At 43.5% G+C, this 144179-nt stretch overlaps 4 protein-coding genes, 1 non-coding gene and 1 pseudogene across 5 annotated transcripts; 4 read left to right on the forward strand and 2 right to left on the reverse strand.

Moving 5' to 3' along the window:
* Positions 1 to 28417: 28417 nt before the first annotated feature.
* LOC121833203 lies at positions 28418 to 29288 on the forward strand. Its single transcript, XM_042286328.1, has one exon. The coding sequence runs from the start codon at positions 28527 to 28529 to the stop codon at positions 29082 to 29084; it is 558 nt and encodes a 185-aa protein (XP_042142262.1). The 5' UTR covers positions 28418 to 28526; the 3' UTR covers positions 29085 to 29288.
* A 1477-nt stretch (positions 29289 to 30765) lies between these two features.
* LOC121833205 (acanthoscurrin-1-like) lies at positions 30766 to 32331 on the reverse strand. The gene is made up of 3 exons (XM_042286330.1): positions 32287 to 32331; positions 31150 to 31461; positions 30766 to 30789 (listed from the first exon to the last, which is right to left on the reverse strand). Exons 1-2 carry the CDS (start codon positions 32296 to 32298, stop codon positions 31162 to 31164), a joined length of 312 nt encoding a protein of 103 aa, XP_042142264.1. The 5' UTR covers positions 32299 to 32331; the 3' UTR covers positions 30766 to 30789; positions 31150 to 31161.
* On the forward strand, positions 32300 to 81026 carry LOC121837268 (glycine-rich cell wall structural protein-like). Its single transcript, XM_042292852.1, has 3 exons — positions 32300 to 32314; positions 61433 to 61732; positions 80760 to 81026. Exons 1-3 carry the CDS (start codon positions 32300 to 32302, stop codon positions 81024 to 81026), a joined length of 582 nt encoding a protein of 193 aa, XP_042148786.1.
* Trnat-ggu lies at positions 33465 to 33538 on the reverse strand. Its single transcript has one exon. It is a non-coding gene; the product is annotated as a tRNA-Thr (tRNA).
* Positions 81027 to 103026: 22000 nt separating the features above from the next.
* On the forward strand, positions 103027 to 104170 carry LOC121833208 (acanthoscurrin-1-like). Its single transcript, XM_042286336.1, has 2 exons — positions 103027 to 103071; positions 103901 to 104170. Exons 1-2 carry the CDS (start codon positions 103060 to 103062, stop codon positions 104168 to 104170), a joined length of 282 nt encoding a protein of 93 aa, XP_042142270.1. The 5' UTR covers positions 103027 to 103059.
* Positions 104171 to 143490: 39320 nt separating this feature from the next.
* LOC121837270 overlaps positions 143491 to 144179 on the forward strand; it is a 1989-nt pseudogene continuing 1300 nt past the window's right edge.

The following is a 144179-nucleotide window of genomic DNA, read 5'->3' on the forward strand; positions in this document are numbered from 1 at the left end:
GTAACATAAATATCACGGTTAGTTAACCCGAGGATCTGTTTTCTAAAGTCCCTTCACAACGGCAATGATTTTTTTTCTTTACTATAACAACTGTTTTTGGGGGGCGTTTTCTATGAGAACGAGTTTCATGAACGCGCTACACAATGAGGCGTTATAGCATTTTCCCGCTATATTAAGCGGGGAAATTACCGTCACAGGCATGCACCAATTTAGTTTGTCACCTAAATATAGCGGATAGATTGACTTCACAGGACATACACCAATTTTCATTCTCCCGTCAATATAACGGGTGTCGAGAAACTTTCTCGTTTCAGAAGTAGAACGCCAAGACGCCAACCAGTGATTCACATGCTGTTCAACTAGTCTTGCTCGAACTGCCCTAACCTTTTTACTTCGTCTTCATCACTCGTTTCTTTTTTCTCGTTCGTGATTCTTTACATTCTCCCGAAACGGAAAAGCGCGATAAACCTGAATGAGATATAGTTTTCGAACTATTTCCAGACTGACGCTCCATTTCTATTTTTAGCTTGCATTTATCTTCCGAGATGTATGTGTCCCTGTGCCTGAGGATGCCGCCGTCGTTGTAATAGCAGAATTGATTCCTGACATGGAGGTCTTTGATCAGCTTGCGTTCCGTCTCGCTCCCCGTGGGCTTGAGCGTTCAACGCATTACCGATGACGTCGTCGTCCTCTGTTGTTCACCGTCGTCTGGAATCTTCGTGGCTCTTCGTTTGTTTACCGAAGACGCTGGGGTTTCCCAACGTTTTGCTTACCGAAGACGTTGGGGTCATACACAGATCAAGGACAATAGCGACAGCCTCTACCGCACGGCTAGTATGATAAAAGCCGTTAATATCACGAAGCTGAGTAATTCCTGTTCGCATCCAGCACTCAGATCCCTACTTTATATATTAAAATCCCAGTAAATGCCAGGTCTATTAAAATCCCCCACAATTAAAACACTGTACACTGAAGTCAACTAAATTAGAAATGTGCGTAAGACCATGACCAAGCGTGATGAAAGGCATTACGAGGCGGAAAGTAATAGTTCCTGGTAGGCATATTAGGTCCATTGGTGGCTCGTACTTCAATCCAAACGCATTAATTTAGCTCAAGGCGAGACCTTTAAAAACACAATAAAGATTTGCTTGCTGCCGTAGGCATGCCTCCTCCTAGAGTTAAGGCGGAGCCTGTCGGCTCACGGTCATGTATAAAAACCAGGTAACAAGACCTAAAATACTCGGAACTTGAGATAGAACAGGCTGGCCAAGTATCAGTTCTGCAGAAAATATCAAAATCCGAAGCCAAAACCGTTGCAAAGAAAGTGTCCGACTTTGTTTGCAATCCAAGCACATTCTGATTGTAAACGTGCGTTCCACACATTTCAGTAAGTTATCGTCAGTCTCATATGCGAAACCAGACAAAAGGCACAAAAAAGGCCTAAAAAGAACCCTTCGTACCACACACTAGCATGATTAAGAAGACTAAAGTTAGAAGCGGTGCTACTTATTTGGAACGAAGCATAGAAGTATCATATTTGCTACATTGCTCCTTAAAAATCGAGGAGACTACCTCCGATGTGAAAGACAGAAGTTCACTTAGGACCTCACACGTAGTACACGGAGGAAGCGTCGAGACGAACAGGGCACGGTTAGCAGGTGTTTGAGTAACCGAAGACACAGGACAGTCTTTGCGCAAGCACAATCCAGGCGGTGGCCGAAGCTTGGGACAACTGACGAGGTTGTACTCGTCACCTGGTTAATCCAGTTCTTTCGTATTTTCGGCGGCACATGGACTCGGGAAGGCAGGGGAAGTTAATCGGCAAAATTTTGGTCATGCTCATTGGAGCTAGGTGCGACAACCCGCCCCTTCAAAGGAGAAGGAGGAGCCGAAGAAGCGTTCATTCGTGCCACTTTGGCGTAGGTAGGCCGACTCTCTCTAGCACCAGTGCAACCGGTGGCAGCAGGCGCCGTGAGTGTCAGCTCCGAAATCCAAAATTTAATTTTGAAGCTCGCCACGAATGTCAGGGTTGTCGTCTCAAAAGGAAGCGTAGCGTGCGGACAAGTCGGTCCAGTTTGCCATCGAGCGACGTAACAAGCCCGTCAAAACCGCGGGCCAACTGTCCCGTAATGGCGATGCAGTTTTCGCTGCCAGAGACAGCGCTCTCGTAAACACGGGAAGGCAAAAACTCGCCAAGACAAACATTGCCTGGTTCATATTTTTTCATACAAGAAGCACATTTGTGAGTACTCACTACGTCCTGTAGAGGTTGTCGTCCCCGTCAATATTAAGGCACTTGCAATGAAAACGGCGCTCGCAGCTGCCACAACAAGATAGGAAGTTTTGGCAACCAAAAAACTGGGCGAAGTCCACACGTCCTTACTCCCAGTTATTCCGAGGAGGAATGACGGGATTAAGGCCGTCATTCATTTTCGTAGTGACACATTAAAACAACTTTGAGAGCAAATTTTCAAAAAAAAATGATTCAATATATTGTATACCACGGAGTACCCGATGCTTTTTAACATTTTTATTGGGGGAAAAAATTTTAGGCCCTTGGCAATATTTTACTAATGACTTAATAATTAATTAACCTAGACTGCAACAGCTTGCCCTAGCATACGCAGGAACACAGGGAACATGTTAAGGTTTCGTATTTATTACAAATGACTACCTTGTAACCGGAGACTGAAGCAAGAACAAAAGTGTGGCGTTTGAGAGACTTATACCCTTATGGTTACATTCTTTCAGCACCCATATTCTGAGCAACACACTCTTCATTTAAAAATATAATGATGCTTTATAAAGCTCCCTTCATTTTTGAATTGTGCAGAAAGGGTATGGAAAGACGTGCCACGCTGAAGAAATCGCCCACATCATTTTTAAAGCGAGTACCCCTCAGGCACACTTGCGTCCAACAGTTTTAGCGGGGGTTATTTTAGCGAATATATCGAAACATTATACTCTGTAAATTTCTTTTTACTTGGAGATGAATTGCTTGGAACTCAGATAAAATATGACTTACATAAAATATTGACGTGAAGAAATCAAAATACTCGTAACCTTCGCAAATGCTGAGATGGCCACCTACGAATGAATGTGTTTAAAACGTCAAGTACATAAGGCGCTTGGGCTGTCAACATTCAGGGTTGTGATTCCTTTCTCGTTCATTAGATATTTCGTCTGTCTTTCTTTTCTGTGCAAGTGAAAACTACATATGGTGTTTGCTGCTTGTTAAAAAAAATATCAGAGACGCTGCCAAGATTGCCAGAATCTAATTTCATGAGTGTTCACCAGCATCCTAAGGCTCTCACTGTAACACCGTTTGGGTCCTAGCGTTAGCCCTGGGACAAATTAATGGACACACCTAAAGCTCTGAATGTATTTGGTTTGTATTTAACACATGTAAAATGTTGAATTTTACAACAGAAATGTATCTGAAGCCTACGTCACTCAGAGTACCATACCATGATGAATAAATATTTCTACTTTGAGAATAGGATGAGCATTTGAGACCCTTTTCTCCTTTTCTTTGCCTCTCATATTCAGTTCAGGCTAAATAGGAAGTAAAAAAACGATAACTTTAATGTTTAAAAGTAACACATAACACAAGGAGTGAACTTTCTTTTTTCTTTTTTTTGCTTGGATTATAAATACGTTCTAATATGACATTTAAGGGAGAGTTGTTAGGTGCATGACAAGAAACGCTCTAGCGTTTCTATTCAAGCACTTAGGTGACAGGTATTTGTATATAGCACAAATGTAAAAGGAAAAAAAATCTGAATTTCAGTTATTCCATTTTATGAAATCAAGGGTCCGAATGTATTTCCTTGTCTGTACCCTTTTTTGTTTGCTTGCTATTTTAGTTGGTTTGCCCTTTGGGGGATCCGCCAGGAGGCGGCACAACGGCAGGCCACGCTTTTTCGCCGCTCCCGCGACGTGACTCAAAACCTAGGGTGACGACTGCGCTACATTCCTTTCACCTTCGTCAGGCGAAAATAATAACTCGATAAACGAGGGCGGCAAGTTCCCTTCGATTCTGAGCCTTTTAAGTTGTGTTTTGTCTCCTTTCGACCCGAACACCGAGCTAGGCCTCAAAACGAGAATGACAAGAGGCAAGGGTGCGCACGGCGCCAACAGCCCACCGCTACCGACTACACCACAACACCATAGAGACCGGAATCATCGCCCCGGCGAGGTTCCTGCTCGCCCCGACACCTCAAAGCTCCACACCAATGATGGCAATGCACACGACTCCCGTAACCCCTCGTCAACAACTGACAAGCGGCGTCGCTCGTCGGTAGACACTCTCGGCGACGCTCCCCACTCTGCTTGGCAAGCATCCTGGGCTTGGCGTGACCCTGCCGAAGTGGACACGGGATTGATTGATTGAAATCTTGTCTTTATTGATGCGAAAGGTTCGCCTGCCTATGGTCTGGTGAACCTGAGGCAGGAGGGAGGGGGTTGAGAGGGTTGTAGGGAGAGGGGATGATGATGATGATTAGGCTAGATGAATTGATGGACCCCGGATGTCCTGATAAAACCTATCAGTGAATCCATGATTTGTTTTCTGTGTTGTGCCTGTCCTTTTGGGTGGGTCCAGGCTTCTAAATTCCTTGGTTTCGCCTCACTCGCTAGCGAGGCCCATGCGTCTTGTCTGAATTTCTCTAGACTCTTGCAGACCCAAAGCATGTGTGTTGTTGTCAGCAACCCTCCTGCGATGCATTTCTTGCACACAGGGTCGATGTCTTCATTTCCCTCTTCATTTTTTTAAATGTTGCTTTTCTTGCCGGTGTTGAGGCTGTACCGGTCCTGATTCTTCGTAATCGTACATTCTCCCACCTCGTGTATCCTTGCGGGATTGGGTCTTCTACTGTCAGTAGAAGGCCTTTCAGGTAGAGTTTGCGTTCTTCCTTTGCCAATTCGGCTCTTTCCTCTGGGTCAATGGGAGTTTCCTCGGTTGCTTCTTCCCGAGAGGTTACGTCAGTTGCAGAGCTAGTGCTGCTAGCTGCCTCCGCGGCGGCCTGGTGTGCCCTCTCGTTGCCCAGGATGCCAGTGTGCCCGGGTAGCCATTCAATTATCAGTGTAGAGCCTTGTTTTTTTAACTCCTTTGCGATTATTTTGATAGTTTTAACTGTCCCGTTTCTTGTTCTGCTGTTTCTGCACGCTTTAAGCGCCTGCTGCGAGTCTGTGAATATTCGGGCCGTGTAGCCCGGCTGGAGAGTTGCTTTAATGTCTTCAGCAGCTGCCAGTATAGATTTGAGTTCGGCCTCTCTGACGGACGTCTGTTCTGAGAGTTTTGCTGTTTCAATTTTGTTCCCCGTTTCATCTGTCCATGCTATAGAAACAGCCGCGGTGTTCTTCGCGGCATCCGTGTATCTTATTTCTCCCTTTCTTTCTTCTTCTGTACGTTATTCCAGCCACTTGTTGTGTTTCTTAGCTGCGAAGGCTCTTCTTCCCATCCCTTTCTTGGGTATCAGTTTGTAGTCGGTTATTTCAATGTCTTTCCAAGGTGGCAGGGCGTCCTCTAGTGGGTACCTTCCTTCTGCTGCATAGCCCAAAATCCCAAGAAGACGCCGGCCGTGTGCGGTTCTTTCTGGGCGTTGAAATAGTGCGATCTTTTGCGCCTCCGCCTGTTCTTCTATTGTGTTCATCCCCGCGTATTTCCGAAGGTCTTCGAGGGGCGTATATTTTGGGAGTCCTGTAACTATTCTCATGGTCTGGTGGTTTAATCTTTCAATCTTTTTCCACTGGGTCCTGTTTAGGTTCATCCAATTGCAACTGTACAGTGCTTTAGAGGTGAGGAGTGCGTCGGCCATGATTCTGATAGCCTTTTCATCGGCCCCCCATGATTTGCCGGTTCTCTTTCGGATGAGTTTAAGTGTCTGGTTCCATGTCTTTTCTAGCTCGGGTAGCCATTCAGTGCTTCGTGCCGTCTCTTCAAAAGTGACTCCGAGGATCTTAACACTCGGTTGCCTGCCTATGGTCTGTCCTTTCAGCTGAAGTTGCACTAGGTGAGCGATGCCCTTCCTGTGATCCCTTGGTCTTGCAACAACCATGTATTGCGTCTTTTTTGTGGATGGTTCCATCCCCACTTCTTCTAGGTAGTTCGTAACCTCGTCGATGCCTCTTTGCATTATTTGCTCCTGTTCGCCCAGGGAGCCTCCTTTGGTTCATAGCGTGACATCGTCAGCATAAATTGTGAATCCAAGGTCCTGAATACGTCTGAGTCGTGTGGGTAGGTCAGCCATCACCATACACGGGAAGACTCTGGGAGACAGGGGTTTCTCGAGCACAGCGCAGGGCGTCTAGAAAGGCGGCCACCGAACCGCCTCCCTCCGCAAGCAAGAGACAACGGGCTGAACTTGGCACGTACGCGCTACGCATCCAACCCCCGGAACGTTGCCATTTGACTGCCATTGACCCTGAGAACCTCCGCCGAGCGATTAGCTCACTCTCTACCGACATCAACTACTAAGGGTGAGCAAGCTAACGAATTCCATCACGGTCACAACTTGCGATCCAACTCAAGCGGGCCGCGTCCAAAAAATAAGTACGCTTCCGCCTTGCTCGAGAAGCCCACTACCCAACGAGGGCTTGTCGAGAGGTGGCATTCATCGCTGCAAGCCGAACGAACCCACAGAGAAACTACTTGAGGACCTCTACGCAGATGGCGCGGAAATACTGACTCTGGCTCTCAAGGAACGGTGCTGAACTGTTTCGCATCGCCCCACCAACCCAAAGAGGTGACATACTGGGACTTCCCATGGAGGTCTGAGCGCTACCAGCAATGCTCGTTAGTGTTTCTCCGCTGCAACCAACCGGGGCACAAAGCAAATGTGTGCTCGGCAGAATGTTCAGTGTGCAGCACTTACGGCCACCAGCACGACCAAACACTCGAAGATTGCCCCAGTCAAGAAAGCGAGTATTGTGTGCACTGCAAGAAGATGGCCATGTGGCAACGGACTCCACCTGCCCCGCACGCGCTAATTTTGCACACAAGGCCAAAAGCGCAAAACCAGTGCTCAAGAGCACCGGTCACGCAACCGCTCGAGACGCCGATCACACACCGGCTCGAGGCACAGGCCGTCTTTCATGCACGCCCTTGGAGAATCTTCACAACCCTCAGACGGGACCGACTCTAATCCCACCCGCAACTCGCAAGAACATCGCTCAACTAGCCGCGTCCGCATAGTCGAGCCCGACGGCAGGTACGCGGACATGGCCAGACGTAGCGCTAGAACACGCAAAGAATTGACGAGGAATGGACGCTGTATGAAGAGGACATGAGACGCCTTCAACACCAGCTAGGAAACCTACAGAGAGCAATCGAAGAGACTAAGAAGAAACACGCCCAGAGAGAACGATCCCCCGAGTACCACCTGTGCTGATAGTCAGCGCAGGACAAGCGCTGACTTGTGCTGATAGTCAGCGCTTGTCCTGTGCTCTACTCTCGTTGTCCTCGTCTTTTTTGCGCGCTGTTCCGAATTTCTCTAGTACAGAGCAAGCGCCTCCAATCTCCTTCCCCCGGAAAATACAGACAATCCACGCGTACTGAAGACCAGCACGAACAAACCCCGGCCGGACAACAGCGCATAGTACCCCAAAGCTCGCAACCGCAGCCAAGCCCCGGCGAAGCGCCAACATGGCTGAAACTATTCCTAGATCAACGTTTACACCGACAGCAACGCCAAGGACAGGCGCTGCAACGTCATATCCAAATGCAAGAGCAGAAGATTCCATAATTCTTCCAGGTGGTCACACAGTAAGTCGCGCACACATTCGCTTCACACCTTAACCCGAATAGACACGCCCAACACCAACTGCAGACGGTGGACGAGCTTTTCCACAAGATCTTTCAGGTCAGCGGCAGGAGACACAAGGACCTTTGTTGGGTGCGCAGCAAGACCGCGCAGGCCCTTCGGTATGCTAAGCAGTTCGTCCGTTCGAGATGTTACGAGCACTGCGAAACTTTCCACGAGGGCACCGGCGTCCGCAAGCTGTGGCGGACCTACCAAGCCATGTCGGGCAGGCACACAACACCGTACACCGCGCGCAACATAAAACTAGCCACCGACCTGACACCGGAAGAGTTCGAGGACGCTGCAGCCAAGGCGTTCTTCCCACAGCCCTTCACACCACCAGACCCTCACCTCTACGAATCTAGGCAAACGGTCAATGACCAAAGACCCGAGGCTGCCTTTAACATCCAAGAGCTAACCCTGGCTCTGGACGCAAACCACGTGCGGAGAGACTCAGGCAAGGACGGCATCACTTGGCGAAAGCTCCACAACCTCGACGAGCCGGAAAAACTTAAGTTGATGGAGGAGCTGAATAAGATTTAAAAATCCGGCACCCTTGCGGCTGGACGGAAACATACGGTCGTCTGCGCCATTCCGAAACTGGGGAAGAAACCGAACAGTATCAGAAACCAACGGCTTATATCGCTGACATCACTGCGCTTTAAGCTCCTCGAGCGCATGGTGCTGACTTGGCTCACCTACCACCTTGAGGAAGAAAACCCCGGCTTCTTCAGTCCGGCCCTGACCAGCTTCCGGCCGGGTCTATGCACACAGGACAGCCTCCTTCTGCTCCACCGGCTGGTAGAGGGCGGGCGTCGAGGTCGGCTGAAGACCCGCGGCATACTGGTAGTGGTGGATCTTAAGAAGGCGTTCGACACGGTGCCACACTCGGCGGTGTTGAGAGCTCTAGAAAAGGCCGGGGTCGGCATAAAGATTGCCAATTTTGTGCGGTCCTTTCTGGCGGCCCGCTCGTTCGAAATTACCTCCGCCTCGAGACACCCCAAAAACTTCCCGAACGCCAGGGGGTTACCACAAGGCGCAGTCTTGTCGCCGGTCCTTCAACCTCGTCATGAGGACACTGGCGGTGGAACTACGGAAGATTTCACATCTCGGCCTGACGTTCTATGTGGATGACATCACGATGAGGGTGGACCCCAAAGGCACGAACCTAACCACGGCAGAGGTTGGTGACACCATGCAAGGCGCCTCGGATACCATCAGTCGGTACCTTCCCTCCACACGCATGCAACCCTCCCCGGAGAAGACCAGCCTCCTTTTGGGGGGCGGCTGCGATTTCGAACGAGCCGAGGTTCACCTCACCATGGCCGGTCATCCCATTTCGCACCCGGCAGAGCGATGGGTGAGAATCCTCGGCGTTCCGCTAAGCGAGACCGGCGGACCTAAGAAATGGATATTCCAACTTACACCAGCGTGGCGTCGACAACTCCACTTCATACGCCATATAGGCAACAGCTTCGGTGATGCCGGCGCTCGCACCATCAAAACGTCGTGTGTGGCCCACCCTCACCTCCAAGGCGTTTTATGGAGCGGCGCGTTTCACGCTGAACGGGACTCATTATAAGCAGTTGGAAGTTCTCCACCTCGAATGTTTTCGAGCTATAACCGGTTTGCCGAGTAACACCAGCGTTCAGGAACTCCACCGGTACTATATGGCATCCCACCCCTCCGAGCCCTTATCGAGACGCGTAACGAAGACCACGAGCTACGCCGGCTGAACACGAAAGGCGAAAGAAGATTGCTAGCCCTCACACCCTTCCCACCACCTTCAGATGAACCTCAGCTTCCATGACTCCTCGACACGTGGCGCGACGTCCTCCTGAAGCTCCCCAAGCCTCTTTCAAGGACATGCACTACTACGAACCACAAGGGAGAACGCAAAGCGACGGCCTCCCGTACCGACTAGACCAAAGACACAGTGTTTACTGACGCAGGATGGGATCCCACTACTCAAAGGGGCAAGCTGACAGCTATCTAACCGCTAGGCGAAGGCAGATGTGTACATCAATACGACCACCAACCCAGCTCAGGCCAACTTGAATTGTCTGCGATACTGTGTGCGGTCCACAAGGTGCACGAAGAGGCGCGTCAAGGACTACGCCAAGCGGGAGAACGTGCGGTCGTCTACACCGACAGCAGAGAGGCCATTAGGCGCCTCTGCAACACCCCAAGGATGGGCACACTTGACTGCGACATTAAGGTCATGAGCTCAATGCTCCTCAGACACCACGGCGTGGAGGTGTGGGCGCACCGGGTACTGGGACACGCGGGCGGAGTCGGCAGGCAAGCCGCGCACAGATTGGCATGCGAGAAGGAGGACAACCGCTCCTTCCCGGCGCACCAGGCTTTTCCCGCACCCGGCGACCCCGATCCGACCGCCCGCATTACTGCCGTCAAGCAAGAACGAAGACGTACACTTAGGGAGCAAGTTCCGGTGAACAATCACCCGCTGCCGCCAAGCTTGGAACGTGGAGCTCAGGTCCTAATTAGCAAGGCCCGCGCGGGGGCCGCGTTAACCGAGGACATTCTAGCCAAATGGAGGACTCATCGGAAAGATCGACTTCGAACTGCCGTTACCTGAGCAGACGAGGACTCAGACGAAGAGGTTGCGTCCGCTGTATCATGTTCGACGTGTACAGTAGGAGACCGCCCGACCGTCGAACACCTGCTGTGGGAGTGTCCTGGCTACCAGAACCTCTGGCAGCAGCACCTCCCGCGACATGTTCGGACTTTTCTCGAGTGGACCACTCCAGGCAACGATGCCCAAACCCGCGACACACTGCTCTCCCTGTGAAAGTTTGCGTGTGCTGTGGGCCTCGACCGTCGTGTGTGATCTCTCCCCTTGATCCCTCCCACTCCCCCCGCTCCCCCAACTAGGCCTAAGAGCGAGTCCCTTCTAATTAAAGAATTTTCATTCATTCATACTTCTTTCGGGCCACGGTTTCTGGTTATTGTCATAATAGCACAAATATGTCTTGATTTTAAAAGCTGTTCTAATGCTTTCCGTTCCAATTATACAAGGAAGAATTTATTAGGAAGAAAAAGACTCATCAAGACCCAGCATGTCAGACACTAAAATTTGCTTTAAGAAATATGACGCTCTAATAATCGATCATAGAGGTCCGATCAAAAAGTTCCGAGACTGATTTTGTAGCGTAGAAAGCGAAGGCAGTGCGGTGATGCGCACGCACTAGTCGAATGCAGGGAACTTTCTGTGACATTCTGCCAAAGTGTGTCAATATGTGAACATGTAGAGCTGCGCTACACGACCTTCTTTGCGACCACGTGCATGAGCATAATGATGATTTCACCATAAATTGCAGACCAAAGCGGAAGCGAACATACATTCTGCGTCAAACTCGGCAAATCTAAAACAGACAACTTTGAAATGATTCAACAGCCTTATGGCAGAAAGCAGTGGATCGTGCGAAGTGCTTCAAGAATGGAACAACATCACGGGAAGAAAGAGAGGCAGGAAAAGGTCTAACAACCTCTCTTCTCCTCCCAGTGATGGCCTGCCATTGTTGAAGCGCGCGTGCAACTCAAAACACTTCGCACAATTCAATGCTTTTTGAAGCAAAACGTTGAATAATTTTAAAAGCTTTTTTTTTAGATTCGCCAGATTTGGCGCATAATTTATGTTCGCTCTTGCTCTTGTTTGCAGCCTATGGTGAAATCTCCATTTTGATCCTGCGTTTGATCACAAAAACCTCGAGTAGCGCAGCTCCAAAGTTAACAGAACGACGTCGTTTGGCATATTAATACAGGATGGTATCTGCCTTAGACTGTTGCGCGCGCATCGACACGCTGTCCTTTCTTTTTACGCTACAAAATCAGTTTGAAACTTTCTGATCGCCCTCATAATTGTGTTCAAGCACCACAGCTTAAGAACGTGGAATGAATGCTCGCGCTCGTCCACGGGCGGTTGTCATCGGTACGATCCCTACCCTTGTCCGTTTCAATATGTATGAGCATGGTACAGGCGAGGATTCGTGAATCGCAACAACCTGCTTAAAGTCTTCGGGCTAACGTTCCTGCTGACTGAATAAATGTATTTACTGCAGCGGAAACATGAGATGCCTCTTGGGGCAGACTAACTTTCCGCTGTCGAAACTCCCCTACACTAAACTGCTTCAAGAATCAGAGGCTACGGCTCTTCATTCCAAAAGAAAGCTAATTATTACATCGTTCTTAAAAATTGCGTGATTCTTTTTTTAAGATGGAGAAAGTAAATCATCCTGCATCACATGTCTTGTTTTAATACTTCTGATCCCAATAATCTAATTAACAATCACGCATTTGTAATTAAAGGGGGAAGGTATTTGGAAAAGTATTTAGTGCAGACCAAATACATTTGGTTGTATTTGTATCTTGTACTTAAATGCTTTTTTGGAAATGTAATTAGATTTGTAATTAAATACATTTTTGACGAAGTATTTCGTATTTGTATTTCAATACATATTTGCATGTATCTTGCCCATCCCTGATATATATATATATATATATATATATATATATATATATAGGTGAGGCAGAGTAGCTTCAGAACAATGGACCAGGTAAATGTAATAAGCCAGAGATCCGTACTTGCGGAGTTGCTATGCTAGGAGTTTATTGCATGTATTACGACAGTTTCGCCGAGAGGCTCGGTGTGCATGCCATCTCCTGACGAAGCCGAGCTTCTCGGCGAAGCTGTCGTAATACATGCAATAAACTCCTAGCATAGCAACTCCGCAATATATATATATATGAGTGATTTCATCTCAAATCGCGCAGGCAAAAAGGGTCGAATTTGTAATTTCGCCGAAAAAAATATATGTTATGGCGTTATCTCTAAAAACGCAGTAGCCTCAAACCGCAAGTTCGTCGGATTTTTTGTTCTCGACTTACGAATTTTAAGAGAGGCCGCGGCGGAAAGCAATGTTTTTCACATCCGTCGTGGGTCGGATGCTTCGCTCGATCTCCTGGCGTGGATTTTGAGTCAACATTAGATTTTCTTTTTTCAAGCACTCTGTAGACATTTAAAAGGCTCTAATACCATAAAATAATTTCAGGCCTTTTGCTTTTTTTCTGTAAAAATGTCAAAAACACCCCCTCGGTTAATCGTTGACGAAATTTGACAATACTGGCGATCTACTTGGGTTACATCAATATTTTCTAGGTCTTGTTGACAATTAAGAGGAATTGCAGTACTGTAAAAAGTTTGAGACACACTCAAAGCGAATACTATATATATACGAAGCAGTAGCACAGGGAAAGACCCAACAATGTCTGTGCTCTCCGGAATCAATCTTAAAGTGAACCACAATCATTATTCACCCGCCGGACAGGTCTTCAATAGAAATAACAAATTCCCTTAGCACGAATTAAAAATATCCAGTTTCTCAGAGTACTGGTTATAACACTCGGTCAGTTTAATAATTAGGCTTAAACGACTATTTTTTTAATATAAAAGGATGATTGATTCCAAGTAGGCACGCGTGGAACCCTAAGGCACACTTCAGACAAGAAGCTTGGTGAATTTATCGACCCATGCAACCTCTTAAACAAAAACAGTAAGTCCGCCTTTTGCCGACGCCTGTGCAAGTTCAGCAAGTCAACACGCTCTAACGTTGCGTCGTAAGTTGAACAATAAATATCTTTTATAGGGTAGCGATGTGTAAAGATAGATATAAACTTTTTCTGAACTCGTTCGGTTTCCAATGAGTTGGATTTAGAGATTCCGTTCCACACAATGGACGCCTATTCTAACTGGAGTATGCACAACGAGCGGTACAACGTGAGAAACGCAGAAGGATGCTTGAAGTCTCTCGTTAAGTGAGAGGCAATACCTAGCGTGCGCAGAGACGAGTTAACGAGCCTAGTTACGTGGCTAGAGAATCGCAGGCTAGGATTGAACATAACTCTTAGATCTTTCATTGCACATACTCGGGACAGGGGTTCACCAAGAATACTATATGCGAAAAATGTATTCTGTGCCTTCCGAGTGAACCTTGGTTTTAGCGCGGTTTAAGTGAAGATAATTGGCCGAGCACCATCTAGAAAAAGAACATGCATCTTCCTGAAGCCTAGCGCAACCATCTGAAGTAAGTATTTCTTCGTAAATTTTAATGCCATCAGCGTATTGAAGGAACGAAGAATTAGAAATAGCATGAGAGACGTCATTTACAAAAATTGTGAACAGGAGCGGTCCTAGGACGGATCCCTGAGGAACGCCCGTACTTGCCCCGTACAATGAAGAGTTCATATTGTTGACTCGAACGTACGCCTTTCCTGTTTCACAAATAACTCTGAAACCAGTCGTATACTGTGCCACAAACCCCGTAGGCGGAAAGCTTTGACAAAAGGATCCCATGATTAACAGCATCAAATGCCTTGCTTAGGTCAAAGTAGACCACGTCTAGCTGACCTCTGTTGCAGACTACCTGCGATGCCGTAGACATAAAACTTACAAGATTTGTAGACGTTGACCTGCCGGTCATAAATCCATGCTTATTAGGGAGGGTTAAGTTTCGAAATTTGAAAGACAAGAATTGATGAATGACTGCTTCAAAGAGTTTGGAAAATGATGAGAAAAAGAAAATCGGACTATAGCTGAAAACATCACCTTTCTTTCCCGACTTCAGAACCGGAACGACCACGGCAATCTTCCACATCTCGGGAAATACACCTGACATCAATGAGTTGTTAAATATTGCACATAGTGTAGGTGTCAGTATATCATGAAACGTTTTGAGAATTGCAGATCGTATACCATCGTAATAATAATAATAATAATAATATTTTATTGGCGATGGGGAGAAGATTAAAAAAATTCAAATAGCAGGACTGGGCAAAGCCTGCATGGGCTTTTGGGCCCAGACCCAGTATGCTGTCTATTAAAATGTTTAGATTATCACTTGCTTGCAATACATTATTGCTTCCACATACGTATCTACACACACATATACACGCAAAAATGTCAATCTTATTGCACCGTTAAACCATAGTGAAGCAGTGCCAGGTCGTTGCCTCGGGAGTGATTGCAGTTTGAAGACAGGCCGGAAGACGCCCACGCAGACACACGACACACACACACACACACACACGCACAGGCACAAATGGGCTGCAGTAGACCGGAAGAAATATCGTAGAGTATATAACTCTTCTTGGGGGGGGGGGGGGGAGCAGGAGCAATCACATTTCCGTAAAATGATATTTAAAAAAAAATTATTGATTACAATGAGAAGTTTACTAAATTATGCAATTTTGAAATTAGTTAACATTTTCTCCAAATGTCTTCTCGTCGCAGCCTTGAGAATACGCTCTAGAAGCTTATTGAAAACGAGAGGAACGTAATATGAGCGAACTCTCTTACCGTAACGCGTGAAGCATCGCGGGGTTTCAAAGCGAGTTACGTGGCGCAAATTCCTTTGAGAGATGAAGGGACGCTTAAAGTCATCGCTCCAGAAGTGGCGAAGCACAAGGCTTTGTAGAAATAGAGAATAAAAAGTTGGTAATTGCAGAGTTTCAAAGAGTTCTATGTCGGATGTGAAATTCATTTGGTACCCAACACTTTTCAATAAGCCTATTAAAATATGATTGATTTCGTCATGCCACAGTTCTGAGCAATTAGCGAACAGAGTGATGCCGTACCTGAGTATGCTGTAGCCTAGAGCATGCGCGATTGACTTTCTAATAGTAAACGGCATAAACACTTTTTGATTAAAAAGTGAACAACTGACACTCCGAAGTTTGTTACATATTTGTGAGAGATGCGTGTTCCAGGACATATCCGAGTCGAAATGTATGCCCATGTACTTCGCAGTATTAACACATTCTAATGGCAGACATTTGCAGTTGCGACGGTTTGATTTGTTTAAGACAACCGACGAGCGCAGATTCAATTTCTTTAGTGGATTTCTAAAGCAGACAAATTGTGTCTTGGACATGCTAATTCTAATTAGATTTTCGTCAAACCAGTCCATTCGCTGCGTCGCGTCCTCTGTCAATAGATGTAGTGCTTCGTCATAATTCAGATGACGAGATATGAGAACAGTATCGTCTGCATACTGAAGCATTCTGCAGTTGGATACTCTAATTGAGATGTCGTTCCCATACAAATTAAAAAAGTAGGGGTGACAAACTGATTCCCGAGGAACTCCCGCTTTTATCATTACGCGCGAACTTTGAGAATTTCCAACACTTGCAATTTGCGATCGATCAGAAAAAAAGTTTTCTATTAATGTAAAAAATGGACCGCGGAAGCCAAAGTTATAAAGTTTCTGAAGAAGCAACTTATGGCTGACCGTATCGAATGCTTTAGCAACATCTAGGAAAAGGGCACACGTAAATAGGTTATTATCAAATGCAATATGTATGAGATTGGTGAAATCCTCAAGTAAGGACTGAGTGCCTCGTCCAGCTACGAAACCGTATTGGTTCTCTGATAAAACTTCAGAGGTGTCAACAAAACTAGTCGTTATATTGGACATGTGTTTTTCCAATATCTCGCCAATGCATGGTAAGATTGAGATGGGGCGATAGCAGTCCATCCGACTTGGTTTCCCCCCTTGAAGAGTGGTTTTACGAGTGCGGTTTTTAATGCATTAGGAATGTTGCAAGACGGCAGGATACCATTTATTATGATAAATAATAATAAAAATAATAATCAATTAATCAATCAATCAATCAATGTTTAATAAAGTGTCCAGGAACAACCAATCGGTCTTAGTGCTGGCACATTAGAAAAATGAGCAAAAACACACACATACAAACACGCATACACACGAGTGCAGAAGGAGAACGTAGTTCTCCAGTCTGAGAATAAAAATATTAACAAGTATGAAAGACGCTCAGATCTACAAGGGAAATCAAAAGCAAAAAACAGAGACATCAACAGGTGTGAGAGCAAAAAGCAAATGCTACATCAACGCTTCAACTGATCAGCCCTTTTCCTGCAAGAGGAAGATTTGAACAGCATTTCCGAACTTGCTCCCGCATGAGTTAAAAATATCAATTGTGTCAGAGTGGCGATTATAACACTCTGCCGATCTTTGGATCGGGTTTAAGTGGCTAAAATGTCGAGCTATATAAAAAGATGATTGGAGCCGTGTAGGCACACGTGGAACTCTGAGGCTCACCTCGGACAGAAGGCCGGGAGAGTTAATCGAGCCGTGCAGGGTCGTAAACAAAAGCAACAAATCTGCCTTCACCCGACGCTGCTGGAGGCTCAACAAGTTGACAAGTTGCGAGTTACACACACCGTTCAGACAAGGATCATCATTCTCAAGGTAACGATATTTAAAGATAGAAATAAATTTGTTTTGGACACGCTCGACAGATGAGCTGTTAGTTTTGGAAATGCCGCTCCAAACAACCGAGACGTACTCCAGCTGGGATCTAACTAAGGAACAATTCAGCGTAAAAAAAGCGGACGGGCTTTTGAACTCCTTCATTATGCGAGACACGGCACCTAACGTGCGTAAGGGCGATTGAACCACTTTGATGACGTGAGTGTAAAATCTCAGGGTTGAATCAAAGACAACTCCAAGATCCCTCAGTTCACTTACACGTGACAGCAGTTCGCCATGGTAACTATATGGAAAGAATATATCATGCGTCTTGCGAGAATATGTCATTATTTTTGTTTTAGAATGATTCAATAATAATAATAAGAATAATAATAATAATAGTAATCAATGTTTATTAAAGTTTACTACTACTACCACTACTACTAATAATAATTATACATTTATTTTCGAGGGCTATACTCATGACAAAACAGTCAGGTTCGTCAAAGCCGACATGGGCTTGTGTGACTGAACCATTTTAGGTAGAATCGGTAACAAAGTAGGTCAAAAAAGAAAAAGAAAAAAACGTTAAGACACTAGAAGACCACAGTAAATGTTCACTTCAGCAGTACTAATCAATATAAATTATTAGAAGAAATAAATAGTTCATCAGGATATAGAGACAGGAGAAAAAAGAGTTAAGATTGGTTTGTCTCGTCTGGTCACAGGACAATAAAAGAAAATCGACACAAAAATTTGAGGCACAGAACTTCGGGATGAGGAGTCCAGCAGAATGAACAAAAAAATGGCACACTCACATGGCACGTCTGTTCACAGCGCATTTAAAGATCGACGCAAAAATATGAGAGACAACTTCCAGGTGATGAGTCTAGCGGAGTCGCACAAACATACACCACAAAAATGTGAAAAAAAGACAGTTATACTTTTTCTTTAGTAAATGCATATGACGGAGGTGTTTTTACAATAATAATAATCAATCAATCGATCAATCAATCAATCAATAAATCTTTATTATACAGTGCCCAGGAACAACCCTGAGGTCTTGGTGCTGGTACACTGGTGGATAAAAAAAATACTATACACATCTCCGCAGAAAAAAGATACATTTTTAAGCATAATACTAGGCAGTGCACGAGTAATTAGTACAATGAAATAAAAACGAGGCAGTAACAGTAGACACGGAACAAAAGACCGAAGGACAACAAGTGCACCACCAGAAAACACGACATGGAGATCACGAAATTCAGACATAACAGAGCAATTCAGCAATGCTCATCCTGCACGGGCAAGTTTTTAATAGAAAGGACAAACATCTTGTAGCAAGGATTGAAAATATCAAGTTTTTCAGAGTAATGATTTAAACGCTGAGCCATTCTCACAATTGGGTTTACCGGACTAAACGTTCTAGAAACATAAAAAGATGACAGAAGACGAGCAGGCACACGTGAGACCCTAAGGCGCAGTTCAGATAACAGGCTCGGAGAATTGATGAGTTCATGCAGCGTTTTAAACAAAAATAGTAAGTCCGCGTTCTCCCAACGCCGGTGCAAGCTAAGCAAACCAACACGCTCTAACGCACACTCGTATGTTAAACAGTGAACATCCTCCTTTATGTAGCGATGTTTAAAGATAGAAACAAACTTTTTTTGCACACGCTCGATCTCCGAGTAGTGACTTTTAGAAATTCCATTCGAAACAACTGAGGCATATTCTAACTGCGACCTGGATAGCGAACAGTATAACGTGATAAAAGCCGTCGGGTTTTCGAACTCCCTGGTTAAGCGAGAGGCAACACCCAACATTCGCAAAGACGAGTAAACCAGCCTACCAGCGTGATCAAAGAAACGCATCCCAAAATCAACCATGACTCCGAGATCTTTCATTACACTTACTCGAGACAAAGTCTCTCCTTGAATATTATATGCAAAAGAGATATTGTGGGTTTTCCGAGAGAGCGTCATGACCTTGGTTTTGGACGGGTTCAAGAAAAGGTCGTTTTCAGAGCACCATCGGTATAAAGAACAAGCATCTTCCTGGAGCTTAGCATAATCATGTTCAGTAACTATTTCTCGATAAATTTTTATATCGTAAGCATATTGCAGGAATGAAGAATTTAAAACAGCAAAAGAGACGTCATTTACCAAAATTGTGAACAGAAGGGGTCCTAAAACAGATCCCTCAGGAACGCCAGAGCGAGTCCTGCATAACGAAGAGTTCATGTTGTCGACCCGGACATACGCCTCTCTCTCTGACAAGTAGCTTTTTAACCAGTCAAGTACTGAGCCACAAACTCCATGGGAGGAAAGTTTGGATAAAAGAATAATGTGATTGACTACGTCAAAAGCCTTACTTAGGTCAAAGTAGACAACGTCTAACTGACCTCTGTTACATATTACACGAGATGCAGCAGACATAAAGCTAACAAGATTGGTAGTAGTTGATCTGCCGCACATAAAACCATGCTAATTGGGAATTGCTAAATTTCGAAATTTGAAAGACAGGAATTGATGGACTACCAATTCAAAGAGCTTAGAAAATGTAGAGAGAAGAGAAATATGTCTATAGTTACAAATATCACTTTTTTTCTCCGACTTTAAGACTGGAACAACAGCAGCGACTTTCCACGTTTCTGGAAAGGTTCCCAACCTTAACGAGTTGTTAAATATAGAGCACAGTACCGGCGTGAATATGTCGTGATAAGTTTTGAGAATTGCAGAGGGAATGCCGTCGGGCCCTACTGATAATTTTGCTCTCATTTTCTTAATACAGGATTGTACGCACTCCTCATCAACATTAATGCAACTTAACAAATCACCAAACCCATCTAAGTGAGGCAGCGCAGGTGCAGAACGCTGCATACTATCCCTGTAGACAGACCTAAAATGCTCAGCAAATAACTCAGGCACGGACTTCAAATCGCTTTCGTGATTATCCAGGACAATCTTCGACTCGATATGCCTCCCAGAACGTGAATTAATGTACCTCCAGAATTTCATCGGATTATTGACAAGATCTGATTTTACAGAGCAACGATGAGCCTGGCGGTCGCGATCCAGAACCGTCTTGCATTGCTTTCTGCAGTTCCTGAATTCTACCTCCCACTTTAAAAGGCCAGTTTTCTTAAACTTCCTGTAAAAGAAGTCTTTTCTTTTCAGTAGTGTTTTTAGCTCACTGGAAAACCAGTTAGGAAAGCGAGATTTAGTAACTGTCCTTAACGGATTAAAAGTATCCATGGCCCCCCGAGCAGTTCGCGTGAAGAGCATGACCTGGTCAATCACATCAAGCGACTCCAAGATCAATGCCCAATCAAAACTCGTGAGGTAATGATGCTTCCCGACATAGTCCCCTGCCGACAGATTATATGAGGTGTGCGGCGGGGAACCACCAGAATGAGCACGAACAGAGGAATTTTCGAAAGAAAGTACTATATCAAGTGCCGGATAATATGTATCCCGAGGAACTAATGGCAGTTCACCCCGTGCTACACGCACACTATCCATATTTGAGAAGCATAAATCTAGAGCATTAAATTGGTGATTCAGAACATTATTGTGTTGTGTCAGATTTAAGAAAAAAGAAAAGTTTAAGAGCTGGTTGCCTTTCTGCCTGCAGTAAAAGTTGTGCGTAAAAACATCAAGCTCTGACCAGTTGACTCCAGGAGCATTAAAATCCCCCAAGATTAAGACTTCGCATCTCTGCAAGTCATTCACTGTATTCGCTATGCCAACAAGACAGCTGTGAAATTCATCTGGCGGTGTCGGGGGAGGGAGGTAAAATAAACCGATTAGAACGCGTAGTCCCTTTGCAGCCTCAACCTCGACCCATACGCTCTCGGGAAGTTTTTCTAAGTCTTCGCGTCTCCTAGAACTGTAGCGCCTGTCGACTGCGACCAACAACCCACCTCCCGTTCTGCTCCGCGGGGTAGAATCACGATCGCGACGGTGCACCTCAAAACAAGCAGGGAAGTAATCGGAGGAGCCGATGCTAGTACACAACCATGTTTCAGTTAAACAAAATATGAAGCAATTGGATAAGGTAACATTAGAAAAAAAGCAATCGGCTTTTGTACGCAGGCCGCGAACGTTTTGGTAAAATAAATCAACGTGACTCATCCTCGGTCTTTCCAACGTTCAAGGGGGAGGCGGCTGCCTCGGACGCATGGAGCAGGTCTTCCCGAAGGGCGCCTCGAAAAGCCTTAAAGAGGCTGGATTTGGGCCATACGGTGGGATCAGAAAGCTTGTCGAAGTCTTTGGTAGACACGGACACATGGAAGGAGGCGTAAGAGTCGTAGCGCGTCTTCAGTTTCCGGCACTCCACTTCCTCACCTCCGACGGAAGAGACATAGAACTGATGTCTTCGCAGCTGGAATAATAATAATAAAAATAATAATATTAATAATAATAATAATAATAATAATAATAATAATAATAATGGTAATAATAATATTATTTTGTATTCGGGGACATTCAAAAATTCATACGGGAATGCGGGGGCAACTGTTTAACGTGTTTTTTTAGGAGTTGAGCAATAATTGATGATACAGAAATTGGGCGGTAATTTTCAATTTATTCGCTCCGCCTCCTTTGTATAAGGGCTTTACAATAGCGGGCTTAGTTCATCTAGAAGAACGCAACTCCCAATAAGGCTATTCGGCATATGACGCAATATATGCTTGATAACCTCATTTTTCTGCGAAGAACGGAAAATCGGATACCGTCAATACCTGGAGATTTGGAGGACTTGAAACTAAACAGTAACACATGACTGTTGACATCATTCAGCGTAGAAGAAATGCAGAAGCTGTGACAACATTGTCGAAAGTGATAGAAGAATCTGTTTTTACCAGAAAAGGTTGCAAACAAGCTGTGAATTCGTAAAAAGTGAAGTTCGGACCGAACTTTATTTTTTTACACGTTACCAACAGAATTTTGAGAAGGATCATTACGAAACTGGTTGACGAGAAGCCAAGTCTGTGTCAGGTCGGAGCGAAACTCTGAAAATTGTTTATGAAAATACTTTCGCTTCGCCGAACGCATCAGAGCATTTACCATGTTTCTGCAAATTAGGAAGTTTGATTTAAATACAGTAATACAAAGCAAACGTCTATATCAAGCCCACAAGTTATTATTTTCCGCTATTGCCACCGAAATGCCTCCATTAAATCAGTGGTGATTAGGCCGACGTCTTTTAACAAATATTTTTTTTTCTTGAGGACACATCAAACATATTAAAAACTTGAACAAACGTTTGGTATATGTCGGTGGAACTAACTGTTTAGAGAAAGCCATTCCAGTCGAAGGAAGAAACAAGACGATCAAACTTAGCTGTGTCAATTACAGATATTCTAGTGCCAAGTAACCTATTTTTGCGGCGAAGGGTGAACATTGGACCACCGGCATGAAATAAAGTAATGATCCGCAAGCTTCTGTATGATAATTACTGACTGAACTCTTTGTAAATACGTTCGGAGATTGATATGGTTTATGCATGAGACAAACAACCGGCCCGAGAGGATTTCTTCCCGGGTTGGGGCATTTGTCAGGCTGCTAATCTCATTGCCAGAAAACGTGTTGAGGTAAGTGCCCACTGAAGACTTTGATGGGGTCAAGATGTCGATAGTAAAATAGCGTAGAATGCATGATTGATTTTTAGTGGGGAACTGTCAAAGAGCAACGTCTAGTTCGTTCAAAAAATCATGAACGTGTTCTGATGGAGGCCAATATATTGCTAAAAACATATAGAGCTAAGCTCGTTTGTGATATTGAGCGCAATACATTCGGCGTGATTGAACGTAACCGTAAAGGGTAGTGACGGACCAGTTATCACGAACATAGACTGGAATCTCCCCCTTGCACATGGCCGAGTGGTAAACGTTCTGTTATAGTTAGACATAGAAAACTGACTTGTCATTTCGGCTGCAATATTAATTTCGGAGAGAGCAAAAACGTCAAATGAAGGATTGATATCACTATATATTACTTTGTATTCATTCCAATGCTTTCGAAGACTTCTGATATTAACATGAGCTACGGTACAATATGAGTCTAGAGATTTATAAAAACAATTGCGTAGTCTGTAAAAAATTTGACACTCAAGCAAAATCCATTAGCGGCCTATACAATGCAATCAATGTCCGTTATTTGGTAGACACGAATGAGGTTGGAACCCTCGATCTTCGTCGAAAATACTTTCCCCTTTTTACCCGTACTAATTTGTAGCCTTGAGCCTTGCCTTTCTGTCTTGCTAGCCAAAACAACTCCTTGTTCGCTCAAGTCAGGTTATCGTTGAAATAGAGCCGTGGGATGCACCCTGTTTGACTGAGCGAACTTAGAAAATAATAATAATACCAATAATTCTTTATTTCTTTTGCCCACAATCAACTTTTCACTCTTCACAGTGATGCACTTAATATAACGAGAACAGCCAAAATTTCATGAAGCAGAACACAAATCGTGTTGCCATATTTAGGTGATAGACATCCATTCGCGATCAAGGAAGGTGAAATTCTTACGGCACATGAAAATATTCAGATGCTGTTTCTTATTGAAAGCGAACTGAATCTGGTACAAAGGTGATACACGGGACATGCAAGATGGATAAAACGTTGGTAAACTGCGACTGACCATTGACGGAATTTGGAAGCCTAAGGATCGTAATAGTTCCATCGGATAAACATAGCCGTGGACAACTTTGTGAATAAATATATCTCTAAACTGCATCGTCAAGGCAGGCTTATGTGGCGCGAATCGTCTAAGTAACGTTTCATAATGAAAAAAAAATACTGTTCCAATATAGTGGTCATGTACTATTCTTTTCATTCGTTTCTGTAGTTGCCTGTTACATAGATAAAGAATTACAGGTTACAAATCCGAATTCTAACGGTGATCTAACTTGTGACTTAAACAAATGTAACACACAAAAGGGCGATGACGATTGGCGACATACTCAAGAAATTACACCCAGCATTCTAAAGGCAGCATTAACGGTTATGGACACGTGTTATTTGAAAACCAGTGCACTATCAATATGGACACCAAATACCTGACAACAGATACGCGGAGGAACGAGGCGCTTTCAAGGATGTAAGAAAAACGAATGAACTCACGCTTTCTAGACAGCACAATAAGCTTAGATTTCTCAGGCTTAAGCGTCAAGCAGTCTTTGATGCACCAATTCGAAACATATTCTATATCAGGTTGATGGCAACTGCAATCCAGCAGCGACTTCACACTTAGAAACAGATTAACATCGCCGGCCAAGAAAATAATTTTTGCATCACTAACACAGGAAACAATAATTAAACACGAGGAAGATACATAAAAAGGGGGGACGGGCAACGAAGTCTTCCAACTAGCAACAACATTAACTGACCTGAGGTTTGCATATATAGCTGAAGGAGGGGAGTGTAAAAAGACTCCACACTGGAAAGGGGGGAAAGCGATGGGAGAGGCTGTAGAGGCAAGAGATTGAAGGACGATCCCGTGAGGGTGACATCTAGTCGCTTGGAGCTGCGCAAACGCGGGACGTCAGCTCTGGGCTCAGGAAGTTTATCTCCCTCGTTGATAAGCTTATGGAGGGGGACCCGAAGTTGTTTTGACTGTGGTGCATGGCGAAGGCTTTCATGATTTCTCGTCCGTATCTTGAGGCATGACCTCCAATCTTGGTGGTCGAAGGAAGGTCGGCCGAACAGGGTTCGCTGCACTCAGAGGTGTGTTTGGCAATCGGGTGGTAACTAATCTCGGAAGTTGTTGTAAATCATCTTGATATACTATCTCCCGCCGCCTGAGCCAGGCGTGTGACGTATCAACAACAGCAGCGTTATGTCTTTCCTCGCCCTTTCTCCCTTCCCAACTCCCTCTCTCTTGCTTGCGTTAAATACTCTGTTCACGGACGAATAAACGTTCTTTTCCAGTCCCCCAGCGCTGGTCTCGTCAGTCGTCCACGCACCGTATGTGCGCTTGCTACACAGCAGTGGCGACGAGCAAGACAGGAACCCATGCACTAAAAGAAGATCACGGCGAGCAAAGCCACGGTACGGCCTTTCAAGAACCTGCAGCAATGACAACGAGAGCCTTGGCTCACCACCATCTCCCCGAGTATGACGGCGAAAGGGACAACTGGAGAGCGTACGTCATCAAGGCAGAAGCTTATTTCGAGGCAACGGGAGTTACCGACACAGCGAGAAAAAGGGCGTTGCTCGTAGCAGCGTTAAACACAAAGACTGTGCAGATCCTAGCGGGACGAGTCGCTCCGAAGAAACCCAACAGTCTGACATACGAAGAAGTAGTTGCAACACTGAATGAATATTTCGACTCAAAGCGCCACGAGATCACCGAAAGCTTCCGGTTCTTCAATCGATGTCAGCACGAAGGTGAGCCTTTACAACATTTCTTTGTCGACATCCGACGCATTGCAGACAACTGCAATTTCGGCAGCATGCTGGAACGAATGCTCCGCGACCGTATAGTCTGTGGCGTCAGATCAAAGGCCTTGCAAAAAGAGCTTTTGGCAAAAGCAAACTTGACTTTGGAAGAGGCCGAAGCGATAGCACTATCAGCCGAAACGGCAGATGACGACGCAAATAAGATATCGGGCGATACAACCACCGGACTGAAGGTTGACGCGCAGCGCGTGTTGACGAACGAGCCGACTTTAAAATGCGGACGTTGCGGAAGTAAGAAGCACAACAGCCACGCATGCCGCTGGGCCAAGAGCAGGGGCTATCACTGTGGTAGGCCGGGTCATCTTGCGAAAATGTGCTCGAGCGACGCTCCGAGGAAACGCGAAACGGCGTCGACACAAGGCATGCGGGGACGAGCACTGGCGATGGCGGAAGACTGTGCGGAGGGGAACGTAGACGAAGCGATGCACCTCTGGACTTTGACTTCTTCTCGGAAGTGGCAATTAGAGCCCCCAATTCACAGGACATTCACGTGGTGCGGTGTCGACATGCCAATGCTGATAGACACGGGGTCGCCCGTCTGTGTTGTGCCCCGCGAAATTTATGAAAAGAACTGGGAGAGATGGCCGCCATTGCAACCTTCAGGTGTCAAGCTGTCCTGTTATCTTGGCAAGCTCCCCGTCCTAGGACAATTGGACATGAAGGTAGCCTACAAGGGTGCCGTAGTAGAGTGCCCCCTAATTGTATTGAATTGCCCCGGTCCTAGTCTATGCGGGCGGGATCTACTGTTTCAGCTGAGCAACGCAGGGTCACCTATTCTTCACATGACTGCGGAAGCCGGATCGCCAACGAGTCTCCCGGCCGCGGACGACATCGCCAACGAGTTTCAAGACGTCTTCAGTGCGGAACTCGGCTGCATCAGCGGTCCCCCTGTACACCTTCAACTCAAGGAGGGAGCTACACCAAAGTCCTGTAAGGCACGATCCATCCCTTTTGCTCTCCGTGATAAGGCTTCTCAAGAACTAGACAGACTGGTAGCAATTGGCGTGTTATCACCGGTTGCGCATGCGGAGTGGGCTACGCCCATTGTGCCTGTCTTAAAGAAAGATGGAACAGTTCGGATTTGCGTTGATTTCAAGATCACGTTAAATCCTGTATGCGAACTGGAGCAGTACCCATTGCCGGTGATTGACGACATGTTTACGTGCCTAAACGGGGGAGAGTACTTCAGTACTCTCGATCTTCGTGACGCGTATAACCAAGTACCGCTTGACGAAGAATCACAGAAGCTATGCGTAATCAACACGCATCGAGGGCTATTTTGCTTCAAGAGGCTGCCTTTTGGCATAGCGTCTGCCCCAGCCATCTTTCAACGTAAAATCGAAACAGTCCTGCAGGGACTACCAGGCGTGCAAGCTTACCTCGATGATGTGCTGGTTGCGGAGCGACAAGGAAGTAATGATACTCTGCGAGCGGTACTGCAGCGTTTCCGCGAGCACGGTGTAAAACTCCGGCGAGACAAATGCAAATTTAGTCAGCCTTCAGTCACGTATTTAGGGCACCAAATCGACAAAGACGGCCTACATCCCACTGAGAAACATGTGGAAGCAATCGCCCAGGCTCCTAACCCAACAAATGTGCAGGAACTTCGCTCGTTTTTGGGCATGCTGTCGTATTACTCCAAGTTCCTGCCGAATATGTCATCCGTGCTTGCACCTTTGTACCAGTTGCTGGGGAAAAATGCGCGTTGGGTCTGGAGAGAAGCTCAGCAGGCCGCCTTTGCCAACGCAAAGCAGTGCTTACTTGCGGCAGGGGTACTCGTTTACTACGACCCCGCGAAACCATTGAAACTGGAGTGTGATGCTTCTCCGCATGGCATCGGTGCTGTGCTGTTTCATACGGTCGGAAAAGTAAACCGGCCCATTGGCTTCCGGTCGCGAACGCTGACCAGTGCCGAGCGGAATTACTCTCAGCTAGAACGTGAGGCCTTGGCTCTGGTTTTTGGGGTGTCGAAATTTCGCGACTATCTCTTAAACAGAGATTTCACCTTGGTCACAGATCATCAGCCGCTCCTGGGCCTGCTGAAAGCGGACAAGCCTACGCCGGCGTTGGCCGCAGCCCGAATACAGCGCTGGGCTCTCTACCTCGGTGGATTTCGCTATAAACTTCAGTATTCGCCCGGTAAGCTGCTACTAAACGTCGACCCACTCAGCCGGCTACCGCTGCACACTCCAGAACCACCAGCAAGGAGCGAACCCCCCGAGTATGTTCACGCGCTGGCAAGTTTCGATGATGGCACTGTGTCTGTCGAGGAACTCAAACAGCTAACTGCGCAGGACGTGTTACTAACGAAGGTTGTGGAGTATACGAAGCACGGCTGGCCTACACATGTAAAGGACGCGGGATTGGCGCCATTCTCGGAACGCCGGTTGGAACTATCTGTGGCTCACGGGTTGGTATACTGGGGTCATCGAGTTGTTGTTCCCACACAAGCACGAGAACGGGTACTACACATGTTGCATGAAACGCATCAAGGGTCCTCGGCCATGAAGGCGGTTGCCAGATCGGCATTCTGGTGGCCGGGACTAGACCGAGAGATAGAACACCTCTCAGCGTCGTGCCACAATTGCGTTCAAAACCTGCCTATGCCGGCCTCTGCTCAACTCATCAGTTGGCCAGCCGTTAAGGAAAAATGGTCGAGGCTCCACGCCGATTTCGCCGGGCCGGTCGCAGGCAGCATGATACTGGTAGTCGTGGATGCTGCCACTAAGTGGATTGAAGCTGTGCCCATGAGGCAGGCAAGCACGTCATCTACGATTGCCAGCTTGCGCAGCATTTTTGCCAGATTCGGTGTTCCACGCACAATAGTTACGGACAACGGCACGCAGTTCACTAGTCGCCATCTTTGCTAAGAACAATAACATCGCACACCTACGTACGGCTGTGTATCACCCACAGTCTAACGGACTTGCTGAACGAGCTGTTCGTACGATTAAGGAAGCGCTAAAGAAGATGAGCGAAGGCACACTTGAAGAGAAGCTAGTCAAAGTTCTTTTCAACTACAGGAGAACGCCGTGCCACGAGGGAAAATCCCCTTCCGAACTTCTATTCGGCTACTTGATCCGCTCGCGCTTGGACTCGTGTTTCCCACCTTTCCCAGGGTCAACCCAGGAGACGGAAGAGTGGACACTGCCGCCCGACACAGCCGTGTACGCCCGTAACTACGGCCAGGGGGAGAAATGGACACCAGGGAAAGTGCAGTCCACTACAGGGTCACGCATGGTCACCATACAAACGCCTACTGGGGTGGTTCGACGTCACATAGACCAAGTGCGTTCCAGGCCGAGCCCGGCATCCGCTCGGAGCGGCGTTCGAGACCAAGACGAGGGGAGCCCTTCGGCTGCAGCTGCGCCCGCACCGACCGACAACGAAGGCGATTTGAACGAGCAGCCTACAGACCAGGTGGCGCCGGCACAAGCGTCGCCGCCTATCCAGAAGGCGCAGAAACCCCCTCAAGCTTTGCGACGATCTACTCGGGAAAGGAAGCCTGTACAGCGTCTTCAATACTAAGGGAGGAGAAATGTTGTAAATCATCTTGATATGCTATCTCCCGCCCCCTGAGCCAGGCGTGTGACGTATCAACAACAGCAGCGTTATGTCTTTCCTCGCCCTTTCTCCCTTCCCAACTCCCTCTCTCTTGCTTGCGTTAAATACTCTGTTCACGGACGAATAAACGTTCTTTTCCAGTCCCCCAGCGCTGGTCTCGTCAGTCGTCCACGCACCGTATGTGCGCTTGCTACACAGCAGAAGTGTCGGAGGCTGCTTTCTTGATCTCGATTGCATGTTCCCTCACCCGATCGTTTAGGCATCGGCCAATCTGTCGGATTTATTTAGCACCGCCACAATATCATTTATTAATAAAAGAAGCAAAAGCGGCCCCAGGATGGAGCCCTGAGGCACTCCAAATTTTGAAACAAACTCGTCAGAGTAGCTACTATTAACCCGAACAAAGTTGCGACGACCACCTAGATAACTAGAAAACCATGCACACATTTGTGGGATAAAACCATGTAAAGCAAGTTTTTGTAGTTGGAAATCATAATGAACTTGGTTGAACTCCTTCGACATGTCGAGATCAATCCCGTTCACCTGTCCCCTACTGGAAACAATTGGAGCTGAAAAATTTAAACACGAGCATAAGTTAGATTCATCAACTGACCTTCACTCTATAAACCCGTGCTTAACTTAAGATGTAATTGTACTTAAATTTGAGTAAATACGATTATCTACCACGCTTTTAAATACTTCGAAATATGATAGATAAATGACTAACTGAAAAAATGCAATTAACTTCGTAACATTTTGTTTGTTGGCACATAGCGAATTTCAAACTTTGACGCTCAACCTCATAATAGACGTTAAAGTAAGGGTTAAAAAATTAATAGTTTGTGCTGCAACGTGACAGATGACATTCTCGTACCAGTCTTTAAATCCAAAGTAAGCGGACAAAGAGAGACAGTAATGTCGGTCCCTCGGCCCTCCGGTGGCCCAGGAAGCGAACCCAGTCGCAATTAGCGCTGCACTTTTCCCACTAAGGAGCGGCTTGAAGCCGTGTTGCAGGGCGACTCTTCTCTCCCCGTATTGCACATTACAACTTTTTTAACCAAAGCTTCAAGGCTAGACTAGGCTATTTGACGTCGAGCGTCAGTTCTTCGCACACATTATTCGCTCAGACACGAAACCAAAAGTAAATCGAAACTTTAGGGTTAACTAGATGACAAATGAACCCATTTCGCCTCTTTGCAAATGGTTGCGAGACCACCCAATTGGCCGCGAGGCTTACAAAAACTTAAAGCAATTTCCCTGTTTCTTTTTTTTTTTTTTGGAACAACAAAGAAAATGGATAGTATTATAGACTTTTCCAGCGCTTACCAGTACAGGTAAAACATTCTGAGCCGCTTGGCTGTGGACGCACGCGCCGGGCCTAATATCATCACCCCCCCCCCCCCCCCCCCCTTCCCCCAACCAAAGAAAAGCAGCTACTGCGCTTGTTTAGAATGCGTTCCACAGCCATAACGGCAAACTAAATGAATGCACGAGGGCGAATTCCAAAATCATCTATACATAGAAATGAAGATGTCAACACTTCTATATGATATTTACACTTTTATTGCCGTTGTCATTCTTGGTTGTGTGAAATGAAAACCATTTGTATCATATCCTTCCGACAGCAGATCATCTTTCCAGGGAATATTTGCTGGTGATAAAGGTAGTCCTGAAAAACATAAAGCGGTACTACAATTGAGATATGGCATGTCTCGCAATATGTTTTAGTAAAACTAAAAATTCCTGCATAAGAGTATCACGTCGTCATACTATATGTTTGTGACAAAGCAATTCAAACGCTACTATTTCAAACCCGCATATTGAAAGTGCCATAAAAAAAAGGGAACAGGCCGAGTTTGGTTGGCGATTTCATTTGAACTGCACTGAATTTTAGATTTAAGAAATATAACCCAACCACACGTACAATGTTCTTAGACAACTATATTGACTATGTACCATCCTCGTTGCATGAAACAAGAGTAAAAACATAGTTATTCATTTTACTAGAGTTTAAATGCATAATGCTCACCAGAATAGTAATCTATCCGAAGAAGCCACCGCCGAGACCCCCGTAGTGGCCCCCGTAGCGTCCTCCGTAGGATCCACCGTAGCTTCCTCCGTAGCTTCCTCCATAGTTACCACCAAAGCCGTGACCGAAGCCGCCGAGACCACCGAGACCGCCGCCGAATCCGCCGAGGCCGTATCCGCCGATGCCGTGACCACCGAGGCCGTAGCCTCCGATGCCGTGACCACCGAGGCCGTAGCCTCCGATGCCGTGGCCCAAACCGAAGCCGCCGGCAGCGGCGACGGCGAGAACGACGCAGAGGACGGCGAGGGAAAGCTACGATAAGAATGAAGACAAGTAATTTGGAATATGGTAATGTCACGAAACAAAAGGTAAATTGTTGCGGTGACCCTACTAATGATCCCAACGCGATCGCTAATACGGAATTTCAACTTCACTTTGTGATATGGGTATGACAATGTAATCAGCAGATGAAAAATTTCGGTAAGCGACTGAACCCAGAAATGAATAGGTAACCTAGCAGTGTTTATGATTGTTTTAAATTAAAAAGTTGGAAAAGCTGCCCTCCAGTTAAGTAAAATCGACTACGAATACTTATTATTTTATTAGATATACTATTCTAAAGACAGCTGTTCTCGAAACAAGGTTTGAAATATGAAATGCGAAAGGTTCTGAGAGTTCAAGTAATGTCCTAAATGATTGTAAAACATTGGCTAACTTTCTGCAAGGCTTCAGGATATGGTGACGAAGGAAGTGACTACTGCCATGGTAAAATAAACGCCTGTTTTACCTGCTTCTCGAGGCAGGTGTTGCTTCGGACATACTACAGTGTGATTCACCCAGGTAATATAAATGATTCTCGAAATAAGTAGCTAATTTTATCTTGAGAATTTGCGTCTTTGCGACTAATGACCACGGCTGAACTCTATGATACAATTGAATAATTAGTTGTAAAATATAAATTTATAATTACAATGATAAAATCAAATCTTCGGCACTGTGTTATTCCCGAGTATGAAGAACCTGGCTTAAGAATTTGTAAATTATCTGCTTACAAAACGGGTCCTAATATAAACCTGAACAAAAATAGGAAAGGTGATATCCTTATTTATGTGCAGTAAAAATGTAGTTGTGGCTTACAGCAGTCTTCATGATGTGCGACGGTAAGGTAAGTCCGTTTCGGGCAGCTTTGGATTTGGAAGTGATGAATCCTAAAAGCTGGAGAGTTTTTATACCGTATCGAGAAGGGGAAAGTACACTCACATGCAAAGTTATTTTTTTTTATTCTTTTGGTTCACGCGAACGCTGCACCGAGGTTTAACTGTGATTGGCCGAACTAGTGTTTTTTTTTACTTCTACATTCATTTCTCTTTCATTCGCGTTTGCTCTATAAAATCAAAGAAGCTCGAAAATCGCAGTGTAAAATAATTTGTTCTTGAATCACGTATGCCCTGAACGATTGCTATCGGTGAGAATGCGTAATGACAGCATATAAGGTCACGCTTTAGAGTAGACTTTCGACATCTGGCCACTTAAAAATGTGCAAAGAATTATTCTAAAGTTTTCATTCTTTTTATCAGCAAAGTAGTGCTTTAGTCATATTAAGTACACGTCTATCAAAAAAGAGTCTAATAAGTAAAAGAAAATTGATGCCTTGTGTTTCATATAGTGCGTGCCTAATTCTGGGCATTTAATCGATTAACCTACCGATTAATTGATTAATGCTTAAGCCTCTATCAATTTTTTAAACCGGTTAATCGGCTAAATTTTAACAGACACAAAAGGTAAAAATTCAACGCATTCAACACGTGGACGAGAACGACTACTACTGTCCGAAGGCAAACTTTAGGTGAAATTTTGACCTAAAGCCGAGTCAGCGCTGGACCCATTGAATTTTTCCTTTTTGTGCTTGTCAAAATTTAGCCAATTCACGAGACATGGCTCTATATATTAATATATATATATATTGCAATAGCGCAACTTCATCACCATCAACATCCACACTATCATTACCATCCACAACAGCGCACCGCCTGCACGGGAGGTCTGTAGCTCATGCTAGAGCTCGAAAGGCAGAATTGCCCTAGGGCTCGGCCACTAAGGCCGGTGTTTTTTTATCTCTACTTTGTCCTTCTTACAATATCTATATATATATATATATATATATATATATATATATATATATATAATGGGATTGAGTGAAGATTGACAAGTGCAGCCGTAGTAATATTAAGAACGAAGAGGGGAGAAGGTGATTATTGAATTTATTGCATTAAAGTTAGGGAAAGGGAAAGGGAAAGAGAGCTGGCGAAAAATTGGGCCAGGAGCGGGGATCGAACCCGCAACCTTCGCCTGACCGGGGCGACGCCTTAACCGATTAGACCATCCTGGCCACTGGTTTCGGCGGACTCAATTTCTGACCAGCTCTCTGTGTACTGTTTAGTTTCGAATTCGCTTAACTGGGTAGACGACAACCGTTGCTGATTTAAGGCCCGCGCTATTTCCGACATGCGGCAGTGACGTGGCACGTCATCTCAGCTTGCAAATGTCGGAAAGGGCCCGTCTTCCAGGATATCTAGGGAACCACTCCTCCCCATAGGGACAGGCTGCACCGTATATATAATGGGATTGAGTGAAGATTGACAAGTGCAGCCGTAGTAATATTAAGAACGAAGAGGGGAGAAGGTGATTATTGAATTTATTGCATTAAAGTTAGGGAAAGGGAAAGGGAAAGAGAGCTGGCGAAAAATTGGGCCAGGAGCGGGGATTGAACCCGCAACCTTCGCCTGACCGGGGCGACGCCTTAACCGATTAGACCATCCTGGCCACTGGTTTCGGCGGACTCAATTTCTGACCAGCTCTCTGTATATATATATATATATATATATATATATATATATATATATATGAGTGATTTAACCTCGAATTATGCAGGCAAATAAAAGTCGAAATTTTAATTTCGCTGAAACACCTATATGCTATAGTGTCGTCCCTAAGAACGCAGTAGCCATAAACAGCAAGTTCGTCGGATTTTTTGTCCTCGACTTACGAATTTTAAAAGAGGCCGCGGCGGAAAGCAGTGTTTTTCACATCCGTCGTGGGTCGGATGTGTCGCTCAATCTCCCGCCGTGGATTTTCAGTCCACATTATATTAACTTTTTTCGAGCACTCTGTAAGCTCAGGTAAAAAGCTCTAATACCAAAAAATAATTTTAGGCGTATTGATTTTTCTGTATAAGTGTCAAATACACTTATACAGAAAAATGGTTAATTGTTGTCGAACTTTGACAATTAAATACTGGCGATCTACTTGGTTTACGTCGTACTTTATATGTCTATGGAGAGCCCAGAACATGTTCTTTATACATATTATAAAATCACTCAGCTGTATAAAAGTATATTTGCAGTACGTTTACGTTAATGTTATGCGAAAACCAAAAAGTACACAATTTGAAATCAATTTTCTAAAAAAAAACATTTTTTTTAATTTTTTTTTGTTAAAATGTAGATATCATAGTTGTATACTCGAAAAGCAAGTCTACGAAGTGTTATTTTGTTTGTATGTTCTATATTTAAGCCTCAATATCGAAAAAAGGCGTCTTCGTTTTGCAAGACCTAAGTCAGACACAGTCACCCGTGCGTTTCTATGAATTGTGAAAAAGGTTTCTTGAATTTTCGTCTGCGTTTTCTAATAAATTATACACGCATTTTGTGGCGTTGAATAGTTATTTATGTTTCGATAAGAGCGGGAAACCATGAGAAATATATCTAACCAAATCAGCAGGCCGAGTAGACCTTCAATACCGAAGAACCACATAAGTATTGTTTCGATTTAAAAAAACTTTCACTGTAAACTAGCATGACTCGCTATTGGCTGTCATATTGCTAAGACATAGAAAGTCACCACATCGTCGGTATATTATATACAATTCTTTTCGAAACCAAACGCTAGGGTTTGTTCACCGCACATCGCACAGATCACCTTTCACTTCCGTAATACACAAAAGTGAAGGCACTGAAACGGTGTGAAAAACCCGGAAAATTTGTCACGGAGAGGGGTAGGGAATAAAAATAAATAAATAAGAATAATATTCCCCAATTCCGATCTCAACAAAAATTGCGTTAAAAAAATAAAAGATTTAGGTTTGAGCGGTGGCAAGGCGACAGGTCTACGCCTGGTGGAGAGACAGATAAAGAAGTCGGCGACACTTAAAGGTAAAACCCCCAAAAAATTAAAAACTTAATCAAGACGGAAAAACTCAGCCGTGCACGGCAAGAACAAAAACCAACTCCTTTGGGCATTCCCCCAAAAGGGACACAATCAAATTCATGCGAACACGCTCTCTACAGCACCGCCAGGCCGCTACGCCAGGACGAAATAAACCCAGCAACTAAAGAATGCTTACAAACAGTTAGTAAGAGAACATTCCAAAAAGAAAAACATTCAGTAAAACCGCAGCCGAGAAGCAAAGTTCAGCGGAACGAAGAAACAAACAAAATAAAGAAAAAAGTCTTAACTGACTAATACCGAGTCTAGTCCTACGATACTGGAGCCTGGCAGGATGACGGCGTTCCTATGATGCTCGAATCTATTCTTCCCTCTGTTCCGCAGAGCCACGACGGCTGTGCTGAACAAAATGAAGAATAGATTCGTGCAGCGATGCGCGAGAAGGTAACCGAGACGTAAAATGCCTCGAGCTTCATATCGCGAAAAAAGCTTTCGAGGTAATTTCTGCAATTACTTAAACTTTCTCTTCCCCCTTCCCTTTTTCAAAAGAACACGTCAGCCGGCGCTTACTTTTCATCTCGGGAGAAGACCACACCTCACAAACGGTTATAGTTGACAAGGCGGCTGACTTCGACCGACTAGTCTCCGGGCAGAATAAACACAAGTATATTTACTTACGCGCTCGTTTTCAATGTTAGTCTCCGGGCTTTGCTGTTTACGAAAGAGAAAAACTTTCGGTGCTATCGGATCTCCGAGTAGAGACATAGAGCACGGTCGTTTCAAGGATAGGGCGCTCGAAGCTTGGGCAAATCCGCAGTATCGTTTCACGCGTGCATGGATGGCTGGTTTCAATATTTTCCCACATCCCTAACGAAATCGGCCCATCTTCGTGTGTACGCCTGCGGGATTGTTGTCCCGCGCCGCCGGTTTTAGCGCGCACGCGGCGTTGTTTTGACCTTCAGAACTGTTGTTGACCGTCGATATTCTAAGGCCGTGGTGCCCTCATCCTCCCAGGCAACAGAGGCCAGATTCACGAAGAGCTTCTTAGTTCACGACAACTTAGCTAAGAAGTTCGTAAGTTAAGAACATCGTAAGAAGAGGAGAAATCGGTATTCACGAACGCGTTCTTAAGTGAGAGGAGGAAAGCAACGTTCTCGTACGGAAAAACTAGAACTTACCGGTGCTGTAGCTATGGCGACGGCGTCTTGGGCAGCACGAACAACCAATCGGAGAGCTCGGCAGGGTTCGAGCCGTTTAGAGCGCGTGGATTTTCAATAACAAACACAGGCCGCCTTTCTGCCACCGCTTTTCTCGGGTTCGTGTCCGTGCAGTGATATGCCGACGCTAACACGAGTTAAACACCAAGAATGCCGAGGCCGGAATGCGTAACCGCCTCCGTTGACTGCTACGAGCTTGATCGCTACGAAGTTAACACAACTGTCATCGTTGGTAAAAGACGGCCCATTTCAGTCGTTTGCAAAGCGACGTAGATGGAAGCAAATTGCCGCAGCGTTTTTCGCGGCCTCGGAGATGCAGGAGCGAGCCGACGTTAAAAAAGATACGTTTGAACTACGAGAGTGTCCAGCAAGAGCCACGTAATACCTGTTCACACTCGGAGCGGACGCGCGCGTTTGATCGAAGTGCTGGATACGCGCTGTTGGACTGCGAATTAATGAGCGCTTCGGGACCGATCCTTTACAATTGCAACTCGATGCTTACGTGACGCCCGGCAAAGAAAGGTTGGACCGGCATTGCGACCCAAAAACTGTTATAGCGATCGATAGTGAGGTGCAGTCGTGTCATAATAAAAATGGCATAATAATAACAGAGTGTACTTTATACCGTGTTGCGAAGGTGATCCAAACGGCATTTATTTGAGCTCTATATCACACAAAACCAAAATAGAAATCGATGAAAGTCCCTTTTTGATGACAGCGTTTGTCATCGCGGCCTCGGAAAACAAGGAGATGTCACGAGGAAGAGATTACCTCTTAGTCTAAAATTGAAGTCAGCGATTAAACTAAAATACGGGAATGGTTCACAAGGGTCGCGTGGGCATATTCCGTTCAGGACGCCAGCCGGTCGTGGGCAGACGGTCTTGGCCAAGGACCGTCAGAGCCCCGCTGCGCCGAGTCGGAGTGCCTGCTAGGCCTATCTGCCGAGCTCGCTTGTGGTCGGTGGAATCGTGGCCGTTGGAGCTTTTCCCGGGTGTTTGTGGATCCAGCGTTCTTGTTCGTCGTGATCTGTTTCAAGTACTTTTTACTTTTTTCTTGCTGCTTCAAGTCGGGACGGGTGAGAAGAGCACGTAGAAAAATAGACATCCGTTGATCGTCGCGACCAACAACTGAGCTACGCTGTCGGCCATGCTGATTTGATCGTAAGAAGTGCGCAAGACAGCTTCGTAGCTGTCGTAGGATTCCGTCGTAACCTGCGCAAAACTTACGAAAATTTTGTTTCGTGAATACGAATTTGTTCTTAAGTTTTGTCTTACGCACATTTTTGGCGTAAGATCATCTGCCAATGTCCGGTCGGGTGTGCTAACCTAGGTTTGCACACCCGACCGGACATTGGGAGGCCCAGAGTTCAATTCTTACAACCGCCGTTTTTTGGCTTTCGGCGGGTTCCTGAAAACTTTGGTTCTTTGATTCATTGGATTAAATATGGTTCATTCATCTGCATATGTTCGTTTATATTCTCCTCGGACACCAGGTACGATGGTGTGGGGTGCCTGTGTTGTAGATATATATTTATATATATATATATAAATATATATTTTTTTTCTTGAGCTGAATGTCATTAAATATCCTTACCATAGAGTTATTACAATAAACGTTAGAGACTCAGGTGGTGCTACTGTGGTGCTGCATTTTGATGCAGACAGCAAGCAGTCAGAAATTGACTTCCGGTAATGCATTTCTATGGGAAAAACCGAGTGCATTTTTTCTCTGCGCTCGATTATTAGAGCAAATATCACAAATGATTTGTATGTACTAGGCAGATTGGAACATTTCTCAGTCACGCAGACGGGATAATCGGTCAGTTACAGCATTTTTATTTTAAATTCGCGGCATGAAAAACGGTGTTAAAACCGCTTCGTACGTGCATTTATGTGCATTGTCGGACACTGTTAACACGAACACGAAGTCGGCGATTTCCAGCATGGGGAATATGCGTGCCAAATGAACGAAGGACATGTGGAAAACTAAGAGAGGCAGCAAGAACTACACAGTAACACTGAATAAGTGACTCTTTGTGCATGCAGACGATCAAAATAAATTGAAAGCCGCGTAATATAGTCCGATTTGCAATAAATACGTACTGTTTTATTTTTTCTGCTCGTGAATATGTGCGAAGATGCTTGTTCTTTGTTCAAATCATCACCGGACGCTCCAAATCTTTGCAAATAGGGGGCAGCCAGAAAACAGGCGCGCGATAAAAACTGCCCAACATAGGAAATAATAAGGAAACACACCTTTCGTAGCCCACGTACTTTATTATTTCCGCTTCGAAGGTTTTTGAACCACCCGTAAAGATGCACGACGGGGTCATTTTCATATAGTGAGAGGACAGGCATATTAGCAATATATAAGCATCAACAGAATACTGGCGAACTTTGAACACACTCTTGATTCCTTTCAATTGTTATTTTGCTTAGAATCGTGGCTCGTTTTTACATTCCTGCCATGTAACAGAGGTTTGGGCCTGAAATATAGCGAAGTTTAGCATCGTTCAGTGGTAAAGAAAAAATGCTGTAAATGCTCTAACATAATATTTGGATGTTTCGCAGCGGCCTTCGCTCAGTTATCAATTAAAATTCATAACTAAATACAGTGCCTGGCAGAAATATTGATGAGAAATAGGAAGTGTTAAGCCAAGCTTATGACTATTCGTTCATTTTCACTTTAGCGACAGGTTGTCTTTCGTCAAGGCCAAACGGCAATCCTTTTGACCACGAGGGTAGACCAAGTTGGTTTACGTAGGCAATCATAACTGACGGAAGACAGTTAAGTGCCGTTCAACCAATTTCCGGGCTTTCTGCTTCTGGGTGTAGAGGAAGTAAAGTTTCTGGGGCATTAACATTGTGTTTTGTAAGATGTGGGACTTGCACGCAGATCCGTCACGTGTTTTATAACTTCGCAGAAACAAGTGAATCAAGTGAAAGAAAAAAAAAAGAAGTGCGGAACATTTTGTGCATTTCTAACTAAACAAAACACCCTTCTTTGTCGGGATACATACAATATACAGGGTGTTCTTAATATGGGCATGGTAGCGCTTTTAGACGAGGGCGAAGAATAGATTAGACACACACGAGCACTCGCATGTGTCTAGTATCTTCGTCGCCCTAGTCTAAAAGCGCTATCATGCCCTTGATACCCGGTTACCAACTGCTCCAGCATTCTGCATTGATGTTTGTAATACGCAGGCTAAATATTTGAGAAGGAAAATTTCTTTAGGGTGTCTTTAGCCCTGGGTCGAAGCTGATGGCTTGGCGTACACTGGGAAGGTGGAGAAATGGCTTATAATAATAATAAGAAAAAATAATAATAATAATTAATAATAATATTTTATTGAAGCTTTCAATTCAGTACATATGTAAACTCCTGTCCTTCAAAAGCCAATATTAGCTTGTGATAGGACTCGGCAGCGGCGTAACAGAAATATTATAAAACACAGTCTAAGACGCAAAATGATACGTTCTAAAACAGCATTCCAGGTATTGGAGAAAGTTAAATAGAATAGATCAAAACACATGCAGGATTGTCACATAGCAAGCAATGAGAGAGAATCACAAAAGAAACCACAAAAGAAACCCGATGCCGAAGTTGCAGTTGCAACAATTCATGAAAATACATTTAAAGCGTCAAGGAACATATCTAACTTTAGCAAGATAAATCAAAGTAAAACGAAATCCCGAATTTGTTGGTTCATAATATACAAAACAGACGAACGAAGGAAACCAAACAACTAATGTGCAAGTTTTTTTTTTCTTTAAAAAAAAAAAAACAAACAGCGCGAATAACACACGGACAAGAAGGAGAGAACACACAGGACAGCGCCTCGTCCTGTGTGTTCTCTCCTTCTTGTCCGTGTGTTATTCGCGCTGTTTTTCAAAATTTATTCATACCAACTCGCCCAGCTTTCCATTCTGATGAGCAAGATTTAAACTCATGACGCAGGAAATATCGCTTTAGCATGTTGTCCTTAAAGATTTTTTTAATTGTCACTTTGAATCAATATCGCATAACAAATCTGATAAGCTGTTAAACAGTTCAGGGACATAAAATGGGTGATGAAGCTTTCCATACTTCGTATAAACAGGCGGAGTGACGAAACGTTCACCTTCTCTCAGAGGGCCAGTAATGTTTGCTAATTACACACCTTTGAAAGAGGGCTGAAAAACGAGGTAGACATACAGACTCAAGCAACTCATCACTTGGCGTCAACAGAGAGGTGTACGCTACTCCCTTCAAAATACTTTCTAAAATAGTATCAATCTTGTGTTGCCAGCATAGAATATTGCCAGCATAGAACAGTTGGCATAAACAGAAATTCTATAGCCCAATAAACCGTAAGCCAGTGCGTTGACTATCATCTTTCGCATTGGAAAAGGGTAGCAACGTCTTTGTAGAATATAACATTCCTGACACACTTCGCAATCTTTTGGCAATGTAACTGAGATGAGAGTCCCAAGAAAAATCACAATCAAAATAAATTCCTTAATAGTTGATTGTTTGATAGAACTCAAGTGGAGTACATGTGCACGGCACGCACTTCGACGAATGGAACACGAAAGGAATGTATGGGTATTTCCGCCTTAAGGGATATCTGAAACGCATTAGTTGTGTCTTAGGAATGTTCAATTTAATACAGTTTGCTTCGAACCAGTCTCATACCCGAGTGGCATTGTCTTGTAATAAAGAAATTGTTTTAATAGATTTATATGGCGTGAGAGTAACTACGTATCGTCCGCGTACAGGTAGATTTCACATCCTGCAACATTTTTAGCGAGGTCGTCCACGTTTAGATTGAACATTAGTGGTGCCAAAACAGATCCTTGAGGTACTCCGGCTTTCAAAAGGACGCTAATTCTACGGGCATTATTAAGTGAAACATATTGCGTACGACATAATAAAAATTTGTTAAGAATATGAAAAAAATGGTCCCCTAAAATCATAGTCGTAAATTTTTGTTCAGTAGTATTTTATGACGAATATAGTCGAATGCTTTGGAGACGTCTAAAAGAAGTGCGCAGGCAAACTTATTTTTGTCGAAAGTTGTTTGTAATGTGTCCACGAGTTCCTCAAGTCCAACGATTAAGTGTCACGCCCCGTGATAAAGCCGTATTGGGATGGTGATAACAAACTAAAGTTTTCAAGAAAGGCGGCGATTGTATTCAATACATGTTTTTTCAAGTGCCAAGGACAAACACGGAAGAATAGATATGGGCCTGTAGCTTTCGACGTTATAACGCCTACCGCCCTTGTAAAGTGGCCTAACGATCGCATTTTTTCAACCAACAGGGATTACTCCGGAGCTTATACACCCGTTCAGTATGCATAGTAAAATATTTCCGAAGGCCTCAAAATTGCGCCGAATATCGCCAACGCGGATACTGTCCTAACCGGGTGCTTATTTTGCTTGAAACTAAATAATAATGATCGGAGGTCTTCCATAGTCAAGCTCGGATGAAATGCAGATGCTGAACATGAAAGTTCCAGATTAATGGGTGGAATGGCTTTATCATGCAACACGCCCGAAACTGAAGCAAAGAAGCGATTAAAACTGTCAGCAATCGATGTCATATCAGATTTTACATGTTTTTTTTTTCTATTGTGTCGTGAATAGAACCAGCAAAGCATCCTTTTACTTCATATATGCGAGCCCAAGTCCTAGAAGCGTCGAAACGAGAGCGATAAAACTTTTCGTGGAAATGCTGACGCTTTCTGGAACAAATAAGGGCATTGAGACAATTCCTTTGACTTTGATATTGCAATCTGAATTCTTCATTGTCTGGAAAATGACAACACCGTGCCAATAAAACATCTTTCTTTTTGATGGCAGAAAGGACGTCAGTATTTACCCATGGCTGATTCTTTCTTCGTTTTTTTTTTAAATTTAATAATAGCTTTGTGCTGGTGGTTTTAAAGTTTGAAAGACTATCGACCAGCTTTAAGTAGGCATCCTGATAGTTGCAATTTTCAATGAGCATATCCCAGTTATAGGCAGAAATTTGTCTATTAAAGTCACGTGTATCAATGACTGCTACTTGGGGTGGTTCTACAGCTTCAGAATCGGCATCAAAGCTGAGACGACAGGCAACAAAATAGTGGTCTGCCAACTTTTGTGTAATAACAGTGGATCTATTAGAGCACCCAAGTTTCTAATATTGATATGATCTATTCAGGAGATAACTAAATTATCAGACATATGCTACTCCCTGGTAGGTGCCTGAATTGTACTTTCAATACCATAGTTTTGAAAAATATTTGAATAATCACAAACACAAGATTTCGAAGGTTTAAGAAGGTCGAGGTTGGATGTCACCTACAATACAAAGTTTATCAGTAGGCACTATATTTTTTTTAAGTTCGTGTCTAACTCATCTAAAAAATTACGTAAGCTTTTTGAGGGTGGTCTATAAAGTGCTAAAAGAGATACTACAAAGCTGTTTTTACATCGTTTTAACGAGAGACGCTCTCCATAGTTAAATAGGGTTTGTAATGTAACTGTTTACCATTAATTTTTAACATAAACTGCTATTTTGCCTCTCATAGAATCGCTACGAGTTATAAAAAAAGTCTCACAACCAGGTAAAGAAAATTGACATTGCTCGACTTCCACGTCCCGAACGTTTATTTCTGTTAGAATGAAAACATCGGCACCGGTCTCAAGTCCACCAACAATGAGCTGGAATTCGTCCCAATATTTTTTAATGCTTTTGATATTCACGTGAAGGACGGTAAGCGCACCAGCACTAGTAGGAAAGGTGTCGAGAAACGAAGAAAAATCGGAATTTATTACAGTACTCCCCATTTCTACATCATTTTTTGTAGATCCCCAGTCCTAGCGATACGCACAGGAGAAGAGTTCTCGTTTTTCTTAGCGAAAATTGTATCGTATTAACCCATAGAGACCGGTAAGATTTTTCTCTGCCCTTAGTTCGTGCTTGCCGGAAGAGTTCTTTGTTTGACCGTGTTAGATTGTCGTTAAGGTATATTTTCTGTTGGTTTTCCGATCGAGGGAGTGTGACTAACTTCTTGCGAGGACCCATCCATTGTTCTTTAACTGAGACTGAAGTGAATGGAACCAGAAGGGGGGCTTCCGCTTCGCGTCGCGAACGCAGGCGGTGCAGGGTACCACATCGGCAGGGGTATGGCTCCCGATATCCAGTTTTTCTGCGAGGTCCTGCATGGTGTCCCTCAGGTCTTCGTTTCTCGTGAACGGAATACCGTGAATCTCCATATTGGATCTTCTACTGTATTGTTCGGTTGAATTTATGTTCGAATGGAGCTGTTCAATCATGGCGGTTTGATCTGTCACCGTGGCCTGCAGTTCACAGACTTCAGATTGAAGTAGCCTCACGTCCTCATCGTTTGCAGTGACGAGTTCCATTTTTGATTCATACTTCTTGACCGATTCTTGTAGGCCCCTTATCGTTTCTTTCATTGCCTCTACGAATGGCTTCAAAGAAAGAAGGTCATCCACTTTAGCGGGAAGGTCGCAGACCCGATCTAAATTAGCCTTCAAGGAGTACTGCAGCTCAATTTTTCAGTTGATTTGTTCTAGTTGCGCGGAAACGGACGCCTCGTCGGGTGGTGATACCGCCTCGACTCCCACTTTAACGCTTAACCTACTTTCGCGGTTTCTGCATGTGCGGTAGTTCCATTTCTCGCGCTTTGAGATTCCCATTGACTTGAAAGTTCTCTTTGATATGCCGGAGCAGACGTCAAGACGGTAAACACAAAAACATGAAGAGCAATTCATAAACACAAAAACATGAAGAGCAATTCATAAACACTTCATCACTCGGTCGAGGTTTGAAACATGCAATACATTCGTTGGCAGTCATGACTAGTTTGTAACAAAATTTAGATAGACACGCACGTTCAAAAGTGAAATCGAAATTCCCGAATAAACTTGTTGCAGTCGGAAACAGGATATAATAATAATAATAATAATAATAATAATAATAATAATAATAATAATAATAATAATAGTTTTTGTTCAACATTGCAAATATAACCACTTGAGTTTCGGGTCTGGTCAAAGCAGCAGAGGCTTGTGGGACCAGATCCAGCATTCGGTGTGGCAGACCGAATATTCGCACGGACTCACATTACGTGAACATAGGGAAAAAAACACACACACACACACACACATTCAATGTTTCATCAGAGTACAGGCGAAAAGTCCGAGTTGGTGTTTTAGTCGTAAGACTCATCTTTATGTAGCATAAAGATGAGTCATAAAAAATCACTAAATGGCACACACTTTCTCGCACGAAGTTACGCAAAAATGCAACAATAAATATCGTATTGAAGACACGAATGTATCTTGCTGAGTCAGGCAAATTCACTCAGGGTGTGTTCACGCAAAAAACAAAAAGCATAGGAACAAATAGCAAATTTCACACAATACATCCACTAGTCACGTTGTGTGTCCAAAAATAAAAAAAAGTAAGTGCTTTAGTAAAAAATAAAAGAAAAAAGAATGACACGAGGGAATATGCATTATGTAAGAACAAAGAAACAAGAGTTAAAAGCAGTAAAGTTCACTGTCTGTACACGTCGGAGAACGAGCTCTTTAGAAATTTCTTTAATGTCTTGTTTGAAGTAAGGAGAAGCAAAGAGTCTGGGACTTCATTAAATATTTTTGGGACATAGAATGAGCAAATACTTTCACCATAATGAGTCCTTACCCGTGGAATTTGAAAACGCGGTGCAGATCTCAGATCACGAATCGGACTTGACGACACCTTTAACTCACTTTCCCAGAAGTGTAGCCAGATAACAGTTTGGAGAAATAGTGAGTGGAAACAAGGTAACTCGAGAGTGGCAAACAAGTTATCACAGGATAAAAAGTCTTTGCTACATGCGACACTTCTCAAAATTCCTTTTAGAATACGATCAACTCTCAGATGCTAGAACAGTGATGCCGTATCTGAGTATGCTGTAGGCTAACGCGTGCGTAATGCATTTTTAAGTCACAATGGTAGAAATTCTTTTACATGGTAAAGCAAACGAGAAACAGTTCTCAATCGTTGGCATATATAAGACATGTGTGTGTTCCACGAAAGATCACAGTCAAAGTTAAGGCCTAGGTATTTCACTGAGTCGACATGCTCAACAGGTTTACAATTATCACATGAGCAGCTGGAGTTATGTAGAAACAGTGGAGAAGTCAAACTTACATTTTTTAATGGATTGTGAAAGCATATCAGCTTGGTTTTAGAAGCATTTACGCGAAGCTTATTTGCTAAGAACCAGTCCATTATTTTAGTTACATCGGCTTAGAGCATTTCTATTGCACGCTGGTACATAAGATGCTGTGAAATATGAGAGTATCATCCGTGTATTGGAATAAATTGGAAATGGTCATTACTGTGGAAATATCGTATACAAAAATGTTAAATAATAGTGGAGACAGAATGGAGCCCTGTGGAACGCCGGAGGTTAAGGAAGCATGAGAACTGCGGACGTTATCTATCGAGACAGCTTGGGAACGATTCGTGAGAAAACTTTTTAGTAAATCATGGAACGGACCACGAAAGCCCACCCTATGAAGCTTGTCTAAAAGGATGGTGTCGTTAACGGTATCGAATGCCTTGGCGACATCAATGAAGATGGCGCACGTATACATGTTGTTTTTAAAGGACGAGTGTATCGTGTCAGAAAAAGTCTCAAGATGAGTGATACCGCGATCAGCTACGAACCCGTATTGATGCGGCGAGATTATGTTGTACTTCTCAAGGAACCCGGACATAACGACAAAAAATGTTTCTCTAATATCTGGGATATGCAAGACAATATTGAAATAGGCCTGTATGAAGAAACTTGGCTTGCTGCACCACCTTCGAAGAGAGGAACAACCAAGGCCTGCTTTAAGTCATCAGGTACATGAGCAGTTTTTAGGATATTATTTATAAGAACAAGGAGAACGTTTTTCAGGGAGTCATAATTTCGACATAAGTCACGAACTGTCAGGCCATCAACACCCGCCGACCTAGAGTGTTTGAGACAAAACAGATATGACCGCAAATCTTACTCTGAAAGAGTTGGAAGAAAACCGGATTCAGAGGTAAATGGAATGTGGGATGTTAGTACATCATCATCATTAGAGGAGAGCGTGAGTGAGTTTACAAAAAAAAATCATTAAAGGCATTTACAGTAGAAGTTAAGTGTGTTCCGAAATGCTTTTTTAATGATTCAGTCGCGCTCGTCTGCATGTGACGACGAAGCTCGTTTACGATCGACCAAGTTTTTTTAGAGTCAGAACGAGCGTCGGAAATCTTTTAGAGCGCAGCTCTTAGGCGCCCGCTTCCGGATTGAGCGGCGTCGCCGTCGCCGTCGGCGTAACCAAGGTCACCCCAAGGTCACGTGACCCCCCAAGGTATCCCCAAGGTCACGTGACCCCCACGTGACCCCCTCCCCGAGGTCACGTGACCCCCTCGCCACCGAGGTCAGGTGACCCCCCGGAACATATTAAAGAATGAGGGGAGGAGGAGGAGAAGGAGGAGGAGGGGTCTACCCTCCCCACAGTACCCTTCCCTCTTCCTCCTCAAGAGCTGCGATCCAATTCGGCGTTACAGGAAGTTGTAAACGGCTTTCACTTTTAGAGCCCAGCTCTTAGGCGCCCGTTTCCGGCTTGAGCGGCATCGCCGTAGCCGTCGCCGTCGCCGTCGCCGTCGCCGTCGGCGTAACCAAGGTCATCCCAAGGTCACGTGACCCTTCAAGGTCATGTGACCCCCCGAGGTCACGTGACCCTACGTGACCCTCTGGTCACGTGACCCCCAAGGTCACCCCAAAGTCACGTTACCCCCAGGTTACGTGACCCCTGAGGTCAAGGGACCCCCGAGGTCACGTGGTCCCCTCCCCATGGTCACGTAACCCTCCAGGTCACGCGACCCCTCCAGGTCACGTGACCCCTCCAGGTCCCGTGACCCCTGAGGTCACGTGGCCTTTCCCAAGGTGACCTCAAGCTCACGTGACCCCCCAGGGTCACCTCAAGGTCATGTGACCCCAAACCATGTGACCCGTGACCCCCCCTCCCCAAAGTCACGTGACACCCCCGCGAGTTTACGTGACCTCCCCCAGAGCATATTAAAGAATTAGGGGAGGAAGAGGAGAAGGAGGGGTCTACCCTCCCCTCAGTGCCCTTCAATCCTCCTCCTCAAGAGCTGCGCTCCAATCCGGCGTTACAAGGAGTTGTAAACGGCTTTTACTGTTTAGAGCGCAGCTCTTAGGGGCCTGTTCCCGGCTTGAGCGGCGTCGGCGTCGCCGTCGGCGTCGGCGTAACCAAGGTCACCCCACGGTCACGCGAGCCCCCAAGGTCATCCCAAGGTCACATGACCCCCAAGGTCACCCCAAGGTCACGTGACCCCCCCCCGAGGTCACATAACCCCCTCCCCATGTCACGTGACACCCCGCCGAGGTCACCTGACCACCCCAAGGGTCACGTGACCTCTCCGATGACGTCATAGTCACTAATGACATCACCGGCATCTGCATCGTCATCGTCATCATCACTGATGACGTCATCAGTGACGTCACTGAGGACCTCACCGGCATCCGCATCGTCATCGTCATCATCACTAATGACGTCATCACTGACGTCCCTGATGACGTCACCGGCATCCGCATCGTCATCGTCATCATCACTGATGACGTCATCAGTGACGTCACTGATGACGTCACCGACATCCACATCGTCATCGTCATCATTGCTGATGACGTCAGTGACGTCACTGACATCATCAGTGACGCCACTGATGACTTCATCGGCATCGTCACGTGACCCCCAAGGTCACGTGACCCCCCCAGGTCACTTCACCCTCACTCAGTACCCTTCCCTCCTCCTCCTCAAGAGCTGCGCTCTAATTCGTTTAGAAATAATGGAAACAGCGCGCAAACGACAAGGACGGTTTTACAGGGAGTGGTAAACGGCTTTCACTTTTTAGCATAATAGTTTCTTTTTGCTGATCTAATTAGAGCATTAACCCTATTTCTTTGTATTTTACATTCTATTTCAAGATTAATGTTGTTGGGAGAGCGCCGAAATCTTTTCCATTATTGTTCTTTACGAGTTATAGCTGCAAGGATATCTGATGTAAGCCAGGGCAATGAAGGTCTACGTTTTTTAACGTGCACAATCGTTGTCGATAAGTTCCGAAAGTTTCTAATGATGTCCACGAACGCATAATACATGTTCATGCTATTAACAGAGGATATAAATTTGCTCCAGTCATAGTTCTTAATGAACCGATCGAAAGTACCAAAACAAGTCTCTCCAAACGAAACGTACTCTCAATGTTATGAACTATTCTTGAATGAAAAACGCATTTTCAAGCAATAAAGTAGTGACCCGCGAGCTTCTGTAGAATGACAGCGGAGTGGTTAGAAGAATCGGTAGATCTAATATTTATATGATCTAAGCAGGAAGAGACGAGGTTCCCCTTTAACACTTCTTCTCGGGTAGGACGGTTCATGGTAGGTACTATCCCGAATTTAGAAAGTAGTGATAGATAATCACAAACCAATGATTTGGATGTCTTGAGGATGTCAATGTTTATATCTCCTACCAAAAGTAACTGTGCTTCGTTAGATAGTTTTCCTAGACTTTCTGTTAACTCCTCTAAGAAGTATGTGCAGTTCGACGATGGAGGTCGATAGAGTGCTAGCAAGGAAAACTGTGTGTTCAGAATCGGAAATACTAAGCATCAAGATTTCTGACTGGTTAAATAGTATATAAATTTTAGTTGTCATCCACGTGTCTTCTATAAACACACCAATTTCGCCTCCTCGAGTAGATGAACGAGTATAAAAGAAGTTTTGAAATCTTTCCAGTTTAAACTGATACAGATTATCAACGCTGACATTTATTTCGGTTAACACAATTGCATCAATATGGCCACGCACTTAATCAACAATGATCTTAAATTCGTCCCAGTATTTTCGGATACTGCGAATGTTTACGTGTAAAACTGTGAAAGACTCGGAGGAAGAAGAAGAAAATGATTCGTTAAACGAAAGGAAATTTGCGTGCTGTAAAAACCTAGCCATGCCGTCTGTGCTATGAGGTCCAGGTCACCTTTCTGCTGAATTCGTACAAGTGGAGAGCCCAATTCTTTTCTGGCGAATATTCTTACATTTTTTACCCATACAAATTTGTAGCCACACTCGTGCAGGAGAGCGAGCTAGCCAGAAAAGTTCCGTGTTAGTCTTTTTTAAGCTATCATTGAAATACAGCCTTTCTGGTGGGCTGTCACGTGACAATAGCCTGAGCTTGCCACGTGCCTGCATCTATCTGTCTTTAGCGGTGACGGATGCAAACTTCACCACAATGGGTGGGCTTACCGCTCGTTTTCCCTGTAGCCTGTAAACGGAGACCACGTCGGATGGTTGGTGTCCCTCAATTCCAAGCCTGTCTGCGAGCCCCACTTAGACGGAAGGCAAAGACTCGCCGGGTGTGACACTTAATCCATGAATTTCCATATCTTGGAGGCGACTACGTTGTTCTGTGTCGTTCATCTCCGTGTGCAAGCTTTGTATAGTCTGTGCCTGCTCGGAAACCGTGGTCTTCAATGCCCCCACCTCCGCCCGAAGGTCACGTATGTCCGTCGCGTGGGTAGACACCTTGGCTAGAAGGTTATCGTACTTCTTCGCCAAGAAAGAGATTGAGGTTTGAACCACTTCTACAGACGCCTTCATCAGGTCAATGGAAGGTTTCAATAATAAAAGCTCATTCACCTTCCCGGGAAGCACGAGCAGGGAGTCTAACGTCTCGTTCATGGCCAGAATCTGCGCCGCGAGAGAGGCGGATTCGCTCATCGAGATCGCGTCAGAACTCACGTCGACCTCGTCTATACCAGAACAAGTGTTCTTAGAGCGGCAAGCTTTACACCTCCATTTTTCTTTTCTGTCGGGGCTCATGGCAGCAAACGTGGACTCGTCGATGCCAGAACACGTTTTCCCCAGATGGTAGTCCTTCGCGCAAACTGAGCACGTCATGTGACGGCCGTCCTGGGAAATGTATTTTTTGCAGGCGTCACAAAGAAGAGACAAGGTTATAGGTTGATGCGAATATAGGGAAATATGCCACGGAAACGTAAGCACACCTAAAAAAGGGACACTGACCAAACAGTATATTGTGCACAGCTTGAACGGACACCGAGAAAAAAGGTATTTGCAGTCCACTGGTGGTCGGTTACCGGCAATGAAGGGATGATCGCTGAAAGGCCTAGAGTTGGCTTTGCACTAGGTTGCAGATGATCGCAATGCCTCATTAGCGGGTATAGATGAAGGCCGCTGACATCAAAACGAGTTGTGCTGGAAAACCTTATTCAGGTACCAGACTCGGTGGTGTGATGCGATGATCAGCCTTGGTCAGGACCAGACTCGATGGTGTGATGCGATGATTAGCGTTGGTCAGGACCACAGTTGGGGCCTTTAGGGCGGCGAACTAGAAGCCACGAAGGGGATCCTCTCCTTCTACCGGTAGAGAAATGAGGTCTAGTTTCTCACCACAAAATGCTGCAGGCACAATTTGGGCCGTCAGAGCAGGGTTTTAGGATAAAATTTATTTATAATTATAAAATAATTTATAATATTAATAATAATAATAATAATCAATGAATCAATCACCCAATAAACATTAAAAACATAACACTACACACAACAAACGAACAGTAAACAATAAAAACACTTGAAACAGATCACATATGTCGCACCAACTCTCTACAGTATATCACCACGATAGCGAAGGAAAGGGAAAGCGAGTGTATAAAATTTGGTTCTGAGCAACTAAATCAAGTGCAAAAATGGTAAGCAAAATTTAGGTGAGGAGATTTAGCGCTCTTATGAACTCCGGTTTGTTATTTTTAAATATATCAATAGTGTCTGTAAGAGAGGAATTGTAGGTGCGCCCAATTCTCGACACGAGGTCGTGAAGATTAGTTATGCGAGCATTGTAGAAGGATGCATTTTTAGATGTAGATTTTACGAGAATTTCCAAGCGTACATTTGAGATCAATGATGTGCAGTCAGTGATGCCATGAATAAGTTGGTACAGAAATAGGATATTGGCATGTTCTCTCACACGCCGCAGGGTGGGCAATGCCGAGCTATGCTGCACTGGGACTGCTGGATCATCGCTTCAGGTACACGAATTGCACGACGAGAAACAATGTCTGCAGGTACAAAAAAACTTATTCTAGCCGAGTTTGTCGCACAGATTCCATTCCATACAACAGAGGCACACTCGACGTGTCGTCGACATAAAGCAATGTACAGTGTGACAAAAGTACTAGGGTTATTAAACTCTTTATTAGTGCGGCACGTAATACCAGGCGTGCGTAAAGCTGAGTTCACAATGTGGTCAACATGACTCGAAAAGCGTAATGTACTATCAACTTCAACTCCAAGGTCTTTGATTTTATTCACACGTGCCAAAAGAACTGACTGAATGTCATAAGAGAATATAATATTATCTGTCTTTCGAGTGTGGGGCAGGACTTTGGTAATCAATCAATCAATCAACGTTTATTAAAGTGTCCAGGAAAAACCAATCGGTCTTAGTGCTGGCACACTAAAAAAAATGAGCAAAAACACACACATATTAACACGAATGCACACGAGTGCAGAAGGAGAACATAGTTCTCCAGTCTGAGAATAAAAATATTAAAAAGCATGAAAGACACTCAGATCAACAAGGGAAATCAAAAGCACAAAACAGAGACATCACCGGGTGTGAGAGCAAAAAGCGAATACTACATCAACGCTTCAACTGATCAGCCCTTTTCCTGCAAGAGGAAGATTTGAACAGCATTTCCGAACTTGCTCCCGGATGAGTTAAAAATATCAATTGTGTCAGAGTAGCGATTATAACACATATTAAATAATAATAATAATAGTAATAATAATAAAAATAATATTATTAACAATAATTATCATAAAAATAATATTTATTGTCACTACAAGTATCAGTACATAAGCGACAGGTTCGTCTAAGCCGGTATAGGCTTGTACGACTGCACCAGGCAAGTCAAACAGGCGAAAAAAGATATCCATAATCGTTTACAGACACAAGAAAGCTTTCAATAAACAGCCCCCCAAAACAAAACAGATCACAACAACAACAAAGCTAAAAAAAAGACCCTGCAATGATTGGGATTACGCTATTTAACTTTCAAAAACATTTGAACGAAGCTAATTTTTCAACATTGCCCTTCCAGTTATACTGTATATATATCCTCAGGAAGAGCATTAAATACCTCTGAAACATAAGAACTGCGCAGTCTTTTCCCATATCTAGTTACACATCACTCTACATTAAAGCGAGGAGAAACACGAATAATAATAATTTTAATAATAATTTAATTTTAATTACATACATACATTTTATTGAATCAGTGGGACTACTAATTAATAATAATAATAATAATAATAATATCAATAATAATAATAATAATGTTTATTTTTTGCATGTATTACTTGGTAGAAATACGGGTCTGTCAAAGCCAGTTGAATGACTTGTGGGACAGCACCCTTCACTTCATGAGTACAAAATGTCCCCCTGATTTGTAGTTTCCGACTCAAGCACTGTTACCACGCTCTGGTACTGACGATGATAATTAAAGAAAGAAAAGAGAAAAGAGATCACGTTTGTTAGCGTTCACGCAAAACGCTCACAGGGTCACGCACACACACAGACACACAAATTCATGATGTTTTGCTGAGATCTTGGAGCGCTCGTTTTAGTTTCTTCGGAGAGTCCGCATCATAAACGTCGTCTGGTAGGCTGTTAAAAATCGCTGGTGCCCGAATGCCCGAATCTTCTTCCCATATTTTGTTGTGACAAAAGGTACCTTAAATCGTTCTGTGTGTCTAAGTGATCTAGTAGCCACATGGGGTATCTTATATATATCGCTCCAAAAATACTTGAGGACTACAGTCTGAACCAAAAAAGCCCTGAAGAAGGGCAAACCTAAGTTGGCGAGTTTTTCCTCTTCGGTTTGCAACGCTGGTCCATAGACAATGCTTCTAAAAATGCCTTTTAAAATTGTATCTAATTTTTTGTACCAGACTCCAGAGCTATGTCCAAAAATTGTTATCCCATACCGCAAAATTCCGTATACTAATGCTTGAGCTATTGATTTTTTTGTCGAACTAGGTATTAAGGATCGTGTATTGTACAGCAAACAGGACACACTCCACAGTCTTCTGCAAAGCTGTGAGAGATGACTGTTCTATGACAGATCACTATCAAATTTTATCCCAAGATATTTAACCTTATCAACGTAAGTTACAGGACTGCAGTTGCAAGAAATACACCCAGAAGTGTGCATGAAAAGCGGATGGTTGGACGTTAGAATTTTAAGGGGATTATGAAAGCAGGCAAGCTTGGTTTTAGATACATTTATCGTTAGACAATTTTCTTCAAACCAGTCGTGTAAACGGCAAGTGTCGTTTTGCAGCGAAGTGATTGCAGTAGCCGGATTAAGGTGGACCGAGACCAAAACCGTGTCATCCGCGTATTGGAATAGACTACAACCGGAGATTGCTTTCGACATGTCATTAACAAAAATGTTGAAAAGGAGAGGCGATAAAACAGATCCTTGGGGAACCCCGGCCTTTAAGTCAATTTTGGAGCTTCGGTTATTGGCTATACACCAACTCATCTCTGTGACGTCACGGCGCGGTGGTGGCGCGTCGGTCGCACTTTCGGTCTGGGGCTGTGGGCAGAAGTCCCCATGCCAGACGTGTATTCCTGCGTTGTTTTGAAGGGAACTAGCCAAAAACCTGCCTTCTCGTCAAAACGCCGGGACTGGGGCCGTACCAAAAGAGACGAGAAACGTTTGAAGGTCAGTTTTCACGTGCTCGGTTGGTCCGAAAATCTAGATATGTGCCGTGAAAAGGGAAAAGCAGACGCCGTCGGACAACGATTGCTTGGGCGGTAAGCACTTTGAGTTAAATTCACGGATACTTGTGGTCATCAGATTTATTTGTTTTATTCCAACATGAACGCCTGAAAACCATCAAGTTGTGCGGACCACCTGCGGACTAAGTTCAGTGCGTCTTCAAGTTCAAACGGCCGCCTGATCGTTCGAACTGTCGTCTGCTCTTTCAAACGTTTCTGCTTGTCGTCTGCTCTCTTAGACGACGCCGGCCGGTGGATTAAACGTTGGCCCGGTACTTGCTATACGAAGTAAGCGCAGGTCTCAAAAGACTTAAGTTTGAAGATTGGTAACCAGGCTCGATGTAAACAGCAAATACAAGCAGATGTTGATCATTTTTACGAGTGACCATCACTGACTTGCTATGCCTAATTGACTTGGTCCGATTCTGCTTGCGATTTTCAGTATCGACGTCGACTATCTCAGCTACGGTTCACGCTTTTGCAGCCCGAGCGGCGTCGCGACTGAAAATTGCGAGTGAAATCTCATCATGCGAATCAGGTTTTAGCGTACATGCTGCGGCGTCCACGCGGAATGAATCGCCACATGTCACATTATTCACGCGAAGTTTCGCGGTGTAACGAGCCTCGGTAATTTCGCTGACGCCGCTCAAGTAGTCAGACACCGCAAGGAAGACGTAGAATCAACAATTCGAACGCGAAAAAAAGCAGCGGGACTCACACCGACGCCGACAACATCGCATTTCAATTGTTTGTTTATGGGCGACGGCGGGCTTGTTGCCCACACCCCCATCGCGCATGCGCGGCGCCGGTGGCATCCGCTAGGGGCGCTCCGGTTTGTTTGTAAACATGAGTTGGTGTATAGAAACTACTTGTGTCCGACCACTTAAAAACTTTTGTACTAAAGAAAAGAAAAAACCGCGGAATCCAAGGTTGGATAACTTTTTCAGCAGAATGCTATGACTTACAGTATCAAATGCCTTGGAAACATCAATAAAGAGCCCGCAGGCGAGTTGATTCTTCTCAAAAGCGAGATGCAATTCATCTGTGAAGTTCTCTAACAGAGGCTGGGTGCCACGCCCACTAACGAAGCCATATTGTCTAGGCGAAGTAATGTCAAACCTACCAAGGCATGCCGTCATAGTTTCGAGAACATGTTTTTCCAATATTTGTATTATGCAAGGTAAAATTGAAATTGGGCGAAACGAAATTTGTTGCGTTCTCCTCCTTTAAATAGAGGCTTCACTAGTGCGCTCTTCAAAGTGTCGGGGATCGATCCGGAAGAAATAAAACCATTTAGCATATAGAGGACCACATGTTTTAGGGAATCATAATTCCTCTTTAGATCCTCCGCACTGATGCAATCCACACCAGGCGCCTTGTTTGCCTTGAAGCTGGAAAGCTGTGATCGAAGGTCAGGCTCGGTCATTTGGGGAAGGAAAGCCGAGGCAGAGTTTGAATCTGAAGCGCATGTTGCAAATAGAGAAGTGTCACGGGCTACTTCGGAGAATGTAGCAAAGAATTTATTAAAATCTTCTACCAATTTCTTAGTATCGTGGCCAAAAACCGTTTCAAGTGTGTCATCAATCGACCTCTTCACACCTTTGCCTCGCAACTGGTTTACCAAACACCATGTCTGTGAAATATTTGATCGGGCTTTAAAAAACGCTTTACGTAAGCATATTCTTTTCGCTGAACGAATAAGCGCGTTTACGCGGTTTCGCATAATGCGGAATTCTTCCTTCAACTGGGCATTATTTGGAGACCGGCGACAACGAGCCAAAAGAGCATCTTTAGATTTTATAGATGACAGAATATCATCTGTTAACCAATCATGGTCGTTTCGACGCCGCCTCACAGTAATAACTTTTCTAGCTTGCCACCTAAAAAGGCGGAACTGCTCACTAAACCTAGTGTATAGACGTCGTTGAAGTCTTGAATATGCAATAGATTATTCCAATCGTATTTTTGTACCAACTTATCAAGTCGTGCGCGATCAATTATTTCTATATTTTGTGTTACAGCCGTCGGCGGCCTAAGAGTGAGCTGTGATACACGATGGCAAGCCACATAGTAAAGGTCAGCAAGCTTCTCCTCTATTATGGCCGATTTTGTTGTTACGTTCTGAGCGCGTACATTGATATGGTCTAGGCATGATTTGACAATATGATCACCTAAATGTTCTTCTCGTGTGGGGCCAAGAATCAAACACTCCAGACCGAAATGTGCCAATAAATTCAGATAGTCACACACAAGAGACTTGACTGGCTTAAGCGTGTCGATGTTGAAGTCGCCTACCAAACAGATGTCATTCATGGATTGAAAAGTTTGAAACTTATTTCTGAGCTCTTCCAAAAATTTCAAAGGATGAGCCGAAGGAGGTTTGGAGAAGGCTAGCAAAAGTAAAGACCATTTAAAATTCCATATCCTTATAAAGAGTGTCTCACAATTAACGAACTCGACATCAAGCTTTTCAGTACCCCACGAATCTCTCACAAAGATAGCAATTCCTCCTCCTCGGCCAAACGAACGCGTGAAAAAGTGTGCATTATACCCTGGTATTTGGAATTCATCACAGGAAACGTCTTTGACATTAATCTCTGTAAGGACAAAAACATCAAATATTGTCGTTGCATTTTTGACAGTTAGTGTAAACTCATCCCAATATTTTCGAATACTCCAGATGTTAACACGTAATAAACCAAAAGTGCTATCACTGACTGTATCAAAGAAACGTTGAAGAGATAAAAAGTCTGAGGAGTTAGAAAACAGTACCTCCATAATTCGATGTTGTTGTCATCCGATACCAATTGTTATCTGTCGGTTTGGCAAGAGAAGAGCTAAACAAACTTCTCCAGGTGAGCAAACCGATGGATCCGTACTGCAGGAGAGGATTCTGTTTTCTTTGCAAACAGTTTACCATTCTTCACCCATGTGAATTTGCAATGCATGTCTCTTACTTTCTCACGTAACTTCCAAAAGAGCTCCTTGTTTCTGCGGGTGAGGTTTTCGTTGAAGAAGAGTTTGGGTAAAGACCCGGTTTCTGAAAGAGGCCGCAGCTTTTTTCTTGTGGAAAGCCACTGATCTCTAAGCGCTGCCGTAGAGAATCTGACCAGTATAGGTGGAGGGATGTCACGTCGAGATGGTAGGCGGTGCATGGTCACAATGTCACTTCGTTGGAAGTCAGCTAGGCCGAGCTTACTGGCCAGCTCATTGACAACGGTGATCAAGTTCTCATTTGAGGAACAAGGCAGCCCATGTCTTTCGAGAATTGAATGTCGGCTATACTGATCACTGTCATTTAACTCGTTCTGGAGGTGTTCAATGGTCTTAGACTGCTCCGTAACTATCTCTCTCAGTGATGTTGTCTCGTTCCGGAGTTCTGTCACTGATGATGCGTTAGCGGTAGCTGTCCAGAGCACAGAGTCGTAGCTCTCCGACAGGAAGTCAACCGACTTTTGAATCTCTGTTAGTGAAGATTTCAGGTTCTCGACTACAGGTTTCAATGTCAAGAGCTGGTCTATTTTGGCTGGTAACGAAAGGAGGCTGTCGACGTTGGCCTTGAGGGACGTTAGGCAATCTAGTTTTGACTCCAGCAATCGAAAGTGCTCGCCGGTCACGGGAGATTCACATTGTGACAAGCCCGTCTCAGATTGAGAACCGGGCTCTCTACTGTGCTCTCGGCACCGACGGCAGCGCCGAATCTCCCTCTTTGCAGCCCCCATGGTTTTAAAGGTACTGTCTGCAATTCCAGAGCAAAGCTTTCCTACATGGTACGAGTTCTTGCAATCGACGCAGAACATGTGTCGACCATCATTGATGGTCTTTTCTCGGCAATTAGCACACTTAGATGAAGAAGACATGGCAGTAGAGGCTAGACCAAGCGGTGAGAAATACCTTGCCGTCTTGTCACGCCGACTGTCCTGATGTGTGCACTCGGCTCGAGAAAAGCGTCGGGCTGAGAAAGGTGGTGTAAAGCAGCCGATGAAATCCAGTCAGGTCGACGCTTGGAAGGCTTGCGCTCCGAGTCAACAACCGATTGGAACGATGGAGACCTGGTGCAGATCAAAGACCGTGAAAGTAAAGACTCCAGGATTTGGCGTTCGCAGCGGACTGGTTGCCGGTGTTAGCGGAGCTTGGAATATTTGATCAGTACTGAAAATATTAAGAGCAATCGAGAAGAACGATTGCTCTCGGGGACTTCTTCTTCTTCTAAATAATAATAATAATAATAATAATATTAATAATTAATAATAATATTAGGAATAAAATTATTATTTCTTTATTTTTGGTGGCCACAAACGAATTTTCAGTCTTCACAGTCATGCACGCAATATAGCAAGAACGGCCAAATCAGGCTAAAAGACAACACAAATCGTCTTGCCATATTTAGGCGGTAGACATTCATTCGCGAACAAGCAAGGTAAAATTCGTACGCTACATGAAAATATCCAGATGTTCTTTCTTATTGAAGGCCAACTGAATCCGGGACAAAGGGGACATGAAAGGCGGATAAAACATTGATGAATTACGACTGACTCTTGACGAAACATGGAAGTCTGGATCGTAATAGATTCATCGAATTAACATAGCCATGGACAACTTTGTGAATAAATATAAATCTCTAAACTACCTCGTCACGGCAGGCTTATATAAAGCGAATCGTATAAGTAATGTTTCATAATGTAAAAAAAAAATCGGTCAATATAGTTGTTGTTTGCTATTAATATCATTCATTTATGCACGTTTCCGACGGCAGTTCCTGTGATATAAATAAAGAATTACAGATGACCCAACCGAATTTGAACAGTGATCTAACTTGTGACTTAAACAAATGCAACACACAGAATGGAGATGGAGATTGGCGACAACTCTCAAGAAATTACACCCAGCATTCTAAAGGCAATATTAACGGTTATGAACACGTGTTCATTGAAAATCAGTGCACTACCATAATGAACACCAAGATCCATGATAACAGATACGCGGGAAAACGAGGCGCTTTCAAGGATGTAAGAAAAACTAATGACTTCACGCTTTCTAGATAGCACAATAAGTTTAGATTTCTCGGGGTTAAGCGTCAAGCAGTTTTTGATGCACCAATTCGAAACATATTCTATATCAAGTTGATGGCAAGTGCAATCTAGCAGCGACTTCCAACTTAGAAACAGATTAACATCATCGGCAAAGAGAATAATTTTTTGCATACCTAACACAGGAAACAATATCTATTATTAATGAAAGAAATAAAATCGGCCCTATGATGGAGCCCTGAGGCACTCCAGGTTTCGAAACAAACTCGTCAAAGTAGCTACTATCAACCCGAGAAGAGTTGCGACGATCATCTAGATAACTAGAAAAACATGCACACATTTGTGCCAATCTAAAGCGAGTTTTTGAAGTAGCAAATCATGATTAACACGGTTGAACTCTTTCGACATGTCGAAAGCAATACCGTTCACCTTTTCCTAACTGAAAAGAATTGGAGCTGAGAAATTTAAAAAAGGAGCGTCAGTTAGATTGAACTGACCTTTCCTTTACAAATCCGTGTTACATCAGATATAATTGTACTTAAATAGGAGTAAATACGCTTATGTATACTTTTCCAAATACCTCGAAATAAAATAGATAGATTACTAACTGAGAAATGCGATTAATATCTAAAAATTTCGTTTGTGGGGACATAACATATTTTAAACTTCAACGCTCAACCTCATTATAGATGTTAAAGTACGAGTTAAAAATTCGCAGTGCGTGCATAAGGGTGACAGATGAAACCCTCGTACCGGTCTTCAAATTCAAGCTAATCGGAAGAGGAGAGTCAGAAATGTCGGCCCCTCCGCCGTCCACCGGCTCCAGAAGCGAAGCCAGTCGCAATTAGGGTCGCACTTTGCCCGCTTAGGTGCGGTTTGAAGCCGTGTTGCAGGGCGACTGTTCTCACCCAGTATGGCACATTAAAACTTTTTCAACCGATGTTTCAAGACTAGACTAGGCTATTTGACATCAAGCGCCAATTCTTGACACACATTATTCTCTCAGACACGCAAAAAAAAAAGTAAACTGGAACTTTAGAGTTAACTAGCTGACAAATGAACTAATTTTGCCTCTTTGCAAGCGGCCTACAGACCACCAAATTGGCCTCGAGGCTATCAGAAACCTAACACAATTTCCCTCTTTTTTTTTTTTTGAAACAACATCAAAGAAAGTTTATGGTGTTATCGAACTTTCCAGCGCTTACCATACAGGCAAAATATTCTCAGCCACTTTGCTGTGGACGCACGCGCCGCGCCCTATATCTCCCCCCCCCCCCCCCCCCAAGAAAAAAAGTTATGGCGCATGCTTAGAATGGGTTCCACAGCCATGTTTTAAATATATGACTGCACGAGGGCGAATCCCGAAATGATCTATACATAAAAATGAAGATGTCAACACTTCTATAGGATATTTACACTTTTATTACAGTAGTGAGTCTTGGTTCTGTGAAACGAAAATGTTTTGTATCGTATCCTTCCGACAGCAGATCAACTTTCAAGGGAATATTTGCTGGTGATAAAGGTAGTCCTGAAATAAATAAAGTGGTACAATTAAGATATGTCAGATCACGCAATATGTTTTGGTAAAAACAAAAATTCCTGCATAAGGGTGTCACGTTGTCATGCTATATGTTCGTGACAAAGCAATTGAAACGCTTTCATTTCAGGCCCGCATATTAAAAGTAGCATAAAAAACGAAAAAAAAACAGGATGACGTTTGTAGGCGACTCAGTTTGAACTGCACTGAATTCTAGATTTAAGAGATATAACCCAACCACACGTACAATATTCTTAGAAAACTATATATATTGACTCTTTCCCATCTTCGTTGCATGAAATATCAGTAAAAGCATAGTTATTCATTTTACTAGAGTATAAACGCCTAATCTCACCAGAATAGTAATCTATCTCTATCCAAAGAAGCCACCGCCGAGACCGCCGTAGTGTCCACCGTAGGATCCACCGTAGGATCCACCGTAACTTCCTCCGTAGTTGCCACCAAAGCCGTGCCCGAAGCCGCCGTGGCCACCGAGGCCGTAGCCTCCGAGGCCGTGGCCACCGAGGCCGTAGCCTCCGAGGCCGTGGCCTCCGAGGCCGTAGCCTCCGATGCCGTGGCCCAAACCGAAGCCTCCGGCAGCGGCGACGGCGAGAACAACGCAGAAGGCGGCGAGGGAAAGCTACGACAAGAACAAGAAGTAATTTGTAATATGTTAATTTCACAAAACAAAAAAAGAATTGTTGTGGCGACCACATTACTGATCTGAACGCGATCGTTAATACGGAATTTCAAATTAGCTTTGTGATATGGGTATGACAATGTAGTCAGCAGATGGGAACATTCGGTAAGCGACTAAACCCAGAAATGAATAAGTAACTGACCAGTGTTCACGAGTGTTTTAATTTAAGAAGTTGAAAAAACTGCCCTTCGGTTAAGTAAAATCGATTATGAATACTTAATTTTTAATTTTTTTTTTTTTGCGATATGCTATTCTCAGGAGAGCTTCAAGCATGCGTTTGAATAGTCGGTTCCCAACACAAGTTTAAAGATATGAAATGCAAAGGTTTCGAGAGTTCAAGTGATGTTCTAAATGATTATAAAACATAGGCTTACTTTTTGCAAGGCCTCAGGATAAGGTGGCCAAGAAAGTGGCTACTGTCATCGTAAAATAGATGCCTGTTTTATCTTCTTCTGGAGGGAGGTGTTGCTTCGGGCGCACTACCGTAATATAAATGAGGCTCAAAATAGGCAGCTAATTTCCTCTTGAGAAATTGCGTTTTCGTGACAAATGACCACGCTGAACTTTATGATACAAGTGAATATGTAATTAGTTGTAAAATATAAATTTATAATTACAATGATAAAATCAAATCTTAGTTACTATGTTAATCAGGAGTATGAATAACCTTGCTTAAGACTTTGTTAATTATCTGCTTGCAATACGAATCCTAAGATAAACGTGAACAAAAATAGAAAAGCTAATATCCTAATATATGTGGAGTAAAATATTAGTTATGACTTACAGCAGTCTTCATGATGTGGGACGGTAAGGCAAGTCCGTTTCGGGCGATTTCGGATTTGGAAGTGATGAATCCTAAGACCTGGGGAGTTTATATATCTTATCGAGAAGGGGGAAAGTACGCTCACAAGCGAGGCTATTTTTTTTTTATTCTTTAGCACACGCGAACGCTGCACCGAGGTTTAACTGTGATTGGCCGAACCAGCGTTTTTTTTACTCGTAGATTCGGTTCTCTCATTCACGTTTGCTTTATAAAACCAGAGCATTGAATTAAGCTCGAAAATCGCAGTGTAAAATAATTTGTTTTTGGATCACGTATGCCCTGAAAGAATGTTATCGCTGGGAATGCGTAATGACAACATAAAAAATCACGTTTTAGAGTAGACTTTCGACATCTCGGCACTTCAAAACGTGCAAATAATTATTCTAAAATTTTTCTTTTTTATTATTAGCAGTGTACCGTTTTATCCGTATTAAGTACACGGCTATCAGAGAAGAGTCTAATAAGTAAAAGTAGGCTGATGTCTTCTGTTTCAAATAGCTCATGCCTAGTTCTGGGCATTTAATCGACTAACCCACCGATTAATCGATTAATGCTTAAACCACGAGTAATATTTTTAAACCAGTTATTGAGCTAAATTTTGACGAACACAAAAACTAAAAATGGAACGCATTCACCACGGAGACGTGAACGAGTACACCGGTAAAAAGGCAAACTTTAGTTGAAGTGTTGACCTAAAGTAAACTGTAGGGGGACATCCGTAACTCCATAAGAGTGAGGAAGGTTTAGCTGTACCGGCCACCTCAACCTGTACTAGTGTCCGCTTAGCGCAGCAGAGAATAATATCAACAATCAAAAGAGTTCGATATTGACGAACGCCTTTGCCTTTGCGGCTGAAGGAATCAATTTTGAGTGTGAGCGTCTTTTCACTGTTTTCATGTATGCATAAAGCTTGTTTGAAAATCCGAAATTTTACATTGAGCCGTTTATCACGTATTCAGCAAAAGCAAAACATTTAATTTTGAATAAAAACTATCATGTGCGGGAATGAACGAAACTGATTCATCAATTAATTAGTCGATTAAAGGGTGTCGATTAATGGGAGTAATATTTTAAGCGACGCTCAACCCTAATTGAAGTGTATTCATATGTGGTTTCTCCAGAAAAAACTAACATAATTTCTTCATCATACGCAACTGCAGGTACTTCGATCGAACTTTTAAATGAGGCCATATATTTGGAATCCATTTTTTTTGTTGAAGGTGTAATAAATGTTGATCGTATTTTTAGTCTAGCTCCTCCTTTTTTAAATATAACTTGTATTGCTCTCGCGTGCGTTCTGTTGTACGTTATGCAAGTTCAATTTGGGATCCCTCCTGACAAAACATGAATGAACGGACTGAAAGAAAATCCAAATTGTGTGGCTAGATTTCTTGGATGTCCACATACATTTTAGAGCCTGCTTATGTACGTTACATGAGAAATAAATTAAAACAAATCGACAATTTAAATGCAGGACAGAGGTTTTAAAGTTTTCTTGCACGATCCATCGAGAAATGAAATAAGCTACCGTGTGAAATTCTGGATACCATTTTGCTAGAGTTATTCTTTAAAATATTTCAAAGGTGCGCGAGGTTTTTTTTTTCTCTTTCCCTTTACTCCTCGCGTAGTACTTGATAAATAATACGCAAAACCACCCGAACCTCGTAAACTATCGAGAACCTTCTGTTAAGAGTGTAGTGCTATTGAGTGTTAATTAAATGATTCCTTAAGCCTGCACGTGTATCGTGATTGATCGACAAGGTAACGCACGTAGCACTCAAGCGGAGCCATTCTGGGCTCTATATACAGCTGTTTATTTTTATGCGTTTCCGTCTTTCGTTCGTGTAATTTTAGCCGATATATCTGGCGGGCTCGGTGCTTTGAAGGTAATGCGCTGGCCCCCTGTTGGCGGATTCGAGCTCAGTCCGGAGTGCCCGCTTTTTGACAGGGGCTTCTTCTGGAGAGGTAGCATTGTAACCGAGGTTTTCGTCACTCTTCCGACATACAATAATGCGATTAGATAGGCCAGTTTGTAGATTGCAAAGGGTATAAAGCGCCGAAAAAACACGGACTGAGACAAGATGTCCTTGTCTCGGTTCGTGTTTTTTCGGCGCTTTATACCCTTCGCTTTCGAAACTTCACCCGTGGTTGAAATTAATCTGAAGTTTTTCGCTAGGGCATGGTAGATGACCCTCGCTTGTTTTGACAGTCCTAAATTTAATCTTTTTCGAAACCTATGTCTTTCACACAGTAAAAAACAATAATAGTAGAATAATCATTATTGATTTATTATCTTCTGCAGCATTGCTGCAGTTATGTGAGGTCGAAAAGGCTCTGAACCGACGATGAAAATGAACAGTCTTCGACCGGCATTTGCAATTGCGTTTCACCCGCTACTGCAGAGAGTTCCGCCGTTTTTTATAATAAAATTCGCAAGAGATCGAACTGGATCTTCAAAAAACAAAACACCTTTGCAACCTTTTTGCGAAAGTGGTTAAGTCGCCAGTGTCCATGCGGGTTAGCGTGTTTCGATGCACCCTAACTTTGGCAGGACGCTAGGCACGGAAATCCGCTGGAATACAAAAAATGACTAAAATCATCATTTTAATTTTTGGAACGTGGTCATGTGCTAATCTTTTAAGGATGCAGCAACCTATTGAGAGCACTCAGGTAGTGGTGTTTCGTTTTAGAGCGCAGCTCTTAGGCCCCCGTTTCTGGGTTTCGTGGCTTCGGCGTCGGCGTCGGCGTAACAGCGCTAAATTTAGCAGAAAAACTGACGTCACGTGGGCTCAACACCAATTCAAGTTCCCGCTAAATTTAGTGGGGAGAAGGCCGTCCTGTGACTTGGTGTCACATCACCTATAAACAAATTCAGTTTCCACGCTAGATTTAAAGGGCAAACTCGTTTTTTTGTTTTTTTATAAGCGTTACAGATTTGGTAAAATGAGCCGTGAAAGTTACACTTATGCTGTTTGTGCAGGTTAGTTATACTGCCAGGCGAACATCATGTTGGTGGCAAATCTTTGCAATAAGTCGGCAATTTATTTTTAAAAAAATAATTTACTTTTTAATTAGTGAAAATATACATATGGTTTCAATTAGAAACTTACTGAGGGTAATTGAAAACCACTAAATCAACTCTTTTTAGAACGACTTGAAGCGCGTGGGAAACTCGGGGGCGCACCAAATTTACCCCTCATGCAGCTGGCGCAGAGCTAGCAGTGGCTAAACGCGACGAGGTAGAGGGGATTAGCACGAGAAACTGGTATCTCGTTCACTAGGCAAAAGTGAATCCCACTTGGCTGCCCCCATGTTGTTTACCACTAGACACATGACCGTACCAAATCCTGAGGCTTTTAAGCGAAACTGAGCCAAGGTTTGTGTTGCTATTGCTGTAAAAAGAACATGATAAACTATTATTCAACACTGTTAGCCGCAGAGATCAGTGTCTAGCTTCGATAAAAACTCAGAATACAGCACCGCTGCTGACGGCATCTAGCGGAAGCATTGCGAAGGTGCCCGAGTTTGTGTCGTAAAAGCACATTTTGGATTTAAAACAAACTAAACATAACTTATCTCGTCACTACAGTTATGAAGATCCAGAAGCAATTATTTGTGCGCGATACTTCGGTAAAATCTAGACGCAAAACTATGAAGTCATGGGTCTAGTGTTAAAAACTGTGCGATATGGCGGCGGCCAATTGCTGATCACTTTCAGCTGCCCATTTATCGCTCTAAGGCTTTCTACCTCGTTACAAAACGCGGATGAATAGATTATCATCGCGTTCCGGCACTGCTTCACTCTAAGAAATGCCTGCGCGTCTACGTACCCGCAATACACTCGAAGAGCCTGTCTGCGATCTACGAAATATATAAATAAAAACATATATATGTATTTTTTTATGTGAATGTTATTAAATATCCTTCTTCATCAAGCATAAACAACTGCAAATTATAGGCATAATCGTTTAGCTTCTATTTAAAACCCAAAATTTATTTTATGCCGTTTTCTGAACTATGTACAGAAAAAAAATAATAACATAACACTTGAACGTTTCACGGCGGCCTTCGCACAGGTATTATTTAAACTTTATAACTAAATACAGTGCCTGGCAGAACTAATGCCGATAAATACAAAGCTCTCCGCTAAGCTTACGACTATTCCTTTATTTTCACTTTTTTGACAGGTTGTCTTTTGTCAAGGCCAAACGACCATCCTTTTGACCACGAGGGTAGACCGAGATGGTTTACGTAGGCAAACATAACAGACGGAAGGCAGTTGTGTGCCGTTCAAGCAATTTCAGGCTCTATTCTTCTAGACGTTGAGGAAGTAAAGTTTATACGACATTAACACTGTATTTTGTAAGATGCGGGACGTGCATGCGGATACGTCACGTGTTTCGTGACCTCGCAGAAACAAGTGAATCGAGGGACAGATAAAAAAACGGAGTGCGGAACATTTTGTGCATTTCTAATTCAACAAAACGCCCTTCTTTGTCGGGATACAAACAATATGCAGGGAGTTTTTAATAAGGGCATTGCAGCGCTTTTAGACGAGTACAAAGAAGGGATTAGACACACACGACCGCTCGTGTGCGTCTAGTCTCTTTTCGTCCTCGTCTAAAAGCGCTATCATGCCCTTGACATCCGATTACTAACTACCCTAGCATCCTGCATTGATGTTTGTAGTAAGCAGGCTAAAAATTAGAGAAAGAAACAAAATTGCCTTAGGGTGTCTGTAGCCCTGGAACGAAGTTGATGGCCATGGCGTACACTGGGAAAGTGAAAAATGGGTTATAATAATGATCAATCAATCAATCAATCAATCAATGTTTATTAAAGTGTCCAGGAACAACCAATCGGTCTTAGTGCTGGCACACTAAAAAAAAATGAGCAAAAACACACACATACAAACACGCATACACACGAGCGCAGAAGGAGAACGTAGTTCTCCAGTCTGAGAATAAAAATATTAACAAGTATGAAAAACACTCAGATTAACAAGGGAAATCAAAAGCACAAAACAGAGACATCACCAGGTGTGAGAGCAAAAAGCAAATACTACATCAGCGCTTCAACTGATCAGCCCTTTTCCTGCAAGAGGAAGATTTGAACAGCATTTCCGAACTTGCTCCCGCATGAGTTAAAAATATCAATTGTGTCAGAGTAGCGATTATAACACTCCGCCGATCTTTGGATCGGGTTTAGGTTGCTAAAATGTCGAGCTATATAAAAAGATGATTGGAGCCGTGTAGGCACACGTGGAACTCTGAGGCTCACTTCGGACAGAAGGCTGGGAGAGTTAATCGAGCCGTGCAGGGTCTTAAACAAAAACAACAAATCTCCCTTCACCCGACGCTGCTGGAGGCTCAACAAGTTGACAAGTTGCGAGTTACACACACCGTTCAGACAAGGATCACCATTCTCAAGGTAACGATATTTAAAGATAGAAATAAATTTGTTTTGGACTCGCTCGACAGATGAACTGTTAGTTTTGGAAATGCCGTTCCAAACAACCGAGGCGTACTCTAGCTGGGATCTAACTAAGGAACAATACAGCGTAAAAAAAGCGGACGGGCTTTTGAACTCCTTCGTTATGCGAGACACGGCACCTAACGTGCGCAAGGCCGATTGAACCACTTTGATGACGTGAGTGTCAAATCTCAAGGTTGAATCAAAGACAACTCCAAGGTCCCTCAGTTCACTTACACGTGACAGCAGTTCGCCATGATAACTATATGGAAAGAATATATCATGGGTCTTGCGAGAATATGTCATTATTTTTGTTTTAGAATGATTCAAACGGAGGTCATTGTCTAAACACCAACGACCGAAGGAATATGCGTCATTCTGAAGCGCGATGCAATCCTCTAAGGTCGATATTTTTTTGTAAAGTTTTATATCATCAGCGTACTGCAGAAATGAAGAATTTAATATAACTCGAGAGACATCATTTACAAAAATATTAAAAAGGAGGGGGCCCAAGACAGATCCCTGAGGCACTCCAGAGCTTGCCCTGTACAAGGACGAGGTAGTATTGTTGACGCGGACGTAGGCATGCCTATCAGACAAATAGCTTTTTAACAAATTGTATACCGAACCACATACTCCGTACGAAGAAAGCTTGTATAAGAGGATGTTGTGGTTGACTACGTCGAATGCCTTACTCAGGTCGAAATAAAAAACGTCAAGCTGACCTCTATTACAAACTACTTCAGAGGCAGCAGACATAAAAGATACGAGATTGGTGGATGTCGATCTGCCGGACATGAAACCATGCTGATTAGGAATGACTATACTACGAAACTTGAAGGAGAGAAATTGATGGATTACCATTTCAAAGAGTTTGGAAAAAGAAGAGAGAAGAGAAATCGGTCTGTAATTAAGAACATCACCACTATTTCCAGATTTCAGTACCGGAACAACCACTGCCAGTTTCCAGTCGTCAGGGAATATCCCTGACGTCAAGGAGTTATTGAAAATTGTGCACAGTATAGGCGTAAGTAATTCATGATAAGCCTTAACAATTGCAGCGGGTATCCCGTCATGACCTGCAGACAATGTGGGTTTCATTTTCTCAATACATAGCCTAACACATTCCTCGTCGACAACCACAGAACCTAATGAGTCGCCAAAAACGTTCGAGTGAGGCAAAATAGATGAGGAGCAGTTATTATTATTAATGTAAACTGACGCAAAGTGATCAGCAAACAACTCAGACATGCCCTTCGCACTGTCGCTATGCTGATTCAAGACGATTTCGGACTCAATATTCTTCCCCAAGCGCGATTTAGCGTACCTCCAAAATTTCTTGGGATTTTTAACAAGATCTGATTCCACCGAGTCATAATGCGCCTGGCGATCACGGTTTAAAATTTTCTTACATCGCTTTCTGCAAATTTTAAATTCAACTTCCCACTTTTGGGGAACACTTTTCTTAAACCTCCTGTGCAAAAAATCTTTCCGTTTTAAAAGCGTTCTGAGTTCACGAGAGAACCATATAGGGAAGCGAGATTTTTTAGACGTTTTAAGAGGGATATACATGTCCATAGCCTCCTGAACAACAGTTGTGAGGAGATATACTTGGCCGTTGATATCAGACGACTCCAGGATAGAAGCCCAGTCAACACCCGAAAGATGGTGATACATTCCAGTGTAGTCCCCCGCTGAATACTTATATGATGTGTGTGGGGAAGGACCATTAGAGGGACTGAGGACCGGAGGATCAAAAATAGAAAGAACTACATCAAGAGCAGGGTGATAGCTATCCTCAGGAACCATAGAAAGTTCACTTCGAGCCACATGTATACCGTCCGTGTTTGAAAAGCATAAATCTAAAGCATTACCTTGGTCGTTTAGAATGTTATTGTGCTGTCTAAGATCTAAAAAGGAAGTAAAGTTGAGGAGATAGTTGCACTTTAGTTTACAATAAAAGTTGCCAGTAAGGACATTGAATTGTGTCCAGTTAATCCCTGGAGCGTTAAAATCCCCCAAGATTAAGATATTGCTCCCCTGTGAATCATTAATAGTATTTTCAATGTCAGCAAGACATCTTTGGAAATCATCTGGTGTCGTCTGAGGAGGAAGGTAAAACAGACCTATTAAAATACGTTCTCTGCTAGAACACTCAATTTCAACCCACAGAGACTCAGGAAATCTCTCCAGATCCTCACGTCTTCGTGAACTATATTGTTTGTTAACCGCGACCAATACACCGCCTCCTACTCGGCCCCGGGAAGAGAAATCACGATCATGACGGTAGACTTCAAAACAAGGCGGAAAGTAGTCGGAGGAACTAACACTAGGACATAACCAAGTTTCCGTTAAGCAAACAATTGAGTAATTAGATAGAGTAATGTTGGCAAAGAAACATTCAGCTTTCGTCCGCAGGCCACGGACATTCTGGCAAAACAAATCGACGTTACTCATCTTTGTATTTAGTGTTGGGCTTGTGGGCTTCTTCAGACGAGTGAAGGAGTTCTTGACGAAGAGCGCCTCTGAAAGGTTTAAAAAGACAATCCTTCGGCCACAAAGCTGGGTCAGAGAGTTTCTCAATGTCTTCGGCTGCTACAGAGACGTGAAAAGAGGCGTAAGTGTTGTAGCGAGTCTTCAGTCGGTGGCACTTCAAGTTTTCCACATCGAGGGAACACAGATGCCCAACGACGTCAGTGGAGGTGGTGACCGGATCCAGCTTGGTCACAAACAACGCCCTCCGGCGGGAAGATGAGGGGGCAACGCTCAGCTTGCACGCCACGGACGCTCCGGCTTGCGCGGGGATTCGAGACTTCGGGCTGATCGGATTGGGCTTCACAGGAAGTGGATCATCTACCGACGCCTCGCTCACCAGCGCAGAGGCCGGTGCCTGCGGGCTCATCGGGTTCGGCTTGCCAGGCAGCGCATCATCTTTCGTCGTCCCGTCTGCTGGTGCACCTGCAGGCTTTGCAGAGAGAGCCGAGGCAGGAGGGAAGCGCAGGGCTGCAGCAAATGTTTTTCCTCCACAGGGCCCTGCCTGAACTTCAACATCAGTTCTTGCACGCTTACCAAGCACATCGCGTAAGCTGCGAACTTCCGCCCGGAGACAGGCGATGGAGCCTGCCTGGAGCTCCGCCTGCTGTCTCTGCTCACGACGGAGACGCGCGTTGTCTTCACTGAGGGAAGCAACCTCCTCGGTGAGGAAAGAAATTCCTTCCAGCGCGTCGAGGAGAAGGGACCGAAGGGACTGAAGGCTGGCGTCCCCACGTACGTCGAGGCCATCGGGAGAGGAGGCAGGCAGCGTCGCCGGACGAGTAGGGGAGGCCGATGGCGGAGGAGGAGAGCGGGCGAACTGGTCGTCGAGGTCACCGGAGACCGCGCCGCTGACGTTAGGCCTAGCTCCACCGTTGATCTTGGCACAGCTTTGGCAGACAAATGAACTCACCTCACGCTGAAGAAATGTGCGTTCGGTCTCCGGAAAGCATACGCACTTCGTATGCGCGCGAAGTTGGCACTCAGTGCAGCGAAGAAATCTTTGTCGTCCGTAAAAACAGCGAGAGCAAATCAGACATGCATCCTTGCTGGGCGGCATCTCCGCAGCGAATTAATAATAATAATAATAATAATAATAATAATAATAATAATAATAATAATAATAATCAATCAATGAATATATTTTATAGCGCCCAGGAACGACCTTTTGGTCTTGGTACTGGCACACTGAATGGAAATGAATACATAAAGCACACAAATACAGAAGAGATATGCACTATACAGAAACTGAATATAACCATACACAAGACACACTGAGCTGAATAATAACAAAATACAATTTCTAGGTCTTGTTGACAATGAAGAGGAATTTCAGTAATGTAAAAAGTGTGAGACGCACTCAAAGCGAATACTATACGAAGCAGTAGCACAAGGACAGACCCAACAATGTCTGTGCTCTCCTAAATCGAACTTAGAGTGAACCACAATCATTATTCACCCGCCGGAGAGGTCTTCAATAGAAATGACCAATGCCCTGTAGCACGAGTTAAAACTATCCAGTTTCTCAGAGTACTCAGTCAGTCTAATAATTGGGCTTAAAAGACTAATTTTTTAGGAAATATAAAAGAATGATTGATTCCGAGTAGGCACACGTGGAACCCTAATGCACACTTCAGACAAGAAGCTTGGTGAATTAATCGACCCATATAATAATAATACTAAAATTTATTCAGTAGTGCAGGTACAGCCAGTTGTGTGTCGGGTCCGATTAAAGCCATCAGGGACTTGTGGGACCAGACCCTTCACTGGAAAAGTACAAAAAAGGAAGTTCGCATGGAATAACATCACGTGCAGAAAAAAAAAAGCAAATAACATACAGATTATTCACTTCGCAGGATGTAGTCGGAATGTTTGTGTCAGTGACTTGGGTGCAGCTGTGAAGATGAAACTATAGCAAACGTTGTCTTGATGAGTGAGGAACTTACAATCATTAAAGTCATAAAGGTTAAAAAAAAACACTCATGCATGAGTATTTTTAAACACTGTAAGAGTAGATTCGAAGACACAATACTTGATGACATTTGTGTGTTGTATGCTACACTCTTCAGAATTCCCTGTAACGCACGATCAATTCTTGAGTGCCAAAAGAGTGGACAGCTAAAAAATACGCTTATGCCATACGTTAGTGTACTATACACGAACTCATCTCTGTTACGTCACAGCGCGATGGTGGCGCGTCGGTCGCACTTCCGGTCTGGAGCTGTGGGCAGAAGTCCCCATGCCAGACGTGTATTTCTGCGTTGTTTTGAAAGGAACGAAACAAAAACTTGCCTTCTCGTCAAAACGCCGCGACTGGGGCCGCACCAAAAGTGTCGAGAAAGGTTTGAGGGTCAGTTTTCACGTGCTGGGTGCGTCCGAGAATATGGATATGTGCCATGAAAAGGGAAAAGCAGACGCCGTCGGACAACGATTGCTTGGGGGGGAAGCACTTTGGGTTGAATTCACGGATACTTGTGGTCATCAGATTTATTTGTTTTGTTCCAACATGAACGACAGAAAACCGTCAAGTTGTGAGGACCACCTGCCGACTACGTCCAGTGCGTCTTCAAGTTCAAACGGCCACCTGATCGTTCGGATTGTCGTCGGCTCTTTCAAACGTTTCTGCTTGTCGTCTGCTCTCTTAGACGACGCCGGCCCGTAGACCAAATCTTGGCCCGGTACTTGCGATAAAAAGTGCACGCCTCAAAAGACTTAAAATGTAAAGGTTGGTAAGCAGGCTCGATGTAAACAGCAGATACAAGATGTTGATCATTGTTACCAGTGACCATCACCGACTTGCTAGGCCTAATTGGCATGGTCTGATTCTGCTTTAGATTTTCAATATCGACGTCGACCATCTCAGCTACGGTTCACGCTTTCGCAGCCCGAGCGATGTTGCGACTGAATATTGCGAGGGAAATCTCATCATGCGAATCAAGGTTTAGCGTACATTCTGCGGCGTCCACGCGGAATGAATCGCCGCATGTTACATTATTGACGCGGAGTTTTGTGGTGTAACAAGCCTTGTTAATCTCGCCGAGGCCGCTCAAGTAGTCAGACATTTCCAGGAAGACGTAGAAGCAACAATTCGAACGCGAAAAAGGGCAGGGGGACTCACACAAACGCCGATAACATCGCATTTCAATGGTTTGTTTATGGGCGACGGCGAGCTTCTTGACCACACCCCCATCGCGCATGCGCGGCGCCGGTGGCGCCCCCTAGGGGCGCTCCGGTTTGTTTGTAAACAACAGGTATGAGGTGGTGAGAGAGATTTGGAAAGGGGGTCATGGTGCCTGGCTTGACTTTTGGAAACGCAGTGCTATGCATGAAATCCGAAGTGCATGCGAGACTAGACATAAAACAACGCGGAGTAGGTAGACTGGCTTTGGGGGCACATTGCAAAACGCCGAACCAGGGAGTACAAGGAGACATGGGATGGGCGTCATTTGAGAGCAGGGAAGCGGTGAGCAAGATAGAATTTGAGGATAGGTTGAGGCAAATGGATTGGGAGCAATGGGCACGAAAGTTTTTCAGCTGTTTATACATGAGCAGTGTAGACACAATGTGGAGACAGCGCACTAGGAAATTAAGAGGAAAGTATTTGGGCTACAGCGAAGGTACGGAAGAGCAAGTCTCAGTTAAGAAGAAAGTTAAGGGCACAGGAAGAGATCGGTGGCTAGAGGGAATGCAGACAAAGACGGCTCTGGAAAGCTATAGATTAAACAAAACAGTTATTGCCAAAGAAAGCATTTATGACAATTCTAGGGGAAGCTCATTGCTGTTTGAGGCGAGAACGGGTGTTCTGCGAACCAGAACATACAGAGTGAACTACCAGGAAATGGATACAGTGTGCACTGCTTGTAGAGAGGAGGACGAGACGGCTGAGCACATGATACTCTACTGTAAAGGACTTCACTCTATGCCTACCGAAGACAACATAGATTCAATAAAGTCATTGGGTTTGAGAGACAGCGAAGGGAGAAAGTGGATTTCAAGACTGCAGAGATTACCAAGCAAAGATTAAGTGAATGGTGGCAGAAATGGAGAGAAAACTAGGTATTTTCTTATTCACTGATGGCAAGGGGGTTTCATAGCTTCACTTTCTTTGCACTTCGGAGTGAATATAGATTTCACATTTAAATATTCTAAGCTTAAATGGTAAAACAAAATGGCTAGGTGGCGTAAGCTACCGCCCGATCCAAAGGGCTCAGCCGTATTCATTCATCCATCCATCCATCCATCCAAACATGAGTTCGTGTATAGGCTAACGCGTGCATAATGCTCTTTGTAATTGACAAAGGTAGAAATGATTTGATATTGTTAAGCATACATGAGACGGTTCTGAATCGTTGGCATATATATGACATGTGAGACTTCCATGAGAGGTCACTGTCGGAGTGAAGGCCTAAATACTTTACGGAGCTAACATATTCAACATGTGTACAGTTAGAGCATGAGCAATTGATGTTGTGGAGAAATAGCTGAGAAGTCAAGCTTACATTTCTTAAAGGGCTATGAAAGCAGACCAACTTCGTTTTTGAAGCATTTACCCGAAGCTTGTGGGCGAAAAACCAATCAATTATTTTAGCGACATCGATCTGAAGCATTTCAATTGCGCGCTCCTACATTAGATGTCGAGAAAATATAAGGGTGTCATCGGCATATTGAAATATTTTAGAGTTGTGATTGATGTTGAAATATCATTTACGTAGATGATAAAAAATAATTGAGACAAAATAGAGCCTTGTGGAACTCCGGAAGTCAGGAAAACGAAAGAGCTGCGTACCTTACCCACTGAAACAACTTGGGTACGATTTATTAGAAAACTTTTTAACAATGCGTGAAATGGGCCACAAAAGCCCAGTCTGTAGAGCTTGTCTAAGAGGATATTATGGTTTACGGAATCAAACGCCTTGGAAACATCAATAAAGAGTGCGCACACAGACATGTTATTGTCAAAGGAAGAGTGTAGAATCTTCGAAAATTCTTTATGAAGATTAATGGTACCACGGCCAGTGGTACCATTTGACAAACAACCTGTCAAGAAAGTGAAAATAAAGGAATAGTCATAATTGGCAGACAACCTGTCAAGAAAGTGAAAATAAAGGAATAGTCATAAGCTTAGCGGAACACTTTCTATTTATCGGCATTAGTTCTGCCAGGCACTGCATTTGTTTATGAATTTTAAATAATAAATGGGCGAAGGCCGCCGTGAAACGTTCAAGTGTTATGTTATTATTTTTTATGTACATAATTAAGAAAACGGGATAAAATAAATTTTGGGTTTTAAATAGAAGCTAAACGATTATGCCTATAATTTGCAGTTGTTTATGCTTGATGAGGAAGGATATTTAATAACATTCACATAAAAAAATACATATATATGTTTTTATTTATATATTTCGTAGATCGCAGACAGGCTCTTCGAGTGTATTGCGGGTACGTAGACGCGCAGGCATTTCTTAGAGTGAAGCAGTGCCGGAACGCGATGATAATCTATTCATCCGCGTTTTGTAACGAGGTAGAAAGCCTTAGAGCGATAAATGGGCAGCTGAAAGTGATCAGCAATTGGCCGCCGCCATATCGCACAATTTTAACACTAGACCCATGACTTCATAGTTTTGCGTCTAGATTTTACCGAAGTATCGCGCACAAATAATTGCTTATTGATCTTCATAACAGTAGCGACGAGATAAGTTATGCTTAGTTTGTTCTAAATCCAAAATGTGCTTTTACGACACAAATTCGGGCAACTTCGCAATGCTTACGTTAGATGCCGTCAGCAGCGGTGCTGCATTCTGAGTTTTTATCGAAGCTAGAAACTGATCTTTGCGGCTAACAGTGTTGAATAATAGTTTATCATGTTTTTTTTTACAGCAATTTTACAGCAATTGTACAGCCTGAGGCTTAAAAGCCTCAGGATTTGGTACGGTCATGTGTCTAGTGGTAAAAATTGTACAACATGGCGGCAGCCAAGTGGGATTCACTTTTGCCTAGTGAACGAGATACCAGTTTCTCGTGCTAATCCCGTCTACCTCGTCGCGTTTAGCCACTGCTAGCTCTGCGCCAGCTGCATGAGGGGTAAATTTGGTGCGCCCCGAGTTTCCCACGCGCTTCAAGTCGTTCTAAAAAGAGTTGATTTAGTGGTTTTCAATTACGCTCAGTAAGTTTCTAATTGAAACCATATGTATATTTTCACTAATGAAAAAGTTAATTATTTTTTAAAAAATAAATTGCCGACTTATTGCAAAGATTTGCCACCAACATGATGTTCGCCTGGCAGTATAACTAACCTGCACAAACAGCGTAAGTGTAACTTTCACGGCTCATTTTACCAAATCTGTAACGCTTAAAAAAACAAAAAACGAGATTTCCCTTTAAATCTAGCGTAGAAACTGAATTTGTTTATAGGTGATGTGACACCAAGTCACAGGACGGCCTTCTCCCCACTAAATTTAGCGGGAACTTGAATTGGTGTTGAGCCCACGTGACGTCAGTTTTTCCGCTAAATTTAGCGCTGTTACGCCGACGCCGACGCCGAAGCCACGAAACCCAGAAACGGGGGCCTAAGAGCTGCGCTCTAAAACGAAACACCACTACCTGAGTGCTCTCAATAGGTTGCTGCATCCTTAAAAGATTAGCACATGATCACGTTCCAAAAATTAAAATGATGATTTTAGTCATTTTTTGTATTTCAGCGGATTTCCGTACCTAACGTCCTGCCAAAGTTAGGGTGCATCGAAACACGCTAACCCGCATGGACACTGGCGACTTAACCACTTTCGCAAAAAGGTTGCAAAGGTGTTTTGTTTTTTGAAGATCCAGTTCGATCTCTTGCGAATTTTATTATAAAAAACGGCGGAACTCTCTGCAGTAGCGGGTGAAACGCAATTGCAAATGCCGGTCGAAGACTGTTCATTTTCATCGTCGGTTCAGAGCCTTTTCGACCTTACATAACTGCAGCAATGCTGCAGAAGATAATAAAACAATAATGGTCATTCTACTATTATTTTTTTTTACTGTGCGAAAGACTTACGTTTGGAAAGATATTAAATTTAGGGCTTTCACTCGCAAAACAAGCCAAGGTCATCTACCGTGCCCTAGCGAAAAACTTCAGATTAATTTCAACCACGGGTGAAGTTTCGAAAGCGAAGGGTATAAAGCGCCGAAAAAACACGAACCGAGACAAGGACATCTTGTCTCAGTCCGTGTTTTTTCGGCGCTTTATACCCTTTGCAATCTACAAACTGGCCTATCTAATCGCATTATTGTATGTCGGCAGAGTGACGAAAATCTCGGTTACAATGCTACCTCTCCAGAAGAAGCCCCTGTCAAAAAGCGGGCACTCCGGACTGAGCTCGAATCCGCCAACGGGGGGCCAGCGCTTTACCTTCAAAGCACCGAGCCCGCCAGGTATATCGGTTAAAATTACACGAACGAAAGACGAAAACGCATAAAAATAGACAGCTGTATATAGAGCCCAGAATGGCTCCGCTTGAGTGCTACGTGCGTTACCTTGTCGATCAATCACGATACACGTGCAGGCTTAAGGAATCATTTAATCAACACTCAATAGCACTTCACTCTTAACAGAGGGTTCTCGATAGTTTACGAGGTTCGGGTGGTTTTGCGTATTATTTATCAAGTACTACGCGAGGAGTAAAGGGAAAGAGAAAAAAAAAACCTCGCGCACCTTTGAAATATTTTAAAGAATAACTCTAGCAAAATGGTATCCAGAATTTCACACGGTAGCTTATTTCATTTCTCGATGGATCGTGCAAGAAAACTTCAAAACCTCTGTCCTGCATTTAAATTGTCGATTTGTTTTAATTTATTTCTCATGTAACGTACATAAGCAGGCTCTAAAATGTATGTGGACATCCAAGAAATCTAGCCACACAATTTGGATTTTCTTTCAGTCCGTTCATTCATGTTTTGTCAGGAGGGATCCCAAATTGAACTTGCATAACGTACAACAGAACGCACGCGAGAGCAATACAAGTTATATTTAAAAAAGGAGGAGCTAGAATAAAAATACGATCAACATTTATTACACCTTCAACAAAAAAAATGGATTCCAAATATATGGCCTCATTTAAAAGTTCGATCGAAGTACCTGCAGTTGCGTATGATGAAGAAATTATGTTAGTTTTTTCTGGAGAAACCACATATGAATACACTTCAATTAGGGTTGAGCGTCGCTTAAAATATTACTCCCATTAATCGACACCCTTTAATCGACTAATTAATTGATGAATCAGTTTCGTTCATTCCCGCACATGATAGTTTTTATTCAAAATTAAATGTTTTGCTTTTGCTGAATACGTGATAAACGGCTCAATGAAAAATTTCGGATTTTCAAACAAGCTTTATGCGTACATGAAAACAGTGAAAAGACGCTCACACTCAAAATTGATTCCTTCAGCCGCAAAGGCAAAGGCGTTCGTCAATATCGAACTCTTTTGATTGTTGATATTATTCTCTGCTGCGCTAAGCGGACACTAGTCAGGTTGAGGTGGCCGGTACAGCTAAACCTTCCTCACACTTATGGAGTTACGGATGTCCCCCTACAGTTTACTTTAGGTCAACACTTCAACTAAAGTTTGCCTTTTTACCGGTGTACTCGTTCACGTCTCCGTGGTGAATGCGTTCCATTTTTAGTTTTTGTGTTCGTCAAAATTTAGCTCAATAACTGGTTTAAAAATATTACTCGTGGTTTAAGCATTAATCGATTAATCGGTGGGTTAGTCGATTAAATGCCCAAAACTAGGCATGAGCTATTTGAAACAGAAGACACCAGCCTACTTTTACTTATTAGACTCTTCTCTGATAGCCGTGTACTTAATACGGATAAAACGGTACACTGCTAATAATAAAAAAGAAAAATTTTAGAATAATTATTTGCACGTTTTGAAGTGCCGAGATGTCGAAAGTCTACTCTAAAACGTGATTTTTTATGTTGTCATTACGCATTCCCAGCGATAACATTCTTTCAGGGCATACGTGATCCAAAAACAAATTATTTTACACTGCGATTTTCGAGCTTAATTCAATGCTCTGATTTTATAAAGCAAACGTGAATGAGAGAACCGAATCTACGAGTAAAAAAAACACTGGTTCGGCCAATCACAGTTAAACCTCGGTGCAGCGTTCGCGTGCGCTAAAGAATAAAAAAAAAATAGCCTCGCTTGTGAGCGTACTTTCCCCCTTCTCGATAAGATATATAAACTCTCCAGGTCTTAGGATTCATCACTTCCAAATCCGAAATCGCCCGAAACGGACTTGCCTTACCGTCCCACATCATGAAGACTGCTGTAAGTCATAACTAATATTTTACTCCACATATATTAGGATATTAGCTTTTCTATTTTTGTTCACGTTTATCTTAGGATTCGTATTGCAAGCAGATAATTAACAAAGTCTTAAGCAAGGTTATTCATACTCCTGATTAACATAGTAACTAAGATTTGATTTTATCATTGTAATTAAAAATTTATATTTTACAACTAATTACATATTCACTTGTATCATAAAGTTCAGCGTGGTCATTTGTCACGAAAACGCAATTTCTCAAGAGGAAATTAGCTGCCTATTTTGAGCCTCATTTATATTACGGTAGTGCGCCCGAAGCAACACCTCCCTCCAGAAGAAGATAAAACAGGCATCTATTTTACGATGACAGTAGCCACTTTCTTGGCCACCTTATCCTGAGGCCTTGCAAAAAGTAAGCCTATGTTTTATAATCATTTAGAACATCACTTGAACTCTCGAAACCTTTGCATTTCATATCTTTAAACTTGTGTTGGGAACCGACTATTCAAACGCATGCTTGAAGCTCTCCTGAGAATAGCATATCGCAAAAAAAAAAAAATTAAAAATTAAGTATTCATAATCGATTTTACTTAACCGAAGGGCAGTTTTTTCAACTTCTTAAATTAAAACACTCGTGAACACTGGTCAGTTACTTATTCATTTCTGGGTTTAGTCGCTTACCGAATGTTCCCATCTGCTGACTACATTGTCATACCCATATCACAAAGCTAATTTGAAATTCCGTATTAACGATCGCGTTCAGATCAGTAATGTGGTCGCCACAACAATTCTTTTTTTGTTTTGTGAAATTAACATATTACAAATTACTTCTTGTTCTTGTCGTAGCTTTCCCTCGCCGCCTTCTGCGTTGTTCTCGCCGTCGCCGCTGCCGGAGGCTTCGGTTTGGGCCACGGCATCGGAGGCTACGGCCTCGGAGGCCACGGCCTCGGAGGCTACGGCCTCGGTGGCCACGGCCTCGGAGGCTACGGCCTCGGTGGCCACGGCGGCTTCGGGCACGGCTTTGGTGGCAACTACGGAGGAAGTTACGGTGGATCCTACGGTGGATCCTACGGTGGACACTACGGCGGTCTCGGCGGTGGCTTCTTTGGATAGAGATAGATTACTATTCTGGTGAGATTAGGCGTTTATACTCTAGTAAAATGAATAACTATGCTTTTACTGATATTTCATGCAACGAAGATGGGAAAGAGTCAATATATATAGTTTTCTAAGAATATTGTACGTGTGGTTGGGTTATATCTCTTAAATCTAGAATTCAGTGCAGTTCAAACTGAGTCGCCTACAAACGTCATCCTGTTTTTTTTTTTCGTTTTTTATGCTACTTTTAATATGCGGGCCTGAAATGAAAGCGTTTCAATTGCTTTGTCACGAACATATAGCATGACAACGTGACACCCTTATGCAGGAATTTTTGTTTTTACCAAAACATATTGCGTGATCTGACATATCTTAATTGTACTACTTTATTTATTTCAGGACTACCTTTATCACCAGCAAATATTCCCTTGAAAGTTGATCTGCTGTCGGAAGGATACGATACAAATCATTTTCGTTTCACAGAACCAAGACTCACTACTGTAATAAAAGTGTAAATATCCTATAGAAGTGTTGACATCTTCATTTTTATGTATAGATCATTTCGGGATTCGCCCTCGTGCAGTCATATATTTAAAACATGGCTGTGGAACCCATTCTAAGCATGCGCCATAACTTTTTTTCTTGGGGGGGGGGGGGGGGGAGATATAGGGCGCGGCGCGTGCGTCCACAGCAAAGTGGCTGAGAATATTTTGCCTGTATGGTAAGCGCTGGAAAGTTCGATAACACCATAAACTTTCTTTGATGTTGTTTCAAAAAAAAAAAAAAAAAAGAGGGAAATTGTGTTAGGTTTCTGATAGCCTCGAGGCCAATTTGGTGGTCTGTAGGCCGCTTGCAAAGAGGCAAAATTAGTTCATTTGTCAGCTAGTTAACTCTAAAGTTCCAGTTTACTTTTTTTTTTGCGTGTCTGAGAGAATAATGTGTGTCAAGAATTGGCGCTTGATGTCATATAGCCTAGTCTAGTCTTGAAACATTGGTTGAAAAAGTTTTAATGTGCCATACTGGGTGAGAATAGTCGCCCTGCAACACGGCTTCAAACCGCACCTAAGCGGGCAAAGTGCGACCCTAATTGCGACTGGCTTCGCTTCTGGAGCCGGTGGAGGGCGGAGGGGCCGACATTTCTGACTCTCCTCTTCCGCTTAGCTTGAATTTGAAGACCGGTACGAGGGTTTCATCTGTCACCCTGCTGCACGCACTACGAATTTCTAACACATACTTTAACGTCTATAATGATGTTGAGCGTTGAAGTTTGAAAAATGTTATGTCCCCACAAACGAAATTTTTAGAAATTAATTACATTTCTCAGTTAGTAATCTATCTATTATATTTCGAGGTATTTGAAAAAGTGTAGATAAGCGTATTTACTCCTATGTAAGCACAATTATATCTGAAGTAACACGGATTTGTAAAGGGGAGGTCAGTTCAATCTAACTGATGCTCCTTTTTTAAATTTCTCAGCTCCAATTCTTTTCCGTTAGGGAAAGGTGAACGGGATTGATTTCGACATGTCGCAAGAGTTCAACCGTGTTAATCATGATTTGATACTACAAAAACTCGCTTTAGATGGGTTTAGCCCACAAATGTGTGCATAGTTTTCTTGTTAGCTTGGTGATCGTCGCAACTCTTTCGGGTTGATAGTAGCTACTTTGACGAGTTTGTTTCGAAATGTGGAGTGCCTCAGGTCTCCATCCTGAGGCCGCTTCTATTTATTTTATTAATAATTGATGTTGTTTCCTGTGTTAATGATGCAAAAATTATTCTCTTTGCCGATGATGTTAATCTGTTTCTAAGTGGGAAGTCACTGGTGTATTGCACTTGCCATCAAGCTGACACAGAACATGTTTCAAATTGGTGCCTCAAAAACTGCTTGACGCTTAACCCCGAGAAATCTAAACTTATTGTGCTATCTAGAAAGCGTGAGTTCATTGGTTTTTCTGACATCCTTGAAAGCACCTCGTTCCCCCGAGTATCTGTTATCAGGGATCTTGGTGTTCATATTGATTGTGCACTGGTTTTCAATGAACACGTGTCCATAACCGTTAATGCTGCCTTTAGAATGCTAGGCGTAATTTCTCGTGTGTGTCGCCAATCTCCATCTCCATTTTGTGTGTTGCATTTGTTTAAGTTACAAGTTAGATCACTGTTAGAATTCGGCTGGGTCATCCCTAATTCTTTATTCATATCACAGGCAACTGTAATCGAAAACGTACAAAAATTAATGATTATAATAGTAAACAACAACTATATTGAACGAGTGTATTTTTGCTTGTACAATATGAAACGTTACTTAGACGATTCGCTCTACATAAGTCAGTTTAGATATTTATATTTACGAGGCAGTTTAGATATTTAGATTTATTCACAAAGTTGTCCACGGCCATGTCAATTCGATGAATCTATTACGATCCACACTTCCAAGTTCCGTCAAGTGTCAGTCGAAATTCATCAACGTTTTATCCGTCTTTCATGTCCCCTGTATCACCTTTGTCCTGGATTCAGTTGGCCTTCAATAAGTAAGAACATCTGGATATTTTCATGTGACGTACGTATTTTACCTTGCTTGCTCGCGAATGGATGTTTACCGCCTAAATATGGCAAGACCATTTGTGTAGTGTTTCAACATTTTTTGACAGTTCTTTATATGTTACCCGTGAATCACTGTGAAGACTAAAAAGTTGTTTGTGGACACAAAAAATAAAGAATTAATATTATTATTGCTAATATTATTATTAATTAATATTGTTATTGATCTCAACTGTACGTATGAAAATTCCCGTAAAAACTACATGGCGAAATGCATCCTTCTACAATGCTCGCGTAACTAATCTTCACGACCCCGTGTAGAATTGGGCACACCTACAATTCCTCTTTTAAGGAAACCATTGATATATTTAACAATAACACACCGGAGCTGATCAGAGAGCTAAAGGTCCTCACCTATATTTTGAGTACCATTTTTTCCACTTGATAAAGTTTGCTCGGAAGCAAATTTTATACTCTCGCTTTCCTTTTCTTTCGCTATCGTGGTGGTACACCGTAGAGAGTTTATGCGGCATACGTGATCTGTCTTAAGGGTTTTTATTGTTTATTGTTTGTTTGTTGTATGTAGTGTTATGTTTTTCATGTTTCCCGAGTGCACCCGTACCAAGACCTCAAGGTTGTTCCTGGACACTTCAATCAAAACATTGATTGATTGATTGATTGATTTGTATATTATTATAATTCCTGTTTCTCCTCGCTTTAATGTAGAGAGATGTGTCGCTAGATAAGGGAAAAGACTGCACGGTTCTTATATTTCAGCGGTCTTTAATGCTCTTCGTGAGGATATATACAGTATAACTGGCAGAGCATTGTTCAAAAATTGGCTTCGTTCAAATGTTTTTGAAAGTTATATAGCGTAATCCTAATCCTTGCAAGTTCTTTTTTTTCTTAGTTTTGTTGTTGTTGCGATTTGTTTTGTTTGGGGGCTGTTTATAGAAAGCTTTCTTGTGTGTGTAAACGATAATGAATCTCTTTTTTCGCCTGTTTGACTTGCCCGGTTCAGTCGTACAAGCCTATATCCCATACGCATAAGCCTATGCCGGCTTAGACAAACCTGCCTCTTATGTACTGATGCTTGCTGTGACAATAAATACTCTTTTTTATTATTGTTACTATTATTATTATTTTAAATACATGCACAAGTGTGTGCCTGTGTTTTTTATATATTTTTCTTTTCTTGTACGATTACGATTGCTAACTCTTCTGAGCCACATCTTCCAGAAGCACTTTTCTATTCGCTGTGGTGCTGTGCTTATGACAACGTGCGTGCATGTGTCCATTTTGTATTTACTTCATTTTTTATATTGTAACTTTTCCCCCTTCCAAAGAACTGTACTGTGTCTCCAACGGAACTGTAACATTTCCGTACTCGTGATTTTTTTTTAATTTCGTTTATTGAGCTGCATTTCTTGCTCATGTCTGCTTTTTTCTTAGTGTAATCTCTGGACCTGGTCTTACAAGCCCTAGCAGGCTTTGACCGGTCCGACATCAACTCTGCGAGATCTGCACTCCTGAATAAAATTATTTTTTTTTTTTCCGAAACTTTTCGAAATGGTAGTCCACAAAACATTGTTCTTTCGTTAAAAAAATGTATTAAGTTCCAACCAACACGGATTTGTATCGGGACGCTCGACAACAACAAATTTGATTTCATTTATGTCCATTGCATCCAAAGCTGTGTGCCACCGAGGCCTACTTTGATCTGAGTAAGGCCTTTGATGTGGCTGACCATGGCATTCTTTTATCAAAACTTTGTGGTATTGCTCTCTGTGGAGGGCTACACTACTGGTTTCAGAATTATTTGTCTAATGGAACATGTGTTGCTCGTGCGAACGGCGCGTATTCTTTTACGTAGATGGCCACGTCTGGGGTACCTGAGGGGTCAGTCCTGGGCCCGCTTCTTTTTCTATTTTTGTGAACGATGTGTGTAAGCAGATTGTAAACTCGTCTTTTTTGCAATATGCTGATGATATTAAGATATTTAGGGAGATTAGAACGATCTCAGATTGCAATTTTCTACAAGAGGACATAAACTCTTTAGCAAATGGCGTTCACTGAACGGTCTCCTACGAAACAGCTCGAAAACCAAGGTCATGTCCTATAGTCGCAAAACGCAAACAACGTGTTTCCCTTACAGTGTTCGCTCAGGTGTATTGTGCCGTTCTAGTGAAGTGCGGGAGTTGGGAGTGCTTTTTGACTCCTCCTTGAGATTTGATAGCCACGTGGCTCGTATAATTACCTGCGCCTTGCGCGCGCTCGGAGTTGTTTTTCGAACGACTAAAGTATTTAAAAACCCCGCAATGTTTGTAACCCTGTACCGCTCTTTGACAAGGTCTCAACTCGAACACGCACCTCCTGTATGGAATGGTAGTTGTAAAACTACGCTCCTAAGGCTGGAGCGATTGCAAAACAAATTTTATCTATTTATCGATATCGATACCTGCGCGATGAAACATCTCTATCAAAAAGTAACAATGTATTGGACGTCCTACAAATGAACAGCTTACGTCACCCTCGAGAAAAGGCAGATCTGGTTTTCCTTTTCAAAGTCCTTCTTGGCATGGCCGACTGTTCAGAACTGCTCTTACATATATCTTTACGAGTTCCTCGGACAGCGACCCGTTTGACAACGTCTTTTTACTCTCCTCGAACGTTAAATATCCTGGACCCCATGTTTCGCGTGTGTCGGGCATATAATGGCATTGCAAGTGATATTGATATTTTTTGTGACTGAATTTGTCAGATCTCTCACGCTCTTGTATGAGTCTCGTTGAACCTGTCGTGATTGTGATGTTATTATATATTATTTTAGTAAGGTATATTCGTTGTTGTGATAATCTTCCTACTCTGCGTTCGGACCCTGTGTTTCGTTCTTTCCTTGTTGTGTATAACGTATCTTTGTGTCAGCATGCATTATATGTATCACATCTGTTACTCAATGTTTTGAGTTTTTTATGTTTTTTTTCCCTGCCTTTTTGTAGTGTGTAAGTTTCGGTGTGCCAGTACCAAGACCGCATGGTCGTTCCTGGACACCTAATAAAAATTATTCTTGATTCTTGATTCTTGATTATTATTATTATTATTATTATAACCTGCCGTCTACTACAACAAGTGTATTCGCGAATTTTGCTTTCACTTTTGAACATGCATGTCCATTTAAATTTTGTTCTAAACTAGTCATGACTGACAACGAGTGTATTGCATGTTTTGAACCTGTACCGATTGATGAAGTGTTTATGAATTGCTCTTCATGTTTTTGTGTTTACCGTCTTGACGTCTGCTCCGGCATATCAAAGAGAACTTTCAAATCAATGGGAATCTCAAAGCGCGAGAAATGGAACTGCCGCACATGCAGAAATCCTGAAAGTAGGTTAAGCGTTGAAGCGGGAGTCGAGGTGGTATCACCACCCGACGATGCTTCCGTTTCCGCGCAACTTGAACAAATCAACCGAAAAAATGAGCTGCTTTACTCCTTGAAGGCTTATGTAGATTGGGTCTGCGACAAGAAGTATGAATCAAAGATAGAACTCGTCACTGCAAACGATGAGGAAGTGAGGTTACTTCGATTCGAAGTCTGTGTACTGCAGGCCACGGTGACAGATCAAACCGCCATGATTGAACAGCTCCATGCGAACATAAATTCAACCGAACAATACAGTAGAAGATCCAATATGGAGATTCACGGTATTCCGTTCACAAGAAAGGAAGACCTGAGGACCACCATGCAGGACCTTGCAGAAAAACTGGATATCGGGAGCCATACAACTGTTGATGTGTTAGCCTGCCACCATCTGCGTTCGCAGCGTGAAGGGAAAGCCCCCATTCTGGTTCAATTCACTTCAGTCTCAGTAAAAGAACAATGGATGGGTCCTCGCAAGCAGTTAGTCACGCTCCTTCGATCCGAAAACCAACAGAAAATATATCTTAACGACAAACTAACACGGTCAAACAAAGAACTCTTCTGGCAAGCACGAACCAAGGGAAGAGAAAAATCTTACCGGTGTGTATGGGTTAAGAACGGTACCATTTTTGCTAAGAAGGACGAGAACTCTTCTCCGGTGCGTATCGCTAGCGCTAGGGATCTAGAAAATATAATATATAAATGGGGAGCACTGTAATAAATTCCGATTTTTCTTCGTTTCTTGACACCTGTCCTCCTAGTGCTGGCGCGCTTACGGTCCTTCACGTGAATATCAGAGGCATTAAAAAATATTGGGACAAATTCCAGCTCATTGTTGGAGCACTTGAGACCGCTGTCGATGTTTTCGCTCTAACAAAAATAAACGTTCGGGACGTGACAGTCGAGCAATGTCAATTTTATTTACCTGGTTTTGACACTTTTTTCCTAACTTGTAACGATTCTAGAGGAGGCAGAATAGCAGTTTATGTTAAAAATACATGGTCTACAGTTACATTACAAACCCTATTTAACTATGCAGAGCGTCTCCCGTTATACGCTGTAAAAACAACTTTGGAGTATCTCTTCTAGCACTTTATAGAGCGCCCTCAGAAGGCGTACGTAATTTTTTACATGAACTTAAAAAAAATATAGTGCCTACTGATAAACTCTGTATTGTAGGTGACATCAACATCGACCTTCTTAAACCTTCGAAATCTTGTGTTTGTGATTATTTAAATATCCTTGCAAACTATGGCATTAAAAGTACAATTAAGGCACCTACCAGGGAGTAGTATATGTCTGATCATTTAGTTATCTCCTGTATAGATCATATCAATATAAGAAACTTGGGTGCTCCTAATCGATCCACCATTATTACACAAAAGTTGGCAGACCACTATTTTGTTGCCTGTCGTCTCAGCTCAGCTTTGACGTCAATTCTGAAGCATGTAGAACAACCACAAGTAACAGTCATTGATTCACGTGACTTTGATAGACTAATTTCTGCCTATAACTGGGATATGCTCAGTGAAAATTGCAACTATCAGGATGCCTACTTAAGCCGGTCGATAGTCTCTCAAACTTTAAGACCATCAGCACAAAAACTATTTTTAAATTAAAAAAAAACGAAGAAAGAATCAGCCATGGGTAAATACTGACGTCCTTTCCGCCATCAAAGCGAAAGATGTTTTATTGGCACGGTGTCGTCGTTTTCCAGAAAATAAAGAATTCAGATTGCAATATCAAAGTCAAAGGAATCGTGTCAATGCCCTTATTCGTTCCAGAAAACGTCAGCATTTCCACGAAACGTTTTATCGCTCTCGTTTCGACACTTCTAAGACTTGGGCCCTCGTAAATGAAGTAAAAAGATGCTTTGCTGGTTCTATTGATGATACAATAAAACAAAAACATTTAAAATCTGATATGACATCGATTGCTGAAAGTTTTAGTCGCTTCTTCGCTTCGGTTTCCGGCGTATAGCATGATGAAGCCATTCCACCCATTAATCTGGAACTTTCATGTTCAGCATTAGCAATTCTACCTACCAACGATATTATTTAATTTCAAGCCAAATGAAACACCCGGTTCGGACAGTATCCGCGTTGGCGATATTCGGCGCAATTTTGAGGCCTTGGGCAATGTTTTACAATGCGTACTGAACGGGTGTATAAACTCCGGAGCAATCTCTGTTGGTTAAAAAAATGCGATCGTGAGGCCGCGTTACAAGGGCGGTGGGCGTGATAACGTCGAAAGCTACAGGCCCATATCTATTCTTCCGTGTTTGTCCTTGGCACTTGCAAAACATGTATTGAATACAATGGCCACCTTGAAAAGTTTAGTTTGTTATCACCATCCCAATACGGTTTTATCACGGAGCGTGACACCTAATCGCTCCTTGAGCAACTCGTGGACACATTACACACAACTTTCGACAAAAATAGGTTTGCCTGTGCACTTTTTTTAGACGTCTCCAAAACATTTTACTATATTAGTCATAAAATACTACTAAAAAACAAAATTTACGACTATGGTTTTATGGGAACATTTTTTTTATATTCTTAAAGATTTTTTATCATGTCGTACGCAATATGTTTCACTTATTAATGCCCATAGTATTAGCGTCCTTTTGAAAGCCGGAGTACCTCAGTGATCTGTTTTGGCACCACTATTGTTCAATTTATACGTGGATGACCTCGCTAAAAATTTTGCAGGATGTGAAATCTACCTGTACGCGGACGATACGTAGTTACACTCACGCCATATAAATCTATCAAATGCAATTTCTTTATTCCAAGACAAGGCCACATGGGTATAAGACTGGCTTGAAGCAAATTGTATTAAATTGAACATTCATAACACACAACTAATAAGTTTCAACAATCCCTTAATGCGGAAATACCCAGATATTCCTTTCGTGTTCCATTCGTCGAAGTGCCTGCAGTGCACATGTACTCCACTTGAGTTCAATCAAACAATCAAGTATCTAGTAATTTATTTTGATAGTGATTTATCTTGGGACTCTCATCTCAATTACGGTGCCAAAAAAATGCGAAGTGTGTCAGGAATGTTATATTCTACAAATATGTTTCTAAATTTTCCAATTCGAAAGATGATAATCAACGCACTGGCTTACGGTTTATTGCGATATGGAATTACTGTTTATGCCAACTGTTCTATGCTTTGGCACAACAAGATTGATACTATTTTAAAAAGTATTCTGAAGGAAGTAGGTACACCTCTCTGTTGACGCCAAGTGATGAGTTGTTTGAGTCTTTGTGTCTACCTCGTTTTTCAGCCCTATTTAAAAGATGTGTAATTAGCAAACATTACTGGCCTTCTGAGAGAAGGTGAACGTTTCGTCATTCCACCTGTTTATACGAAGTATGGAAAACTTCATCACCCATTTTATGTCCCTGAACTGTTTAACAGCTTATCAGATTTGTTTTTCGATATTGATTCAAAGTGACAATTAAAAAAATCATTAAGGACAATATGCTAAAGCGATATTTCCTGCGTCATGAGTTTAAATCTTGCTCATCAGAATGGAAAGCTGGGCGAGTTGGTATGAATCCATATTGAAAAAAATAGCGCGAATAACACACGGACAAGAAGGAGAGAACACACAGGACAGCGCCTCGTCCTGTGTGTTCTCTCCTTCTTGTCCGTGTGGTGCTCGCGCTGTTTAAAAAAAAAAAAAAAGCTTGCTTATTTCGTTTTTCCGTTTCCTTCGTTCGTCTGTTCTGTATATTATGAACCAACAAATTCGGGATTTCGTTTTACTTTGTTTATCTTGCTAAAGTTAGATATGTTCCTTGATGCTTTAAATGTATTTTCATGAAGTGTTGCAACTGCAACTTCGGCATCGGGTTTCTTTTGTGGTTTCTTTTGTGATTCTTTCTCATTGCTTGCTATGTGACAATCGTGCATGTCTTTTGATCTATTCTATTTAACTTCCTCCAATAACTGGAATGCTGTTTAGGACTGTATCATTTTGCGTATTAGACTGTGTTTTATAATATTTCTGTTATTTTACGCCACTGCCGGGTCCAGTCCCACAAGCCACTGTTGGCTTTTGAAGGACCCACATTTACATATGTATTGAATTGAAAGCTGCAATAAAATTATTAATAATAATATATTATTATTATTATTATTATAACCCATTTCTCCACTTTCCCAGTGTGCCATCAACCTCGTCCCAGGGCTAAAGACACCCTAAAGCAATTTTCCTTCTCTAAATTTTTACCGGCTTATTAAGCGTAATCGAACGTTCCGCTAACCTTAAAAGCGGTAGCATCTTCCGTCTCGCTATGTGGGCTTGGTGGCAGCGTCAGGATGCAGGCCATTTACAAGCCACTTCTTTTCGCCACGCAGGTGCGTAACTCTTGCTGTCTTTTTTCGAAAAAAACTAGCAATGTTTGCCTGATGCAGCTACCGAGCCCACTATGCTGTTTGAAGCTTCTTTGTGAGTGTATTGATGTGGTAGGCTCTCTCCTGTTATTATCCGGTGATGTCGAGGTAAACCCCGGGCCCGGACCTGACCCTGATACCGCAACTACTCGCAGTAAACAGTCGAAACAGATGGCTCTTACTAGTACGCAATCACAGGCCTCACCTGACGTCATCGCACTTTTAACAAAACTAAGCGAAGGGCAGGACTCACTTTTACGTGAAATGCAGGCCATAAAAAAGAAAGTATCGTCTACTGAGCAAACTCTTTCTAACCTTTCCGAACGAATAAGTGGTCTAGAAAAGGAATGTTCTTCCTTCTCTTCAATTTCAACTGAGGTCCAGACCATACAGTCTAACATGTTTTCAATGACTAACAAAATTGCCTGCCTGGAAGCGCGTATTGACGACGCGGAAAACAGGTCTCGCCGTAATAATTTAATTTTTTACGGCTTGCGGGACGTCGCTGGTGAATCTTGGCAAGATTCTGAAAAGCTACTAATTGATACATGTTTAACTCATCTTGCAATTGACCTGGAGCCACCGAGTATCGAGCGCGCCCACCGGAATGGCCGTTTTTCTTCCGAAAAAAACAGACCGATAATTATGAAGTTTGCGTCAAGTAAATTCAAAGAATTTGTATTTTCTAAAGTGCGGCTTTTCAAGGGAACGCAGATAAGTGTAGGGGAGGATTTTTCGCCAGCCGTTCGCACAGCCCGTAATCACCTTCTTGCTTTTGCACGCTCAAAATCATGCGCCTTTAGTTTGCGTTTTAATAAACTTTTTATTCCAGATAAGCGGTATTTTTATGATAGTTCTGTTGCCGAGGTAAAAGAATGTTCCCCATAACTAGTCCCCCGACCACCCATTGACTTGATGGCCAAAAGTGTATCGCCAAAAAGCGAGAAAACATCGTTTTTGTTCACTAATATTCGAAGTGTCATTCCGAAACGTGACGAGATTTCTGCACTTATATCCACAACTAACTTATATCCACAACCGAGACATGGTTATCATCAGCTGTCGATGATAACGAAGCATTTCCTTTTATGAATAACTTTACTTTATTTCGCGCCGACAGGAGTGATAGGCGAGGTGGCGGTGTTCTAATCGCAGCCAAAGATAATTTAAAATGTTCTCTGATTAACGTTGCCTCTTCGCTTGAAATGTTGTGGATTTGTTGCCGCGTTTTCTCGTCCCCTGTTTTGATTGGAGTATGTTATCTCCCACCGGGAAATGACCCATCATTCGTACCCATTCTTAACGACCACATTCTTTTGTTGAAGCGTAAATATCGTAACGCCAAAATGTTTTTATTTGGCGATTTCGACTTTCCTGGTATTAATTGGTCTACTGGATTATACACTAATGCAGTCGAGCGTGATTTTTATGATATGTGTATTAACTTAACCCTTTCTCAAGTAATAAAAGATGCAACGCGTGTGTCCTCCCAATCATCCAATATACTAGACTTAATACTTACAACTGCTCCTGAAACGTTGGATAGTATATTCCACCTTCCCGGTATTAGCGATCATCAAGTAATACTGGCTAACATCAAGCTCTCATTTGAAAAAGTCCTACTCAGCAAAAGCTAATAACACTTTATGACAAGGGAAATTATGAAGCTATTAACACTGAACTATAAAATTTTTACGATGCCTACGAGGTCGGTTTTCCAACGCGGGATGTTCATGATAATTGGCTTTTATTTAAGGATGCTGTGCGGGATCTCATTAATTTATATATACCAACGCGTCAAATTAAGTTAAATCCGCAGGCACCATGGTTTAGCTCGTCACTAAAGCCTCTTAATAATAAAAAGAAAAGGTTATTTAGGTCGGCAAGTAAATATAACACCCCCGCTGCATGGAATAAATACAACTCTGCCGATGAAGCATACAGGTCTGCTTTAGAATCCACCAAACGATCATTTTATTACCAACGTCTGCCTAATGTGCTAATAAACACCCCAAAACAGTTCTGGAAGGTTATCAATCCATCTCCAACAACATTAGTTTCTTTAATTGACAAGGATGGAATAAGCATCGATGTTGAACACTGTGCTAATATTCTAAATGAAGTGTTCAATTTGGTTTTTACAAAAGAAATTGTTGGTAATCATCCTGTAACTTTTGCCTATAACTTTCCACTTATGTCAGCCATCGAGTTCGATGAAGGCATCTACCATATAATCAAGAATCTGAAATTATCATCTTCAGCTGGTGTCGATGAGCTTAATTCAAAAGTTCTTAAAAACACAAATACTCATACTAGGAAAATATTAACCCTCATTTTCACCCAATCACTAACTACTGGCTGTATTCCTGACGATTGGAAAGTGGGAAAGATCGTTCCTATCTCAAAAAAAGGCAACAAGTTCTCTCCTTTGAATTATAGGCCCATCTCGTTAACATGCATACCCTGTAAAATCATGGAACATGTAATCTTCTCAAAGCTGGTATCTTTTCTTGAAATGAATAAGTTCTTTTATCCTTATCAACATGGTTTTCGCAAAGGGTTTTCATGCGAGTCGCATCTTTCCGCTTTCATTCATAATCTAAATTGTAATCTTGACAATAACATACAAACTGACGCAGTTTTTCTGGATTTTTCCAAGGCCTTCGATAGGGTTCCCCATAACCGACTGATGCTTAAACTTTCCCAGCGTAACTTAGATGCTAACGTCATTTCTTGGATTAACTGCTTCCTTACCGGTACAACCCAGTTTGTTCTCGCTAACAACCACTCTTCTTATCCTTCTCCCGTCACGTCTGGAGTACCTCAGGGGTCTGTTTTAGGTCCTCTTTTGCTTTTAATATATATTATTGACCTTCCAATATCAGTAGCTTCTAACATTCGTCTTTTTGCCGATGATTGCGTAATATATCGTAGCATTATTTCTCCCGCCGATAATATTATCTTGCAGAACGACCTAATAACCATCGAAAAGTGGTGCACAGACTGGCAAATGTCACTCAACGCTGATAAATGCATGCTCCTTTCCTTCCACCGCCGCACTAACCCAATGTCATTTGTGTGTCGCTTAAATAGTTTCGCCCTAACATCCTGCACCTCGTATAAGTACCTTGGTGTATATCTCACCCCAAACCTCTCATGGGCAACTCACATTGAGCATCTAATTAAATCTACTAACCGCTCTTTAGGTTTCTTCAAGCGTAACTTAAAGTCAGCCCCACATCACCTCAAACTTCTCGCCTTTAAAACACTTGTTCGCCCTAAATTATAATTTGCTTTATCTGTGTGGGACCCTCATCAGTCATATCTCTCTTCCGACGTCGAAGCGATTCAAAATCACGCAGTCAGGTTCATTCATTCAAATTATTCGTATAACACAAGTGTCACAGCGTTGAAGAAACAAGATAACTTACAAGATCTCAGCATACGCCGCAAAATAACCCGTCTTCTGTTCTTTCATAAACTATTTAATGACGCTACTAAGTGTGAGTCATACATTCAAGTAGATGCTGAACGCCATCTCCGCAATTACCATCATCACCAAGTCATACCTGCGAAATTTAAAACAACTGCTTTCACGAATTCATTTTTTGTCAAAACTGCTAACGACTGGAACGATCTTTCCCGTGAAATCACTTCACTTGCTGACCCATTGAAATTTAAAACAGCTCTCCTCTCATTTTTCTAACTTGTGCATATGTTTATGTTTTCCATACAGCCAGTATTGCTATCATCAGTATACCAGTCTAACTAAACAGCAGTTTCATATTTAGAATTTTTCTAGCATTTATCTAGCATTTTTTGGAACCTTTCATTATTTTTTGTGTGCGTTTACTGTTTAATTTTTATTTGTATTGTATGATTTGCAAGTCCTTATTTGAGTGTCTATTTGTTACACTGTTTATTTTGTATTATCTACTTGCATTTGTTTATTACACGACCACCATGCCCACCCCTTATGTAATACCCCGCAAGGGGTCCTTAAGGTATGGAAATAAATAAATAAATAAATAAATAAGCATCAATGCAGAATGCTGGAGTAGTCGGTAATCGGGTGTCAAGGGCATGATAGCGCTTTTAGACTAGGGCGACGAAGATACTAGACACATACGAGTGCTCGTGTGTGTCTAATCTATTCTTCGCCCTCGTCTAAAAGCGCTACCATGCTCATATTAAAAACACCCTGTATATTGTATGTATCCCGACAAAGAAGGGTGTTTTGTTGAGTTAGAAATGCACAAATTGTTCCGCACTTCTTTTTTTTCTTTCACTTGATTCACTTGTTTCTGCGAAGTTATAAAACACGTGACGGATCTGCGTGCAAGTCCCGCATCTTACAAAACACAATGTTAACGCCCCAGAAACTTTACTTCCTCTACACCCAGAAGCAGAGAGCCCGGAAATTGGTTGAACGGCACGCAACTGTCTTCCGTCAGTTATGATTGACTACGTAAACCAACGTGGTCTACCCTCGTGGTCAAAAGGATTGCCGTTTGGCCTTGACGAAAGACAACCTGTCGCTGAAGTGAAAATGAACGAATAGTCATAAGCTTGGCTTAACACTTCCTATTTCTCAGCAATATTTCTGCCAGGCACTGTATTTAGTTATGAATTTTAATTGATAACTGAGCGAAGGCCGCTGCGAAACATCCAAATGTTATGTTAGAGTTTTCTATTTCTGCACATTGTAAAGAAAGTGGTATAAAATTAAATTTTTTGTTTTAAATAGAAGTTGAACGATTATGCCTATAATTTGTGGTTCTTTATGCTTGATGACTAAGGCTCATAGAGTTAGTACAATAAACGCTAGAGGCTCAGCAGGCGCTAGTGTCTACGGGACTTCCGGTTGCAAGTTGAAGCAGACAGCATGCCTTTTACTTTTCCAGTCTGACTGTGTATTCCTATGGGAAAACGCGCGTGAATTTTGTCTAGTCGCCGGAAAATAACATAAATAACTTTTCTTATTTCGATTGTTCCTTGATAGTATGCACCTTTATTAATATTGTGAAAGTGTAATTGCTTTAGTTACAGCATTTTTCCTTTACCACTGAACGATGCTAAACTTCGCTATATTTCAGGCCCAAACCTCTGTTCCATGGCAGGTATGTAGAAACGAGCGACGATTCTAAGCAAAATAACAATTGAAAGGAATCAAGAGTGTGTTCAAAGTTCGCCAGTATTCTGTTGATGCTTATATATTGCTAATATGCCTGTCCTCTCACTATATGAAAATGACCACGTCGTGCATCTTAACGAGTGGTTCAAAAACCTTTGAAGCGTAAAGAATAAAGTACGTGGGCTACGAAAGGTGTGTTTTCTTATTATTTCCTATGTTGGGCAGTTTTTATCGCGCGCCTGTTCTCTGGCTGCCCCCTATTTTCAAAGATTTGGAGCGTGCGGGTGATGATTTGAACAAAGAACAAGCATCTTCGCACATATTCACGAGCAGAAAGAATAAAGCAGTACTTATTTATTGCAAATCGGACTATATTACGTGGCTTTCAATTTATTTTCATCGTCTGCATGCACAAAGAATCACTTATCCAGTGTTACTGTGTAGTTCTTGCCGCCTCTCTTAGTTTTCCACATGTCCTTCGTTCGTTTGGCACGCATATTCCCCATGCTGGAAATCGTCGACGCCGTGTTCGCGTTAACAGTGTCCGACAATGCACATAAATGCACGTACGAAGCGGTTTTAACACCGTTTTTCATGCCGCCAATTTCAAATAAAAATGCTGTAACTGACCAATTAGTTCGTCTGCGTGACTAAGAAATGTTTTCCCATAGAAATGCATTACCGGAAGTCAATTTCTGACTGCTTGCTGTCTGCTTCAAAATGCAACACCACACTAGCACCACCTGAGTCTCTAGCGTTTATTGTGATAACTCTATGGTAAGGATATTTAATGACATTCAGCTTAAGAAATATATATATATATATATATATATATATATATATATACAACACGGGCACTTCACACCATCGTACGTGGTCTCCGAGGAGAATATAAACGAACATATGCAAATGAATGAACCGTACTTAATCCAATGAATCAAAGAACTAAAGTTTTCAGGAACCCGCCGAAAGCCAAAAAACGGCGGTGGCAGGATTTCAACTCTGGGCCGCCCAATGTCCGGTCGGGTATGCTAACCTAGGTTAGCACACCCGACCGGACATTGGGAGATAATCTGACGCCAAAAATGTGCGTAAGACAAAACTTAAGCACAAATTCGTATTCACGAAACAAAATTTTCGTAATATTTGCGCAGGTTACGACGAAATCCTACGACAGCCACGAAGCTGTCTTGCGCACTTCATACGATCAAATCAGCATGGCCGACAGCGTCGCTCAGTTGTTGGTCGCGACGACCAGCGAACGTTTATTTTTCTACGTGCTCTTCTCACGCGTCCCCACTTGAAGCAGCAAGAAAAAAGTAAAAAGTACTTGAAACAGATCACGACGAACAAGAACGCTGGATCCACAAACACCCGGGAAAAGCTCCAACGGCCACGATTCCACCGACCACAAGCGAGCTCGGCAGATAGGCCTAGCAGGCACTCCGACTTGGCGCAGCGGGGCTCTGACGGTCCTTGGCCAAGACCGTCTGCCCACGACCGGCTGACGTCCTGAATGGAATATGCCCAAGCGACCCTTGTGAACCCTTCCCGTATTTTAGTTTAATCGCTGACTTCAATTTTAGACGAAGAGGAAATCTCTCCCCGTTACATCTCCTTGTTTTCCGAGGCCACGATGACGAACGCTGTCATGGAAAAGGGACTTTCATCGATTTCTATTTCGGTTTTGTGTGATATAGAGCTCAAATAAACGCCGTATGAATTACCTTCGCAACACGGTATGTAAGTACACTTTGTTATTATTATGCCATTTTTATTATGACAGTGATCGATAGTGAGGTGCCGACGGCATCACATCAGCACCTCACTGTCGATCGCTATAACAGTTTTTGGGTCGCAATGCCGGTCCAACCTTTCTTTGCCGGGCGTCACGTCAGCATCGAGTTGCAATTGTAAAGGATCGGTCGCGAAGCGCTCTTCAATTCGCAGTCCAACAGCGCGTATCCAGCACTTCGATCAAACGCGCGCGTCCGCTCCGAGTGTGAACAGGTATTACGTGGCTCTTGCTGGACACTCTCGTAGTTCAAACGTATCTTTTTTAACGTCGGCTCGCTCCTGCATCTCCGAGGCCGCGAAAAACGCTGCGGCGATTTGCTTCCATCTACGTCGCTTTGCAAACGACTGAAACGGGCCGTCTTTTACCAACGATGACAGTTGTGTTGACTTCGTAGCGATCGAGCTCGTAGCAGTCAACGGAGGCGGTTACGCATTCCGGCCTCGGCATTCGGGGTGTTTGAATCGTGTTAGCGTCGACATATCACTGCACGGACACAAACCCGAGACAAGCGGTGGCAGAAAGGCGGCCTGTGTTTGTTATTGAAAATCCACGCGCTCTAAACGGCTCGAACCCTGCCGAGCTCTCCGATTGGTTGTTCGTGTTGCCGAAGACGCCGTCGCCATAGCAACAGCACCGGTAAGTTCTAGTTTTTCCGTACGAGAACGTTGCTTTCCTCCTCTTACTTAGGAACGCGTTCGTGAATACCGATTTCTCGTCTTCTTACGATGTTCTTAACTTACGAACTTCTTAGCTAAGTTGTCGTAAACTAAGAAGCTCTTCGTGAATCTAGCCTCTGTTGCCTGGGAGGATGAGGACACCACGGCCTTACAATATCGACGGTCAACAACAGTTCTGAACGTCAAAACAAAGCCGCGTGCGCGCTAAAACCGGCGGCGCGGGACAACAATCCCGGAGACGCACACACGAAGATGGGCCGGTTTCGTTAGGGATGTGGGAAAATATTGAAACCAGCCGTCCGTGCACGCGTGAAACGATACTGCGGATTTGCCCAAGCTTCGAGCGCCCTATCCTTGAAACGGCCGTGCTCTATGTCTCTCCTCGGAGATCCGATAGCACCGAAAGTTTTTCTTTTTCGTAAACAGTAAAGCCCGGAGACTGACATTAAAAACGAGCGCGTAAGTAAATATACTTGTGTTTATTCTGCCCGGAGACTAGTCGGTCGAAGTCAGCCGCCTTGTCAACTATAACCGTTTGTGAGGTGTGGTCTTCTCCCGAGATGAAAAGTAAGCGCCGGCTGACGTGTTCTTTTGAAAAAGGGAAGGCGGAAGAGAAAGTTTAAGTAATTGCAGAAATTACCTCGAAAGCTTCTTTCGCGATATGAAGCTCGAGGCATTTTACGTCTCGGTTATCTTCTCGAACATCGCTGCACGAATCTAGTCCTCATTTTGTTTGGCACAGCCGTCGTGGCTCTGTGGAATAGAGTGAAGAATAGATTCGAGCATCATAGGGACGCCGTCATCCTGCCAGGCTCCAGTATCGTAGGACTAGACTCGGTATCAGTCAGTTAAGACTTTTTTCTTTATTTTGTATGTTTCTTCGTTCCGCTGAACTTTGCTTCTCGGCTGCGGTTTTACTGAATGTTTTTCTTTTAGAGCGCAGCTCTTAGGGGCCCGTTCCCGGCTTGAGCGGCGTCGCCGTCGCCGTCGCCGTCGCCGTCGGCGTAACCAAGGTCATCCCAAGGTCACGTGACCCCCAAGGTCACGTGACCCCTCCAGGTCACGTGACCCCTCCCAAGGTCATCTCAAGGTCACGTGACCCCACGTGACTCCCAAGGTCATCTCAAGGTCACGTGACCCCAAGACCCCACGTGACCCTTTGAAGGTCACGTGACCCCCAAGTCACGTGACCCCCTCTGAGGTCACGTGACCCCCGAGGTCACGTGGTCTCCTCCCCAAGGTCACGTGACCCCTCCCAAGGTCATCTCAAGGTCACGTGACCCCAAGGTGACCCCCACGTGACCCCCAGGTCCCGTGACCCCTCTGAGGTCACGTGACCCCCCTCCCCGAAGTCACGTGACACCCCCCCCCCCCCGAGGTCACGTGACCGCCCCCCCGGAGCATATTAAAGAATGAGGGGAGGAGGAGGGGTCTACCCTCCCCTCAGTACCCTTCACTCCTCCTCCTCAAGAGCTGCGCTCCAATTCGGCGTTACAGGGATTTGTAAACGGCTTTCACTTTTTTGGAATGTTCTCTTACTAACTGTTTGTAAGCATTCTTTAGTTGCTGGGTTTATTTCGTCCTGGCGTAGCGGCCTGGCGGTGCTGTAGAGAGCGTGTTCGCATGAATTTGATTGTGTCCCGTTTGTGGGGATGCCCAAAGGAGTTGGTTTTTGTTCTTGCCGTGCGCGGCGTAGTTTTCCCGTCTTGATTAAATTTTTATTTTTTTTTTGTTTTACCTTTACGTGCCGCCGACTTCTTTATCTGACTCTCCACCAGGCGTGGACCTATCGCCTTGCCACCGCTCAAACCTAAATCTTTTATTTTTTTAACGCAATTTTTGTTGAGATCGGAATTGGGAAATATTATTCTTATTTATTTATTTTTATTCCCTACCCCTCTCCGTGACAAATTTTCCGGGTGTTTCAGACCGTTTCAGTGTCTTCACTTTTGTGTATTACGGAACTGAAAGGTCATTCCCTGGTGATCTGTGCGATGTGCGGTGAACAAACCCTAGCGTTTGGTTTCGAAAACAATTGTATATAATACCGACGATGTGGTGACTTTCTATGTCTTAGTAATATGACAGCCAATAGCGAGTCATGCTAGTTTACAGTGAAAGTTTTTTTTAAATCGAAACAATACGTAGGTGCCTCTTCGATATTAAAGGTCTACTCGGCCTGCTGATTTGGTTAGATATATTTCTCATGGTTTCCCGCTCTTATCAAAACATAAATAACTGTTCAACGCCGCAAAACGCGTTTATAATTTTTTAGAAAACGCAGACAAAAATTCAAGAAATTTTTTTCACAATTCATAGAAACGCACGGGTGGCTATGTCTGACTTAGGTCTTGCAAAACGAAGACGTCCTTTTTCGATATTGAAGCTTAAATATAGAACATGCAAACAAAATAACACTTTGTAGACTTGCTTTTCGAGTATACAACTATGATATCTACATTTTAACAAAAAAAAATTGTTTTTTTTAGAAAATTGATTTCAACATTGGTACTTTTTGGTTTTCGCATAACATTAGCGTAAACGTACTGCAAATATACTTTTATACATCTGAGTGATTTTATAATATGTATAAAGAACATTTTCTGGGCTCTCCATAGACATATAAAGTAACGACGTAAACCAAGTAGATCGCCAGTATTTAATTGTCAAAGTTCGACAACAATTAACCTTTTTTCTGGATAAGTGTATTTGACACTTATACAGAAAAAATCAAAACGCCTAAAATTATTTTTTGGTATTAGAGATTTTTACCTGGGCTCACAGAGTGCTCGAAAAAAGTTAATATAATGTGGACTGAAAATCCACGGCGGGAGATCGAGCGAAACATCCGATCGACGACGGATGTGAAAAACACTGCTTTCCGCCGCGGCCCCTTTTAAAATTCGTTAAGTCGAGAAAAAAATATCCGACGAACTTGCTGTTTATGGCTACTGCGTTCTTAGGGACGACGCCATAACATATAGGTTTTTCAGCGAAATTAAAATTTCGACTTTTTTTTGCCTGCACGATTCGAGGTGAAATCACTCATATATATATATATATATATATTTATTGTAAGAAGGACAAAGTAGAGATAGAAAACACCGGCTTTACCGGCCAAGCCCTACAGCAATTCTGCCCCTCGAGCTCTAGCATGAGCTACAGACCGCCCGTGCAGGCGGTGCGCTGTTGTGGATGGTAATGATAGTGTGGATGTTGATGGTGATGAAGTTGCGCTATTGCAATATATAATATATATCTTAATATATAGAGCCATGTCTCGTGAATTAGCTAAATTTTGACAAACACAAAAAGTGAAAATTCAATGGGTCCAGCGCTGACTCGGCTTTAGGTCAAAATTTCCCCTAAAGTTTGCCTTCGGACAGTAGTAGTCGTTCTCGTCCCCGTGTTGAATGCGTTGAACTTTTACCTTTTGTGTCTGTTAAAATTTAGCCGATTAACCGGTTTAAAAATTTAATAGAGGCTTAAGCATAAATCAATTAATCGATAGGTTAATCGATTGAATGCCCAGAATTAGGCCTGCACTATATGAAACACAAGGCATCAATTTTCTTTTACTTATTAGACTCTTCTTTGATAGACCTGTACTTAATATGACTAAAGCACTACTTTGCTGATAAAAAGAATGAAAACTTTAGAATAATTCTTTGCACATTTTTAAGTGGCCAGATGTCGAAAGTCTACTCGAAAGCGTGACCTTATATGCTGTCATTACGCATTCTCACCGATAGCAATCGTTCAGGGCATACGTGATTCAAGAACAAATTATTTTACACTGCGATTTTCGAGATTAATTGAATGCTTTGATTTTATAAAGCAAACGCGAATGAAAGCGAAATGAATGTAGAAGTAAAAAAAACACTAGTTCGGCCAATCACAGTTAAATCTCGGTGCAGCGTTTGCGTGAACCAAAAGAATAAAAAAAAATAACTTTGCATGTGAGTGTACTTTCCCCTTCTCGATACGGTATAAAAACTCTCCAGCTTTTAGGATTCATCACTTCAAAATCCAAAGCTGCCCGAAACGGACTTACCTTACCGTCGCACATCATGAAGACTGCTGTAAGCCACAACTACATTTTTACTGCACATAAATAAGGATATCACCTTTTCTATTTTTGTTCAGGTTTATATTAGGACCCGTTTTGTAAGCAGATAATTTACAAATTCTTAAGCCAGGTTCTTCATACTCGGGAATAACACAGTGCCGAAGATTTGATTTTATCATTGTAATTATAAATTTATATTTTACAACTAATTACATATTCAATTGTATCATAGAGTTCAGCCGCGGTCATTAGTCGCAAAGACGCAAATTCTCAAGATAAAATTAGCTACTTATTTCGAGAATCATTTATATTACCTGGGTGAATCACGCTGTAGTATGTCCGAAGCAACACCTGCCTCGAGAAGCAGGTAAATCAGGCATTTATTTTACCATGGCAGTAGTCACTTCCTTCGTCACCATATCCTGAAGCCTTGCAAAAAGTTAGCCAATGTTTTATAATCATTTAGGACATTACTTGAACTCTCAGAACCTTTCACATTTCATATTTCCAACCTTGTTTCGAGAACAGCTGTCTTTAGAATAGTATATCTAATAAAGGAATAAGTATTCGTAGCCGATTTTACTTAACCGGAGGGCAGCTTTTCCAACTTTTTAATTTAAAACAATCATGAACACTGCTAGGTTACCTATTCATTTCTGGGTTCAGTCGCTTACCGAATTTTTTCATCTGCTGATTAGATTGTCATGCCCATATCACAAAGTGAAGTTGAAATTCCGTATTAGCGATCGCGTTCGGATCACTAATAGGGTCGCCACAACAATTTACTTTTTGTTTCGTGACATTACCATATTCCAAATTACTTGTCTTCATTCTTATCGTAGCTTTCCCTCGCCGTCCTCTGCGTCGTTCTCGCCGTCGCCGCTGCCGGCGGCTTCGGTTTGGGCCACGGCATCGGAGGCTACGGCCTCGGTGGTCACGGCATCGGCGGATACGGCCTCGGCGGATTCGGCGGCGGCCTCGGTGGTCTCGGCGGCTTCGGTCACGGCTTTGGTGGTAACTATGGAGGAAGCTACGGAGGAAGCTACGGTGGATCCTACGGAGGACGCTACGGGGGCCACTACGGGGGTCTCGGCGGTGGCTTCTTTGGATAGATTACTATTCTGGTGAGCATTATGCATTTAAACTCTAGTAAAATGAATAACTATGTTTTTACTGATGTTTCATGCAACGAGGATGGGACATAGTCAATATAGTTTTCTAAGAACATTGTACATGTGGTTGGGTTTTGTTTCTTAAATCTAAAATTCAGTGCAGTTCAAATGAAATCGCCAACCAAACTCGGCCTGATTTTTTTTTTTTTATGGCACTTTTAATATGCGTGTTTGAGATAGAAGCGTTTGAATTGCTTTTCCATAAACAGATAGTATGTCGACGTGATACTCTTATTCAGGAATTTTTAGTTTTACCAAAACATTTTGCGAGACATGCCATATCTCAATTGTACCGCTTTATGTTTTTCAGAACTACCTTTATCACCAGCAAATATTCCCTGGAAAGATGATCTGCTGTCGGAAGGATATGATACAAATGATTTTCTTTTCACACAACCAAGAATGACAACGGTAATAAAAGTGTAAATATCATATAGAAGTGTTGACATGTTCATTTCTATGTGTAGATGATTTTGGGATTCGCCCTCGTGCATTCATTTAGTTTGCCATTATGGCTGTGGAACGCATTCTAAACAAACGCCAAAACTGCTTTTCTTTGGGTGGGGAAAGGGGGGGGGGGGGGTGATGATATTAGGCGCGGTGCGTGCGTCCACAGCCAAGCGGCTCAGAATGTTTTACCTGTACTGGTAAGCGCTGGAAAAGTCTATAATACTATCCATTTTCTTTGTTGTTCCAGAAAAAAAAAAAGAGGGAAATTGCTTTCAGTTCTTGTAAGCCTCGAGGCCAATTGGGTGGTCTCGCAGCCATTCGCACAGAGGCAAAATGGGTTCATTTGTCAGCTAGTTAACCCTAAAGTTTCGATTTACTTTTGGTTTCGTGTCTGAGCGAATAATGTGTGCGAAGAACTGACGCTCGACGCCAAATAGCCTAGTCTAGCCTTGAAGCTTTGGTTAAAAAAGTTGTAATGTGCAATACGGGGAGAGAAGAGTCGCCCTGCAACACGGCTTCAAGCCGCTCCTTAGTGGGAAAAGTGCAGCGCTAATTGCGGCTGGCTTCGCTTCCTGGGCCACCGGAGGGCCGAGGGACCGTCATTATTGTCTCTCTTTGTCCGCTTACTTTGGATTTAAAGACTGGTACGAGTGCGTCATCTGTGACCCTGGAGCACGAACTACTAATTTCTAACTCATACTTTAACGTCTATAATGGGGCTGAGCGTCAAAGTTTGAATTGCGTTATGTGCCCACAAACGAATTTTTAAAAAGTTAATTGCATTTTTTTAGTTAGTCATTTATCTATTATATTTCGAAGTATTTGAAAACGCGGTCGATAAGCGTATTTACTCCTATTTAACTACAATTACATCTTAAGCACGGATTTATGAAGTGAAGGTCAGTTGAATCTAACTTATGCTCGTGTTTAAATTTCTCAGCTCCAATTGCTTCCAGTAGAGGACAGGTGAACGGGATTGATCTCAACATGTTGAAAGAGTTCAACCCTGTCAATGATGATTTGTAACTACAAAAACTCGAATTATATGATTCGAGCCCACACACGTGTGCATGGTTTTATAGTGATCTAGGTGGTCGTCGCAACTCTGTTCGGGTTAATAATAGCTACTCTGACGAGTTTGTTTCGAAATCTGGAGTGCCTCAGGGCTCCATCCTGGGGCCGCTTTTGCTTCGTGTATTAATAAATGATATCGTTGCGGTGCTTAATACATCGGACAGACTGGCCGATGCCTAAATGATCGGGTGAGAAACATGCAAACGAGATCAAGAAAGCAGCCTCCGACACTTCGGAAATTAGTTACCACCCGATTGCCAAACTCACCCCTGAGTACAGCGAACCCTGTTCGGCCGACCTTCCTTCGACCACCAGAATTGGAGGTCACGCCTCAAGATACAGACGAGAGATCATGGAGGCCTTCGCCATGCACCACAGTCACAACAACTTCGGGTCCCCGTCCATAGGCTTATCCAGGAGGGAGATAGATTTCTTGGGCCAGAGCTGACGTCCCTCGTTTCCGCAGCTTCAAGCGATTAGATGTCACCCTCACGGGATCGTCTTTCAATCTCTTGCCTCTACACCCCCTCCCATCGCTTTCCCCCCTTTTCAGTGTGGCGTCTTTTATCCTCCCCTCCTTCACCTATATATACAATTCTGAGGTCAATAAATGTTGTTGCTGGTTGGAAGTCTTCGTTGTCCCTCCCCCCTTTCTATGTATCTTCCTCGAGTTTAATTATTGTTTTCTGTGTAAGTGATGCAAACTTTTTTTCACTTTGCCGATGATTTTAATATGTTTCTAAGTGTGAAGTCGCTGCTGGATTGCTCTTGCCATCAACCTGGTATAGAAGATGTTTCGAATTGGTGCATCAAAAACTGCTTGACGCTTAACCCCGAGAAATCTAAATTTATTGTGCTATATAGAAATCGTGAATTCATTCGTTTTTCTTACAACCTTGAAGGCGCCTCGTTCCCCCGCGTATCTGTTATCAGGGACTTGGTGTTCATTTTGATAGTGCACTAGATTTCAATGAACACACGTCCATAAACGTTAATGCTGCCTTTAGAATACTGGGTGTAATTTCTTGAGTATGTCGCCAATCTTCATCGCCCTTTGCTGTGTTACATTTGTTTAAGTCACAAGTTAGATCACCGTTAGAATTCGGATGGGTAATTTGTAATGCTTTCTCTATATGACAGGCAACTGCAATTGAAAACGTACAGGAATGATTTATAAGAATAGTACCCAACCACTATTTTGAAAAATATTTTTTTTTTTTCATTATGAAACGTTACTTAGATGATTCGCGCTACATAAGCCTGCCCTGACGATGCAGTTTAGAGATTTATATTTATTCACAAAGTTGTCCACGGCTATGTTAATTCGATGGATCTATTACAATCCATAAGCTTCCAGGTTCCGTCAACGGTAAGTCGAAATTCATCAACGTTTTATCCACCTCGCATGTCCTCTGTATCACCTTTGTACCGGATTCAGTTGGCCTTCAATAAGAAACAGCGTCTGGATATTTCATGATCCGTAGGAATATCACCTTGCTTGATCGCGATTGGATGTCTATCGCCTAAATATGGCAAGACGATTTGTGTTCAAATAGGGGGCATTCCACGGGTCTACTTCAATGGTAACCTGACCCGAGCGAACAAGGATTTTTTTTTTTTTTTTTTTTGGCTAGCAAGACAGAAAAGCAAGGCTCAAGGCTACATAATTGTATGGGTAAAAAGGGGAAAATATTTTCGAGGAAGAGCGAGGGTTCTAACCTTATTCGTGTCAACCAAAACCCGGACATTGACTGCATTGTATAGGCCCCTAATGGATTTTGCTCGAGTATCAAATTTGTTACAGACTACGTAATTTTTCTTTATGACTCTCTAGACTCATCCTGTACTGTAGTTCATGTTAATATCAGAAGTCTTCGAAAGCATTGGAATGAATACAAAGTAATATATAGTGATATCAACCCTTCAGTTAACGTTTTTGTTCTCTCCGAAATTAATATTGCAGCCGAAATGGCAAGTCAGTTTTCTATGTCTAACTATAAGATAACGTTTACCACTCGGCCATGTGGCAGGGGGGGGGGGGGGGGAGGAACGCAGTCTATGTTCGTGATAACTGGTCCGTCACTACCCTTTACGGTTACGTTCAATCACGCCGAATGTCTTGCGCTCAAAATCACAAACGAGCTTAGCTCTAAATGTTTTAGCAATATATAGGCCTCCATCAGAACAGGTTCGTGATTTTTTGAATGAACTAGACGTTGCTCTTCGACAGTTCTCCACTTACAATCAATCATGCATTCTACGATATTTTACTATCGATATCTTGACCCCATCAATGTCTTCAGTGTAGCACTTACCTCAACACCCTTTCTAGCAATGGGATTAGCAGCTTGACAAATGCCCCAACCCGGAAAGAAACCCCCTCGGACGGTTGTTTGTCTCATTCATAGACCATATAAATCTCCGAACTTGTTTACAAAGAGTTCAGTCAGTAATTATCACACAGACGCTTGCGGATCATTACTTTATTTCATGCCGGTGGTCCAATGTTCACCCTTCGCCGCAAAATAGGTTACTGGGCACTAGAATATCTGCTATTGACACAGCTAAGTTTGATCGTCTTGCTTCTTTCTTCGACTGGAATGGCTTTCTCTAAACAGTTAGTTCCACGGACACATACAAAACGTTTGCTCAAGTTCTTAATATGTTTGATGTGTCCTCAAGACAAACAAAAAAAAAATCCGTGTTAAAAGATGTCGGCCTAATCACCACTGATTTAATGGAGACATTGCGGCGGCAATAGAGGAAAATAATAACTTGTGGGCTTGATATAGACGTTCGCCTTGTATTACTGAATTTAAATCAAACTTCCTAATTTGCAGAAGCATGGTAAATGCTCTGATTCGTTCGGCGAAGCGAAAGTATTTTCATAAACAATTATCAGAGTTTCGCTCCGACATGACACAGACTTGGCTTCTCGTCAACCAGCTTCGTGGTAATCCTTCTCAAAGTTCTGTTGATAACGCCTAAAAAAATAAAGTGCGGTCCAAATTTCTCAACTGTTATAAACGATTTCAACAGCTTTTTTGCTACCTTTTCTGGTAAAAGCAGAAATTCTTCTATAACTTTCGACAATGTTGTCACAGCTTCTGCATTTCTTCTACGCTGAATGATGTCAGCATTCACTTGTTACTGTTTAGTTTCAAGTCTTCCAAACCTCCAGGTATTGACGGCATCCGATTTTCCGTTCTTCGTAGAAAAATGAGGCTATCAAGCATGTATTGCTTCATATGCCGAATAGCCTTATTGAGAGTTGCGGTCTTCTAGATGAACTAAGCCGCTATTGTAAAGCCCTTATACAAAGGAGTTGGAGCGAATAAGATTAAAAATTACCGCCCAATTTCTGTATCATCAATTATTGCTCAACTCCTAGAAAAACACGTTAAACAGTTGCCCCCGCATTCCCGTATGAATTTTTGAATGTGTGCACATATCCAGCTGATGTTTCGCTTCTGTCCGTCAATAAAGTTAAAATAAAGGAATAGTCATAAGCTTAGTTTAACACATTCTATGTTTAGGCATTACTTCTGCCAGGCACCGTATTTATTATGAATTTTAAGTTATAACTGAGCAAAGGCCGCTGTTAAACGTTCAAGTGTTATGTTATAGTTTTCTTTTTCTGCACAAAGTAAAAAAGTGGTATAACATTAAATTTTGGGTTTTAAATACAAGATGAACGATTCTGCCTATAATTTGTGGTTGTCATGCTTGATCAGGAAGGATAAAGCACCTATCAAAGACTGCATAATGAAAACACTGAGGTTTTGAAGTAATACAACGAAAACCCAGATTTCTTTTTAGTAGTCCATAACACGTACTTTAGCTGTTTTAATAAACCATTTCGTCGTTTACCCTGAGACTGGGTATTTTTTTTTTTTTTTGAAGAGCAGAAGTAATAGAAAAAACAGACAGGTCTCAAACTCAGCTACACGTTTATTTCAACAACTGCCTCGTATATATTTCGATCTGGTCGTCAACAACCAATCATATACGACTTGTCCTTTGCACCGTGACTTTACAGGTTCCACTCTATCACAAAAAAAAGCGGACACTCCCAACGTTTCCAAGTGAAAAGGTTCTAGCAGAAGATATGCCTCACAAAGCTTCAAGCAACTCTTTTGTGTCCTCACAATAAATAGGACAACAGCCCACAACATTTCACTCAAAACTGGTCACCTCCAAAATTGTAGTAAACAGACAATACACACCACAGACAATACACACCAAAGAAGCCTTTCAGAATGACTAACTAAAAAAAAATACTTAAAATTGTAAAAATTGCTTGCAGCGGTTCCCTATTTGCATGGAAGGTTGACTAATTCAATTTCCCAACGATCTAATCCTAATTGTTTCTCTTACCACCCTTTTAACATCGTTGCTTTCCTTAACAACTACATCCGTTTCAGACCAATCCGTTGTGCAGTTTTATACTCCTCCAGATGCTTAGCCAACTCCGAATTTGCTGCATTATTTTTAACATTCCTTTTGTGTTCTGTTAAACGATCGTTCAAACACCGAGAGGTTTGGCCTACATACTTAAAACCACACGCCAAAGGAACCTCAGACACCACGCCTACGCTACACGGCACCGACTTTTCCCTATGCGCCTTCTGACAGCCCCTCTGAACCGTTTCAAAAGGTGCCAATCTATCTAACCTAAAATCCGTGCTGAATACGACATCCACGCCATATTTTTTTGCACATGCTCTAAGATTGTGGGACACCTCATTAAAATACGGAACCACAGCGTACCTATTCCTGATTTCTTGCGTCTTCCCCTTTTTCTCCCTGCTCTGTAGGGCAATCTGCCTTTTGATGTACTCTTCCCCATATCCTGCCATTACCAGTCTTTCGCACTGGTTCTCGACCTGCGTTTACATTTGGAACGAGGTCTTTGTTGGGAGTATGGGAAGGAAAACCCAAAACCGGTTCTGTCAAAGAGCAGCTGTCACTCGAAAAATGTAAAAGCCGGGGTAGTCAGATCTTTGATTAGTAATGCTTTGGTGAGATCATGCATGCATTTCGGACCGGAGGCACTAAAAAACCAGTGCGAAAGACTGGTAATGGCAGGATATGGGGAAGAGTACATCAAAAGGCAGATTGCCCTACAGTGCAGGGAGAAAAATGGGAAGACGCAAGAAATCAGGAATAGGTACGCTGTGGTTCCGTATTTTCCCGAGGTGTCCCACAATCTTAGAGCATGTGCAAAAATTATGGCGTGGATGTCGTATTCAGCACGGATTTTTGGTTAGATAGATTGACACCTTTTGAAACGGTTCAGAGGGGCTGTCAGAAGGCGCATAGGGAAAAGTCGGTGCCGTGTTGCGTAGGCGTGGTGTATGAGGTTCCTTTGGCGTGTGGTTTTAAGTATGTAGGCCAAACCTCTCGGTGTTAGAACGATCGTTTAACAGAACACAATAGGAATGTTAAAAATAATGCAGCAAATTCGGAGTTGGCTAAGCATCAGGAGGAGTGTAAAAACTGCACAACGGATTGGTCTGGAACGGATGTAGTTTTTAAGGAAAGCAATGATGTTAAAAGGGTGGTAAGAGAAACAATTAGGATTAGATCGTTGGGAGATTGTATTAGTCAACCTTCCATGCAAATAGGGAACCGCTGCAAACAATTTTTACAATTTTAAATGTTTTTTTTTGTTGTTTTTTTTTGTTTTTTTTTTAGTTAGTCATTCTGAAAGGCTTCTTTGGTGTGTATTGTCTGTGGTGTGTACTGTCTGTTTTCTACAATTTTGGAGGTGACCAGTTTTGAGTGGGATGTTGTTGTGGGCTGTTGTCCTATTTATTGTGAGGACACAAAAGAGTTGCTTGAAGCTTTGTGAGGCATATCTTCTGCTAGAACCTTTTCACTTGGAAACGTTGGGAGTGTCCGCTTCTTTTGTGAAACTGTGTGGAACCTGTAAAGTCACAGTGCAAAGGACAAGTCGTATGTGATTTGTTTTTGACGACGAGAACGAACTATATAAGAGGAAGTTGTTGAAATAAACGTGTAGCTGAGTTTGAGACCTGTCTGTTTTTTCTATTACTTCTGCTCTTCAAAAAAAAAAAACCCAGTCTCAGGGTAAACGACGAAATGGTTGACTTCCACCAGCTAGCCTGTACTTTGACTCTTTTCTTGTTTTAATAAGTTGTACCACTCGGCTATGAAGCCGCCTGTGAAAGTTGGGAACGTCGGTTCGACGTCAGCGCGCTGTACGTCGAACCGACGTTCGACAGGCAGCGCTTTGGGGTTCCATATATGGGACAGGGGGAGCAAGAATATACCATGTTTTTTTTCTGAGGGTGTGGTGTTGCCATCCTCCTGGGTGGTGGTCACTGTACGTCGCATCAACGCCACATTCGTGCCATGTCACTCCTTGTGACACAGCGCTCGCTTCTCGAATTTCTGTCACGGACCGTTTTATACCACAGAACGAGGGAGAAAGCTCATGGTCCTCTTTTTCTGCCGAAAGAGCAGGAAGTTCATATAGGACAATCAGGGCTTCGTGTGCTCACGGGACGGCATCCTAGTCAAGGCACACTTTGTTTCTGTTCTTCTGTTTGTAGAAATTGGAAAAGAGTAGCCGCAGGGCTGTGTGTGTTGTGTATCTCTGGTATTTGTCGGTTTTACTTAAGGTAGCATGTTTTCACGTATATGTTTACGTTCCTAGGCTTCTAACAATATAAAAGTGTTATTCGACGCGCACAAAGAATCTAGGACGAAGTAAGCCTTTAATCAAGAAAACATAAAACTGATCCGGTCTGCAATTTCGTCATTGGACGATTGAAAAACGGTATTCGTAGTCAACTAAATTTAGTGGATGTCTAACGTAAAAAAAAACAAAAACAAGTGAGGCCAAGAAGCAATTATTGTTTTCAAGAAGGTACCTGGTTTGCTAAGTAATTCGGAATAGGTATTATATATAGGAGCTTGACAGAACTTTCTGGACATGGTTGAAAGTAAACCTTTCACATTCAAAAAAATCCTCCGTGTAATAACAAATTTATTATAATCACTATGTCAAACATAATCTATGAGTAACAGAAAGAAAAACACGTAATGGGATTTTGAGAAAGCTGCAAGAAAAGGGGAAAGGGGTCAACGCAGCCCGCGAAGGTAAGGAGGATACGAGCGCTTCCATGATCAAACATTTCACAGTGCAAATCCTCCCAAACCTGTAGTTTGGGTCCCCTTCCTAGTATGTTTCTAGACTACGAAAAAATGCTCCACCGCCATTCAGTGTTTCGTTTCTTCTTTTTTAAGTCGAGTCATTAAGACGTTTGCCGATTTCTTCACATTAAAATTTTACGAAGCCGGCTGGTTTGTTAAGATGAGTTGCTTTCTATTTTGAACAGCTGCAACGTATCTTGCCGCCTATGATAAGCTTTAAATGAGTAATAAATATAACAGTGTGGAAATACTTTATTCTTCATTTGAAACGGTTGAAAAAAGGCAAGAATAGTTTGTGAAGACGCGCATTGGTAAGTCAGTTTGGAGGCGTAGAAACACATTTTTCTATGATATTGAGGCTTAAATATGAAACATACGAACAAAATACACACTTTCATACGTGTCTTTCTAATATACTACTATAATTATAAATTTTACCCCCCCCCCCTCCCCCCCCAAAAAAAAGCTTTTTTTTTTTTTTTTTTTTAGAAAAGCGACCTCAAAGTTTACTCTTTCTCTTTTCTGTAGAATATTAACGTCAACGTACCGCAAATAGAATTTTACACAACTGAGTGATTTTATAATATATATATTAAGTGCATATTTTGGGCTTTCCATCGATATAAAAAATGCCAATACAATAAAAGTGGATCACAAGTATCTGTTTGTCAAATTTCATCAACAATTACCAGAAAAGGCGTTTTGACATTCTTAGGGGGAAAAAAAAGCGTAATAATATTTTATGCCATGGAAGCGTTTTATTTGTACCCACAGGGAGATTGAGGGAATAATACCACCCACGACGGATGGGTGGTATGATTTTGCGGGTAACTAGACACGCAGGCACTTCTTAGAGTGAAGCAGTGCCGGAAAGCAATGATAATCTAATCATCCGCATTTTGCAACACGGTAGAAGGCTTTAGAATTATAAATGGGCAGCTGAAAGTGATTCGCGATTGGCCGCCGCCATGTTGCACATTTTTGAACACCGGACACGTAAGCTTATAGGTTTGCATCTAGATTTTAACAAAGTATCGCGTACAAATAATTGCTTTTTGACCTTTAATAACAGTAGCGACGGGATAAATTATGTTTCGTTTGTTTTAAGTCCAAAATGTGCTTTTACGACACAAACTCGAGTAGCTTCGCAATGCCTTCGCTAGATGCCGTCAGCAGCGGTGCCGTATTCTGAGTTTTTATCGGAGCTAGACACTGATCTATGCGGCTAACAGTGTTGAATAATAGCTTATCATGTTTTTTTACAGCAATTGCAACACAAACCTTGGCTCAGTTTTGCTTAAAGTCTCAGGATTTGGTATGGTCATGTGTCTAGTGGTAACAATTGTAAAACATTGCGGGCAGCCAAGTGGGAGTAACTTTTGCCTGGCGAACGAGATGCCAGTTTATCGTTGTAAGCCCCTCTACGTCGTTGGCGTTTTGCAACTGATAACTTCGAGCCAGCCGCACTAGAGGTAACTTTTGTGTGCCCCCAAATTTCCCACGAGCTTCAAGTCGTTATTAAAAGAGTTGATTTATTGGTTTTCGATGCTGCTCGGTAAGTTTCTTAATGAAACCATGGGTCTTTTCTCACTAATTCAAAGTTAATTAACACATTTTAATTATTAGCCGACTTATCGCAAAGATTATCCACCCCCATATAGTCCCCCTGGGCGTATAACTTACTCGCGGAAACCGCATAAGCGTAGCTTTCATAGTGTTTTTTTTAACAAATCTGCAAGAATAAAAAAAACACCCGGTATATATACACGTAGCTGGCATTACCTATATGAAAGCATACCCTAACGACAAATCCAGTAAAACTTTTCATCGTCTGGAGTATGTAACTGAAAATCTGTTTCTGGAAACTTGAAATCCAGATTGCAGACAAAGCAGCAATTTTTAGAAACATAAATTTATATAGAATTCAGATAGACTTCCAGTTTCATATTTCAGGGGGCAAAAAAGTTTGTATTTTCACAATTGTTTTCACAAGATTCGCAACAAAAGAGGTTTTTGTCGTGAATTAGTTTTTATATTTTATTTATTTTAAAGAATATTTGTTTCGGCCTAATGCCGAAATGGGTTTTTCTTAAATAAAAACCCCAGTGCACTAACGCACAAATAATAAGTGAGTTCTGAATTCAAGCTAAATATTTGGCAGGTTGCTCAAAAGATGTAGGTTTTGTTTCGAAGAGCAGCAATCATTAACCAGTAATCTGGTTTCGGCCTATTTGAGTATTTACACCAAGACGAGTGAGTAATCAAAGTGCTCTTGTTGTTTTGACGTTTCTTAAAACACTTACACGGACATCCACGCATGGAGTTGCACCCGCTAGAAGCAGGGTTCCGCCTTTTTTGGTAAATCTGCTAAACTCTAAACAACACCCACCGGGAACGTTCTCAACAAGTCAGATTCATCCGAGACACTCCACATATCGGGATAACGATTGCAAAAGAAGAAGTCAAAAGAGACGGTGTTTTACGAATAAAGTTTACCAGAGCACAGGGTTGGTGTCTCTGTGAAAAAGACAATTCTGTTGTTTTTTTTTTCGTTATCTTGGGCCATAGCCAAAGGGAGTGTCCCGTTTATCTCGTCATGTCTTTTAACACCTCAGACTGTGATGCATGAAAGGAAAACACACGTTTATTCAAAGAAGCAGACACAGAAGGGAACGTTTTTAAGCAGTTCCCTTCTGTGCCTGTTCCTTCCACGAAAAGCTTTTTTTCCCCCTTTTCCGCACCACAGTCTCATGTGTTGACGACATAATAAGCTAGCACCAGCTCGCCTGTGCGCTGACAGTCTTTCCGTTTATCTCGTCAAGGCTCGTTCAGTACATTGCGCTAATGTACATCTGGACCACGACAAAAACTACCGTTGCGGTTTCCGGTTCGAACAACACTATTAGTACTTCTGAGCGGGAACAGGGGTTGCGTTTTTATAGCAGTGATCGAAAGATGGGAAGGAACCTGTGAATTACATATGATGGGGAGGGCAGCTAAAGGAATTGTGCGTCTACGAGTTCGGTTACTTCAAAGTACCCACGTTTATTGAAGTACTTGGTCTCAAGACTTGTAGTGCGACAGTTAGTACTGCCAATAGCCAGAGCACCAATGCCAAATGCAGCTGCAGAAATATATTTTGATACCGGTCAATATTTATATATATAGTGTACGTTTGCGTCCTGCATTTTTATATTTAGTGCTAAAGCATTACCTGTCTCATGGAGCGAGGATACGTCATCAGTCTTAAGCGCGAAAACGGCAGATAGTTTCCTTCGGTTCCATTGGCTGGCGCGCGTCGACGGGGCTCCCATTGGCCGCTGCGCTCGTCAGTTTCCACAACCCCTCACCCCATGTCGCTGCGTGTCCATCAGCGCGGAGCCTGCAAGGTCACCAGGGGAGCACACGCGCCGACCGGCGACGAAAAGTACGCAGCAGAGGACGAAGGGAGCGCACGAGCGGCTTGCATGCTTCCGCATTCACAACCCATAAGGAATGGTTAGGTGTACCTCGACATTTTTATAAAAAAATAATAATGTAAGAAGAAACTCCAATAAACACCGACTTTCAGCGATAAACGCCTAAAAACACCCTCCAAATTAGACAAAACAAAAACACCCAAACTCGGAATCATAAATAAAACGCACCAAAAATAGGATGGCCGTCATGTTTTGTAACAAACATATCGATTCCACGTGAAGATATATAGTGGCCCAGCTTCACTGCTTCAGTTGGTCGCTGTATAGTTTAGCGAAAGAACGCTTCGTAAAATATAAAGATGTATTGAAATTATTTTCTTGACGAACAAAATTTTAGAGACTAATGCCATGCCAGTGTAGTGTTACATTTAAATCACACACAGTAGTTTTAGTGTGTGCTTTTTTTTTGCTTAAAGTCTTTATGGATTTTAAAAGCACGTAGTATTTATGCAGGAAAGTAATATATTCTTAGGAAAATCAAGACGGTTTAAAATCCCAGCCTTCGGCGTTCAACGTTTATCGCCATCCGACCTTTTTCTCGCGCCTTCTTCCTGTCCCCCCTTTTTACCGTCTTCTCATTCGCAGCACCGCCACGACACTGCTCCAGACAACACATGAACCTCGTCCCGAGGTGGTACAAAAAAAATATTCAGTCAGGTTGATAGGGAACCAGCCGATCAAAATGAACTACGTGAACTTTCCGGCTTAGCAGGTGCCGAACCCGGTACACGACGTCGTTTAGTCGCTTGACAACTTCGTAGGGGCCTTCCCAATTGGGTTGAAGTTTCGGGCACCGACCTTTGGTGCGGCGTGGCTGGTGCAGCCACACTTTGTCTCCAGGCTGGAGTATGCAACCCGAGCAGCTTCGGTTGTAGCGGGTTCTGGCACTTTCACTGCTCAGGCGCAAATGTCTTCGTGCAAAATCGTGCACACCGTTCAGTTTCGTTCGCAGGTGGCGGGGGTAGTCAGAGTAAAGAACTCTGCGTGCTGTCTCACGCAATGGAAGCACTGGTGTGCCAAAAGTGATGTCCGCAGGCAGCCTTAGCTCCCGGCGCATTAACAACATCGCTGGCGTGTAGCTTGTCGCAGTATGAACGGCTGACCGGTAGGAAAGTAGGAAGAATGGAATTAGAGTGTCCCAGTTGTCCTGGTGCTCGTCAACGGAGTGCGAAAGGTATTGCTTGAGCGAGCGGTTGAGCCTTTCTACCATGCCATTTGACTGAGAATGCAAGGGCGTGGTTCTCGTCTTCCTAACTACGAGTGTCTCACGCATGCTCTTGAACACTTGCGACTCAAAAGTCTGACCCTGATGAAAATGAATTTCCAGTGGTACCCCGTATCTTAGAACGATGTCTTCCGTCAAGATCCTGGTTACAGTGTCTGGGTCATACGTTCGTACTGGAAATGCTTCTGGCCATTTGGTAAAGTAGTCAGCAATGACTATGACGTACCGATTTCCTTGTGTCGTTTTCGGTAGTGGACCTACAACATTATTGGCCACTCTTCCAAACGGGACACCGACGTTGTAGGTTACCATCCTCCCTCGGCTTCGTGATGGTGGTCCATTACGCGACGCTCAATGGTCGCACTCTTTACACCATTCGCGCACATCTCGAGTTGATCCAACCCAATATAACCTTTCTCGAACTCGTTGTAGAGTCTTGTATATCCCAAGATGTCCGCCAGCAGGGCTGTCATGAAGTTCACGCAAAACGGTGTCGACACGGACTTAAGGTAAAATGAACTGAAGCGTGCTGTTTCTTCCGTCTTTGCTCTCCCAGCAACGATACAGCAATCCATCCTGTAAAATGAGGGAATCTCATTGTGCCCAGTATGCTTTCACGACGCTGTTGTATGGTGCAACCACGTTCCAGCTGGGTGCTTCTCCCACCCGCTTCCACTGCAAAATCGGTTGCTAATTCCTGTCGTTTTCTTGAAGCACACGGAGAACATCTGCAGTCCAGTTTGTCGGGTCTTGGTCATCTTGCTGGTGTTCTACCATCGCAGGGCACGTAGTCGTTTGGGAGGACGACAATGGTGGGCAGTCCAATTGAAGGCGCTGCTCGCTTTTCAGGCATGGGCGACAGTTGCCAGACAAGGAAGGTCGCCACGAAAGTGCGTTGGCGTTTGCATGTCCCTTGCCGAGTCTATGCTCAATCCTGAACTCGTATTGTGCCGGCCGCTCTAACCACCTAGCTACTTGGCCTTCCGGGTTCTTGAAGTTTAAAAGCCAAGTGAGGGATGCATGATCAGTCCTTAAGAGGAATTTTGTGCCGTACAAGTAATGATAGAAATGGGTCACGGCTTTTACAACTGCCAGGAGCTCCCTTCTCGTAACGCAGTAGTTCTGTTCTTCCCTGTTTAGAACTTTGCTATAGTACGCAATTACTTTTTCGGAGCCATCCTGAATCTGGGACGACAACGCAGCACCCAAACCGACATTACTCGCGTCGGTATCGAGGACGAACTTGCAGTCTGGTCGAGGAAATTCAAGAACTGGAGGGGCGCTAAGGGAATTATTGAGTGTGATTAAAGAATCTTGTCATTGTACACTCCATTCGAACGCCGTATTCTGTTCTGATAAAGCGTACAGCGGTTTGGCAATTGTGGCGAAACCTTTTACAAATCGCCGGTAGTAGGTGCACAGTCCAAGGAAGCTTTTAACGTCGCTCTGATTTTGAGGTTGAGGCCAGTTTCTGACGCACTCTGTCTTCTCAGGGTTCGTCTCCATTCCTTTTTCAGGGACGATGTGACCGAGATAATACACTCTCTTTTGAAATAGAACGCATTTCTTGGCATTTAGGTTCAAGTTTGCCTTTCTCAGACGGTCAAATACGAATGACAAATTACAAAGTGCCCCCTGGAAAGCTTTGCCATGCACAAGTATATCGTCCAGATAAACCAAGCAGAGTCGACCGGCAGGCCCTTTAGGACCTGGTCCATGAGACGCTCAAACGTTGCAGGGGCATTACAAAGGCCAGATGGCATTACTTTGAATTGCCACAGACCATCTCCAGTAGAGAATTCCGTCTTCTCGCGGTCTCTTGAATCCATTTCAACTTGCCAGTATCCGGTCCTGAGGTCTAATGTGGAAAACCGGGAAGACCCCGCAATCGCGTCGAATGTGTCATCAATCCTAGGGAGTGGAAAGGAGTCCTTCTTGGTGACATCGTTCAATCGTCGGTAGTCAACGCAGAACTTCGTGCTGCCATCTTTTTTCTTTACCAAGACAACCGGCGACACCCACGGGCTCGATGAAGGCTCAATAACATATTGTTGTTGCATATCTTGGATCATCTGGCCGACTTCGTTACGTTTTGCCAGCTGAATTCTTCGGGGATGTTTCTTAATCGGAGCTGCATTTCCTGTATCGATGCGGTGTTGAGCAGCACCTGTCCGTCCGGTATCCAAAGAAGAAGCAAACACATATCTGTATTCGTTGAGTAAACTCAGGAGATGTGCTTGTTGTGCTTGATCAGGGTGGCATTTGGAGAGGTCTGCTATATCCAGCAAGGAAGCCGGCCATTTCTCTTGCGTCATATGAACAAGATCCTTTCGTGGGGGAGTAAAGCTCACAGCACGGGATCACTTCGCAATGCGACACCCCTTCTTCAGGTGGATAGGTTTATCCGTTAGGTTGGCAAAGCGAATAGAAACCTTTTCGTTGCCGAAATCTATTAGCGTTCTTGCTATAATGATTCCTGGAACAGTATCGCACGTGGCGTCTCCACCAGCGACCACAATACTATCCGAGCAGTTATTGCCATCCGTCACCCAGATAACGTTTTCGCTTTGTGGAGAAATCAAAGTGGACTTGGAGCATAGAAGGAATCCCCCGCCGTTTTCTAAAATTGCTCGTTGACTGTACAAGATGACGTGTTCGTCACTTACGTTCAATGTGTGACTTTTGAGATCCAGTGAACAGCCATTCGCCTGTGGAAAATCGAGTCCAAGGATGCATTCCTTAAATATTCCAGCCACAAAGACAGCTTGCACAAACTTTTGCGTGCCAAAAAGAAATGTAAGTTCACATGACTCCGTGATTGGCGCTGTTTCTCCTGTGACAGTGCGCAGTGAGCACCCAGAAAGGCGTTTGTATGATTTTACGGGTGTCTTTATTCGTTCATATACATCTGTTCTTACGATTGTGGCGTTTGCTCCGGTGTCAACAATCATCTTACATGGTACTCCTTGTATTTCCCCATCCACAAAAAGCCCCTCTTTGTCAGCTCGTAACTTTTGAACTTGCAGCGTTGGGACCGGCTCTCTCTTTTCTTTCTCAGCCGAGATTTGGCCGGTAAGCTCGGCTGGAATTAGTTTTCCGGAGTGGAATAGCTTTTTTCTCCTTTACTACGCCAGCTGCAATATCTCTGGATGTGGCCTTTTTGGCCGCAGCGCCAGCATGTTCGAGATGGCCTCCGATGTGGTGGCATCCCTGTTGCCTCGTGAATAGTTTGCCGATCCTTGCTGAGAGGCGGCACTGGATGTAAACCAGACGACGTGCCTGGCTGATAACCACCTGGCACTGTGACCCGCCGGGTGGCTCTTACTGCCCTCGTCGTTGCCTCCACCTCCATAGCTCGTGCAACAGCGTCACACATGCAGGCAGGTGACGACAGGCGGACAAACTGTTGTACTTCGGTGTCTCTGATTGCGTCTAAGAAGTGTACCACAGCCACAGAGTCCAGTCTCGCAGTTGTGCAGCCTTGATACGAGAGTCGCGTAAGCCCCTCGACGTCAATGGCCAGTTCAGACAACGATTCGTTTCGTACTTGTATCCGCGTTCAGAGAGTGGCGTGGTAGAGCCGCCCGAGGTGCTTCTCAGTGCTCACCGAAGCGCCCTTCGAGTGCTTCCTCATGCGCCTTGTAGTCCCGCTGGTTTCCAGGAGGAAGGTTCTGAAGCAGCTCCAAAGCTGGTCCTCGGAGTGTAGATGCCACGAACGCTCCTCGCGATGCGGTAGTCCAATCGTTTAAGTCCGCGACGAGATCAAAATGCACTTGAAAGGCATTTCAGGGGCTGCGTCCATCATATGTGTCGAGCTTGACAATCATCTTCTGCGAAGCCAAAGCCAGCTGTTCGTTAGCATCCCCCGAAGGTAGTATCTGCTGTCTGGTATCATTTTTGGTTTCTGCTGGGGCTTGCAAAGAGAGATCTGCCGCGCTAGCAGTGCCGCCTTCGCTCGTACCTTCAGTAGTGTCGCCGGACCGAGATGGTGGGTGCAGCGCTCCTCGAGGTCCCGTGGATTGGCGTGATGACCCGGTCCCAGGATGATGCTGGAGTTGCGCGTAAACTTCCCGACGTAGCTCTGCTAAAGCTCGCCGGTCTTCGTCTCGGTGACGATTCTGCTCCTCTCGCAAGCTGGCCAACGAAGCTTGTAGCGCGCCGATAGCTGTCATGATTAGGTCAGGCTGAGAGGTGTTGGGATCTTCCATGATCCCACTTCCGACACCAATTGTTAGGAAAATCAAGGCGGTTTAAAATCTCAGAGTTCGGTGTTCAACGTTCATCGCCATCCGACCTTTTTCTCGCACCTTCTTCCTGTCCTCCTTTTTGTCGACTTCTCATTCGCAGCACCGCCGCAACAATATTATTATATTGTTCTGCTACGTTTAAATGTCGTTTAAAATAATAGAAACGAACGCCCGAACGCCCTACGACTGTGACAACAACCAGCCGTTCTAAAAACCAAACAAATAACTTCGATGAACGGCTACATATGTTGCTTTTTTTTATTAATTATGATAATATTTCAGACTTGGAGATCTTTCGAATAAAACATCATAGCACTTCAGATTCCACAATTTACTCTAAATAATTACCAAGCCCCGGTGGGTTACTTTCTAGAGCCAATTGAGGCGTTAAGTAATTTTGCAGCAGCTTACTTTACGTTATCATTAGAAAACCTCCCTGATAAAAAAGGAGGTGCAAAGAAAACATGATAATTAAGAAGCAAGTGCCTGATGAAGAGCTTCTGAATACTCAGCACCGCATTTCCAAGAACTGATGAACTGAAATTACAACAAGAACAACAACTAGAACGTCTCCCGACGATGATCATGTCTCCTGTATGCCATGGACGAAGAAATCGTCGGAATCAGCGCTAGGGATGAAGAGAAGGACAAAGCAAGCGTTTGCTGGCTGGTAGCTAGTCGGGTTCTTCTTAGGCTGCACTGATGATGTCTCCAGCATAGGAGACAAAACGTCTACTTATAAATTTTTGATATTGTTATATAAGTCGGAGGTATTTGTTTTTTATTCATGAATCCCGGCTTTTGAAACATTTCTTGCATGAGATTTTCTTTGTTGAAACAGTGTCTGTGTGGGCATATATGGGATGCTTGAGAAATAAACCCGTAAGCTGATCAGAATGAAGCTTAAGCCTGTTCGTAAGACATTATTATTTAAAACGTACAGCGAAACAGACGGAACGAAAATAGGAGACAAACAACCGCTGAACTTACAAGTGAAGTTTTAATTGTCAAGGCGCAGCCTATATACACGATCAAACTAATAAAACACGCAAAGCGGATAACACCCCACTGAAACTCGCACAATCATAGCGCAATCATCGCGCCCCAAACAAGTTGTCTAAGCTTTGCAAAACTGTTATTCAGTCTACCGGGAGGCCTCTGGAGTGCACAAAAAAAAGCACCGAAATTGGTTTGTTCATTGAACAGAGAAAGTTGTTTACTCCATTCCACTATCCTGTGGTAAATAGTACGCAGATCAGACGGGCACATTCCTCAATGATAGGTTAAGAGAGTATTGTTACAATGTAAACAGGGTAGTATCAGACCACTTCGGCATTCATTGTCATGATTGTGGCTGTGAAGCGGAATTAAAAAAAAAAAAGTACTGTCATTGAAGGAAGTGCCAATGCCTTGACCAGGGAGATTATAGAGGCAGAGGCCATAGCGCTCTTGGGGGAAGAGTGTGTCAGTGCCCCGTCAGTTCTTTTGTCGGTTAAAGAATTAGATTTTCTTTCACCACGACAGCATGCGCGATGATTGTGCGGGTTTCAGTGGTCTGTTTCCTTTATTTGATTGTGTATATAGGCTGCACCTTGACGATTAAAACTTCAGTTGTAAGTTCGGCGGTTGCTTGTCTCCTTTCTTCCGTCCCGTCTGTTTCGCTGTGCGTTTTAAATAACCGTTAGCTGAGTCTGAGACGTTCTTGTCTCTCCCTGTTCCTTCTAGGGATGTCGCGAACCACCCCAGGTTCGATTTCGAAAGGTTTCGATATTTGCGAAGCGAACTGAGGCTCGATTTCGAAAAATTTCGATATTTTCGTACCGATCAAGGTTCGATTTCGAAAAATTCGCAACTTTTGTCCACAGCAGAGTTTCGAATTCGAAAATTTCGAAGCTTTCACGGTTTCTAAAATTTCGAATTCGAATATTTCGAATATTTTTTTACTTCAGGTTCGATAAATTCGAAGATTTCGAAATTCTTTGTAAAAAGACTTCGAAAACTTCGAACGCTTCGAATTTTTATAGACATGAAGTTCGAACAATTCGAAGTTTTCGAATTTCTTTTTGCATAAAGTTCGAAAGGTTCGAAGGTTTCAAGTCTCTTTTAACGCTAAATTAAAAAAAAAAAAAAAAAAAAACAACTTTGAAGATTTTGAATTGCTTCCTAATCCAAGTTTTCAAAGTTCGAAGTCCGATTTTCAAGTTTCTCCACAGTTTCAGTTTCAAATAACGTTTTCACGACTCACTGGTTTTCACAAAATCAAGTTTAGAAAAGTTAGGGTGTCATATCTAGATTCCTCGAAGTTGGTCAGGCAATTAAATGAGACGACGAGTGTCCCGGACGTGCTAGAATATTTTCCATTGCAGAATTGTGACCGCCAGCCCCCGGGGGGGGGGGGGGGGGGGGGGGGGGGCCTTTAACCTGCATCACGCAGTAGTGATTGCACGAACGCACTATTTTACGAGACTCTTCCAGTTCGAAACGGCCAGGGGCGAGCAGGAGGTTGAGGCTCAGAAAAACCTTGAAGCGACCTGGCAAACTAGCTCGCTACCCCTTGCACGCTGGTAGTAATCCGATCCGGTGAAGTTTATAATTGTCCTGGAGGTTTATTTTCTGGGATGGAGGAATCGCCTCGCAAAAAGCAGGAAAGCCAACACAACTCGAGGTCGAGGAGTGTTCTACCATACAAGTGGCGTCGGAAGAGGAAAAACGGGGGGAAAGAGGGTAGCGGGGGGGGGGGGGGGGGGGGGAGGGGGGTTTCAGCCTCCCTCTCCCCCTTGCAGGTATTTCGGACTGTTAAAAAAAACAATACGGGGAAAGAGGGCGTGGTCGAGCTTATTTTAATCTGAAATTATTTATGTATATGTATAGCTAATGTCGCTCTTCACTGCATAAAAGGTTGCGTAGATGGTCATTGTTAGAAACTCGTTGACAGGAGGCACTGCTCGTCACATGCTTTGTGGTTCGGAAGTTCAAAGCTGTCTTTTCGACCTAAACACCTGTGCCGATAGTAACAAAAGAAAAAAAAAAAAAAGAATAAATGCGGGAATAAAAAGCAGGAGAAAAAAAAACTATCAAGAATTCGTCGGAAGTGTTCTATTCTTGCATATTCAGAGGTTCAGAACTTCGAAACAAGTTTCTTTTACCAATATGTGTACAGGCTAAAAGAAACACTTCCCAGGAACGTGAAGCGGAAAAAAAAAAAAAGTTTTGTTTTAATGACGTGCTGAACTTGAACACACTAGAAATCTTCACCCATGAGTTAATTTATTCCTTAATGTGAAAAAACAATAAATATATTATTTTGTATTCTGCAGATGGCAATAATATGTACTGTCTGTGGTGTTAATTTAAATGCGATACCTCAAACAACTTAGACGAAAATAAATATCAAGTTTAGGTCATAATTGCATGCAGATACATGTTTGAACATTTCTTCGAAACTCACGTTGAATAACAATAATCACATCTTAAGACGGCACTTACCTAGGCTATACATAGATCATTCTTAAAAAAAGTATAACATATCTACCATAAATAGCTCCGGCTGCAGCTTGCTTGAAATCTGGCACAAACGATAATCGTCAAAAACCCGTCGTCCTTCCTCGCCCCTTCGGGGATTTATTTCTTTAAACCTAAGCATGCCAGAACATTGAAATAAACGACATTGTCTTTCGTAAGGAACGCAGCACCGCGTGTAAAAGTTCGAGAAAAAAAAATTACGAATGTACCCCACTACTTGAGATCAAAGGAAACCGTCCGCCGGTCTTTCGAAGTTCGACGAACGTCGAACTTTTACCCTAAAAGTTCGAAGTCGTCTAACTTCTGACTTTTCAGAATTCGAAAGTTCGAAACTTTTCGATTCTCGTGATAAATAAGTTCGAAAGTTCGAAATTTATCGCATTTTTTGGTCAGTCAAGTTCGAAAGTTCGACAAGCATCGAACCTTGCAGCGCAAGAAGATCGAAAGTTCGAAAAAGATCGAATTTTTTAGCGTAATAAGTTCGACGGTTCGAAAAGCGTCGAACTTCTTAGCTTAGCAAGTTCGAAAATCGACCTCCGTCGAATTTTACGATATAGACAATTCGAAAAATCGAAATCTTTCGAACCTTTCGAACCGCTTGATTCGATCATCGAAACTCGATTCGAAAAAAGTTCGCGGCATCCCTTATTCCTTCGACTAAAAGCTTTTTTTTTTTCAAGACCACAGTCTCAGGTGCTAAAAAAAAAAAAAAAGCCGTTTACAACTCCGTGTAACACCGAATTGGAGCGCAGCTCTTGAGGAGGAAGAGGGAAGGGTACTGAGGGTCACCTGTTCTCGGGGCGGGGGGAGGGGGGGGGGGGGGGGGAGGGTGTTGTCGCGTGACCTAGGGAGCGGGGGGTCATGTGACCTTGGGGGGTCACGTGACTCCCCAGAAAAAATTTTCCGCTAGATTTAGCGGGGAATTTTTTCCGCTAGATTTAGCGGGGAAATTTTTTCGCTAGGTTTAACAGGAACATTTTTCCGCTAGACTTAGCGGGGAATTTTTTCCGCTAAGTCTAGCGGGCAAAACAATTCCGCTAGATTTAGCGCGGAATTTTTTCCGCTAGATTTATCGGGGAAATGTTTCCACTAGATGTAGCGGGGAAATTTTTCCGCAAGATTTAGCGGGGAATTGTTCCCGCTAGACTTAGTGGGAACATTTTTCCGCTAGATTTAGCGGCGAAATTTTCCCCGCTAAATCTAGCGGATAGGGGGGAATTTTTCCCCCTAAATTTAGCGGGAAAATTTTTTACTAGATTTAGCGGGGAATTTTTTTCCGCTAAATCTAGCGGGGAAAATTGTTCCGCTAGATTTAGCGGGGAAATTTACCCATAATGCACCGCGCGGTTACGCCGACGGCGACGCCGACGCCGACGCCGCTCAAGCCGGAAACGGGCCCCTAAGAGCTGCGCTCTAAAACATGATTAGCTACCACCAGTTCGCGTGCGGACTCGCAGTCGTTTCACTAATGCTAGGGAAGCAACAGGGTTCCCTTCGAGCATTGAAAGTATTTATGATTTAATATAATTGACTACTCGTATTCAGTGAGGTTAGAATAATGTCACACGCAAAACTCGGCGGGTTGCTGATTAATGCATGTTAGCAACGTTTGAATGCTTAGGATATTGAAAATCGAAATAAAAGTTTCCAGTTGTTATTGTCGAAAAATATAGCACGCTACAAAAGCCGGACGTAATGATTTTTATTTTTATTTATTTTTGTGCTTCCAGTATTTACCTTTTCGATATAAGTACTCAGCACCTGTGAAATATTTAGCCAGAGGCGTTAAATTACTTACAAAAAATTATGCCGTGTGCTAGTTAATAAAATACATTGTAAGTCACTTCAATTCGGATGGTTCTGATCTCATAGTGAGTCATTGGACTATAGTGTTTCCTTCAGGTGTACCAGCATCACCAGGGAACCTTTCATCGCATGACGACCCATCACTGGAACACTACAAGATAACTTATCGTTTTGTGACCAATAAGAAACTAGAAAAACTCCGGTAATAAAAATGTTTATGTTGTATTCATGTGGCCAAGACTTTAATTGCTAATAGTGCACTATTCCACTTACGTATAGATGGCGCAAGTGGACGATGTCCCTGAACATTTGGAATGTTCTATATAAATTAAACTTTTTTTTATAATTTTAAATATTCTTTGATACAAGCTTTTATTTTATATGTTTCCTATGCATTAAATAATTGCACATCAAAACATGGTGTGCAATTATTTACCAGCTCGCCCAGCTAACTATTCTACTGCACATCAAAAGCTAGCTCAATTCAAACTTGGCTCAATATTATAAATGATGATGGATTCAATATTTTTCATTTTATAAAATCAAATAAAAAACACCCCTAGAAATCTTTTACCACTCTATACAACGTTTTAAAGTGCACCCTAGTTTTGGTTTTGACTCCGCCGGAGAAGCCTTTCACTCAGAACCGGCGCGACGTTGCCCGTCACGTCACTCAGAAAAGTACACTGCGCGTTCTTTTCGACCTCGCACCGTTTCGAAGAATTTGAATTCGCTAAATGAGCCCTAAAATAACTTTAAACTCGAAAGTGAAGCGTCGTCTGCTCACAGCAACAGGCGGCACGCAGGGAGATGAGCGTTGGATCGTGGAACGCGGGCGAACACGACACTTTGGGTCAGGACGGTTTGGAGGCGAGAGAGAAACTCGAGTTGCAGGACGACACAATATGCGAGTAAAGTCCGTGCTCCGAAGAGCGAAAGTTTGACGCTCCGTTCACAAAACGAACAGGAGCGCCACCGGAGACTGACACTCGAGCGCGCTCTTCATGCACCGAGTATTTCTCGGAGCGCGAGTCATTTCTTCGCGCTCCGTGACATCACGTCCACAAACAACATAACTGCGCTGTTGTTGAGACCTTCAAGACGAAGGGCGCAGTCGGACAGCTGCCCCTTTTATTTCAATAATGCCTAACCCAGCAGGTAAAACGATGTGATTTAAAACTAAAGACAGCAATTAGCGTTTCGGATAGGGTTTGTTTGTGCATCTCTCCTGACAACAAATTCAGAAAAGTTGGCGAGCTGAGAAGACATAAGGACCGCTGCCTTTTTTTGGAATACTTATCCCAGCGAATAAAAATACTTTGCTTGGAAATCCGAAACATCAGTTAGGGTTGCGGAATTCCTGAAAGTGAATTGACGTGCTATCTTTGAACGGGAGGGGGGGGGGGGGGGGTGCTGTGCTGATATCGGCGTAGCACATCGACGGGTTCTGTCTCGCGCTGCAAGACGGCAGGGAACATCTGACAAGTTTGACAGCTTCTTGCGTCAACAAGCGGGTTCAACAATGCTGTCAATCTTTTAAATCTGAACAGCGTGCCTGGTCAATAAAGAGATCGGCCAAGGTAGGTTTTCGCATATGTGCTCGAGTCGAATCTTCAAACCTTTCAGGAATATTGAAATATTTGTTGAAACCTCCTCACGTCACAATCTTTTTTCTCCTTAACACTCTGCTGCTTCCAAGGGGCCCTAATTAATTTACCTTCGAAGTAATTTCGGCTTATGCCACCTGTATGACGAGATGCCGGGTTCGTAATAACCGTGCTGTCTGAAGTCTGTCATTGGGCTCGTCTATGGTTTCGATATGTCGCCCTCCTGCTAGTGGTACAAAACTAGGGATAGTACTATCGGTAGAATCGGTAGTTTCCAGAAATCTGACAAATCGATAGTAAAAAAAAGTGAAAGCCGTTTACAACTCCCTGTAATGCCGAATTGGAGCGCAGCTCTTGAGGAGGAGGGAAGGGTACTGAGGGGAGGGTAGACCCCTCCTCCTCCTCCTTCTCCTCCTCCTCCCCTCATTCTTTAATATGCTCCGGGGGTCACCTGACCTCGGGGGGAGGGGCTCACGTGACCTCGGGGGGGAGGGGGTCACGTGATCTCGGGGAGGGGGGCCACGTGACCTGGGGGCCACGTGATCTCGGGGGGTCACGTGACCTAGGGCCGTCACGAGACCTTGCGGGTCACGTGACCTTGGGAGGATCACGTGACCTTGGGGGTCACGAGACCTTGGGGGGTCACGTGACCGGGGGAGTCACGTGACCTGGGGGTCACGTGTCCTAGGGGGTCACGTGACCTTGGGGTGACCTTGGGAGGGGTCCCGTGACCTCGGGGGTCACATGACCTTGGGGTGACCTTGAGAGGGGTCACGTGACCTTGGCGGGTCACGTGACACCAGGTCACGTGGCCCCCAAGATCACGTGACATTGGGAGGGGTCACGTGTCCTGGGGGTCACGTGACCTTGAGGTGACCTTGGTTACGCCGACGGCGACGGCGACGCCGACGCCGCTCAAGCCGGTAACGGGCCCCTAAGAGCTGCGCTCTAAAACTATCGATAGTGCAATCGATAGTCGACTATCGAAAAACTATTGATAGTACTATCGATAGTCGACCATGGAAAAAGACTGGAAAGCCGGCCTAAACCCATTTCTGCGTTTTAGAGCGCAGCTCTTAGGGGCCCGTTCCCGGCTTGAGCGGCGTCGGCGTCGCCGTTGGTGTCGCCGTCGCCGTCGGCGTCGGCGTAACCAAGGTCACCCCAAGGTCAAGCGACCCCCAAGGTCATCCCAAGGTCACGTGGCCCCCAAGGTCACCCCAAGGTCACGTAACCCCCAGAGGTCACGTGACCCCTCCCCCTTTGGGTGTCACGTGACCCCCAAGGTCACGTGACACCCAAAGTCACGTGACCCCCTCGCCGAGGTCACGTGACCTCCCCGATGACGTCATCGTCACTGATGACGTCACCGGCATCCACATCGTTATCGTCATCATCACTGATGACGTCATCAGTGACGTCACTGATGACCTCACCGGCATCCGCATCGTCGTCGTCATCATCGCGGATTACGTCATCAGTGACGCCACTGATGACGTTATCGACATCCGCATCGTCATCGTCATCATCGCTGACGACGTCATCGGAGTCCGCATCGTCATCGTCACTTATGACGTCATCAGTGACGTCACTGATGACCTCACCGGCATCCGCATCGTCATCGTCATCATCACTGATGACGTCATCAGTGACGTCACTGATGACGTCACCGGCATCCGCATTGTCATCGTCATCATCACGGATGACGTCATCAGTGACGTCACTGATGGCATCATCGGCATCGTCACGTGACCCCCTAAGGTCACGTGACCCCCAAAGTCACGTGACCCTCCCCCAGGTCACTTCACCCCCAGTACCCTTCCCTCCTCCTCCTCAAGAGCTGCGCTCTAATTCGGTGTTACAGGGAGTTGTAAACGGCTTTCACTTTTTTTCATGCTAGAACCACTAAGTTACGTTGGCAGCTGTGTCAAGTTTTTTATATGAGCAACATCTGTTTAGAAACCCTTTAGGGGTAACTTGATAGCTAACAGACACCTATTGCCCGATATTTTGGGATAGTACTATCGATAGTCGACTATCGGAAATTATCTTTAATCTTTTATCGGGAAAGTATCGATAGTCGCCTATCGTAAAGGTATTGATAGTACTGTCGACGGTTTACTATCGATAGTTCTGCGACACTAGTAGTTTGCTTCGCTACCTCTTCTTTTTCTCGCTTTATTTCTTTCAAATGGGGCACCAACTAGCCCAAGCAGATACCATTCCAAATTTGGTTCAGCTTTCAGTCATGACTAGAGTGCGGATCTTTAGGCAAATGCCTATTATGTCCCTTTGGTCCCTATCGTGCCTTTTCTATATATGAGCACGAATCATGAGTTAAAACGCGTTTTCAGGGCGTTTGTGCCTAAATTACTGTTTCCTGCCTAGAAATGCCTATTTTTTACTTTTTTTGCTTCGTTACCCCAAAACGATTTATTCTGTGTAGTTTCAACCTCAAGCGAACTATGTTTCACCTTGCTGGGATGGATGGCAATAGGCTGGCCCAATCTCTGTCTTGAGATCCACCAAAAACATCGTTGTTGTGGTGGATCTCTTCCCCACGCATCACCATTTTTAGAGCGCAGCTCTTAGGCGCCCGTTTCCGGCTTGAGCGGCGTCGGCGTCGCCGTCGCCGTCGGCGTAACCGCTCGGTGCATTATGGGTAAATTTTTCCGAAGGGACCCGAGGGCTCCCGAAGGAACCCGAGGTCGTCCCGAAGGAACCTGAGGTCCTTCGGGAGGACATCGGGTCCCTTCGGGAGGAACTCGGGTTTCTTCGGTAGGGCCTCGGGAGGACCTCGGGTTCCTTCGGGAGGACCTCGGGCTCCTTCGGGAGTTGCATGCAACAGGTTGCATATAACCTGTTGCATGCAAATGGCATACAACGAGTTGTATGCAACCTGTTGCATGCAGTCCAGGCTGCAAGCAACCTGATGACGTCATCGTCATCCGCATCGTCATCGTCATCGTCACTGATAACGTCATAAAATCGTCATCGTCAAGGTCGCGTGACCACCGAGGTCACGTGACCTAAGGGGTCATATGACCCCCTAAGGTCACGTGACCCCCTGGAGTCACGTGAACCCCCTAAGGTCACGTGGCCGCCTGAGGTCACGTGATTCTCCTGAGGTCACGTGACCCCCCTCCCCGAGGTCACGTGACTCCCTTGACGTCACCCGACCTCCCATGAGGTCACGTGACCTTAAGGAGTCACCTGTCCCTCAGTACGCTTCCATCCTCCTCCTCAAGAGCTGCGCTCCAACCGGCGTTACAGGGAATTGTAAACGGCTTTCATTTTTTTTTTTTCTCTATTTCTTGCGGCGCTTTTGCTTTCTCCCCCTCTCGAATCGCCCCAGAGAAGCGGGTTTGTAGTTTTAACATGTCTTGACAGTGTGAAGCCCGGCAGATGCCTTTAGGTTAAGTCTGGATCTGGATGCCGCTGTATTCCGTTTCACCCTAAATTGACCTTAGTGGATGCTAGATCTTCCCAGCCATTCCAGCGCTGGGAGAGTGGCATGTGACCTGGAGTGTCCGCGTGCCGCTCCGCCCATCAGGAGTAGTATTGGATTTGCTGGGATGGCTCGTCCTATTCTCTGCGGCCCATTGGAAGATCGGGAAACAGAGCAAAATGCCCACCGAAAAGCTTTTTTTTTCTTGTGAGAGAGCGCGTGTATCTGTGTGTATGTGCGTGTGCGTATCCGTGTGCGCATACGCGTGCGTGCCATCATAGCCTCCTCTGTAATGACCAGTGTTGCGGAATGGGCACCCCCATTCCATTCCAATTCCATTCTGGGGAATTAGAGTTTTCGATAATTCCATTATTTTCAGCTCCTAGGAATGGGGACACTGGGCCCACTCCCACTCCTGGAATGGCTGAATCGTTCCACTCCATTCCTCTAATTCCTTAACGTTAAATGTGTCACGTGACAGCTGCATTATGTTGCAGGGTTGGGCAGATTTATTCAAAAATGTATTTGGAAATACAAATAATGGGATAGATGAAAATAGTTGCTAAGATACTGATACTCAAGTCTGAAATATATCCGTAGAAATGTATCGCGATACGTATTGAAAATACATTTTAAATAGGGGCAAAACGTCTTTGGAAATACAGATAAAAGAATACATTTTAGGGAGAGTAGAAATATAAATACTGATAATGCAATAAATTTTTTAAAATTTCTGAGACGCCAGCTGAGTTGAGGCTTTAAGTTTCAAGAGGAATTTTTTTTTTGGTCCCAAAATTACTTTTTTGCAGGCTTGGCACTTCGCCTTGAAGGCAGTGGTTCCGGACAAAGAGCCCTCAATGGGTTTAAAAAACTTTCCATCAAGGATTGATCGTGGTCCCCTCCCTGGCATCCTGTCTGACTTACCAGTGATGAGAAAAGACTTCGACCTCTAAATAATTTCCATCAAAACATCACCACTTCCCTGTCCAATAAGGGCACCCCTGTCAGCACTGATCACATGACGTCACGGTGGGATGAACTAGTATTCTTGAATCTGTAGGTGTTGCCTTGAACATGGAACTTTACTCACGCTGCTTTATGAAAGGACAATACGTGCTTTCGTTCTAGGTTACCTCGTTGAAGACCATGCAGGCTGTTGCATTTGGAATTTTCGAGAAAAGTGGACCACCTGAAGCATCCTGAAGCACATGTCTTATCTTCTGTTACGGTTGAAAAATCGATACCGTTTCATCCCTGTTGTCACGGTCCTTCCCGCCGACTCTCCGCCTCCAACGCATGAATGGCAGTCTTCAAGTTTCGCGTAGCATCATTCAAACAGAGACCTCGTGTATTGCGACCTGAGATGGCTGGCACAGATTCGAGCTCCCCGAGAAACAGCGCGCTCGAGACGAGTCGCAGGTGTACGAAGTCTGGGTCCGCACAGCGAGGCCATGCCTGGCCTCCTTCCTGGGTATCGGATCACCAGAGCAGTGGGTCACGTTCACGTCGGCTGATGACGTACCCTTGCGCCGTGCAATATTAGAGGCGCAGACGCATTCAGATATGCGTTGAACTTCACTGGCGAAAGGCGCCACCGCCGCCCCCCCCCCCCCTATTTTTTTCCTTGATGCGTGCTTTTTGTATTGCATTTTTTTTTTTTTTTTGCGTATAAGTCTGTTAGGGCTTTACGTGGGTTCGCAGTTTCCCGCTCATTTGATGTCCGAAAAACCGACTCCCTGACTGGCTCGGTATAGCTGAACGTAAAAAAAAAAATATATATATATATATATATATATATATAACTGAGAAGAAAAAAACCCTTAGTGAAAAACAGCAACAACGGACGATTTAATCTTCGACGTTTCGGCCGGAGTCCGGCCTTCGTCAGGAGTCCGGCCTTCGTCAGGAAGAAGTCTTCCTGACGAAGGCCGGACTCCGGCCGAAACGTCGAAGATTAAATCGTCCGTTGTTGCTGTTTTTCACTAAGGGTTTTTTTTCTTCTCAGTTTTTTTCTTCTCAGTTTTATACCCACGCCTTCGGCCTCCCGCCACCATATATATATATATATATATATATATATATATATATATATATATATATATATAAAGAACCTGGTCCATTGCATTCCATTTCCATTCCATTCCGGGGTCGCGAAACTGTGGAATGATTCCGGAATCATTCCAACTCCGCAGCGGCAACTCCGCAACACTGGTACTGACAAAGCTTGGCAGATCGTCACGTGACGCGGCCGGCGAAAGTGAAAATGTAGATCGGCAGACAAGAGTCATATAACGGGTGCCCCGTTGCGGCGAGACGCCGAAACACACTTGTCCCGAGCAATGGAATGTCCACTCGTGCTTTTCGCGTTCCTCGGGCTACCGCTCCTTTCCTCATCGGGTTTGAAAACCATGTTTCAGGTCCTCACCGCTGCAAAAACTGTGCGCTGAATACCAGACTCCTCGAGAAATGCTCTGCGATACAAGATCCTCGCGCTCCAAATCCGCGAACGTGCACTCTATAGCTCCGCTATCGAATTGTCACCCTTTGTGAGTATAGAGGAGGCCATGGTGCCAGCCTACATGTGAGGCGAAAGAAATAGGAAGCCGTGGCTTGTTCTTTTCGCGTGCGCGTCGGTCTCTTACGTTAGTGTGTCCGGTGTCTGTGGTTTGCTGCTCTTCGCTTTCGCTGCCTGAAGCTTTTCAACAAAGCCAAAAAGAGAGCCACAAAGAGCGTGCTAATTCCGCAATGGACCCAATATTTCCTTTTCTACTCGACCGACGTGGATATGGTCTTCTTTCAACCGTGTGGGAAGTAGGTAAGAAGACACCCTAAGTACCTTGTTTCAGAGAAAAACCAAAACTTGATCGAAAGACGATTTAGCGGATGAAAACGAAACGTTTTCATCCGCTAAATCGTTTCCCCCTGATCGACAGTGAGGGGTAACCGCGCCAATTTAAAAGTCTAGCTCGTCACCGCCGAAAAAACAGCCTATTTGCTAAAATGGCGTTCGCAAAAACGTTCGTCCGCTCAAATATTTTCTAATCGCTAAGACGTCATTCTCTCATATATTATGTACAAAAAAATGCACGCACCTCTATTAAAGAAATGATGTAGGTGCATTTATTTAATGATAGGTTTACTCGTCTATGGGTTGATAAGAATTTCCTGCTCAAAGTCCAAAAGCCTCTACAAAACCGCGTCTCCCCTTCCCCCGCGGCCGAAACAAGGACATACATTTGTAATGCGGGAGTTCCCTGAATCTTATCATGACCCTCCAAAAACACTTAAAGTAATTTTTTATTCGACAGATATCAGTCAAGCACAACGTTTTTCGCAACCTATTCGCCCCGAGAACGAGCACAACCGTTGCTGTAGTTGCAGAGTCTGATTGGTTCCTGTGTCGTCTCCGTGACAGCACAGTGAGAAAAGCGACCTTGTTACCGTGAGATTAGGATCGCACAAACAAAACTGTACGCACGGTATTCAAATACCAAGCAGAAAGAATATTCGAATTCGCTATTATCCTTTACCGGACCGTTCGCAAGGTGACTCAGGAAAAAATTATCTCCGTGACGTCCCGGAGAGGGATCACCAATAGGAGTCATACAAACTTTTTGACGCTAATTGAAATTTTAATTAAAAAATTAGATCTACTCAGTAACAAGACAAAACTCACAGTGTCTTTCTATCGAATTACTGATCTCCAATACGTGCTTATTGCCTCCCGTCATGCTTTTGTCGGGCGTGTACAGTTGAAACTCACACTGACGGCGAGGCAACTGAAATACCCCTTATCTTGGGCGACATAATCGGCAAAACAACTCTAGAGAGATGAATAGCGTGCAGTATCTCACGAAGCCCCCATCAACAGCACATACTCAATTTGGACACGAGTCGTAGTTCACCCAACAGCCCTGCGCTCTGTTACCTAAGCGGCAGATAGACTCACAAGACTGAGCTTTGGCAGCGAAGCGAATGACAGCTGCGTGCTCTGACGCTAAACTAAAACGTAAACAAGCTTGCACAATGCGAAGGCTTTTTCACCATTGAAAAGCATATTTTCCGTGACGGTATATTTAGAGGTATTAGGAAGATATTGCTTAGAGCCATCCCAACTCAGGACGGCGCACTACGCTTTTAAACATATCGTAATGTCTCTTTTTTACAGATTCAATGTGAAAAGAAGTGCCACCTGGCACAACACTAAAAAAAAAAAAAAGCAGTACATCAAGCCAACGCAGGACGCAACGCGCCTTTAACATCTAGGCAGTAATTTTTGAGAGAAAACCTTGCAGATGGAAAGAACAACGCATTCTACACAGCCTAGTGCTAAGCCTTAGTCGCCGCTAATATTACTTGGGTGAAAGTAGAAAACCCAGTTTTTCAAAAAAATTCTTACAAAAATACTCCAGTCATACCGTACCGTCGGAGTCGACTCTGCGCAAGAACTACGTGCGGCCCATGTACGAGGAAACATTGAAGAAAATCAGAGATGAACTTGGGGACTCGTGCGTTTGGGTCTCCGTAGACGAAACGACAGATGCCGCTGCGCACCTGATCGCGCACCGCGTAGTTGGGAAGCTTGTAGCAGACGAGAGAAAAACGACATTTCGTGTGTTCCAACACGCTAGAGAGAACAACTGGGGAGACCGTGGCGTACTTTGTCAACGAGTCCTTGAAAGGGCTGTACCATATTGGATTGAAAAACATCAGGAAGTTGCTACTTTACTCGGATGCGGCGGCTTATATGCACAAAGCTGCCTTCCTCATGGAGGCTTTCTGCCCACGGATGTTGCACATAACCTGCCTCGCCCACGGCATTCACCGCATTTGCGAAGAGCTAAGAAAAAAAAAACCTTGAAGCATGTAAACGATCTCGTTGCTGCTGTGAAGGCTGTGTCCCTTAAGTCACCGTCTCGTGTTTGTGCTTTTAAGGAACAGCTATCCGGGGTGCCTCTTCCACCAGAACCTATTGTGACGTGATGGGGAGCGTGGCTTAAAGCTTTAGAGTAATACAGTACTAACTTTGCTAGTGTGAAGATGGTCATGAACAAACTTCCAGCAGACGATAGTGTGTCAGAAAGGCTCAAGATGTCTTGCGCGAGGACACTCACGCAAAGGACCCGGCGTATTTGTGCTCCAATTTCATGTTTCTGGCGGACACAATCAGAAGCCTTAAAAGTGCTGCGAAACTCTGGCTTGAAACATCGGGCTTATTTTGAACGTTCAAGAACGATTCGACGCCGTCCCCATAGGCACCGCTGCTCTACAAGTTCGTTGAAAGCTTCAGTCCGTCTTGAGCAACAATACTGGGTTTTCTGTACTCAAAGAAGTCTGGAAGGTTCTCACCGGGGAACATTCCAGGGTAAAAAAGGGTGTGTAAGCATTGAATATTCCTAACTACAAGTACGCCCCATTTACGTCAGTTCGCTTGGAACGCTCTTTTTCAGCATACAACCTAGGTCTCAGCGACAAGAGACATAAGTCGGAACCCAAGAAGCTTGAGATGGTGTTTGTTTGATATTGTTTTCATACTGTTTCCCATTGTTTCTATTTGGACTTTGTACCATATGGGACAGCTCAGTACCCGTGTGGGCTTGAGTCGACTGTTTTTCGAATGTTGGACAAATTAAATTGTAATTCCTATTGTACCCCTTTATTCTGTATTTCTTTGAATGGCAGACGCCCTAAATGACTTCAAAAGCACCATGTGAATAAAAACTGATCGTGCCTATAAATCCCTATAACGAAGGTTTTAGTGCCTTTTATAGACCATTCCATTTAGCGCTCTCTGGGCGGCACCATTTTGTTCGACAGCAGCGCCCTCTCCATACATCCGGGAAATTCCGCGGGTTCGGCGGGGTAAAACGAGAGAGAGGGCACGCGCCCGACTCCGCTAGCAGACGACCAAACGGGAGGTTGCCATTCTCCACCTTTGGGCTGTATCGGCGGGCTGTACGGAACATCGAACTCTCGCTCGTGGCTGCCGTTGTGAAGTGGTTCGCGTTCTTAGAATAGTTATGGCTACTCCAAAATCAGCCTAGAGCTCTCTGTTGTTCTACTTCGGTAAATGATCAACTGACATATCTTTTTTCCGTTACTTAAATAGCAGTTGAGTCAGCCGGCAGTACTACGCTCAACTGCTGCGTGTATTGCTGCAGGAGAGCACGTTTTTTATTTATTATTTCAGACATCAACTCATGGTCGCTAAAGGCCTACACCAGTACGAACTCTGTATAGTAAAAAGGGTACAACCACCGGATTCACTTTTCGTCGGAGAGACCGGCCAGTCTGACGTAGTTTTCCCTATTTTTTTAATTTGCACTCAGATAACAGCGCAATTGGACTATGTTAGTCTTTTTATCTAGCATAGTAATACACGAAAACTGGCATACCAAAATCTGCGCATCTGCGCTTGAAATTTCTAAAATGACGCGATTTTAAACAGAGTTTGTACGCCAGCCGGATGCTAGGTACTGCCCACTCGGCGGAGCAGACGACATGCGGGTGAGAGGGGGAGGGCATCTTTTCTCTTTTTACCCTCTCTGCTATGACCCTAATGGAACGGTCTATAGGCGCCGCCTAAAAGCGGCTTTTTTAGTGCCCAGACATCCGGCCTCTAGTGTTGACGAAGACGGGAGTTTGGGCGAAGAGAGGAGAAAGGGAGGCGAGGGGCGGCGGTGCTGCAACTGTATTCGCTCTAGTAGTGCAAAACTATCGATAGCACTATCTATAGTACTGACAGTCACCAGAAATCTGACGATCGATAGTAAAAAACTATCAATAGTACTATCGAGAGTCGACTATCAAAAACCTATAGACTAGTACTATCCATAGTCGACTATCGAAAAGTATCAATAGTACTATCGATAGTAGACTGTGGATAGTTCTGCGACACTATTGATAGTTTTTGAAAAACTATCGATAGTATCGATAGTCAATATATCGATAGTTTTGCATCCCTACCTCCTGCACTCTACAGTCCGTTCAGTTGCTGTGCTTGGAGTATGACACTTCGAGCATCAGAGTAGGAGTAAAAGAACGCCGACTTCATGCACCCACATTTTTACGTTACTGCACTGGCGCGAATCGCGCGGGAACTTCAAAATCGACTTTGAGACATTGTCTTTTTTACTTCACAAATACTGAATTCCCAAGTTTCGAATTTTGAGGGTAATGTGCAGACATCGCTTTCAATCGTTTCGAATAATAAAAAAAAATATCTTGACCTGTCAGTGTCTTTTTAAGACATTTATATTAAAGATTGCGCAAAAGAGACGGGACAAAAAGACGAAGAAGCACACAGGACAAATGCTAACTGGCAACTAAACTTTATTGAATGCTTCCAACTTCGCTATCGCCGTGCACGCGCTTAGCCTCGTCTCAACAAAAGGAGAGCGTACCGCCAATTCAGCAGATACAGGCCACCCACCGCCTGTTCCAAAAAGTCAGCAAAACAATTACATCACCCCACCGCACAATCCGAACGAGGAAAGGAATAGAAAACACGCCGCGTTAATATTACCAAGTAATATAGTGTTAATGAAACTGTACTATTTCGGCTGCATATACACCGATGCGACGCTTATGCAAACGTCTTTGTCACAAGCATGTATTTTTGCCGCCTCCGGGTATTCTCGTTCTATCCTTCCTTTGTTGCGTCCCTCCACCTGCGCACCGTCCAGCGTGGGGGAACAACCACAAGTTTTACAATGCCCCGGCAAGTGGGAACCGTAATTGTTGCCAAGAGAAGCCACATGCTCTCGAAGTCGATCATTTGAGGAACGTCCCGTCTGCCCTATGTAAACACGGCCACACGTTAAAGGAATCCTGTAAACCACCTCAGTTACACAAGGCACAAACTTTGTCACGTGTTTCTTGCTACAAACAGGTTTCTTCACTTTCGACCCGCTCACCATAGCGCACAATTTTGTCAATCTGCACGGGGCAGTGAAAACGACGTCCACGTCGAACTTAGACGCTATCCTTTTCAGATTGTGCGGCACCTTATGAATGTAAGGTAGCACTACAAAATTCTTCGGTTTCCTCTTAGCTACAACGGAAGCGCATTTCAACTTTCTTACAAGGGATTCCGCAACTCCCTGTATTAAAACCGAGGGAAACCCGGAGTGTTCCAAGCGAAGTGTCTGGAGGTCAAAACTGTCACTAATTGCAGGTGGACAGGACTTCAACAGTGCCGACCGGAGGCAGAGCGAGGCGATGCCCCTCTTTATCAGTTTAGAGTGGGCTGAGTCAGAAGCTGAAGGGGCCGCTTTTGTGCGTGGCCTGTACATCCAGCAGACATGGTCAAGGGAGTTAAAAGCCAACCGGACATCTAAAAACTGTACTCCGAAGTACCAATCGCACCGGTCTGTATGAACTCGGCCACACTTGGTATTCGTAGTTTGTTTCTTTTATGCTTACTTTCATTTCTGCTTCTCGGAAATTTAAAGATGGCTATGGGCCACTAACGGATTAGCGTCATCATTGTAGCTGGCACAACTCACCTACGTAGCTTCTAAATATTTTTCAATATGGTCTATGGTCCATAAAGAGGGGCCTCGCCTTACAGACAGTCGCCCATCCAAGGGAAGGGTAGAGATAACGTCTCCAGGAGGCGCTAGGCTTCAGAGACTCGACTCTTTTGTACAATCTCGTTCCGGAACTTCATCTTGTAATATTTCTCCGCGCTTCATCCTCCTTTTTTTTTTCTTTGAAACCCTGGTAATCAACAACTGCTGCTTCTCTTGCTGGTTTACGAATGCTGTCGAACGTTGATGTGTCAACATCGTTCTGTAGTGGTCTTTCATTCTTCCACAAGATTCACTATCATTCAACCCTACTTCACACCTGTGTCAGTTTTCAGAGGCACTACTGCGCGAGTTTGTAATCCCTTGATAACCATCTTTACTCTTTTTACCAGACAAAAATTGTCAGACAAAAAACAAATTTTGACGCAAAATACTGTGCTAATTTGCTTTTCTATAAATATGCAATTTGACCTGGAACATTGAACACGTTTTGAAGCATTCTAATCTGCGCAATTTAGGGTAAAACATTATCTTGGGATTGTATTTTTTTATGGACTTCAATCAATCTCTACAAGCATGAGCTCTTTGTGAGAAAACACACTACAGACGCCGTCTAAAGCCTTCAATCTCAGCATAGGCGTCTTTATGGAAGATGAGGGCTTGTTTACGTTCTTTGATGTCCGACGGAAATTTTAGATAAATGCGATAGATGACGAAAGCCAATGCTTGAACTGTAGTCCTCAAAAATGCAAGGAGATGGCTAATATACCCGGCGAGAACTATTTTAGCATAAACATGACATCGAAGCAATCTTGGTATTTTTTTTTTTTGTCAAGGAGGATATTGGTTAACACAAACTTTTACCTTCAAAGTTGATTTCCCAGATGAGAACCTTACATCCTAATATGAAGTTAACCTACAGTACTTTCTGTTTAAAAAAAATAACAAAAATATTTGTCTTTCTTGTTCGCCTTGAGCTGCACTCTCTTCGCTAGAAATTCAGAAATGTTGTTCAAGTAAATGCATCTAAACCCCCCAAATAAGGGTCTGCTATTTTTTTCTGTTTTACTTATTAGATCATAATTTTAACTGAAAATCTACTAATAAAAATGTGTGTGAAGCAAATCATCCCAATCTTTTTCGCGCTCCTTGTACCGAGGAGACATTTAAATAACCATATCCAAACAAAGCAATTACCTGGAGTGTCTGACTTTATTCGCATAAAAAGAAAAAAAAATATTGCTTTTTTTTAAACAAATGCGAGAAATGCTCACTTCTTCTGAACGTAACGAGTGACACTTATTTAGGTCAATGTGCATTATATAGAGAGAGCATAACTTTTGTTATGAGATCTTCGGAGGGTTCTAACGCTACAACGTAGCCATTATTTCGTTCTTACTCACTATGCCCATCTGGATAACCTTAGGATCTTCCACTATTTATTTGTCTTGGGAGATGTGTAACGAGTTCATGAGCCAGTTTGCTCGTTCTCAACGTTTTTTCGGCCCTTGCTAGCTGCGCTTGACGTAACCACGCACCAATTGTCGCGCTAGTATGGAACGTTTTAGTATCATCATCATTCGCGTGGATAAAACTTTGTCGCTTCATTCCTAGAGCCAATCATATGTGGGATACTACTTGCTTATGTTAAAGTGAGCACTCTGTCGTAGGATTGTGATTCTTCGACACTACTATCGTTTGACTAATGCCGCGCTTACAGATACCCCTGCTGTAGCCAGCTGCAGTACATTCATTTACTGATTGCTTAATTAAACTATCTTGCTTTTACCAATTTCATTGTAGCCGGCTTATGTTAAAGCACCTTTGTGAAGTTTGTACAATTATCAATATTTATAGCAACGCACATTGTTTTAATAGAAACACAACCCGACAATCAATAAAAATATTTGTATGCTCAATATTGTTCACTTTATTTTGTTTTCGTTTCTCACCACAACACCTTTGTTTCAGTACCGGATGTTCAGGGCGCCCTTTGTTTTCTTATTTGTGGATCATGACAAAACGTAACTGGGAAGATCGACGAAGTAAGAAGAGACCGCCTGAAGAGCACCGCAACTAAAAAAAAAGAGAACAGATGAAGCACCTTTATTAGGGCTACCCAAATGTACGAATTTGTGACTCTAAATAAAACTTGACAATAACCTTGAGCAAACTGAACCAACCGCTCTGACGTGACACACCTCACTGCTGTTGTTTGTGTTTTTTTTTTTATCGAGAGCTTTCCTAAGAAAAAATACATCTGTTTTGCGAAGCACGAACTAGATGGCATTTCTACATAATAATGCGCTTTAGCTGAATTTTACCAACATATTTGGTGCGCAAAAATTCTTTGAAAAACCTGTCAATAGGAAAGGTAAACTCGACGGTGTTGCTTAATTTGTTTTTCTAATTAGGCTTTAAAATATGTTTTAATTATGGTCAACGCTTTCGCAATGCACCAGTTACAAATTAATTTTTTTTACCCTGGCTTAAGTAGAAAAACGCACTATGTTATTAACTAAAAAAAAGACTATTCTCGACAAAAAATATAAAGAAGTGGAGCTTGACCATTTATTAATTCAAATTTCCATTGCGTGCCTCGTCTTTTGTCAAGCCGGTCATATACAGCCATATCTTGCAACTACTCACATTCAAGGCTACGCTTAATTTACAGCATGAAGTGCAACCATAAATGCATGCCATGCTGAATTGCCGGGAGAAACTTCTGAGACTGCGCCGTTGGAGTGAGGGTAAGATGGACGCTTCTCCGCGTTTCCTTGTTGCTGCCAGAGCGGGGAAACAAACGTTAAAATTTTGTTCATACTTACATTGTATCTAAGGTGCACACCTTAAGATGTGCGGGTAAAGAAGAACCGAACTCTGTGATCGCACACATGTGAAATGCTTTCTTTTCTGCAGGTACTTAGTACGTCACGACACGCATCTTCTAAAGCTCAGCGGCCTATCATAATTCATTATCATCGCGTAACTTCATTAAGCTGTTCACTCCATCATGCTTTGGCACGAGTATGCCCAAACTTCTGGGTATATTTCATAGAAATATAACCTGTTCGCGTTCAGAGTCGGCAATGCATGCCGTATGATTCCTTTAGTGCACAGTGAGGTCTTTTATGCCAGTATAAGAAACAATTTTAACATAATATATGACAAAGATGAGTTCTAAGGCGAAAACCTTACTTGTCCAATTACGCGAAAAGCCGCCGGCGTTGTCCTCGAAAGATGGTCATAAAACTACGTCATCAAGCAAGCGCCTCAGAAATAAGAAAGAAAGAAAAGCACAGCAACGCAGATGCTTTGTCACGGAAGCCGTCGTGAGGCCGTCGGAGTTCGCCTCGCCTGCTCAAGGGGGGAGCGTGATGC

Source organism: Ixodes scapularis, unplaced genomic scaffold (genome assembly GCF_016920785.2).
Source record: "Ixodes scapularis isolate PalLabHiFi unplaced genomic scaffold, ASM1692078v2 PGA_scaffold0__279_contigs__length_252992795, whole genome shotgun sequence".
Classification (NCBI taxonomy): Eukaryota; Metazoa; Arthropoda; class Arachnida; order Ixodida; family Ixodidae; genus Ixodes; species Ixodes scapularis.

Coding starts and splice junctions, on each gene's coding strand:
- LOC121833203 (XM_042286328.1), top strand. CDS start 28,527: ATGAGCGAAGGCACACTTGAAGAGAAGCTAGTCAAAGTTCTTTTCAAC.
- LOC121837268 (XM_042292852.1), top strand. Junction 61,733..80,759: donor AGCTACGACAAGAACAAGAA/GTAATTTGTAAT, acceptor TTCTTGTCGTAG/CTTTCCCTCGCCGCCTTCTG.